The 144,179-nt window shown below is 34.5% G+C and overlaps 1 protein-coding gene across 1 annotated transcript; it reads left to right on the top strand.

Annotated features, from left to right (window-relative positions):
- The first annotated feature begins 31,670 nt into the window (after positions 1–31,670).
- On the top strand, positions 31,671–134,315 carry PCDH17 (protocadherin 17). The gene is made up of 4 exons (XM_004279921.4): positions 31,671–36,753; positions 68,876–68,934; positions 69,068–69,240; positions 133,392–134,315. The coding sequence occupies exons 1-4, from the start codon at positions 34,186–34,188 to the stop codon at positions 134,072–134,074; spliced, it is 3,483 nt and encodes a 1,160-aa protein (XP_004279969.1). The 5' UTR covers positions 31,671–34,185; the 3' UTR covers positions 134,075–134,315.
- The last annotated feature ends 9,864 nt before the right edge of the window (positions 134,316–144,179 follow it).

Genomic DNA, 144,179 nt, shown 5'->3' with positions numbered 1-144,179 from the left:
AAAGTATGGATTCTGTTGTTTATTCTCACATTTATCTTACCTGACAGAATCCTACTGATGTCCTAGGGTTTTAAAGTCATGAAACGCAAAGAGCGCCTGTTTTTTGGCAGTTAGACAGACTGCATATTTACAAATAGAACTGAAAACAAAAGACAGCCAAAAGTTGTCACAAGTTCTCAAATTATTTTGTGGTAAACCAGCCTTGAACTTGGTCTAATGTTAGGTGACCATGAAAATGATTGGATTAAATTTTCCTTCTATTATCCATCACCTTTTGGATTTCTTGAAACAGTTTATTCCATTTTAATAATATTAAGTATTTTCATTACTACATACAGTCACTCAACTAGAGAGATATCTTTTTAAAAAATCACTGATTATCAACTGACAACTGAAATAGAATAACTGACCTAGCATATCTGCCTTGAATTTGGAGAGTTAAAGGTAATTAAGATAATTTACCTAAGAAGTTAGAAATATAATAAATAAATGAGCATATAAATGGACCAATAGCATTCTCTACCAACTTTTTCAAATACACTGATCTCATGATCTAATTTTAACCTAATTTAGAGTGTGGGAATGGGGTTGAAGAAAAGGAATGGAAGTAAAAGGGAAAGCAGAAAGAGATGTTTCTCATTTACAGAGAAAGCAATTATAATGGAATGAAAATGTACCAGAGTTAAATCACCTACCAATTTAGCTCTTTCCAGTTCCTGCTCATCAAAATCCTTCAATACCAACATGTTGAAAAATATAGAAATGGTATAGTCATGCATAGAATATTTATCAAAGAGAATAAATATTTATTATGTGATATTGTGTTTGAATATATGAAAAAACATAAGTAAAATTCATGGAATCTAATATGAGCATTTAGAAGACATACCACTCTTCTAATTAACACCACTTTAATTAATTTAAGTAATATTAGAATATTGCATTTGTACAGATGAATATGAAGTAATTTTGCTATGTTTTTATTGTCTATAAATACTGCATCAACTCTGCAGCTGCAGCCAAGTTATTAATGTTCACAGGTCAATTTTCAGTTATAAGATACAGTGTACATATATAGAATTTTCAGCACTGTGTTTATATGAGTTATTGCAGATCCAGGTGGTATGCTTGGTCCCAAAGAAATGAAATGGGATTAAGCCCAAGTGACTAAACTGTGCTCATGCTCAGGAAATGTCTCAAATTATTCTCTTTTAATTTTTATGTAATTTGTTTTACCTCTTCTAGACCACACAGAATTTCCACTGTTTCTTTTTTTTTTTTTTTTTTTTTTGGCGGTACGCGTGCCTCTCACTGTTGTGGACTCTCCCCTTGCGGAGCACAGGCTCCGGACGCACAGACTCTAAACCACTGCGCCACCAGGAAAGCCCTCCACTGTTTCTTAAATCTTCTGTCCTTCCATTCTAAATCCAATGCTCCTTATTTCCATTTGTTAGCATTTCTATTCCTTAATAAAAATGTTAATATTGTAGCTATCGTTAGACGCCATTCTGTGTTGTTGCTATTGTTGTTTTTAAGATATTACTAAATTAAACTTTTCCTCTTCTTATTGAAGGATTATTTTAAGAGAGTTGTCTCTGCCCGTTTGGCAGGACAGGTTAGAATGCAGCTGCTTTTAGACTAATTTCTCTAAGGATTACCAAACCTTACTATAATTTTTGATATTTCTTACAGATCCTTTTATAACACAAACAGAAAATATTATATGTATTTGTTGATAAACATATCAATACATTTTATACATTTTTTCACATCCTAAAAGATTTAATTTTGCCCTCAGATGCAACTGCTGCTAATGCAAAATCTGATGTCATTTTGACTTTTGTTGTACCGTAGGTAACCTTGCTTTTGTCTCTGGATACTTTTAGAATTTTTCAACCTCCTTAGTGTTCTGACATTTGACCTGGGTATATTTAAGAGTGACTCTTGAAAATTTTTTCTTCTGCTTTTTTTCAGTGGAGACTTTCAGTATAAAGACCCACATATATTTTTTTCCACTCAGAAAACTTTTTTGTATTGTTGTTCTCATTAAATGAATAATGGACCTAGTAGGTACTTCTCCATATATATATTTTTAATATTCTTAATTCCACATTTTCCTTTATTTTGTATTTTTAAAACTCTGCAATTTTGACTCTAAACATTTGCATATTCTCTTAACTTTGTCTTCAAGATTAATGAAGCTCAGTTGGTAGGTATATCGTTTTGCCATAGAACCACCTAGATTCAGAATGTGGATAACTAGCATTGTGTCATTACTAGCTGTAATAGTCTTAAGCTAGTCAGCTTCTCTCTGCTTCAGTTTCCTCATTTGTGAACTGGAGATGGTAAGAGTATCAAATGATTTGTTGTGAGAATGAAATAAGTTAAGAATATATCAAGTTTACAGAACAGTACCTAGCCTATCATAACCACTAAATAAATAAACGTTGTCTACTTATTTTATCAAGAAGTTGGGTTTTAGCCCTGCTAATGTATTATTCAGTTTATTCAATAATTTCTATTTCAAAAATCAAGCAAATTTTACTTTCTCTCTTTGCTCTTTACTTAGTTACAGCAAGGTCTGTTTTTCAATGTGTATTTTAGACTAACCTAATCTTTCCTTAGACATGTATTAGAAAGTAGTGATATGATTGTTACTTTTAATGTTTTCTTCTTGAATTACCTGGTATCAACCTTGTCTTTTTTTCATGTCCTTGTTATTCTATCTACATATAATAATCTTTATTTCTTGCTTTATTTTTTTTATGAGAAAGACCAGGTCATTTAATATAGGATGTTGATACAGGTTTTCTCTTCAGTTCTAAGAGATGGCTTCCTAGTAAGGAAGGCTGATGAGTTTCTCCATGTAAGAGGATGGCCATGGGCAGGATGCTACCCTGCAGAGTGCCTGAACATAGCATGACTGCCAAAGTTCAGAAACTTTACTCTTTGACCACAAATGAGGCAAAGATGGTCTTGCATGTTTTCTAAACTTTTTCCCTCAGAAACAATGATTTCTTTCTCTTTGTCCCCAACACCCACATTTGGAGCTACCCATGGCCTCTCTGTCACTCAATTTAAAGAGTGGGTCTCAATTATAAATCTGGCCACAACAGTTGCCGCCTGTGCTTTGTATGTAGGGCAAGGGGGTAGAAGAAGGCAAGCTCAGGCCAGCTCAGATGTTTTAATTAAAGTTTGGTAATAAATTACCTAGACAATTTCCTCTCATCTTCTCTTCTTTGGATTTATTGATTCTGAACTTAGAGCTTGTCTGCTTGGGGAGGAAATTTTATCTCTGCTGTTTGCAGGTGCTGGTTGCTTTCCTCATTTATCTTCCTAAATCCAACCCAGTTTATTTTTTTCTAAATTCAAGGAATTTTCTGATCAACTGCAGTATACATTTTTTAGAATGTTATGGTTGCATCATTTTATTATTTTGATATAAGAACTCATTATCTAAGAATAATCAGTTCCAGAAAAAAAAAGTCACTCAAAGTAAATCCACTTAAAGCAAAGATTAAAATTTTATGTGTAGAGAGAACAAAATAGGGTTTGGGAGATTAGCTTAAAAATAAAAAAAAATAAATAAATATTTTCAAGATGCTGTGTAAATTTTTCATCATCAATGTTTATTATTTTTGTATTGACCTGTTTTGTATTATTTTACATTTGATTCTAGCAGTTGCAGTTCTCTGACACCACTTCCATCACTTTCATGAAATCCTGCATCTTTCTTCAGAATTTCAACTTTGATTGTTAAAAATATATGCATTTTTATTGTATTGGGGGATGTTTGAAATATAGGATTGTGAAGGAGATAATAGCTGAAGCAATTTTGATATGATAGACCAAAGAACAGCTGAAGTTAAATGGGAAGAAATATCTGTGGTCATATTATAAATGGTCCTTTGGCAATGACAATTTTAGCTCTATATGCAGCCTCATGGGGGTTCCACCAATAAAGACTCTGAGAAGGAAAACACCTATGTACATACTCTATCAATTCAATAGAATGAATGAAAAGGCTTTTAAAATTTTTGTTCTTCATTTTATTTTTAGTTTTGAATATTTTGGTGAACTTTTACTCTTTTCTATATAAAAAGCTCTATTTTCTGGATTCCATAAAAATCAATATCTCAAATATTTTCTAGCTAAGTAGCTAATTATATTTAAATCCTATTGAGTATTTTTTCTTACCATCCTTTCTATAATATTATTTCCAGTTAAACAAATGATAAGTATTCAAATAAGAATTTAGAGGTAAATTCTTAAGACAGTGGTTCCTAAATTTAAAACAGTAATCAATCAACATTCATTCTGTATCATTTCTATCTATTACTTATATATACACATATTCTTTATGCTCACTTAATTTAAGCCGACCTCACTGGCAGGAGGAGAAACACTAAGATGTTGTTTTATTGGAAAGAATCCTGGACGCTTCCTTACCATGAGCTCTTTTTAATAGGGTAAGGCCTGAATGATTGCTGCTTTCTATGTAAAAACCTCCTACCCATTATGAAATTTTCCAGTTTTTGCCCACCAACAATTAACAAAAGGCCCAAACTCTTACTAGTCTGTTACTTTCTGCATGCTAGTTTCTTGGGACATTTTCAGGAGGTCTGGGACAAAACTGCACTCTCTTTTTGTCAAATCTTTTCAGTTTTGTCTTGATTGAAATATATCTTGTTCCTATCTACAGGTATTCTCTGCTTACATATTCGTAAGAGTGCAGTAAAGATCTTAGTTTATCTACCCTATTTTCATAACCTACTTTTACACAGATAAATTTGCTCTATATATAATCCAGGGTCTTTTCATGGTACAAACCCATAGTCAACTGCTAACAAAGATTGTTATTTCATGGGGCAAAACACAGTAAAATTTCTCTGATACTTACAGTATATGTAAAACTTCGTAAATAACCTCTGTTATTCATGAGGGAAACTTGTCCTGTTAATAAAATATGTGCAAATGATTTAAACCAAAAGTTTTGATCATGTTAACAGTTTCAGTGATTATTACCAAAACCTGACTAGATCTAAAATAATTTTTATAAGTTTGAATCTTCATTAATATACTTAATATAATTCCCAAGTAATTCTAACCCACGAGAAGCATATATGGATATGGAGTATAAATGTTAATTCTCCTCATTTCCTATAAAATTCAAGTTTGATTATGTTCATCCTTTCAGTAGAGAAGAAACAACTGAAGTAATACTCTTATTCATTAACTAGGATGAGAGAATGATTGATTGATTGCTTAATATTTAAACTGTTCTTCCATGTGCATTGAATTAACTCCTCTGTTGATAGGGTAGCTGTCATGCATACTGCTTAGACAGCTTAAATAACGAATTATTTCATTAAAAGAACTGCAGTATCATCATTGTTATTTGTTATTCATACAAATTATGCTAATGATTACCATGTCATATTTTAAGAAGCTTAAATGGAATCCTTTAAAATTAAACAATAATTTTAGGACAGTAAAGTAATACACTAAGACACCCCATGTGCAAAATAGGGGTTATGTAAGCCATGATTTTAGAAAACGGCCTTTAGTGTTAACTATATATTTCATTTGTTTATGTATCCTGGAGATTATGTGTATATATATATATATATATATATATATATATATATACACACAATACATATATGTCAAATATTTATATAAATAAATTTATTTATGGATCCTGAATATATTCATATTTATTTGGTACCATTTGTTTATGATGATTCATAAATGATAAGGCTTGAATACTTTTTTCTTTCTTAATTTATAGGCTCAATTGTTAACTCAACTGTACTAAGTATTGTTCAGACCTAGTATCTGGACTAGTGGAAGCCAGTTGAGAGTCAGAACTTGTGTAGCTCTTGTATTTCTTATGTACTAAGATAACTGAAGAGCCGTATTCCTAAACTTCCAGATATTCAACTACTTTTCTATCAGAGGGAAAATAACACTGTTACAGGCACTATTAGAAAAGGGCAGACTGATTCATTTCAACTTTCATTCAGGGTATGCTATTTGTAAAACACTGTGCTAGACACTGTGGGGTACATAGGAATGAGAAAACCATCATTATTTTCTATATCTTTATAATTTCAGATGGAGATGAGTGATATAACAATTAAGCAGAGAATAATGCAGAACAAAATAAAATGTGTGTCATAGAAATTATACATAAATTACCATAACAGTTTAAGAAAGGAGCAATCATATCCAATTGTAAGGAATCAAGAGAGGATTTACAAAAATGTGGGCTTTCTGAGTAGGCCTTAAAGGATATTAAGGGATGACCTTATAGGATATCAATGTAAAGGATTGATATAATTTACACAGTTAGAGATGAGGTACTAAGATATTCTAGTTAAAAGGAAAATATTTAGGAAAACTTAAGGCATGCTTAAGGGATGGCAACTAGTTCAGGGTTAGAAATATAAACACAGTATGTATTATCTGATCACTACTTTATTTCATCTCTGATTTTTTATCACTATTACCTCTAAAGAAGTAAAATTCCACCTGAGAAGCAAAACCTGGGGAAGATGGGTCTTCCTCAGTTCTATGACTACAATACTCTAGGTTTTCTGTGTGTGTGTGTGTGTGTGTGTGTGTGTGTGAGAGAGAGAGAGAGAGAGAGAGAGTGTCTATAGGAAAAAGCCTCTTTTATGATGCCAACCCTAAATGCAAGCTCCATATTCCTGAAGTAACTAAATGAATGTGCAATATTCTGGTAAGACTTCCAAGGTCAATAGTAGTGTGATATAGCTATTTATCAACTCTTCTCACAAATTCTCCAAAAAATAAACAATAAAGTATATATAAGCAGAGGAGTAGCAACTACTTGCCAAGTACTTTCTAGAAAATTCCATGAGTGTCTTCTGGATAGGGTGAGGGACATAATTGAAGGGCAGTATCCTTTCCTGTGCTATTCCATCATCACTACACCTGGAAGAGGACCTTGTCTGGTTAAGTAAGGGAGGACACTTAGACCACTGCTATTATTCCTATTTCTGATAAAGTAGTGACAAAGTTAAGCTTAGGATTATTCAGAGAGCATTAACATGTTCAAATCTTGAGGCTCTGTTACTTCTGTAGGATACAAAAATTTGGTCACATCAAAAAGGTTTCAAGTGGTCTCTGTCCTTGCCCCTTGCATGCAGTCATATCAAAGAAAGACATGATAAAACATGGTGGGTGAGGAAGAAAGTTTTACCTGCTATAACTAACAATTTGCATTTGGCCCCTATCCACTTCCTGGAGATTGCTAGCTTTTCAAATTGGTCTTGATTTGCATGGCCTGCTCTGAAAGATCTGAGACAAATATGTTTGAATCAAAATCAAATGTTACTTAAATATAAACTAATCCCTTGCTAAGCTGATGTTGATATTATGTTGGGGGAAGATCTCCATTAAAGAATTTAAAATCCTTTGTAAATTCATAAGTATATTTCACTAATACCAAAGAAGGAAAAAAATTGTTCCTTTTGTATTCAAATCCTGACTTTGCTACTTACTAATTATTGACTCTAAATGTATCACTTTACACCAGTTATTTTTGATTTCAGCTAAAGGACATCAACTCTGTGAGATCTGGCTTCCTTCTTTATAAATTGGGTAACAAGAATTGTTATTTATAATATTGCTAATATTAATACTCACATTTTACAGATGAAGAATTCAAGCCACAGAGAGTGTAAGTAACTTCTCCAAGGTCAATATAGCTAGGAAGAGTAGACCCAGACTTTGACCAAGGCACTATCTCTGGAGTCCACGCTCATACCACTATGCCAAGAGGAGAAATCAGCAAAGAAAACTGGAAAAGAGTATCATCACAGGGACAGTAATTTGGAATGTTTAAAATATATATTACCAAATTGTATTTATGAATAGAACAATAAACACCAATTAGTCTGTTATTAACATAGTAAGTTTGTGGAAAGCAATTTTGAAGAAAAAATTAATATATGTAGCAAGGTTCTGTATCACTAAAAACACACATTAGAAATTATCCAGTCATACAACAGAAGGATCATGGAGCAAAGATTTAGAAGATAATGTTTCTTTCTTTATTCCTCAGTGGTGACAACATCTATAGGTTGGAAGAGATCAGAAAAAGTCATGTGGACCATGTGGTAGCTTCAGCTACCACAGTTCCACATACACCTTTTTAGATAACTATTCTGAGGCAACCATCTAAGTAGTGGTTCTTTCCATTAGATGAGTCAACATCGTCTGAACAACGTGTTTCAATGGCTGTCAAGATATTGAAAGATAGTCAAGAAGCTGTTCTTAAACTATAGCTTACTGGGCACATTTTCAGATAATTAATGTTCAGAACATTATGATTTAGCTAACTATTTCTGAAAATAGCACATTTTAATGTATAACATAATCTCATACCTTCTTGACATCACAGAACACTATAAAATCATATTGCTGACTTTTTTGAGTAGTTTTGAGAACAGTCAATTTGAAAAGAAAAAATCTTGGACTGAGAGTAAAATATAAAATAATATTTCATGCAGGATATTTTTGATCCATTAGTATTCAAGTTCTTGGTCCTACTATTCTTAGATGTCATGACCTTTTTGTTTCCTATTCGTCACATGCATTGTATTTAATATAATATATTATGACTTAATTTGAATTCATTAAACTATACAATTAACTGTATATATTTTTGGCTGCCTTTTTCCCCAAAATGATTCTCAGAGATTTACACATTAAAGGCAAATGAAATGTCCTTGAGAAAGATTCAGTAACTGGGCCTTAGTAAATATTATAAAAACAATAATTTCTTCATCAGTATGGGGAGCCAGTCTCAAAAAGCCTAAAGAATATGAATTAAATGTTCTCTGGGAGAAATGGAGAAGGTTAAAATTCATTTTAACTGATAGGGTTTCTATGGGAAAATAAGCGATGCAGACAATACCAAATACAGTTTTACTTTTATAGTCTTCCCAAATATGTCTTCTAACGGGAAAGTAATTATTTCCGTTGTAAACTAGCTTCTTATAATAGTTATAGATTTTATATTTAATTATCCTTAATGAGATATATATGAGTTTAAAAAATATTAAATGAAAAAATCTAACAGCTTTCTTTTAAATGCAGTACAACCCATGAATTGCATTTTTTTTTTTTTTTTTCCAGTACGCGGGCCTCTCACTGTTGTGGCCTCTCCCGTTGCGGAGCACAGGCTCCGGACGCGCAGGCTCAGCGGCCATGGCTCACGGGCCCAGCCGTTCCGCGGCATGTGGGATCTTCCCGGACCGGGGCACAAACCCGTGTCCCCTGCATCGGCAGGCGGACTCTCAACCACCGCGCCACCAGGGAAGCCCCAACCATGTATTTTTAAAGTTCTGTTTTGTTATTACCATGTTTATTTAACTTAGTTGGTTAGTGTGTACTGCTAACGAAGCTGAGGGCATGGGTGACATCCATGTTCAGGGCAATTAGTTTTACTCTGTCCACAGACCCTAATCCTAACCTAAGGCAAGTTGTACTAAAATTGAATGTCCTCCATTACAAGGCAGACACCACAGGGAAATATGTGGTTCTCTTATCCCAACTGGAAAAATAATTTGGTTTCTATGTCTGAACAAGTCAAATCACTGTATCTTACATAAACACAGCACATCATTATTTTTAAAATTACCTTTATTGTATGTTATTTTTTCTCAAATTGTTTTAAAACAAATTAGTTCATTGATATTAAATCCTTTTATTTTGATTACCCCTTGCATATACTATACTCTGAATCACAGAGAGATGAATGTTGCACTTAGAGTCATCATCTTACAAAAATAGTCTCAACTTTCATTTTATTCTCCAAGAGTCTACAAATAAAAAATATCATTTGAACATTCTGTTTTAACATTAAGTTTGATCAATGACCTTTATTCATTGCAGTGGTGTTTTTTTGAGTTTGGTTTAAGTTTCCCATAAGTGTCTTGAGCTTTGAGAACTGCGCATATATCTCCTACCATTAGTTAGTCCCTAAAAGTGTGGCTGAATATTTTAAAAGAGCTTATAAATCATTACAATTAACAACTTTTCGAACTGTCCATCCAAAGCAAATGGCTTGACATGCCATCTGTTATTTTTCCTTTAACGCCCTCTAGTCTGTTTCTCTAAGGCAGCCATTTAACATTTAAAATGATGTTCCTTTTTAAGATGTGTGATGGGCTGAGGAAGACAAGCTTTTGTTTTAATTATCAACAATTTCTGTGATGCGATATAATTTTTTCAGTACTCAGGGCCCTTTACAAATCAAAAAGAATCCAAGTAAAACAGTAATTAATGTCAAATCACTAGTCACAAAAGGCCCTATTTAATTAAAAAGTTCTAATCTTTGATTAAACCTCATCACACATTCTCCTGATTGCAAACTGTTGTCTGAAAATGGGATGTAATTGCGTACACAGTCTATTGTCTCTCTAAAATGACACCTGCAAATTATATAAAATGACTATGGTTTGCTTAAAGTTTGAAAATTATTCTTAAGCTATATTTTTATATTGATTGTTTTTCTCCTTTTGCCATTATAATTGGAAGCCTTCTTTTTCATTGAATAACATACCAGCTAAAAAATAGAGTCAAGTAAATTTACCTATGATTTATTAAAAATCTGTTGACAAGGATATTTTGGACCAACTATTTTTTGAAGTTGAAATTAAAGAGAGTAACTTTATTCTTATAAATTCAATATAAAAGTGGTGAGAAAAATGCAATTTTGGGTCAAATTACTATGACATATTTTATGCTTATATCTAGAAATATTTAAAAATCTAAGTGATTTTTTTTAAATTCCCACTTTTTTTAATACTTCTCATATTGTAAGACATAGTGTCTTTTATTGCATATTGAAACCACTGATTGTTAATTCAGTTTTATATATGCTTTCCATTACATTTATTTATTTTGTGATCATAGTGTTAGATTTAATTACAGTTCTCCTAAGTTTGGACATAGAAAATGTATTATTTTAATTAGATCATTTAAAAATAGGTATAGGCAAATTCCCTGGCAGTCCAGAGGTTAAAACTTGGTGCTTTCACTTCTGGGTCTGAATTTTATCCCCAGGTTCGATCCCTGGTCAATGAACTAAGGACCTGCAAGCCAGGTGGTGCAGCCAAAAAATAAATAAATAAGTGAATTTGGTAAAGTTGCAGGATTCAAAATTAATACACAGAAATCCCTTGTATTCCTATACACTAATGACAAAAGATCAGAAAGAGAAATTAAGGAAACAATCCCATTACCATTGCATCAAAAGAATAAGATACCTAGGAATAAACCTACCTAAGGAGGCAAAAGACCTGTACTCAGAAAACTATAAGATACTGATGAAATAAACCAAAGATGACACGAACAGATGGAGAGATATACCATGTTCTTGGATTGGAAGAATCAATATTGTGAAAATGACTATACTACCCAAAGCAATCTACAGATTCAATGCAAACCCCATCAACTCACCAATGGCATTTTTCACAGAATTAGAACATTATGGTTTAATCACAAGATAGTGAATATAGTCCCCTGCATTATACAGTAGGACCTTGTTGTTTATCCGTCCTATATACAATAGTCTTCATCTGCTAATCCCAAACTCCCAGTTTATCCCTCCCCCACCCTCCCCTCACTTGACAACCACCAATCTGTTCTCTGTATCTGTGTCTGTTTCTGTTTTGTAGATATATTCGTTTGTGTCATATTTTAGATTCCACATATAAGTGATATCATATGATATATGTCTTCCTCTGTCTAACTTACTTCACTTAGTATGTTAATCAATAAGTCCATCCATGTTGCTGCAAATGGTATTATTTCATTATTTTTTATGGCTGAGTAATATTTCATTATATGTGTATATATATATGAACACCACATCTTTACCTGTTCATCTGTCGATGGGCACAGGTTGTTTCCATGTCTTGGCTATTGTAAATAGTGCTGCTATGAACATAGGGATGCATGTATCTTTCAAATTATAGTTTTGTCTGGATATATGCCCATGGGTGGGATTGCTGTATCATATGGCAACTCTATTTTTAGTTTTTTAAGGAACCTCCATATTCTTCTCCATAGTGGCTGCACCAATTTACATTCTCACTAGCAGTGCAGGAGGGTTTCATTTTCTCCACACCCTCTCCAGCATTTATTTGTAGATTGTTTAATGATGGCCATTCTGACAGGTGTGAGGTAATACATCATTGTAGTTTTGATTTGCATTTCTCTAATAATTAGTGACAACATCTACACTTTAAATAAAAACTTATTTTGTATAGTTACCACATGAATATAAAAATAGAATATGTAAATACTTTTTATTATATTGATTAAAACCATATAAATTTTAATTGAAACTTTAACAGCAAGCTGTTGTACTTATGATAGTTTGTTATCTCATAAATTATTTTTAATTCTAAGATCAAGCTAATGACTAAAGAAATAGAAATGCTGTCTTGAGTCTTCATCTTAAAGTAGAATTAAGCTCTTGATTATTATCATAACACATCTTAAACTATAGCATCAAGTCATTTATATGCATGATACATATGAGTGAAGCAGTTTGCTAAAATTTGTGGAGCTGACACTTCAGTAAAAAATGAAATTAACTTCATAAAGATAATTGAAAGAGTAAAGCAAGCTGAAAGGCATATAAAATGATTCAAAAATTAATGCTGTCAAGTATTTAACATACGGTGTCAAAATTGATAACTATCTATGGAAAATGAAAATATAAATATAAATTCTTATTGAATTTTGATGGCTTTCTTCTTTGAAAACTTAACAGACTATTATAATTCTTTTATACATAATAATGTAATAAATTGTCTAATTCTGGAGACAGTTCCTGTGATAAGAAAAATTCTACTAGATCAGTTAAACGGGCAATGAGACTTTATTAAAGACCTTGCAATAAGGGAGAAAGACTGAACTCAACTCCACTGAAAAAAATTGCAGGAGAGTTTTTAAATGCTGGGATGAGCTGGTACAAAAGGACTAGAGGACATTAGTGGTGAGGTTTGGTCACCGAGGTTATCTGTATTTGCTCATTGTTACTATAGAAATTAGCTGGAAGGTAGGGGATTAATTACCTTTAAAAGAGATGACTACCAAGTCCTCCAGAAATATATTCCTTGGTTGTCGAATATTTACATTTCAAAGAGGCAGAGAAAGAATTTACAGCTGCAAGTTTGTTAAGTAAATACCCTATGAAAAGTCAGAGACCTGGAGTCACGAACAAGTCTGTCTGCAGTTTAGTCAAGCTAAGGGGAATGTTAAGGTCTTCTTGGTCAGATGATTTGTTTCACATTTTACTTAAAATGAACATTTTGTGAAGAGGTGGAGATGACACTAATAATAGTTTGTCAATTTTTTCTATTGCTCACTTTGGACTCCAATGAGTCCTTGTTAATTATTATATCTTAAATACCAGGATTTTAAAAAATATTAGGCTTCTTCCAAATGTGATTCCTATGACACCAGCACTGAACTGGATCATGTGTTATATCATCTGTCAAAGACTCATTTAATGTCATTACAGTACCCTAAAGTAGATATTTCTATTATCTCCATTTTATAGTTGAGGAAATGGAAGTACAGAAACATTAAAGTAACTTGCTCAAGATCAAACACCTAGCACTTGCTTGAGCTGAGATACAAACAGGAGCAGTGTTATCTGAAAAACTCGTTCACCTCTTGGTGGGTGTTGAGTCAAGAGACAAAACAAAGGCAAAGAGTAGAATGCTTGCAACAAGAAAGGAAAACACAGGGAATCTTTCCCGAAGCAATGTCTCCCTGAACAGCAAAATTCAGGAAGTTTTAAGCTAAGGGCACATGCATATTAATGAAGGGGCTTGAGCAGAAGAGAATTCAGCATAGAATTGGGGCAAATGTCGAGAGTCCAAGCTTTAGCTTTACCCCTGGGTTTAACATCCATGGATTCAACCAACCAAGAATGGAAAATATTACAAAAAATACTAGAAAATTCCAAACTGCAAAACTTGAATTTACTGCATGCCAGGAACTATTTACATGACATTTACATTGTGTTTACAACTACATGCATAACATTACATTGTATTAGGTATTATAATTAATCTAGAAATTAGTTAAGGAATACTGAAGGATGTGCATAGGTTATATGCAAATACTACTCCACTTTATGTAAGGGACTTGAAAATCCACTGATTCTGGTGTCTGTGGAGGTCCTGGAACCTATCCCCACTGGATACCAAGGGATGACTACAAGTAAACAAATACATTTCTGGATTTAATTTGAAAAGCATCTTTCAAATGATGAAATTAACATCACCTGTGAAAAGAATTGGGACCTAGTTAAACATAAAAGGTTTTTCACTGCAGAATAAACCATTGACAAAATGAAAAGACAACCTACTAACTTGGAGAAAATATTTTGAAATGATATGATTGACAAGAGGTTAATAATGAAAATATATGAACAGCTCATACAACTCAATATCATAGAAAAAAGAACCCAATTAAAACATGGTCAGAAGATCTTAATAGACATTCTCCCAAAGAAGATATGCAGATGGCCAACAGGCACATGAATGACTACATTGCTAATCATCAGAGAGATGCAAATCAAAACCACAATGAGATATCTCCTCATACCTGTCAAAATGGTTATCATCAAAAAGCCTACAGATAACAAATGTTGGGAGTATGTGGAGAAAGGGGAATACTATCCCATTGTTGGTGGGATTGTAAACTGGGACAGCCACTATGAAAAGCAGTATGGAGGTTCCTCAAAACTCTGAAAATAGAACTACTATATGATACAGCATTTCCACTGCTGGGTATATATCTGAAGAAAATGAAAAAAAAAACTAACTCAAAAAGATACATTCACCCCAAAGTTCATACCAGCATTATTTACAATAGCTAAGATATGGAAGCAAATTTTAGTGTCCATCAACAGATGAGTGAATAAAGATCATATATACAAAATGGAATATTACTCAGCCATAAAAATAATGAAATTCTACTATTTGCAACAACATGGCTGGACCTAGAAAGTATTATGTTTAGTGAAATAAGGCAGAAAGAGAAAGACAAACACTTTATGTTATCATTTATATATGGAATCTAAAAACAAAAATGAATGTATGCAACAAAAGAGTAATGGACTCACAGATATAGAGAACAAATTTGGGGTTACTAGTGGAGAGAGGGAAGTGGGGAGAGGTGAGATAGGAGTTTGGGATTAAAGAGAAACAAACTACCATGTACAAAATAAATAAGAAACGAGTATATATTATACAGAACAGGGAAATATAGCCATTATTTTGTAGTAACTCTAAATGGAGTATAATCTAAAAAATATTGAAACACTATGTTGTACACCCAAAAGTAATATAATATTGTTAAATCAGCTATACTTCAATTAAAAAAAAAAGAATTGGGGCTTTTTGTTTTTTGGCCTTGGAAAACAAAGTAGAAAAATCTAAATAACACTCTGTGTATGTAAATTTTTCCTTTATATTGATTTGACATTTTACATTAGGCCATGTCATTTACCTTTTCCTTATAGGATGATTATGATTATGAAAATGATGATGATGATGATAAAAACTGAATTTATTATTATAACTCCTGGGCTAGGTAATTTGCATTCAGTAGCTGATTTAACATTGAAATATCATCATGAGCTGTTTTTTTCCCCAATAGTGTTGATTTGATTTATTTCATTAGATCAATACCACTTACTTTTATTTTATATTACAATAATAGTAATAATAAAAACATTTGTTTGTCACTTATTACTTGTCAAGACTTGTATCAAACTTTTACATCTAATAGCGCATTAACTAATTAACACACAGTCACAGATAGAATAAGAAAATGGCCTGCAGTAACACAGCAAGTAAATGGTGGAAACAGGATTCAAATTGAGGAAACCTTGCTTTGTAACCTTCACCCTCAAATGCAAAGCTCAGCTGCCTCATCTAATATTCCCAGTTTTATATTATTAATACACAGTGAGTAAAAATAAAATAGATTCAAAATGTCATGAATCCTTTCCTTATATATCTGATAGCTCTGTGACCCTGGGAAAGTTATTTGATGTCTCTGATCCTGTTTCCTCTTTGAAAAATGAGAATGATAATTTCTGACACACCTATTTTAGGAGAGAATTGCATAATTAAAATAAGCATAAAAGTGTTTTATGAACTGAAAGATAGAATACAAGTTCTAGTTAATATCATATTTGTCATTACCTTCTCCTCCAAATATAAATATATAAATAAAAATAAAAATGAGTCTGGTAGACCCAGAAAGTTACAATTTAACCCCCAATTTTCAATTGAGGAAGAAATGCTTCATTTTATCCTTAAAAAGTGAATAAGTGCACTTAAACATATATTTAAGTTAAAAAACTTATTTTTGAACCCTTTAAACTTTTCCTACATTTATTTCATGTTTTTAAGCTTAATAGATTTATTTATTTAATGTAATATATTTATTGTTGTATAAGCAGAGCATTTGATTTAAGCTGTGGTTTGCTGCTTTATCAAGGTACTCAGTCTTACATAGACAAAAGTTTTTACTAATAAAAGAAAAGCTTCCTAAAAATCAAGCATACAATTAATCTTTAGAAGTGCATGCCTTTATAAATAAAAATATAAATTATATTAATTATCAAATTATTTTTAATTTGTCAGTTTGTCAACTGACAAAAATGTTTGATAATATCCACTAATGGGAAGATCCACAGAAATAGACAGTGCATACACTGTGGTGAGATTCTAATTTGGTCCTGCTTTATGTCTATAAATGTTGACAGTTTCAAATGTAAAGAATAACTGCAAAAATAATGAATAAAATAAAAAATAATAAAGGACTTTCATGTATCCTTCATCCAGCAAGCCCAGGTTTCCCAGTAAAGTCCTTTGTAGATCCAATCTGGAATCATTATAAAACCCAGTTGTATGTCACTGTCTTTGAACTGGGAACAGTCCTTCAATTTCTCCTTCACTTTCCCAAGTTTGGCATGTTTGAATATTACAAGTCAGTTATTTCTTAGATTTATTTGTATGACTTTCTTATTGTCACTGTAACAAATTGCCACAAGCTTAATGGCTTAAAGAAACACAAATTTAAAATAGTATTTTACAGTACTAGAGGTCAGAACCAAATGGGTCTCACTAGGCTAAAATCAAGGTGTCAACCTGAGCGTTTTTCCTCCTAGAAGCTCTAGGAGAGAGTGCTTCTTTCCTTTTCCTTTTTTTTGAGTTAGAAGCCACATTCATTTCTTTTTGTTTGTTTGTTTGTTTGTTTCGGTACGCGGGCCTTTCACTGTTGAGGCCTCTCCCGTTGCCGAGCACAGGCTCCGGACGCGCAGGCTCAGCGGCCATGGCTCACGGGCCTAGCCACTCCGCGGCATGTGGGATCTTCCCGGACCGGGGCACGAACCCGTGTCCCCTGCATCGGCAGGCGGACTCTCAACCACTGCACCACAAGGGAAGCCCTGAAAGTAAGTTTTATATACCATAGCCATTTACTTCTAAATATTTTAATACATATTTTCTGAAAATAAGAATATTGCCTTACATAACCCCAAGTACAGTTAGTTATTGGCATGAAAATATGTAACATTGATACTTCTTTTATCTGATTGACTATGTGTATTCCAATTTTGTCACTTTATCCAGTAATGCCCTTTATAGCATTTTTTAAAAGAACAGGATTCCGTCTAGAATCAGGTATTACAATTAATTGTCATGTTTCTTTAGTCTGCTTTAATCTGAATTATTTCCAAAGCCTTTCTTTGTCTTTTATGACATTGACATTTATGAAGACTATAGTTCCCTTAACTTTCTAGTACATTATGTCTATACATTATTAAAATATGCATTTCTTTGGACATAGCTAATTAACTTCTCATAAATTAATTTTATGTGAAAATATTTCCACATGTATAGAAAAATATGTTAATAATTGTGTAAATTTCAACATTTTAAAATAAAACATAAAAAGAAATCTATATATCTATTAAGAGATAATTAGTTATACACATGATTATGTGTCTACACAATGAAACCCTACATATTTATTCAAAAGCTTAATGTTTTAGTATGGAAAGATGTGCTTGATTTATCATTACTGGGAGAAAAATAAATTATATAAAAGAGTGATAAGTACTGTAATTACATACATACCCTACCTATGTGGTATATCTTACCTATGTGGTAGGGTGCTGCTGCTTTTATAAATACTGAATGAACCACATTTTGAAAAATTTTATATTACTATTATTTTGTACTAAAAACTGTTTCATATCAAATACACAAATGTAGAATATTTTTCAAATTATATTTTAATTCTAATCTAAATAATTAAAACCTCTCTTACTAAAAAAAATTTAGAAATTTTACAATTCAGCAGTTTTCTGACATTAGATATCTATAAGAATTTTAGTGAAATCTAAAAATACTATTGAAACCTCAAATATTTTATGCATCATGGGATTTCTAATAGCAATTCTCTACAAATTCAGAAAAACTGTATCCACTGGCATTTTGGAATATGTAAGGTTATTATTAATTAATTTAACTGAAAAATTTTGGCAACATGTCCAGTATATAGTCCAAATTGCACGCTGAAGATAAATGTCTATGTGTTAAATATCCAAATAATGTGTAGAAGTTATCTTTTGCATCAACCTGTAGACATTCAGCAGAGAAAGCCCCATGTAGAAATGCCCTCACATAATCAAGAAGCATGACAATTTCCCCCACACACACACCAAAATCATGCAATAGGCAACAGAATATTGCTGCTAATTGGTATATATTTTTCTTCTAAAAGTGAAAATTCTAACCTTTTACTTGACAGATGTTTGGGTAAAATGCCTGTAACATTTTGAGAGCTTATCTGTGCTCTTTACAGTTGTGTTTATACTTCTACACATTCAGGAGCAAATAAATGAAAAAGTAAACAAAAGTAAAAATATGACCTAGTTAGCTATTTACCGATAAACATATAGATCAAAAGCCAGTTAATTTCAAATATGTAAAATATTTAGTAGATTAATCAAATAAAATAGCGACCTAGAAAGCACATTTCTAAACATTTGGAACATTTGAGAACAAATGGCATGTAGGATGGTCAAGAGATTAGTAATCATAAATAAACAAAATTATGTATTTTTAAAACAAATATAATTCTTTTTTTTTTAACATCTTTATTGGAGTATAATTGCCTTACAATGGTGTGTTAGTTTCTGCTTTATAACAAAGTGAATCAGCTATACATACACTTATATCCCCATATCTCCTCCCTCTTGCGTCTCCCTCCCACCCTCCCTGTCCCACCCCTCTATGTGGTCACAAAGCACCAAGCTGGTCTCCCTGTGCTATATGGCTGCTTCCCACTAGCTATCTATTTTACATTTGCTAGTGTATATATGTCCATGCCAGTCTCTCACTTTGTCACAGCTTACCCTTACCCCTCCCCATATCCTCAAGTCCATTCTCTAGTAGGTCTGCGTCTTTATTCCCGTCTTGCCCCTAGGTTCTTCATGAGCATTTTTTTTTTTTTTAGATTCCATATATATGTGTTAGCATACAGTATTTTAAAACAAATATAATTCTTAAATGCTCACTATACCCGTTTTTGTTATAATTAGCTACAAAATGGACTAATAATATAATAGTTGTGAGAACTGTTTTTTAGAGTTAGTAAAATCCTTCCCAAATATCATCTGGTCCTCAAAAATTTGGGAAGGAGGAAGGAACATCAGATATTTTACCACTATTTCTGAGACGATAAAATTTAGTCTCTGGGAAGTTAACTGATTTACATACTGGACCAGATGAAACCAAAATCTCCCAGCAACACTTTCGACATCATTAATGATGCAGCCTATGCTGAACAGCCCACCCCTACACCACACCAAGGATCTCAGAAACTTTTAGGCACATTTAAGACTGCCAATGATCCTACGTATTTTATTATTCACTTTGGTTATATTTATGAGTGTTTTGTTGAATAAAGTTATTTATTTATTTATTTTGCGGTACGCGGGCCTCTCACTGTTGTGGCCTCTCCCGTTGCGGAGCACAAGCTCCGGACGCGCAGGCTCAGCGGCCATGGCTCATGGGCCTAGCCGCACAGCGGCACGTGGGATCTTCCTGGACCAGGGCACGAACCCCTGTCCCCTGCAACGGCAGGCGGACTCTCAACCACTGCTCCACCAGGGAAGCCCAATAAATTTATCTATTAATGCTTTTGTTGAAAATGCTCACTAAGAGTACATCAAGCAATTAGCTTTGTTTAGTTCTTTTGTCATAGATATCTTAAACCCATGAAGATGAATGACAGGTGTATTTAATAGGGCAGAAATGAAGACAACTTTGAGTTCCAATAATTTAATCCACACATTTATAAAAAATAGTATTTTATTAATGTGGCACTCATCTAATTGATTCATTAAAGAAACCTATCAAATATTGGACCTTACACATACAACAATATTGAGACATAGCAATTAGGATGCCTTATCTGAAGACTAAAGTCACAAAAATAAAAGTGGAAGGTACTAATAAATCTTTTCCCTTTGAAATATTATGTTACAGCATACCAAGTCAATGGCTTCTTATTTCATGTACCTATAAATTAATTCTTCTCTTTAATGTTGACTGGTTTCCCACAACACACTAAATTAAAATGGAATATTTGTCATGGACCTACCCCAAGGATGATGCTTTTCTACTTGAAGGATAAATTATGAAGAATGTAACAATAGAAAACAAAAGAAAGTAATTACAAGCAATCAATTGTTTCTTGTGGAACTCCAGTGTTTTGGAAAACTGAGTGATCTCTGTAAGTAAAAGACTTGCCAGGTGGGAAGAAGAGCAAAAGCAAACATGGAAATTAATATTGTGTATATGAGAGAGAATGAAGTGACTGAAATTAAGACACTGGTGAGGGGAAATGGTACTACTAGGTTATTAATGTATTTTCTTTAACATAAATTTGTATGTTTTCATAATAGAAAATTTATAAAATTGATGATAGTAAGAAGTCACCCACCACCCTACCACCCAGACAAAAATGCTTATCTCCCCACTTAATTTTATGTACAAATGTGTATATACAAGTTTTAAAAAAGTTATAATATTATATATACTGCCTTATTAAATGCTGTTTAATGTAAGTTTTTGTGTTGTTCTATTTTATTACTTTTTCTTATACTAACTTTTGAGTAGAATGCTAACATACAGCTGTTCTGTAAATTATTTATCTAACCCCATTGTATAAATCCCTTTGGCAAAATGCTCTTCCCAGAGATGTTCACATCCTAATCCCTGGAGTCTGAAAATATGCTACAGTTTGTGAAAAAGGGGACTTCACAGGTGTAAATAAGGTTACAGACTTTAATTGGGAGAGATTGTCTGAATTATTTGAGTGGACTCAATCTAATATGAACCCTTAAAAGCAGAGGATTTTCTCCAGCTGGAGGCAAGAGATGCTGCACAAGAGGAAGTTAGAGAGATTCAAAGCTTGAGAAGAAGTTGGCTTTGCTACTTTGAAGATGGAGAGGGCAATTTGACAAGGAATACAGACAGTCTCAGGGAACGGAGAAAAACTCTTGGCTGACACTAGCAAGGGAATGGAGGCCTCATTCTCACAGTCACACAGAAGTGAATTTGACCAACAACCCTAAATCATGGACAAAGGACTTTACTTGTCTGCCTTCTTCACTATTATGATTCCAGAACCTAAAATGTGCATCTTGTTTGCTAAATCAATGAATGAATTATATTTCTGCATTTGTAGATTTTTCTTTAATATCACTTCTACAATTTGTTTTGGCCTCTTGTGAGATGATTCTTTCATATATATATATATATCTATATATATCTATATATATATATATGAAGGAGCCAGAAGTTCTGTATTAAATATGTAGTATTGTTAGAATGAGAAATTTAGAAGAGGAATCTATTTTGTAGGAGGAAAGAAATGCAACAAACTGGTTACTAGAAATAAAAAGAATTCATTTAGTAAAATCAGGAAAGCACTGTATTGTTTAGCCAAACTTACAGAAAGAGAAACAAAATAGGGAGAAGAAACATGCAGACTGTGGAAATTGCCCATTTACTCTGGTACAGGAGGGAAGAAGCAAGAATGCAGGACGGCGAGTAAAAATATATGGAGTCAAGGTTTTATTCAAGACTGAAGAGTCACTCCTGGTTACAGGGAGGAGTGTAGAATGAGTCTGTGTAATAAAGGAAGTCATGAGGAGAGAAATGTATATCATTTGTAAAAACTTAAATTGCGTCCAAATGCTGAATAGCTTCTGGGATGCTGTAGAGCTGTGTTTTCTACTACCGTTGGGCTACAATATTTGCCTACAAGTCAAGGAATTCTGCTTTCCATGCTGTCTTGCTCCTCTTCCCATCAACTTGCTCTCTGAAAATGTCACTTAACCTAGAAATAGCAGAAGCCCACCCTTATGTTGAGCAGTGGGTTTGGAACTTGAACAAATGTAGCAGCTGCTGCTCATTTGCTCTCTTAGCCCACAGGGTGGAGCCCACCCAGAGCAGCACGGGGGAACATCACTTGGAGATAACACTTAACAATATATTTTCATCATCCTTGAAATTCAAAAATTAAAGGACTATTTCTGTGTTGGCTTTTACATTTTGCTTGGTAGTCAATAAGCTATTTTAATTAACAAAACTGGGTCTTTGTTTACCCCCAAACTTTTTCCCTCATATTTTATGGTTATAGATCTTCCTTGTTTTCCCATTCTATTCTGTTCTCTCTTTTACAAGTTCTGTTATTTATTATTGTGTTCTGTTAATGGATACCCTGCACCTGTCATTGTATTTAGTTTTCTCTGATTTTATTTCTCTCCATGGGCCCCTTTTCTCTGAGTTACAGAAAAATATCTGATTTTTTCATGTATTTCTTTACATTTTTTCTTTAATATTCTTTCTGTTGTTGACTGCACCTACTGTAGTTTTACATTTTGCGGTTGTGACTTTTCAAATTTTATACTATTTCTCTTTCATGGCTACTTCTTCAAGTTTCTTGGATTCACTATCCCCAAAAATAGTTTTGAGAATATGAACTAAAATTTTGGAAAGACTTTCTGCATTAATTCCACTTCACAAGAGAATATATGCTTCCTGAATGTGGTCCCGAAACTGCCCTTCTCAGTACCTATCTTTCAGGATGATACACTTACCCTGTTCACCTTCAAAGAGGGAGATGATTGAGGGTAAAGACAATTTCCCCAAGAGAATGATCAGATCCTCAGATTTTGATCAGACCCAGACAAAAGTAAAGGCTCAGTCATCTGCTGCACATCCCAGAACTACTGATAAAACAAAATATGCAGCCACCCTCTCCCCACAGCCTACTCTTTCGGCTTCTTCTCTCCAGTGTATAAGATATTTATATTTTTCCTAAATCTCTTCCTCTTACTCCCAGGGAAGTGGCTCTGGGGAGCTAAGATTTGAGAAGTTTCCTTCCATCTAGTTCCATCTCAACTGTATCCATAAAACACTCCTCATTATTCAAATACGTCATCATTGCCCTTTCCACATGATGCACAATTTTCTTTATTTTTCCTTTATTTTTCTAATGAATTTTCAATGACAATTTAGCAAGGTTTGAAGCAAGGGAGGGATAAGTGACATCTGCACATGTCACCAATTCACTTTGAAACTAATATTTCCGATTAAACAAGATTTTAGACTTGGATTAATCAGGATATTTATTTCTTTTAATGTATGTGTGCATTTCAAACAAAGTACTTTGATTACCTTTTCTTGAGTGTTTTCATTCTTAAACGAAACTACTTGGAGTGACACACTATGCTGTCCGCAGTGCTCAAGAGTCTTCTAATCTGGGGTCCGTGGAACACAAGGAATTCCATGGGTTGCTTATTCATAAATGCTCCCTTAAAAATTGTATTCTATTTTCAGTGCATGTTTTTATATACAAATGTACTGGAAATCAGTTCTAAAGCATTCAACAAATTCTTGGAAGGGCCCATGACTCAACAGTCTAGTGACCACTTTTGGAATATTGTTAATTTATACTTGTTGAAATGGCTGTCATAAAATAAACTTTTAAATCTTCACTATGTACATGCCCTTCTCTGACTGCTTTTGGCTGTTCACAGAAACAGTGCCTTTTACCTCTAACTAGACAGAATTGTATGTCCATCTTTCACCATTGAGAGTGAGAAAGATCTTTATATCTCAATGGCCTTTTTGTTGCTAAACCTGAGTAGTAAAATGAAGAGGCTGCTCCCTAGGCAACCTTTTACTTCCCTGCTGCTTGTGAGATTCACTTGTATCACAATAGTTATAATCAATTAAGCTTTCCACTGCAAATGAGGCTTCTGATCAAAGTACAGGAAGCTTTTTCTTTTAAAAAATGGATTTTTCAATTATTAAAATATATCTCATATAGTGCCGTGCATCACATAAATTCATCTCACCTCTCTTAAAACTTTAATTTTAGCAGAGCAAAGCTGCTTTTGGATCTTTTTCCAAAACAGAATTATTTCAATATTTGTACACAGTAAGTTTGCTAATCACGTATGTAAAATTCCTACAAGTGTTTGTGAGAATATTTGTACAAACCAAATTTATAGATCACCATCAAACTTATTGGAAAGGGGTTCTATAGCATTCAGGAGATTCTCGAAAGTATCCTTGTCACAAAAGAGTTTAAGTAACACTGTACTTTATTGATACACCTTCAGAATATAGTTAATTTATATTTGTATAAATGGCTGAACAGTGCAATCATTTTAAATTCTTTATTTTTTATGCTTTTCTCTGGTTCCTATGCCTCAATCAAATCATTTAGAAGGAAAAAAATAGATAATCTCAACTTATCTAATTATTATAGCCAATACATTCAAGAATTTAATCTGTACATTTTCTAAGATGAGTTGGCCAATATTTAAATAAGTACTCAAGCATTTAAATTCCTTTTGTTTAATACTATATTTATGTTTGTCACATAACAAACTTATACTGTGATGACCAACTTTAGTGAGAAATAAAGATATATTACTCATTTACTGCCAAAGTTGGATTTAAGTTGTTCAATGTTTAATTAAAATATTGCACATCATTATATTCCTATTTTAGTATTGGCAGTTTGTAAGTGACCATGGGCTTTTTTTCTCTCATCTTTTCTAGAAACAGTTAACACTGACTCAGAAAGATGTGGACACTCTCGGAGAATCTGAGGTTAGAAATTAGGTTTCAGCAGCTCCAAAAATCAACCCAGCCATGGTAATTTTAAAGATGATTCATCCCAGTGATTCCTCTTACTTAACGTTTAGCATGATTTCAGAAACACCGCTTGAGTAAGAGCAGAAATAATTTTATTGGATGTGTACTTTTTATGTATATTTAGGAGGGAAAAACTAAACAAAGGTGCTCTACCTAAAGCAAAATTCTGATATTTCCAGGGTGACAGACAATAGCTTTTTAACAGTGCTTGATTTTCAATTGAACTGCTCAGAATATTTAAAAGATAAGAGGAAATAATATGCCTAGCTCACTGAAAAGAGTCATTTACATAAGTAGATCATAATTATCCAAGTAAGACCTTGTTGCTGAGACGTGGGAGGGTTAATGATTATGATGATAATTAAAATGCAGAGGATTTGTAGAGCACTTACTTATTTGCTTTCTGAAGAGCTCAGGGTACTTCTCATATATTCTATTCTTCTCATTGATCTCTGTGTGATAGCTATACAACAGTATGTTTAAATACCTCAGAATAATGGAAGGAAACATCTGACCTGTTATAACCATAAATGATTATAATCTTTTGGGTTTTGCCTCACCTGAAAGGCAGGACCTCCAATGACATAGCTTTTTGAAACATCACTTCAGGTCATCACAGCAAAACTGACTCTGAGGAAAGAGTGCCACCTACTGAATCAAATTGCCCAGGTTCCCTCCAAGGGCTGGTCTCTCAGTTTTAGAATTGTCCTAACATGCTCAACTATAAGAAGTAATGGGATTGCTGCACCATGCATGAAATACTTATTATTTTTGTTTCCAGCTTCAGTCAGTTTATTTTAACAATCCACCCATCACATCTATAATTTAACCATTTCATTCAGAAACTTTCCATTTGTTTTGAAAACTAGTATACAAAGACTGAACAAATCTAACTTTGTTATTTAATGAAGGGAATTTCCAAAACAAATACCTGTCTTTTTTATTGTCGAAGTGGCCACAAGGGGGAGCTAGCATGCAACTTCTTATGGGGCAGGAGAGTTGAGGTTTCATAATTAATTGAACCCTTTTATTCCTGGCTAAGGCAGGAGAAGATACAAATATGCTATTTGAAATTTATGAAGCTCAAGATAATTTTTCTCAGAATTACATTTTGCACAATGCAATCCAACTCCCCCTTTTAATATATGCTAATACATTAGATATAATGTAACATTTTTTAGTCTGACAATTCCTGTTTCTGCATGGCCTAACTCTCAGGTACTCTACACACAATTACATGCACACAGTTTGTTTAAACCACACCAAATAATTTTAAACTGTAAAACTTAAATACAAAAATTTTAAATTACCTGAAATTTGTCTCAATATTTTATTTTATTTTTAATTTTTTTTTTTACTCTAGTACTTGGTAGTTTTATTAGTTTATTTATTTATTTATTTGCTAAAAGACAACAAAAACAAAACAAATAGTGTATGCAATCAATTAAATTGTTGAAATCTTTAAGTGATTGCCTCATTGATTTTCCATCATTGGAAACACATACACAAATAAACACACAAAAAATGAGATGAGAATTAGTGATAAGAAAAGTCTGGAACATATTATCCGGCAGGAAAAAATATATATATGTTGCAAGCAGAAATATTTCTAGAATAACTTTTACTATTTTAAAATAAACATCCTGATATGTGTCCCAGTTCAAAAGTTGATCATTGGTGACTAATTTATGAGTGTTTCCTTCCTATTGACATATATTTATAATACATAGCACCAGTTGGAAATTTAGTTTATTTACTGTGTGAATTTCAAATTAATAGAACTTCCATGTTTTTGTAGGGCTAATCCTGTATTTAATTTCGACTGTTCATTGGGAACTCACTTCCTATGTGTGGGAGGAGGGAACATGTATATGAACATGTTATATTGTAACATAACATACATATCATATAGAAGGGACTTGAAATATATCATTTCCTGAGAAATATTTTTTAATAGCAAGATTTAATAATTTTAATAAAAATGAGAAAAAATAACATTTAATTTAATATACTGTTTATTTATGGATATAGTTTACACTTTTTCTTAGCTGTTATATAGGAGAGATTTAGTTCTCAAAAATATTTTTAATTATAAACCATTTCTCCTGAAACTTAAAAATTATAGTTAATTTACATTACTTTATTAAAATTAATATTTATCATAAAGGGGAAAGATATGTTTTAGTGATTGTCCTGTTAGTAGTGTGAATTTGTCATTTGTTAAAAGGGGAATCTTTGATTAAAAGACAGCAGTTGGCTAATAGCTGTGTGTTAGAAGTGAGACTCAAATATCTCTGAAAGACAATGGAGACTAGAACTAGCTGTGAATGAAACACTATCCTTCACCTGTGGATTTAAATATGATATGGCAATCTTTGATACTTATTACATCTAAAACGTTTAGCTGTTAAAGTTATTTTTGAAAATTCTCTGTTAAATAAAAATATATGAAATCAAATATTGAAATAATGGTAAAAATGATGGAAAAGGAAATAGTGGAGAGAGAATTTTTCAGTCATATAAACAGTGGCTGTGTTGAAACTATCAGCAACAGAAATTTCTCTTAGGAACTGTATCTTATTGAATTCAACAATACAACAAACAGGACAAATTTTGGAAGAATGTTATAACTGCTACCATTTTGGCTACATACATAAACTCTTGGGGCTACATGCATGAACTCTTGGAACTACAACTACAGCTAGTCAATCTGAATTTTAAAGAGTCTCTCAGAGACAAAATTAAATACCTTATATAACAAAAAGTCATAAAATAGCATTTTAAGATTATTAATGATATTCAATTATTGATTTAATGTAATAACATTAATCAGCCTTTATCAGTCTATAAAAATAGACCTTAATACTTCTCTGTTTGAAGCTGTTCCAACATAATCAGTTTATTTTAAAACTCACCTAGAATAGCATATCTTATTAATGAAATAATGTTATGTTTATATGAGTATTTCTCAGTACTTTTTCTCAATGAGTGTGCATATATTTATATTTTGATGGAATCACACAAGATTTTTGGATGTTCAATATATGTATAATAATAAAGGAATAATATAATTTTGGTTTAAGGTTGAGACTATCATTTGCAATTACAACTCATGATTATCAACCAGTCTTTTCTTAGAAATATGAGATTCTAGGTATCGTGAGCTACAGTCAACTCTGTGGTCCTCTGGATTCCTCAGCTAGAACGCTTATGTCCATAGCCTTCTATGGTATAAAAAACAATAGGATCTTTGAACTGTTTAACAATATTTATATCATCTCCTTTTTAAAAAATTGAGCTCCATATTTTAAGAATAGTTTAAAAAAATACTCAAAATGGTATCTTAAAAAGAAAAATTGTTTGGGGAAAAATAGAATATAAGAAAGGGTTACAAATTAGGAGTGACTACAGTTTTAAAAGTTGTATCTGGCTAAAGGGAAGTCAAACAATTGGAAGCTGATTTCATTTCCTTTAAAAATGAAATAGGGATGAGACATAAAGATTAAAATTAATAATTGTGGGTACATGTCAATCTTTAACAACAGAACTCAATACTTCAAATTAATATATGAGTAAGGTATCTAATATGTAGTAGTAGTTCTGTTTTGCTCCCCTTGGATGAAACCCTGGGGTATTCACCATAATCATGGTAGTTCTCTCTATATACACTAGGGGGAGGTGTTACAATTACTCTGGAGGGGTGGTGGGCAAATTGGTGTCTATGTGTTTCATATCTCTCACTGGTCTCTTCTTAGACACTGTGGTTTTCCCCTCGGTTGCATAACAACACTTCTAATTAAGAATAATCAATAAGCCATATTAACCTTTCCTTGGAAGTTTTTCATCCTTTTGTTTTTGCTTTATTGTAAACCTCAAGTAAGGATGTTTTATGACTTTCCTTGAATTAGTATGTATTGCAAAAATAAAAATCATAGATTTTTCATATTTAAAAAATAATGAGGGGCTTCCCTGGTGGCGCAGTGGTTAAGAATCTGCCTGCCAATGCAGGGGACACGGGTTCCAGCCCTCGTCCAGGAAGATCCCAAATGCCGCGGAGCAACTAAGTCTGTACACCACAACTACTGAGCCCGTGTGCCACAGCTACTGATGCCCGAGGGCCTAGAGCCCGTGCTCTACAGGAGAAGCTACCGCAATGAGAAGCCCCTGCTCCCGCAAGTAGAGAAAGCCCACACGCAGCAACGAAGACGCAACACAGTCAAAAATAAATTTAAAAAATTTAAAAGTAATGATTAAAAATGAGTGTGCATTCTCTATTCTTGATTTAAGTTAACGGCTGCTTTTAAAGCCTCTACACTTCAGATTTCAAGGTACATGCATTAGAACAGAGATACTAACCCCTTCCTGAGAAATGTAACGGTGAGGTTTCGTGCGACGGTGCGGTTAGGCACCCACTCAGCAAAATAATCCAGATGTCAACAAAGCTGTAGCTCCCCTGTTTAGCAAAAGTATGTGCATGACAAACTATTTAAAAAATATAAAGACAGTTTAGGATTTGAAGGTCTGGCTGTAAAGAACACTTCTTTGAATTTTTAAACTGTTAAAGACAGTCTCTTAAGGGAGTGGTGAATTTTGGATCCAGATCACACTGCAAATTCAGACTGTAGGTTATCTCATTGAATCCTCTGGGAAATAAATAGCTCCTTTACCTGAATCTTTAAGCAATTATCCCAATAACAATCATCAGAACTTTCTTGTAATTGGTCTGGATTTGATTTTCTTTGAATTTTGAATGATTTATGTTACAGACTTATACGTTAGTCATTCACAAGTTATAAATGGCAACTTTACTTCAGTATTTATGAATTGCGATCAATACTCTAGCAATCAAAACACTCACCTTTTCTATTTCAATACTTCAATTTTCTTTGGCGTTCTTTCCCAGAACGGCTGGATCACGAACAAAGCAGTCATCGCTTGTGGATGTTTGTGATAATAGTTTGGGGAGAAAGAATCTCTGAGATTAAGAACTGCAGAAGAAGTAGATGAATCAGGAGTCTCTCTCTCTCTCTCTCTCTCTCTCTCTCTCTCTCTCGCTCTCTCTCGCTCTCTCTCTCTTTCTGTGTGTGTGTGTGTGAGTGTGTGTGTGTGTGTGTGGTGGTAGTGGTATTACTTAGAAAGCATGAATCTTTTTTTTTCTTTCTTTATTAAGGTGCATTATCAGTAACTACCAAGTTAGAAAGGATGAATCTTAACAGATCTCCCACTGATCGGTCTTCACGGTTATGGTTCAGTTTCTACGCAAAGAAGCTTTGGCAAACGTGGTCATCAACACTTATTTGGTCTTAAGGATATAACATTCAAATTTCCATATGGACCTTTAATAATAAGGTCGAGGTAAACAAAACCCCTCGAGAACTATTATGAGTGCGTGTATGGATGTCCGCTTTACTTTAAATCTGGGCTGAGAATGCTGGAGACTGAAAACGGTAAAGCTCTAAGTATTATTTAGCCAGATTTGAGTTTTAACAAGCTACAAAGCTTTAATTGACCGTAAGCCTTTCTCCTTAGAGGAGAGGCACTTTTCCTCTGGGGAGACACGGTCTCTCTTTCACCTTTTGCTTTCTTCTGAAACACTATATAATCAAGTGACTTTCCTTGCCGCGGTGCCTGGGGACAGCTGATTTTTCTCCGAGGATAAAGAAAGTTACATATTGATTGCTGTTGCTCGCGGTGTGTTGGCACTAGCGCGGGGCAGAAGCGGGCGCGCTAGCCCTCGCATTTACACACACTCACTGAAATACACAACACACACACCCCGCCTCAGAAACACACACACACCCCACGTACATACACACACACCCCACGTACATACACACACATCCCTCTGCACCTCATTTAGATGGGTCCATGCGCAGGCAGAAGATCTGCGCCTCCCTTGGTGTGAATGAGTGTATGGTGCGCGCGCGCGCGCGTGTGTGTGTGTGTATACAGAACCCTATCAGGTAAACCGCAGCTACCCTATTCTGCAAGCTCGCTGCGATTCCGGTTTCCGTGTACACCGGATAAAACAATAAATAAATCGCTGCCAGACTTTTTTTTTTTTTTTTTAAATTCTCTCTTTTCCAGAGGAAGACGGTGGAGGCGTTTCTCCCGGTAGTTAAAGACTCAGGAGACCCTGCGGCAAGGCCCTGGGCAAAGCCGCCACAGCACACACGGGGCTCGGCTAGCCCGGCTGGTCTCCCACGTAACTGATCTAATCAATGGCTCTGAAGCTCGGAGGCTCCGGGCTCCGCCCCCGCCAGTCTCTCCGCCGCCTTCCATTGGGCGCGGGCCGAGGAGGCAGAGTCTTGCTCCTCGCGCGGATTGGCTGGCAGGAAATCAGTATCAATGTTTAAGCGGCGGCGTGAGGTGAATAGACTCAGTCAGCAAGAGACGCTGGGGAGAAAGCAGGGACTGCGAGCCCCGCGGATGCGGCAGCGCGGAGGGCGGCTGGGGAGACGCTACTCCAACTGTTGAATTTTCACCTTTCATTTCCACCGATGCTTTGCTTGCGGAGATGGATATATTTGCTTTGAAATCCGCACGTCTTTCGCAGGCTGTGAGCTGATCGTGACAGGCACCAGACTGAGAGACCACCCGTGACAAAAAAGGAGGACCCCCCCCCCAAAAAAAACCAAAAAAGCAAAAACCTCCACAACGGACTGCACAATTAACTACGCACACCGGTGTTGGACTTTGTGAATAGAGAACATTGAGAGGAAAATCGTGAAATATGATGCGGGGCTAATCTGTGAACAGTCACTGTAATCCAGATTTGTTTTTCTTTTTTTCCCCCCAAGACTCTGAAAGATTTGGGGGTTCCTTACGCCTAACAAAAAGGGAAGGTTTTTTGTCGTTGTTTTGTTTTGTTTTTGTTTTTAAATAAATACACCTTGCAAAACAGACGCCTTGCTATCCAGAGCCTCGGACTCCGGCAGAAAGAGGTAGAGTAAAAGTGCTGCTGGATTCAGCTTCACCTCCTTCCTTCCCTCCCTCCCTTTCTCTCGCTTTTTCTTTTTCTCCAAAACATGAATCTGGCTTTTCTTTCTGTAGAGTGAGTCAGAGAAAGCGTTAGGAAGAAGCCACAACTAATGTCTGTGAAGGGAGGACGATGAGGCGAGAGTGAATACGATTCGTTCCGCTACTTCTGACTCATCCGGCAGATCGGAACACCTGCATTTCTGGATGTGTCATTCCCGTTTGTCGAGGCGCCTCGACAACCCGAAATAGTGTGTAGACAGACCCGTGCCTAGTATCCCCTGGGCGGTAGCTACCCGGGGAGGGCTCCCCTGGCTGGACCGCCGCGGCCGCAGCTCCTCGCCCGCTGCCCTCGCTAGTCGCCCAGAGAGACTGCGAGAGCGAGACTGCAGAATGCATCACGCCAAACCTTGATGCGTTCCTTTCATCCAGCCCACTCCTCCTACTATAGAAAAAATTGAAGAAAGAAAGAAAAAAAAGCCCGCACTTTATTCGCTTCAAATATTCACCACTTTTATTCCTCTCCAAGGTTTTCTTTTCTAGATGAAGAGACCTGGGAGGCAGGGCCATTGGAAGGAGATGCTGAATAGAAAGAAAAGAGAGGCACTTGACAGCCCAGCCCTGTGAATGCAGAGACTGTTTTCCTTCTAGCGAGAGACAGGGAGAGTGTGTGTGCGAGGACTGGGAGGGTGGCTCCCCCTTCTTTTTTATTCCTCCTCTCCCTTCCCCTTCAAATCTGCACATCCAACCATGAGTTGCCTGTTGATTTCCTTTCGCCTGGGAAGAAAAGCAAACTGGAATTAAACTGCATCGAGAGAAGTCCTTGCTTGTGGGGAGAGAATGGGATGGTAGCGGCGGCTACTGGCTCAGCGTAGAGAAATTACAGAGTGTGTTCTACCAACAGAGGCGGAGATACATCTATACATTTTTTCCCCTCCCAGTAGACTCAAACCGCAAATGCTGATCAGGCTGTGGCTTTCTTGACTTGGGGAAGAGCCTTTTCCGAGGAAGAGAGGGAGGAGCCTCGTGGAGGGAGGAAACTACAAATCGGGACACTAGTTCTTTGCGCTGCATTTCCTCCCCTCCCTTTGGCTGCTCGGAAAGGAGAGAGAGAGAGAGAGGAAAAAAATATATATCCTTGGCTGGGAGATGCAGTCTGCCGCCACCGCTGCCTCAGCCAGCAATGCAAGATTAGATCTCTAAATGCAGCAAAACACCGCCTGAAAACAGACCAACCCGCGAAGCAAGCAGATAATTCACAGGGCTCTGGCTATTTTGAAGCTTCAAATATATTTGACTGTCTCTTCGTTGTTCCTCATCCCCAGCAATTTCATCACAAGAGAGGAGAAACAAGTAAGGATTTCACTTTCTGATCTGCCTAGAGACACACCTCCCCGCTCCCTCCCCCACCCGATGTGAAGAGTATTCCGGAGGCAAAAAGCTGGAGTGGATTTGCAGCGCCCTAGCGGGAGCGAGGAAAACCTACGGATTCTTTAGCTCATTATCATCCTTCCCAAACGCGATTTCCTTCTTATCGCTTGTCTCATCGCTCAAGTTTGAGTCGCCCGAAGTCCGGGCGGGAGAGACAAAGCTCCGGGCTCGCCCCCAGCTGCAGGGAGCCGCCGCCTTGCTCAGTGCCCCTGCAGCTCTGCTGCACCGCTGCTTCTCGCCCAGTGCGGATGCTGTAGATCAACAGGTTCAGGGAACTTGAGCGGAATAAAGAGAGACCGCCGGGTGCCGCAGCCCGGGAGCGGAAGGAAGGAAGGATCCATAGACTTGTGGCTTGGATCGGGGTCGCACGCTGCGCCTGGGCCCCAAGCTGGCGCGCACCCATCCACTCGCCCCTCCAGTCCGGCTGCTCCTGACAGCACCCCACCGGTCTGGGATGTACCTTTCCATCTGCTGCTGTTTCCTCCTATGGGCCCCTGCCCTGACGCTCAAAAACCTGAACTACTCCGTGCCCGAGGAGCAAGGGGCCGGCACGGTGATCGGCAACATCGGCAAGGATGCTCGACTGCAGCCGGGGCTTCCGCCCGCAGAGCGAGGCGGCGGTGGCGGGCGAAGCAAGTCGGGTAGCTACCGGGTGCTGGAGAACTCGGCGCCGCACCTGCTGGACGTGGAAGCCGACAGCGGACTCCTCTACACGAAGCAGCGCATCGACCGCGAGTCCCTGTGCCGCCACAACACCAAGTGCCAGCTGTCCCTCGAGGTGTTTGCCAACGACAAGGAGATCTGCATGATCAAGGTAGAGATCCAGGACATCAACGACAATGCTCCCTCCTTCCCGTCGGACCAGATTGAGATGGACATCTCAGAGAACGCGGCCCCCGGCACCCGCTTCCCCCTCACCAGTGCGCATGACCCCGACGCGGGCGAGAATGGGCTCCGCACCTATCTGCTTACGCGCGACGACCACGGCCTCTTCGCGCTGGACGTCAAGTCCCGCGGCGACGGCACCAAGTTCCCAGAGCTGGTTATCCAGAAGGCCCTGGACCGCGAGCAGCAGAACCACCACACGCTCGTGCTGACCGCTCTGGATGGCGGCGAGCCGCCGCGCTCGGCCACCGTGCAGATCAACGTGAAGGTGATTGACTCTAACGACAACAGCCCCGTCTTTGAGGCGCCGTCCTACCTGGTGGAGTTGCCCGAGAACGCCCCGCTGGGCACCGTGGTCATTGATCTGAATGCCACCGACGCCGACGAGGGTCCCAACGGCGAAGTGCTCTACTCTTTCAGCAGCTATGTGCCCGACCGCGTACGGGAGCTCTTCTCCATCGACCCCAAGACCGGCCTGATCCGTGTCAAGGGCAACCTCGACTATGAGGAGAATGGGATGCTGGAGATCGACGTGCAGGCCCGAGACCTGGGTCCCAACCCCATCCCGGCCCACTGCAAGGTCACTGTGAAGCTCATCGACCGCAATGACAACGCTCCGTCCATTGGTTTTGTCTCCGTGCGCCAGGGGGCGCTGAGCGAGGCCGCTCCGCCCGGCACCGTCATCGCTCTGGTGCGGGTCACTGACCGAGACTCGGGCAAGAACGGGCAGCTGCAGTGCAGGGTCCTGGGCGGAGGAGGGGCGGGCGGCGGCGGCGGCCTGGGCGGGCCGGGCGGTTCCGTGCCCTTCAAACTTGAGGAGAACTACGACAACTTCTACACGGTGGTGACTGACCGCCCGTTGGACCGCGAGACACAGGACGAGTACAACGTGACAATCGTGGCACGGGACGGGGGCTCGCCTCCACTCAACTCCACCAAGTCGTTCGCCGTCAAGATTCTGGACGAGAATGACAACCCGCCTCGCTTCACCAAGGGACTCTACGTGCTGCAGGTGCACGAGAACAACATCCCAGGAGAGTACCTGGGCTCGGTGCTTGCCCAGGACCCTGACCTGGGCCAAAACGGCACAGTGTCCTACTCCATCCTGCCCTCGCACATCGGCGACGTGTCCATCTACACCTATGTGTCTGTGAACCCCACCAACGGGGCCATCTACGCCCTGCGCTCCTTTAACTACGAGCAGACCAAGGCTTTTGAGTTCAAGGTGCTTGCTAAGGACTCCGGGGCGCCCGCGCACTTGGAGAGCAACGCCACTGTGAGGGTGACAGTGCTAGACGTGAATGACAATGCTCCGGTGATCGTGCTGCCAACGTTGCAGAACGACACGGCTGAACTGCAGGTGCCGCGCAACGCCGGGCTAGGCTACCTGGTGAGCACCGTACGCGCCCTTGACAGCGACTTCGGCGAGAGCGGACGCCTCACCTACGAGATCGTAGACGGTAACGACGACCACCTGTTTGAAATCGATCCATCCAGCGGCGAGATCCGCACGCTGCACCCTTTCTGGGAGGACGTGACGCCGGTGGTGGAGCTGGTAGTGAAGGTGACTGACCACGGCAAGCCCACTCTGTCGGCGGTGGCCAAGCTCATCATCCGCTCGGTGAGCGGCTCTTTGCCCGAGGGGGTTCCCCGGGTGAACGGCGAGCAGCACCACTGGGACATGTCGCTGCCGCTCATAGTGACTCTGAGCACTATCTCCATCATCCTCCTAGCGGCCATGATCACTATCGCCGTCAAGTGCAAGCGCGAGAACAAGGAGATCCGCACTTACAACTGCCGCATCGCAGAGTACAGCCACCCGCAGCTGGGCGGGGGCAAGGGAAAGAAAAAGAAGATCAACAAAAATGATATCATGCTGGTACAGAGCGAGGTGGAAGAGAGGAATGCCATGAACGTCATGAACGTGGTGAGCAGCCCCTCCCTGGCTACCTCCCCCATGTACTTCGACTACCAGACCCGCCTGCCCCTCAGCTCGCCCCGGTCGGAGGTGATGTATCTCAAACCGTCCTCCAACAACCTGACTGTCCCTCAGGGACACGCGGGCTGCCACACCAGCTTCACCGGACAAGGGACTAATGCGAGCGAGACCCCGGCCACTCGGATGTCCATAATTCAGGTAGGAGACTCTTAGCATAACTGGGACTTTACATTTTGCTGGGTTTGGAGCTGTCCTGAAACCTTTGGAACAGGACTAGCCACACTGCTAGTAGCAGTGAGCAGGGAACTTTTTTAAATGAAAAGGATTTACACTTTTGTCACTGCGTGTACAACATATTCTATACATAACTCCTGCCGTGTAAATAGTCAAGAATCTACAAGATGTAAATGTCTTATTTTTGCATTTTTAAAGTTTATTTTTATAGGTTTTAAAATGTTGCCAGAGTTCACTATTTCATAGTTTATTTTACTTTATTTGTTGGTCTACATTTCTCTCCACAACAGAGAATTACTAGAGAGAGAAAAAAATTGTTTCAGTTAATTGACTTTAATTTTTTTTATTTCATTAAAAAAAAATCTGATGGCAAAAGAAAGAAATGTATACCCCAATATTAAGAAGTAAATTACCTGAAGCACAACATAGCAACCGGTCAGAATTCCAGAGCCTGAATCAATTTGATATAAGGTTTCATTCCCCACTCCCGGAAAAATATCAGTTTTTATATTTAAAAAGTGTTTTATATTTAAAAGTGCTCATGAATCTCATTTATTCTTCAGCTGAAACTGTAGCACAATGCATTAGTGTAGCTTAAGGGTTGGAACTGTGAATTATGCTCTGAAGATCTTTCAAAAGTTTGAAAAAATATAGGCTCTGGATAATGACTAGTATCTATCTATGAAAAGTTTATATTTATTTTGTCCTGTGATTTTTTTTCCTGGTCTTCTACCTTGGAGTCATTGAGGGATGAACAGAGTACACTAGAGGGGTGTACTCACTCTGTGCTGTTGAAAACAGGAGGCAAAGCTGCACTAAAGACACTGGTGCCAAAAAGAATTCAAGGTTGCATTTAGTTTGCATACTGAGTATTTTCAGTATATCTAGGTGATATTTAATATATATTAGATAGTATAATTTAAGGTTATTGGTATATGAAAAAAACTGACCCAGCATGGACACTAGACTCTAACAACAGCAGGTGACTATACTGTGTCTAGTTACTACCTAGTTTCTTTTCTCCACATACTGAGTTGTGTTATGAAAAAACCTTAATTCTTGCTTATTATGAATGCATGTTGCTACAAATTACTCTGGATGAACAATGCTTGAAATACAAAATTGAGTTTAACTGAAAGTGACATTTTGGGAGGAAGATTAGTCTGGGACAAATGAAAATAATTTGTTCACAGTTTTGTGCTTTGAAAAAGCAAATACTGTTTTTATTATTAAAACAGAGTAGTACAATTTCATAATCTTATACTTTTTAACATAAGTGTAACAAATACTAAAACTCAGCAGAACATTTTCTTATAATAGGGTAACGTCCTTGTAAAACAGACTCGTACTTGACGCTACCGAATACTAGAATATCCACTGTAGTATTAAATCACAACTTTTACAGTGTTTACTACACACCAGTAATCATGAATTTTTGGAGATCTATATAAAACTGAACAAGATATTCCTCCCATAAAAACTGTAGTTTCTATGAAAGTCTATGAGTGTGTAAAACTGGTATTTATGATAATTTCTTTAGAGGGATATATGTTAAATATATATATAGATCTTTTGCAGTCATTTTATAAATACACATTTGTTATATATCTTTCTTATATTTTTACCATTGACAGTTAAAAAGATATCACAGAGGGTTAATGCTTAATCTTTCACTTCAAGTACTATGAGTTGAATTCTTATTTAGGGTCCAGTAAAAATGAAGTTTGTGCAGCAGAATTCTCAGCAAGCCTGAATCCTGGTCAGATTAGTGAGGAACAATGTTGGATAGAAGTATCCAGGAGGTTTTGAGGGACAGGGGTCCCTATACAGTGTTTACACCTTACTGTTCTTGAAGCTGGTCGTTGCCCAAGGGATGGATGATGATGATTCCTCTCATTAGCAGTAAAACTTGAGCCAAAGCAAATCTCACACACACACACACACACACACACACACACGCACACACACACACACACACACACACACAAAGGGAGAGAGAGAGTTTAAACAGCAAACAAAGGAGACAAACTTCCTTGCTATTCCCTTTCTTCTGGAATCTTAATTCATGCCATAAAGACACAGAAAATGTTTAAGTTCTTGAATTTGTTTCCATAGTGGCTCAGTTGCCCATATTGCTTCTGCCCTGGAAATATCTTCAATATAAAATGTTAAAACAGGCTCTTTTTTTTTTTTTCTATTGAATTTTTGTTGTCCTATAAGGGATGCCTTTTAAATTCCTAGTATGTTAATTCCTTTTAAATGTGTCAGGTTTTTCTCAGTGCCTATTATGGAGAAAAGAGTAAGCTGACTACAGTGACCTTGCTGTCCTTCTTTTTTTTTAAACTAGTGTGCTGCACTTTGTGCTGACGTGACATGCCCAAATTAAAGTGTTCAGGTGTCTCATATTCTTGTTTCAAGTGCATTTATTAGCGTGTGTTTATTTAACACAGCCTGCTGAGGAAACACACTATTAATCTCATGTATATTTCTGAAGGAAGAATTTTAATTCACAGTGCAACTGGGCTGGCAGCTACTAGGTCTGGTTTATCTTTATTTTCCAGCATCTTGGGTGCTGTTTAGAATATTCCCAGAGTATTTCTATTGATGGAATGAAAATAATATCATAATTGTTTTGAGATAGAATGGTAAAGAGTGGTGATATGAAACAGGAACTCTAGGACTTAAAAGACTCATGTTACAGCTCAAGTTCAAATTTCTCAAAAGATTTTGTGTGAATCGCAGGGTCTAAAATTTTAAGATTAAGATATATAGGTTTGGGAGCATAAGAGTATTTTTATTGAAAATGGATACAGAACAGTCATGTAAACTGGTGTAGAAACAGTGGTTCAGGGGAAAGTATTTTATGGCAGATTTTCTTCAAGTTTCTCAGTCCAAGTAAAGTCAGCCTATGAACTGTTTAATCACTATTGACTAGTGATTAAAATATCCTCAGTGGTGTGAATCATAATATAACATTGTTATAATGAGATATTTTATTTATTTTAAAGCTACAAAAGTGATTTGTGAAAAATAGGAACATAGATTTTGTGATAGGTAAGGCAAACATATTATTAAGCAAATTTATAAAAGCACTCTTCATAGGAGCAATTTCCATGTGAATTATTTCATAGGTTAATATGAGAATCTGAAATCAAGTAGAGGTCATTACTAATTGTCACGAGTAACTGCTAATCGTGGTTTATCAAGAATTATTTGTCCCGGGGTAACTTTTCAACAGGTGTTTTCAATGAAGGTCATGCTGTGAAGAGGGAGGAGGCTGGGGACTTCTCACTGGTGGGAGAAATTTCCAGTTTTGTTGGAACATCTGTATTTTCAGAATTTTTTTTGGTAGCACGTAAAATGTAGTCATTTTAATATGCTGTCATAGAAGAAAATATATTGAGCCAGCAGAATAAGATCTATTGAAATACATTTTTAAAAGGTATACATTCTTACACAGTGTTTTACAGTTCAGTTTTAAAAGATTCACATTTCGGTTGACTTTAGATTTTTTATGCTGGAAGAGGAAATCCTTTTGATATAACTGGACGGCCTTTTCAATAAAAGCAAATTAAACACTTATAATCAATACAGATATATAAAAATGAGATTGAGGAATAGAGGGCTAAAGTATCATAGTGTAGACAATAAACTCAGTATTTTAGAATGAAAGGGTGAAAGAAAAAGTCTTTCCTAGCAACATTAACCATTGTCTGCCTTGTTACTACTTCTCTAATACAAGAGATTCTTGGCTTGAGACTCAGATGAGTTTTCAAGGCCATGATGTTCAAAAATTCATACTCTAGTATGTTAGTGATTTCAGTAACAAGCACAAAGTGTGTGAACAATTTTTTCGTTTACGATTTTAAAGAGTTTTTACAGTGTTATTCCAATATGGCACAGTTTGATCAATTACATGCATTTATTTCCATAAACTTGATATACGTCTCTATTTCTAGGGGTTTGGTGGGCTGAGAAGGAAGGGGATATCCCTTTCTTACTGCATGCCTCTAGTACTATCTTGTCCACTTTTCTTTTTTTTTAGAAGTTTTTTAAAAGATAGGATTAATTTCTACTTCAAATTAACATGAGTACACAATCATAAAATATATATTTCTGTTTTACCATATATTAAAAGTAGCACAAATAAAGTGGAAGCAAGTTTAACTAAAAAGATAATGCTTAAAGTGGTTTGAGTTTCTTTGGAGAAGAGTTTAAAATCCAAATTATTATAATCATTCTTAATATATTATTTTTATTCTTAGTTTTGTGTGCACCCATGAAAATCTCAGCTTCAACGTAAATCTCTCTACATTTCTCTATTTTATAATAATATGAAAACACAAAACACATAACTTTTTTACTATATGAATTAGAAACCTGAGAATCTCATTTTTAATATTAGTTGATCTAACTACTCATGAGGTATTAACTTCTTTACCGATTAGTTTTTAGTTTTCAATACAATTCTCAAAATATTAGCTAGGTAGTACTTTATCATCCTTACAGTCTTATCCTTACATTCTTATCAGTCTTTTAAAAATGTAAGAGTAAGATGATTTTTAATTTTACTTAAGGTCTTTTAGTGAGTTCTATAATTTTACTTGAATTCTATGACTGAATTTTATAATATCAATAAATATTGTCATATAGAAATCTGCACGGATGATGACTTTGAAATTTTATTCTTGGCCTCATCACGTTATTTAAGGCTGTGTGCGATCATGAAAAGTATCAGATCATAGAAAAGTATGCCCTAAAATTCCTATCTCAACTTCTTGAACATATTTTCTGGTCAAGAAAAAAATTGTACATGTTCTAAAACATTACCTATTGCCTATAACTATATTGATCAAGCCACACCCAAAAAATAAAATAAAAACATATTTTCTAGAAACTTTTCTTTATAAAGTTGATATTATAATGCATATTATTCACTGTTTTATGGTACACAGATACACATTTATATATGAGGCTAAAATAAATGAATTATTCTTAAAAGAATCCCAAATATCATCCCCTAAAGGACTAAGAAATATACATATCTTAAAAGAAAAACTCCTTAAAAATCTCCAGATAAATATTTAATATTGTTGAAAATACAGTGTTTATACTTTATCGTGTTTCACTACCATTGTCAGGTTTCAAATTTTACAGTTGTTGCTGCTTGTGTAATATAATGCAGTAAAAATATATCTATAAAAGATGTAAATTAAGAAAATATTTAAAAATTTTAAGATTAATAAAGGTTTACATGCATTTACTGCAGTGAAGGTCATCTCTGCCCATATTTATGAAAATGTGAGGAATCAAACTTCCTGGCAAAATTAACATATGTGTATATGTATATATATGCCTTTATATTTTCAGTATAATGTACATAAATACTCAAGCACAAATATTAGCCCATTTTTATACTTTCTTAGTTCAAAGGTAGTTCTCCTCTTATTAAGGAGGAACTCAAACCTTTATTTTTCTTTGAAAATATTTTAAAACTTGATGACTCACTGTTTTAAAACTTCAAACATTTTGAAGTTCCTTAAAGTAGAGCTAGTTATTCCAGAGCAATTAAGGAACACCTGGTCTTCAGTGAACAATAGGTTGGAGTTTAGGTAGATTGAGAGAAAAAAAAATTCATGCAAGTTTCTGATTCTTTGGTGAGGATGGTGGGATGGCTGGAGGAACTGTGAGAATATATGCTGGGAGTCTGATGATGAAACAACAGGACGAAGGTGAAGCCACTAGAACTGGGTTCATGCCAGTCGGGAAGTGAAGCTTAACACCCCTATGCTGAGAAGTCTTGCAATACACTCAATTCTTACAGATGCACCTGCTAATTATGATATTAGTCATTGCTCCAGAATGTGTTCCCTTCAGTGATGCTTCTGTTTAATAAATCCCACAGGGCATTATCTTAAAGCCATATTTTAGTAAAGCCATTAGGGAATTTTTTTTTTCTATTGAATTCCTTCAATCAATGACTCTATATTTGTTAGAGAATAGCGTCAAGGTAATTTTGCCTATCAATTTGAAGATAGTGTGACTTCTGCCACCCACCTACAAAACACTTAAATCTTCATCAGACCTACACTAATTTATTGTCAACCAGTTTAGAAGAGGAGACGCTGACAAGAATTCCCTTCAGTGGCACACAGTATTTTACAGTTAGTCATAGCTTTCACCAGTAGCTTTGATGGTGATATATTGCTATCCTTTGGTCTCCTGAAATAAAGAATCTATAATAAAGGAGTCCTTAATGACATCAACATTCTGTACCATGACTAAGCAGAAGTCTGCTCTCACCTCCTTGCTACTGCAGAAGTATAAATTCAATATTTTTAAGGTAAAGCAAAAAAAAAAAAATGTAACAAAATACAAATGCAAAGTTGTGGCATTGTAGGTGGCATTTTTCACTTGTGTGCCCCATGGTTTCCCAGTGATAGACTGTAAAATTGGTTTCAGACAGTGTTTGAGAAAATCTATTGATATACATGTGACACACTTCTATTTGTTCTGGTCCTAGTGATATTCTGATTACTGGTATTCAGAGGCTCTGCCCTGGATATATTCCAGGGAGCTTTATTGTATTGAAATGACTCTTACAGTTCATTGAGCATCTAGCATAAATGTACTAAATATGATTGGCACGTTTGCGTATATTTATTCAAAAAATAAGGCAGTTAAACAGCATAATTATGGGAAAATGAATCATAACAATAAAAGACCATTTAAGTTAACAAGCTTTGTGATCAAAGGATAAATACAGGTTGGATAAATTAGACTTTAGATGTAACTAATCTACATAAATAGACTTTGGTCTGATTAGGGGAAAGGAATATATTAAAATAATTTAATGGTATTAGAAATGCATTTTATTTCAGACATTATGAAATATTTAAAAACGAGTTATTTTCTTTATGTTTCTATTTGATGAAATGGTCATGAACCATATTTGTGTTGAATGAAAAATGGGCAAAGTAAAGATGACTATTATCTTGTAAGCTTCTGTTTGGTAGAATATACCCTGTCTGAACAATATTTATTGTCTTTTAGACTTTTAATGTTTTTGATTGATTTTTAATTAGTGGCACACATTAAAGGGACCATTTAAAGGACAGTTTCTTGTTTACTTCCTTTATCAGCTAAAAGCAACCTTTGTAAAATATGAAAGTGTGAGCATTAAAAGTCTATTTCAAGTTTTCAAAGCTATATATTCATAATTGTTTTGTAGGTATATACTGTTTTTAAGAAACACTAGATACATGTTTGTAAATTATATTAATACTTAATGTAGGCAATGACTTTATGTTCTCAAACTTTCTAATGCTATTTTGATGGCATATATATGTTTAAATAACAGATTTAACTTAGGTGACTCAACTAATTTCTTTCCAACAACTGTGGTGCTTAGATATGTTTTCTTCAGCTTCATTTAGTGGTAACTTTTTAAAAATGTAATTTAAGCATAAGTCATCAATTGGTATACTTCTTTACAATATTTCTACCTGAATCCTTAATAATCATTGCTAAGCAATGATTGGGTTGGACTTATACCCAGAATTTTTATGCCCTCCAATTCAATAAAACTCAAATTGAAATATACACATATATCCTAAATTTTGATATCTTTCTTTTATAAAGCAGAAACACAAGTATTTTATTGTAGGGAGACATGTTCACAGGGTCAAAATTTATTTTTTTATTGTTATAATCCAATTTTAGAATGTCTTAGAAAAATTCTTAAATTTTTATTTATTTGCAGTACGAACACTTGTATCAGTTTTGAAACCTAAAATTATAGTTTTCACTCTTAAGATATATTAATTCCTTTTCTCTTCACAGACCCCAATTTAAATACCTTTGCTGAAAGCTCTTCATTTCATTTACCACAGAATATTTTACCAGAATATACTGAGATTATTTTAGGACTGCATATTTGGTAGACTTTTGCTATTTTTCCACAACACCAGAGCAATTGCATATACAGAGCTGATACTTATAAAGGCAGTTCACCTATAATTACCATGAGAAGGATTATCTAACCACAGTGTAAAGTGATCAAAATGCACTTTTACTGATGTCCCCATTTCAGTAGATGAGGTAACAGTAAGAAGTTAGAATGCTTGAGAAATAATATGTTTAAAATCTTAGCAAAACTTACTAAGAAAAAATGTTATCCTTTAGTACTTGGAAAAACAGGACTTAACTTTAAAAGGGGATATTTTCCATTTCAAACTTGATAATTGCTTAGTGATACATCTTTATATAAATATGAGGCATAAAAATTTTCTGAAATTTTGAAATTTGAAAAATAATTAGCTTTGATTTCAATAGTTCTATCAGCAAAACCCCAAAAGATTATCTAAATATTGGTGAATTCTATTACTGTGTCTTCTTGAGGCACAAAATTCTCTCTATTTTGCTTTAGCAGTTTTGCATCTATTTAAAAATAGTTTATCCAAAATTAACTTATTGAATTAAGAATGTGAATAAGAGGAGTTATAAGTCATGCAAAATGAAAGAGAAATCAGCCATCTATCATTACTAACATTCCCATTAAGACAGAATTAAAGATTATATGCAAACTTGCCTTCACATAGTTTGAAGGCAAGACACTTGATTTATTTATTTTTATTATTATTTTAGCTTTTCATGACCTTGTGTAACATTAATGAATTGCTTTTTCTTTTTATTTTAAGCCAACTCTTACTCTCTTATTTTAATCTTCATTGATTAAATCAGAAATTTCTGATTAATGAGAAATTTTGGAGGTACAGTTGACTCTTACTTGGCATGGTATATGCGTGGAATGCATTTGTAATTTTAGGAACTATGAAAATATTTTGGTGCTAATGCATGAACCTAAATGTAGATAAAGACAGGATGACTGAGAGCAGATATTGTATGAAAAATAGGAAATACTTTAATACAACACATATATTGAAAAAATAGTTTATAACCTTGCACTTTTAGTGTTGGCAGATGCACGGATAGTAATTATTAGCTAAATTTCGAGATCCTGAACTTCTAGGAAAGCTACTATTTATTCCTAGATAATAATAAGGCAGGAAATAAGAGAACTATCCTACTAAACAAATCTCACTCACAGGCAAGATAAGGGTTATTGACAAAAGCCTACTCTGCAGTGTGGCCCTGATATCAGGTGTGCCAGTACCAACAAATGAAGCAAAATGGCTAAGTTGGGAGAAACTAAATGACAGGAAATACATTTAAGGAGACATTTTTTTTTCTGATTTTGAGCAATAGACTTTCCATGATTTCTTTTTTTTATAATTAAGGCAATTACATATTTATTTGGGTTAGAATGCATGCCTGGTTCCCTATCTCAAAACGCTATTTGTTACCACCTGTGGCTATTTCTATTTAAAAAAAGAAACATAATTACTATGAGTCTCAGCAGTCTTAGAGTAAATTTTTGCAATTACAATGCTTCCCTTGGGCAGATGTGTGAAAATGGCAGATTAATTCCTGCCAGGATCTTTCTGTTCCTCGTGCATTTTTAGGTTTGGTGTTGCCTGCTTATTAGAGTGGCTCTGTTTGCTCTGGTTAAAGGTTATGTCAGTGTTTCCATAGTAAATCTCTAGAAATGAAGATCCACAAGTCAGCCATTAAATTTTGCCTTAGGTGAAAAGTTGACATGTAACTTCTCAGCAAAGGAGTAGATAATATTTTCCATCGCACTCCTCTGTTGTCTGGTTAAGTTTGAAGTAAATGGTAGTAGGACCATTTGACAGTGTTGAGAAAGCAGGACTTAGACTAGCAGGCAAAAAGAAAAGTGCACTCTTTTGAACTATAAAATAATATCTAGTCAACAGAAGTGGATGGAAGTATTTTAATTCTGTGCCTGATCCTAAAGCTACTTAATGCATAAGAATTTTAAAGAGCCACAATAAAAATATTGAGGCTGGATAGCTAACGAGATTTAACATTCTATCAATTTCCATTCATTCCTTCTTTTGATTGTGATATGTTAACTCTATTCTTTTTTTTCTTTTTAATTGGGGTATAGTTGCTTTATAATGCTGTGTTAGTTTCTGCTGTACAGCAAAGTGAATCAGCTATATGTATATATATATATCCCCTCCCTCTTGAACCTCCCTCCCCCCACCATCCCACCCATCTAGGTCACCACAGAGCACCAGCCTGAGCTCCCTGCGCTATACAGCAGGTTCCCACTAGCTATCTATTTTACACGTGGTAGTGTATATATATCAATCACAATCTCCCAATTCATTCCACCCTCCCTTCCCCCTGCTGTGCCCACACGTCCGTTCTCTATGTCTGCGTCCCTATTCTTAATAAAGATCTAATTGATCTACACACAAAATAATGTTATTAAGTCTGAACAGTTTTAAATCTCTGGGTCAGTGTTGTAACTCTTTATTAGTAAAGTTAATTTGTCACAAAGCAGTCTAGATAGGAGAATGCTTGAGGACAGTGACCACATCCACCTTGCTTGTCGTTATAGTTGAGAGAACCTAGCATGGTTTCTATTGCATAGTGGGCACTTAAAATATGAATTATTTGTAATGTCTTGTGATCACTGATCAGATATGAGCAGGAGCTTGGATTCAGAATTAGAAATTACTAAGGTCAAACCTAAGATATTACATACAGAAACATGCTGAAATAAGGATCTGTTGCTAAATAATCTATTTTAAGGTGGCCTATTTGATAATTTTTATTTAATAGTTGTTACCTTTTTAATAACTACAATGAAAATTCCTATACAGTTCTATTGATAATATTACCAATTCATGGAAAAAAACCAGGTGATCAAGGTTCACAATTATGAGCATCAATCTTTTCAGAATGTGTTTATATTTATGCGTGTGTATGTTAATCCATATATATATCCATAAATGTATTTACATTGTATCAAGAGAAATAGTGGTGGTAAGAGAGTATCTTTCATCTTTTGTTCTGTTCCTTGGTATGGTTAATAAAATATTGAAACTATGCAATTCAGGTGTTATATTAAGGCTTTGAAAATCACACAGCTCTAGTAAATTAAGAAACTAATGTGATCCTTTTTTCTATGTTTTAATTAATTTTAAGATAATTATATTTATAGAGACCATAAAATATACACTTATTTTCTATATGAAATTTTAATGAAATTATAGATAAACTGTAAATAGTAATTTTGATTACATTTATTTGTATTTGTTGACAAATACATTTATTTGTATTTCTTATGATTTAATCACTTTGGTACCAGCAATTTGCCATTTGATGACGGGAAAAGAAAATCACCATGGGCAGTTATCAAATGTATGTAATAATACAAACTCAACTTACAAAACTTTTCTTGAAATTTCAGAATCTATCTTGCGTAGGTAATGTGAAATTTCAGTGCCCATTTTGGGGAAACATAAACTACATGTTCATGTAAACAGTATTTTCCCATTTCAGTATTGTTATTTAAAATACATCCACAACCTGCAAAGTTGTTCAATCCATAATCATTAATTCAAGAATAAGTAATGAAATAATTTAAAACACTTAACTGAAATACTTTACTACTTTTAAGCTACCGTAGGACTTAATTACTATTTATCTGAATTTTAAATTTTGATAGCAAAATTCAAGTCAAACAATAAGGAGGCTTAGTAGAATAAAGGCTTCAAGCAGAACGAGCTTTCAAACCATATTCAAAATTTAATTATCCTCATTTGCCAGAATAGCTGAGATTCAAAATGATGGGGGAAAAAAACAATAGAAAGGAGCATAGAAATATAAATTTAAGAAGTTTAGGATTCATTGTCAATTACCATTTATAAAGAAGAGAAGGACTTTTGGAAAGCTTAAACTAATAGTGTCAAATATTATGTAACATTAGCCTACAAATAACAAGTTCTCAATGGAGACATATATATCCACAATTATCTAGACATTATAGTTCAAGTCTATCTGTAAATTCACCCTGGAATATTTGGCATTTTGGGGAAAGAAGGCCCATCAGCAGTCAGAGCTGCTCTCTCCAGAAGGAAAACCAGGGTGGGTCTTGGTTTCCTGGCACTACAAGAGGCCTGTGTATCTGGGGAAGATATTCTTTTACACATAGTGGATCAGAAGCTGGACCTGTAATACTTCATAATCTGTCTGAATTTTAATTCTTTCTCAGAATGTGCTTGTTCTTGAACTATCATACATGTGTTTTTTTTTTTTTTTTTTTTTTTTTTAGAAAAAGAATACAGCTGAGAAATCTTCTGGAAAGGTGGCTTCCAGATAATGTTGGTAGAATGTGAATGTTTCGCAAATATACTAGTTTTCATGAGTTTAGTCTTCACATAAAACCGTATAATCTAAACACATGTATCATCTGCTTAAATTTTTCAAAAGTTGTTTATATAACTGAAAAGTATTATCAAAACACATAATTTGAGTGAAGCAAATGGAAAGGAATTATTATTTTGTCTTATACTGACCTGTTCTAATTCTTTTCTTCCTATCTTTGCCGTCTGGTCTCTTTTCTGTGATATCCATTCAGAAAATTTATTTTTACAGGGATACCTTAAGAATGTTGCACATTAGTATATAGCTTAAATATTTTAAAAGAATGTAGATATATAGGTTGATGAGACCATGGTGGTATTTATCAACAGATTAATATTTAACTATAGAGTTTTCCCTCAGTATTTGTGAGGAATATGTTCTAGGACCTCCGTGGATTCCAAAATCCAAAGATGCTCAAGTCCCTTATGTAAAATGGCATAGTATTTGCATATAACCTACACACATCCTCACATATACTTTAAATTATCTCTAGGTTACTCACAATACCAAATGCAATGTACATGCTATGTAAATAGTTCTAAATACAATGTAAATGCTAGTTAAATAGTTGCCAGCTTGCAGCAAATTAAAGTTTTGCTTTTTGGAACTTTCTGGATTTTTTTTTCCCCAAATACTTTCTGTCTGAGATTGGTTGAATCTGAGAATGTGTAACCTGAGGATACGGAGAGCTTGACTACATATACATTTGGACTTGAGATTATATAGTTATTTTACATAGTGGAGCTATATGGGGTGGGTTGGATTTCAGATGGGTTGGATTGATAGTATTATGTTTAACATTATTAAAATGCATTTAATAGACAAGAAACATATTTATTTAGTTAAAACTAAAAAGCTTCTTGGATTTCCCTTAATCTAGACTTGAGTATATATTTTAAGAAGTAAATTATTGATGTTCTTTTTTGTGTAAAAACAATAAAATAAACCTCTCCACATGACTCCCTCTTTTTGTTCTTCAGGCAAGAGTGTTCGCTATTGAGATAGAGTAGAGAAAGAATCCTCCATCTGCCACTCCCGAAAATAGAATGCTTAGTTTTTTACCTCTGGATAAATCTTCTTCATATATTTATGCCTATGCAGGTCAGAGAAATAGACTAACATATCAGTTCATAACATAAGGAAGGTAAATTTATAGTTAAACTTCGTCAACAAATTCATTAAAATTATTTTCATTTGAAATTTTCCATTAAGCCTCAGTGAACCTCAGCTTTATTTAAATACTCATTGTTTAACTAGAGAAATTAAATCTCCAAGGACACATCTGTTTTTTAATGATATTATAGTTTGGGTTTTTTTGGTGAAAGCGTGGGATGATGATGGAAAGGCACTAGGGGTCGGAGAAGGAAAGGAGCTCTAATTCAATATCCCCAGGTAATATGATATAAATAATTGGAAAAAGGAGATATTATTTCAGTTGGTTAATTGTAATAAACCTACCTTATTAGAGCATTAAGGTAGAATCAACATGTTGGGAAACAGATAAAAGGTGCATGAAAGCATTTAAAATTCAATCATTATGTTTTATTGCACCTATCTGCTCCCAGGAAATGTAATTGGAAATTTGATTCATTGACCTTTAGTTGCCATTTTGGATCACAGTTCCAAAGCCTAATGTTTTCAAGTTGGACATTTGAAGTTAATTTGATAGAACCATATTCAATACATTTTTAACCCAATTATCTTTTTGAACAAAATTTCAAAAAGTAAAATCAGGCTTAATAGGCTGGTGTGTATTTGACAAAGCATCAGCACAGTTATTTAATCCTGAATCTGGTTAAAGCAACTAATGTTCAACTTAAGGTTTCTATTAACTAGAAGGACTGGGAAACTTTTTACTGTTGTTTTATTCACAAACTCCTGCTTCTCATTAATTATTTTCTGGATCTATATTACACTACATTTATAGTTACAACATCCAATTACACTAAAATTACTTACCATGACATAAGAAAAAAGCAGTATTTAGTATTACAGGTGATTATCCTTAATTTCAAAAATTTGGGCACTTCCCAACCCCTTTCACCAACATAAGTATGATACCACAGGACCCTCCTAAAATATTTATGTCTTCACTCAGAAGGGTGATATATGACAAAATTATATGCCTAACAGGAGAAATACATTATGTAAATTGATCATGATTTCTTGTCAGCGTTTGTGTACTTCTCTGCTCACTGAAGTCCATGTAACTTGGAAAAGAATCATGATTAGATGGGTGTTTCTTCAGCCTATGAGATCAGATTTCTGAAATGTTTATATAGTGATGAGCCAGATGTACACAGCTTAACCTTATAATCCCATTTCACAGCTTTTCCAAATACTTGGAAACTTGTTAAGTATGAAATTGATTATTTTGGCAGCATAATTCCATTAATAGGATTCAGATCTTCCTTATTTACAATCCAGCGCTGTTGAAATAATCTAGTATGTTAAATTGACATGGAAACTGAAAAAAGAATCCATTTAAGGGCTCATTGACAGGGCAACTTTTCTCTAAAGCTTTTTAATTTTTTTTTTATTGACCATAATATTAGAACACACATGGTGCAGGTGAATGATGTAAAAGTTTTAGATACTATGCTACCACCACTTTGGTGTGAAGCAATTAGTACTTGGATTTCTCATAATTCTATCGTAATCTTGATAAGCCATGTAAGACCATGGATCTGCCCTTTACAAATATTCCTTTCAGCATTATCTCAGTTGCAAGGCCTTGCATGTCATTTGACATGTGAACGTATTTTAAATGCACTCATCCTTTTTTTTTAATGAATAGAGGCAATACAGAATAATTTAATAATGTGTCATGATTTTCATTATGCTTATTTATAGGTTCTGCAGTAATAGATGGAGAGCTTATTGTTATGCTTTCAGTTTGAGCTATTTATGCACCATGCTACTAGGTGCACCATTTCATATTTTTGATGTTCTGTCCTCTCAAGAAAAAGGGTATCAGGATCCGTAAATCAAATTAGACTGGGAAGAGTTTCATACTTTGTCTTTTTTATATTAAGTTCATAGTTTTATAAACTACCTGACTCTGCTTGAATAAACTCATGCTCCTTCAGAGAAAGGAAAAAACTATTTTTCAAACTGTATATTACAACCTGATCCTCTGTTTTGTAAAGAAGGAAAAAGAAAACAAACAATCAGTGACGAGAAAAATTCTTCTTTTTTGGGAGAATTATCTACTTTGTGTTTTATATTTACACAAAAATGTGTCTAATGGACCCAAAATAAGGAGACATAATATTCTTAACATCTCTAATCATTGGGGAAGGGCAAATCAAAACCACAGTGAGGGGGCTTCCCTGGTGGCGCAGTGGTTGAGAGTCCGCCTGCCGATGCAGGGGACACGGGTTCGTGCCCCAGTCCGGCAGGGTCCCACATGCTGCGCAGCGGCTGGGCCCATGAGCCATGGCCGCTGAGCCTGCGCGTCTGGAGCCTGTGCTCCGCAACGGGAGAAGCCACAACAGTGAGAGGCCCGCATACCGCAAAAAAAACACAAAACACAGTGAGATATTACCTCGCACCCGTCAGAATGGCTACAATCAAAAAGAACACAAATAACACATGTTGGCAAGAATGTGGGGAAAAGGGTACCCTTGTACACTGTTAATGGGAGTGTAAATTGTTGGAGCCACTGTGAAAAGCAGTATGGAGGCTCTATGACCCAGCAATTCCACTCCTGGGTATATATCTGGAAAAAAAAACAAAAACACTAATTTGAAAAGATATATGCACCCTAGTGTTAATAGCAGCATTATTTAAAATTGCCAAGATATGGAAGCAACCTAAGTGTTCATTAACAGATGAGTGGATAAAGATGTGTTTTATATATATATATATACACACACACACATACAATGGAATACCACTCAGCCATAAAAAAAATGAAATTTTGCCATTTGCAGCCACATGGATGGACTTGGAAGGCATTATGCTAAGTGAAATAAGTCAGAGAAAGATAAATACTGTGTGATGTCACTTATATGTGGAATCTAAAAAATATAACAAACTAGTGAATATAACAAAAACGAAGCAGACTCAGATACAGAGAACAAACTAGTGGTTACCAGGGGGTGGGTGGGGGCAGGATAAAGGTGGGAGTACAATCTATTGGGTGTAAATAGGCTCAAGAATGTATTGTACAACATGGGGAATATGGTCAATATTTTGTAGTAACTGTAAATGGAAAGTGACCTTTAAAAATTGTATTAAAAAAAAAACAGAAAAACCTTACAGGTCTAAAAATAATCAAAAGGACTTGGAAAAAAAAGAAAATCACTGTTTCTACCAGGAGAGGCACCTAACCATTCTTCATGGCCAAAGATACTGAAAATTAATTTCCATATTAATTGGCACAAGTCTGAAAACAGGTATTCTGAAAAGCTAAGGAACTTGTATTTGTCAAGGTAAACCAGAGAATATTTGTCCAGAAAACCTGGCATACCCAGAAATTATTCAGATAATGACATTAAATTTGTAAGAATAATTATACATTTTAATAAAATACTCATGCAAATCCCTACCAAAAAACCCACATAGAATTAGGTAACCACTAAAGAAGAGCTCTTCAAGGACAATTGATATGTAAATATGTATTGAAAAATAAGATTTTTGGAACCTTATTTTTTGTGTGTGACATATTTCAAAGATGAAGTTGCTCCACTGAGACTGTGCCTCAAGACCTGTGTGGTCATTGCTGGTCTAGTGTCTTTTGGATTTCAACTACTGTACTATCAAACTGGGAATTTATAGTCAGCCTCCAGGGATGAATTGGCTACATTTGACCACAGGGCCAGTTATTCCCTTCCTGCTTGATTTTAAGCAAGTTAACAGTTTTCTTAGAAGAAGATACTTTACTCTTGGGAAAAACAGTTATATACAAAAGCCTGATATGCAAAAATTGTTTTATTCATTAAAATAATTTCAAGTTATTTTCCAGTATATGTGACTTTGAGTTTCTCTTTTCATTTTTTTTATACTGACTATATTTTTTCCCTAATTTTAAGAGGAATTCTTACTTATTGCAAAAATTCCACTAAAAAAGCCATACCTAAAACAGTGTCCAGTATATAGTTAGAACTCATTATACACTTGTGGACTGAAGATAAAGTTGAATTTAAAAAGTTATAATTGCTTATAATTTAGAACTCAGAGGTAGCTATTGCTAACTTTTTTGGTTCAGTCCACAATCCCTTCTCTAATTTTGAAATCTAAAGGACTCAGGCCTGAACAGATTTAAGGCTATTTTAAATTTTTATTTATTCCACTTAGTGTTAATATCAATATTTATTTTACCGGAGAAATATTAATATGTTTAATTTTGAGGTGTTATACCAGTCGCCGCTGGGATGAGTAATACGTGACATACACCCACGCAAACACACACATAACTAGATTTTTACAATAAGTGGCATATACTACACAACATTGTAGCCAACTATATTTCAATTTTAAAAAGTGGTACATACAGGGCTTCCCTGGTGGCACAGTGGTTGGGAGTCCGCCTGCCGATGCAGGGTGCGCGGGTTCGTGCCCCAGTCCGGGAAGATCCTGCGTGAGCCGGTGAGCCATGGCCGCTGAGCCTTCGCGTCCGGAGCCTGTGTTCCGCAACGGGAGAGGCCACAACAGTGAGAGGCCCGTGTACCGCAAAAAAAAAATAAAGTGGTACATACAAAACATAATATATTAAAGCTGCTTTTTCCTCAAAATTATATAAATGTAGCATAGATATCTTTATTTGTCGATGATGTAGTTTCATATAAATGGTGGAATTCTTGGCCAATTAATGGATATCTTATAGTTCATATAATTCATCCGTCTCTGACTGACGGATTTTTTACACTGAGATTCTGTTCCCAATGACTTGGTTTTAAAAAAAACAAAACAAAACTTGCTTTTCAGTTCAGAGCAAGTTGCTTAACTTCTTTTTTCTGTTTTCTTATCAGGTGTAATAATATTTGTTACTCATAGGGCTGTCATAAGTGTCAAGAATGAAATATGATTGTGCCTATAAATAATATTGATGATGCTAAATTCTGAAGAAATATTAACATATTATTATTTTCTTTAACAACAAAAAACAAAATATTCTGGAGCAGTTAAACTTTAGGATGCTGATATGTAGACATATTCCTTGTAAAAACAAAATTTCAGTTGGCCTCAACGTTAGCATTTGTACAAGAGTATAGTTTTATCCCAGATTACTTATGCTTATAAAAAAGTAATTTTCCTGGAATGCAAATGTATTTTACTGTACATTTCTATTTTGACTTCTTGGAACCAGAAGTGATCACTTTTGTTTTACTGTTAAATAGACATTTTAAAATGTGACTGATTTTTGATAGACTATCTTGTGAAAATTAATTTTTAGATGTCTAAACATTTTCCGGTACGCGGGCCTCTCACTGTTGTGGCCTCTCCCGTTGTGGAGCACAGGCTCCGGATGCGCAGGCTCAGCGGCCATGGCCCACGGGCCCAGCCGCTCCGCGGCAATGTGGGATCCTCTGAGACCGGGTCAACGAACCCGTATCCTCTGCATCGGCAGGCGGACTCTCAACCACTGCGCCACTAGCGAAGCCCCTAAACATTCTTAAACTACGAAAGTTAACTCTGAAGTTGTAAGATAGTTTTAAGTCTTCCTTAAGAACTGTGCATTTTATGCAGGGAGATCCTGCAGGAAGAAAAACTCACAGTAGGTAGAAACTGAAGAGAATTTTCCACAAAAGAACTGTTTTAGGGCAATGAATACTAGAAAGTTAGAGACATTTGACAGCTCCTGATTTCATTTACACTTCTTTTCATGTGAGAAAATTGAAGCACAGAAATGTTACCGCAGCTTGCCAGGAATAGAGAACTAATGTCATCTGACTCAGAGTTTAGGGTTTTTACTCCTACACCAGTTGGGATATCATATTTGACATTCATTTCTATTGAGGTATCTATAGATTATGGGAACATCTTATAGCATGAAAATTGCTGCAATAAAGTAATACAACTTAGTCCCTAGACTGCAGGTCAATTTAGAAGAAAATTCTTTAAGGCTTCCACATAGGAAGTGTCAAAAACTCTGCTGGAGCCTATGTACAACATGTTGTCACAGGGTCTTTCAAACGGGAAACCAGCAGTAGTGTCAAGAGGTTCTGTAGTTGTTCCTATAGTATTTTCATTTGTAGTGAAAATACTTCCAAATTTTGGAGACTCCAGAAGCAGCCCTGGATTCTCAGATTTGATCACAGAACTGGTTTTGATTCTTTTATTCTAATCAAAATTGTCCAGTAGATGTCATTGCTTTTATTTGTGTTTAATTCAGAGCTGCCCAGTTATAGGAATAAAGCTATTCAAGGGGCTGTGACCTGGTATTAGAACTCTGTAGGGAGTGTTGATTAACAAGCATGATTAGAATGAAAATAATCTGTAAAACACAACAGACAATGATAAATAGAATAAAATAGAAAGCAAAGGACAATACACACAAACGCAAGATGTACTTGCATATAGTACTTGCAGGTTTTTTATTTGAAAGAGTGCAAAATGTTGAGTCAAAGTAACTCGTTCATATTACTTACTCATATTGGAACCTCCGGCTAGCCTTTCATGAATTCCACAGGCCTCAGCTTCTCCATACATAAAATAGAAATAATTATAATGGCCCCATCCAGTGAGGCTGAAAGGAAATAATACATTTGGAAGAGTTGAAATACTGTGACGACATCAACCTCTAAAATATGTAAGGAAGCACAGCAGAGTTCTCAGAACTGAAGAGTTCTTTACTCTGGGAATGAATTAGTTACTCTTATTCTAAGTGCACTCTAGAGGAACCTGTAATACAATTCAGGAAACTTCATGCATCTGAGTGCATTTTGTTTTAGGTGTTCCCATGATGGTACTGTTTCCGCAGTTTTAAGTTGTTTGGAATTGAATATAAACATGCTATAAATCACCTAAAACCTAAATCACTTAAAAATATAAATCATTTTTCAATCAGGTACCTTCCAAGTGCATACTCTGTGAGGAAGTCTGTGTCCTTCGGAGGATGAAAATGACGTGTTTTTTCCTAAACCATGACCTAATTAAGCCTAGTGCATATGTAAAAATGCCTCATTACTATTTTATCTACAGGAGTGAGTAGAGTAAAAAAATATTAATTATATGGTTAAGAAGTGAGACTTCGTCTTTCTAAGTCAGGAGCCTGCAATTTTTTTTTTTTTTTTTAATGAAGGGCCAGATAGTATATATTTTAAAGTTCGGGGATTGTACGGTCTCTGTCACAACTACTCAACTTTGCTATTGAAGCATGAAAGCAACCATAGACAACATATAAATGAAAGGGCATGGCTGAGTTCCAATAAAACTTTATTTTCAAATACAGAGAATGAGCCCCTTAGCCAGCCAGAATTCACCAACCAATTTTGTAAGTCATTACTAACTGTTAATAATATTTCTTAATTTTTTTTTATTTGAGTGTTTGCTAAAAAACTGCACTATGTAGACTTTAAATAGTTTCTAACAAAATCAAAATGATTATCTGTTATTTCAAAACCAGTTATTGGAGGAATGCTGGCTTATTGTCTCATGAAGTGATTCTCTAGATAACATTGCTTCTTTCACTAGAGGAGAAAAATTCTTAGAATTAAAGTCTTCAAGCAAAGAAAGAGCTGGGGATTCTTGAATTAGGTATTAAGTGACAGTCTGATAAAGAGTAGAGATATTTCATTTCATTTTATGCTAATGTTTAAAAATATGCTAACATTAGTAAAGACACTTAACTTTATTTTAATTTCAGGTATGAACGTCAACCTGAAATAGCTATTTCCACTGAATCGTGCATTTTAAATGTGATACTTATATTTCAGAGGGAAAATGAAAAATATTCTAGTAATCTAATACTTACAAATTTGATTAATAATTAATTTTTTTTCAAATTTAGGAATTTCTTTTTCTTTTTAATATTCATTTCTGAGGACAAGTCTTCCAAATTCCTTGTATGTTATCTCCTAAATTTTCATAACTGTGCTTTCAAATTACTCTTGTTTTTAAGACAGAAATTCAAATCTAAAGGGTTATTTTTTTAATTTATAATTTTATATAATTTTTATGTTTTGGAAGGGGTTAGTAAGTTATCTTTGAAACTCATGCAAAAGGTTGGGGACTCAAAATTCACCCAAAGTGTATACTAGTTATTGTAAAATATATTGGCTGTTTATCTGGTTGGCTGAATCGTTACTTATAAAGAGTTAAAAATTCTCTATGCTTATCAAGATTTAGAGGAAGGAAAACATTAGAAAGCTGCTGATTTATTCAATTTCACCTTGAATTCCTCCTATTTTTTCTCCTATTAAGAATTGGAATGCACCTGGACAGTTGATGACTTGAAAGGCTGATGCAAAATCAGATAAGAAACAGATCTTGTTGATCACTCTTTGTTGCATTTGCAAAATGTAATCATTTTTTAAATAATAATTGACTATCTTCTGATCAACAATTTAATATTTTGAGCAGCAAGACTGGTGAATTGTGTTTACCAAAATCATTGCATTCATAAAGTTTTTAATTTTAGTGTATTGTGAAAAAATAAACTGATGAAATGGATAGCAAGCATACAGTTTGATTTACTTTTTAAATTAGTTATTTGTCTTTTAGGAATTTCACATGATGATCGACTGAATGTAATACCTTAAATTTGCACTTTAAAAGTGAGTGTTCAGAAATGCCTATTTTGGCAATTGATAATATATGACTATAATTATTGTAATTATACAATTAAGCCTACTGTATGCATTAGTATATTTGATAATAAATGGCCATTATTACCTTTTTATGTTATTGACCAAAGGAAAAATCTAGTCATTAGAGTTAAATATAATATTAAGCATATTAAAATAATTTAATGTGAAAGTATAAAAGGAAAGGTAGAGTGCATAAAGAGCCATTTTGTTATTAGGGGTATAGTAGTACTATTTTGCTTAGTATGTAACAATAATTTTTAAGATCATTTCAAGGCAATTCACATTAATTTCTCATTAACTTATTTTTGAAAATATTGGTATGGATCATTATATTTCTCAGAGAGGCAGTATATCAACTGACTTGTCCTGGCAGTCTCTGGCAAGTGTTATTGTTCTACAATGAATTGGGTATATGACAAGCACTCCTATGAAAGTCAGCTGTAGTTTCTCTGCTTAAAAAAAATGTGGACAGTAATAGTATTGTGTCTCCTAGGGCAATTGAGAAGAATGAATAATAAATATCAATAATACCACTTTGTAGATCCTAATGTAGGACAGCATACTCCAAATCTCCAAGTACAGTATAGACACAGTTATACCATTTACATGTATTTAGATTCAGTGAGGTATAGTGTCAAGGCATGCCCATATTAGCTAAGTGAATTGGACTAAAGCTGGCTTAAATCTAAATAATTCAATTTTTAAAAATTTCCATATGCTTAGTAGCAAGTTTCTTAAAATTAATAAAATAAGATTTTAAGGAAATATATTTTGCAGAAAGGAGCATTCAAAAGAATGTGTCACTAATTTGTCTCCCTCTTTTTTTACTCTTTCTCTTCATATATGGAGTATTCCAGAAATTCAGGCTTGTAATGAATTTTTATTGGCAATGTATAATTTTTGAGTTGTTAGTCTTAGAGGCCCAACTGCAGAGAACGTAGTTTCACATATTCCCTCCAGGGGGAAAATTCTTCTGCATTCTTAATAGAGATGGGAAAAGAATATGATAGGAGGAAAGCAGAGGAGAGTTTCCTAAGACTAAATTTCTGGCAAAGAGTTAGCAAGAAAACAGAAAACAACTCCAAACTTCCCCCGCCACTTGGAAGGAAAAGGGAGGACTGAATATTGGTTAGAGTTGAGATGGAGAGGCTTACCACCTTGAAGAAAATGGATTAATTAAGGATGTTGAAATTAACAATCTTCTAGTAAGTTTGGATTCTTTTCCTAAAATATCCGCTCATGGCATAATGTGCTGCTGTTGCTAGTGGGAAAGTACAGCTAGCATTCAGTGGTGCCTCGGTGGCCTCTGGGCTCCACCCTTCAGCAAATATATAAAAAGAATGTGCAGCATTCTCTATTTTGTATGCTTTTATAGATAACAAATAGCTCTCATCTTACCTTTTGCGTACTTAGATTTTCTTCTTTCTTGTCAAAGATGATTTTCTTTAAGATTCACAGATTACATAATTAAATTCTGGCACACCAGTTATTACTGAACTTATCAGTGCCATTTATAAAAGGGTTAACATTTGCAAGAGGTTTTCAGATACAGCCACATCACTTTAAAAATGCATCTAAGTCATCCTAATTGGGCAGTAGACTTGCAATTCTCACTTAACAGGATATGGCTGTTCTTGTCCTCCCATTTTTAACTTAATGTCAGTTTTTGCTAAATGTGGTAAGAATTTCTCACTTTTTTTCTTATACCTTTAGTACATAAGTGTGGACCACACTATATTTGTATAAAATGTATTATTTTGAAAATCACTGATAAATACAGTTATTGCCATACGTCATGCACTATAGAAATTTCAGAGCTATAGGTGCTGTCAGATAATTTTATAAGCGGTGGCTTAAAGTGCTGTTGGCTACTTCAGCAATGTGGAAAGAACCACACCATATATTCTGTTGAAGGCAGAGCTATCAGAAGCAATGTTGGTATGAAAAAGTTTAAAGTGAATTATTCACCTCTTAACACTCCCTTGTGTTCAGAGTGCTGCAAAGAGAATACTGTTATCAATGGGAAAAGCAGTGCCTTTGAATTAAGGGAAAAGTTCAACTTGTTTCGTTTTGTTTTCAACCCAGTGGCATCAATATATGCAATCAATCTTCTCTCCCTAATTCAAAGGAATTTTCAAAATTTCACTCCCCTGTTCCTCTGGATTAGGAAAACACTGATCATCTAAGTATAACTGAAGCTATAATGATGTGATTCAACACCATGACTACACATCAAACCCAAAATTAGTCTGTGAGAAGTTTTATCTTAATGATGACTTCAAAGAGTCAAATATACACTTTCATTTTTCTTCAATAATTCCAATTCTAGATCAATACCTCTAGAATGAAAGCTTTCTTCGTATTTGTATTGCAACCTCTGGGAGAGCCTTTTTGTATTTGACATATCTGTCTGCTCTCTTATATGTTACAAAATTATAAAAAGGATGTGTACTCAAATATATAAAGCTTATACAGATAAACATAAAGTAGAAATTTAATATTAAATATATAATTGTTGAGACAGATGCTTCTAGAACTTGGTGCAAAATGCTACATCTTTTGCCCCTCATTGTCTAATCTGTTGTCAGTCTTATTCATTGTAATTTTTTTTTTTTTGGTATGTAGGCCTCTCACTGTTGTGGCCTCTCCCACTGCAGAGCACAGGCTCGGGACGTGCAGGCTCAGCGACCATGGCTCACGGGCCCAGCCGCTCCGCAGCATGTGGGATCTTCCCAGACCGGGGCACGAACCCGTGTCCCCTGCATCGGCAGGCGGACTCTCAACCACTGTGCCACCAGGGAAGCCCTTATTCATTGTATTTTTAATTTCAAATATTATAGTGTTCACTTTTGGAAGTTTCATTTTGCGTCTTTTGGGCCATCTATTTCTCACCTTTAGGCCCAAGATTGGGATACTGCAAGGGAGGTTCCTGGGGCTCAAAATTTGAGGCACTTACTCTCAGGGTCATGCTTTTACATTCCTGATCATATTTTCAAAATTCTAATAGATTTTAAGGTCCTTATTGGTTAATTCTGTCATCTTTTTCATGCCTGGGTCTGTTTTTATTGATTGATGGGTTTTATTGATTGATGGGCTATAACCTAGGTATGGGTTATGTTTTCCTGGTTTACTTCATGCCTTGTAATTCTTGATAGAATATCAGATACTGTGAATTTTACGTTGGTGGATACTAGATTTTTTATATTGTGCATGGTTTGAACTAAATGTGTGTTTGTGGAATGAATTTACCTGCTGAGTCTCTGTCCCAAAGGTCTCCTCTTTGGTAAAGAAACAGATGTAGAAAAGCAAAATAATATCAAGAATGCCAGCAGTTTATAAACTACTGTCTTCTGTGTTTACACAACAATGATTCTGGAAATGCCAGAGATGTTTGGTTTGTCAAAATTGTTCTCTCCATAGGAAATTTCCTGACTGTCTCATGACTCTATAATGGGAAATATAAAATAATTCTGTTAAATAGAACCGAGGTATTGTGCATGTATTTTTCACAGTTATTGCACTAACCACAGATTGAATTCTAGAAACATTTACTTAAACAGTATCTGTGATGGTGAAAAATAACTATAGAATCCAGTTTCCTAATGCTCACAATACTTTTCTCTGTTCCTTTTGCAGGGATACATTTGGAGAATAGTACTCTGATACTTTTCTTAGAAATTCTTTAGAAACTGAGATTCAAAAAGATGAGGTCTTTGTTTTTGTCATCCCATAGTTATCTCATTTTTTAGAAATTCAAGTATTGTTTTACAACTTACCAGACTTTCATCCAGTTATTGTTATTTCATGATCATTACAGTGCTGCTTATAAGATTAAAAAATAATTTAAAAGTGGGAATTCCCTGGTGGTCCAGTGGTTAGGATTCTGTGCTTCTACTGCAGGGGTCCTGGGGTTTGATCCCTGGTTGGGGAACTAAGATCCTGCAAGCTGTGTGGTGCAGACAAAAATTAAAAAAATAAAAAAGTAAAAAATTTAAAAGTTATAATAGGAATGGTATTTTATAACTAAGGAATTTTCATATATTATCTCATATAAAACCACACAACTTAAATAGTATTATCCTAATTTTACCATCAAAGTTGTAAAATTATTTTGACTATTCTGTATACGCTTTGGTGCAACTTAGATGCTAATAATTTCATATTCAATGTCTTTAGTCTTTACAAGGATATTCTATTCACTTACTTACAAACGTAGAATCAATTTCATGAGGTATTCTCCAAATTAAAAAACTCACCATTTCTAAGGATGGTTCCTAGTTCTTCATGATATAGCCATATTTTTTCATGCATTGAAAGAAAAAGCTACTTCTTTGCAATAAATGCAGTCTGAAATCTTTATTTAAAGTATCTATTTTATGTCTGGGTAAATGAGAACTGCACGCAAGGAAAACATCTTTGAAAAAATATGAAAATTGAGCTAAATAATTCATATTTAAGACGACTGTCTTATAGAGTGTTGCTTGGGTTTGTTAGTGTGGCTAAATAGAGGTTTATATCTCAAATCCATTTGTAGTCTGTCCAAATGAATATGGGATTTCTAAATAGTGTTTTGAAAGTTGGCTCTGTATAATTTTAAAAGACAAAGTTCAGAAATACTCTTTATTGAGACTAATGAAAGAATTTGTAGTTTTATAATCCTCTGTGAGACAGAAAAAATCCTCAGTGTATATGAGATGCATATGATCACCTTATATGTATGTTTGGAATTAATTTTTATTAGCATCCAATAAAATGAACCTTTTTTGGAATGTAGAATTCTGTGTTTTTTGTTTTTTGTGATTTTTTTCATATATAGCTTCATGAAACTAATACCACAACCAGGACAGTTCTATCACCGTAAAAAGCTTCCTCATGCTATATCTCTATAGTCAACCTTAACTCCTGGCATCTACTGATCTATTCTTTGTTGTAATAGTTTTTGCTTTTTTGAGAAATCTTATAAATGGAATCATACACTGTGCAACTTTTTTGAGACTGGCTCCTTTCACTCAACATAATGCTTCTGAGATTCATCCAAGTTGTTGCCTCAGTAGTTCATTATTTTATTGTTAAATAGTTTTTCACTGTGTGTATGTACTACAGTCTATCTGTTCACCTATTGAAAGATATCTGGGATGATTCCAGTTTTGGCAAAGAGAGCTCTTGAAATACTCATGTACAGATCTCTGTGTGATCATAGTCTTCATTTATTTAAGGTAAATACCAAATTATTGGGTTAATTTTGGTCTTTTTTTTTTCCCTATGAATGATACTTTTGGTATCATGTCTAAGGCCTCTGCCTAACATTAGGTCACATAGATTTTCTGCAGGGTTTTCTTATAAACTTTTATAGGTTTATGTTTTTCATTTAGATCTATGGTCAATTTCAAATTTTTATGTTTTTGTTTTGTTTTGTTTTTACAAAGTGTTCATTTTTGCTGAATTGCCAAGGTTCATTTCTATTGAATTGCCTTCTGCAACTTTGTCAAAAATTAGTTGGCCGGATTTCTGTGAGCTTCTGAACAGTCTCTCCTGTTCCATTGATCTATGTGTCTTTTCCATTGACAATACTACACTGTCTTGATTTATGTAGCTTCATAGTAATACTTTAAATAGGGTAGTGTGATTCCTTCAAATTTAATCTTCTTTTTCAAAATTATTTTGGCTATTACAGTTCTTTCTGTTTTAAGTTCTAGAGTCCTCTTGTCTATAGCTATAGAAAATCATGCAGTGAATATGAATGGAATTATGTTACATGTATAGATTATTTGAGGAACATTGATGTCTTTACCATGTTGAATTTTTCAATCCATAAACGTGATAAACCTCTCCATTTATTTAGGCCTTCTTTGATTTATTCCATCAGTTTCTGTAATGTTCAGTATACAGATTCTGTACTTATTTTTAAAAATTATCTATTTGCTTATGTATTTGACTCTTAGGGACATATTATAAATGTATTGCTTTGGATATTTAAGTTTCCAACTAGTTCATTGCTAGTATATAGAAATATGATTGATTTTTGTGTGGTGACCTTGGACATGGCAACATTGCTTAACTTATTTACTCATTCTGAGAAGTTTTATTTGTTTGTTTTTGTTTGTCTTGATTCTTTCTTATTTTCTGTTTGAATAATACTATTATCTGAGAATACAATAGCATTGTGAAACATTTTTTTCCTCCTTTTCTAATTTGTATGTCCTTCACTTGTTTTTCTTGCCTTATTGAACATATTAGGACTTTCAGTGCAGTGGTGAATAGAAGTGGTGAAAGCTTTCAGTCTTTCAAGTGTGATGCTAGTTATACTCTTTTTTGATAGATGCTCTTTATGCAGTTGAAGAAGTGTCCTTCTATTCCTATTTGCTGAGAATTTTTATCATTAATAGATATTGAGTTTTGTCAAATGCTGGATATATTTTTAAATGTTCCATTTTTACTATTCTAAGAGTAAAAAATATCTATTTTGACTCTTTTTGCTATCCATTTTCAGATCAACTTCTCTAGATACATGTAAGTGGTCATGTCAAATTAATCTACTTCCACAAATAAAGCTTTCCCAATTTCAGGCAATGTGGTTCAGCTTCAGTAGGTGCTTTCTTTTGGTCTTTTTCAGAGACACTCGTTTTTAAAATCACGATTTTTTTTAGAGTCCTAATAGATGAGCAAGTAGTAGAAGATGGCACATCTTAGGAATAGTTTATTATTGACTACTGCTGATAAAAATTATGATTTCAAGTATCATTTATAAATTTACTACAATTTGCTGAGTACTAGAAGAGAAGTGCATAAAGGTAAATAATCAAAGAAACCATTCATATCATACAGACTTTTCCACTGTGTGTTTATTTACTTGATTACTTGTTTATTTGTTTATGTTTTCTGACAAAAGAAAGAATATCTAAATTTTTATCTTCATCCAAAAAATAACAAAAAAATCAAATTAGGAGGGCCATTCAGTTTTATAAGTTAGTTCATATTTAAGTGATCATTATGAGCAAATGATCATTTTAAAAAAACAGCAAAATATTTGTCTTTTTATTTCTGAGTGAAATAGATTAAAAAGATAATCATATCCTACAGTTTATTTCAAAGTGTCTGCTTTAGAACTTTTTTGTAACTAGCCATCAATTCCAGGGATCCATTTTTTTAAATAATAAACAAATGATATGTTTTAAAAATAAAAGTTAATAGTTCCTGTGTTCAAGTTGTGTTTGAAGGGAAAACATTCTAATTTTATCCTTGTATGGAAAAGGATAAAATTTTCAAAAGTTATATTTTAATTACTCATATGAATATTTTAATTACTCTGCTGAGACCTAAAAATCTACAAGTGTCTGACCTCAAATTTTACTTTCTTTCTAGACTTAATGGTTAAGAATTATAAACGTACAAGATAGAATTTGATTTTTAGAATACAGTGTTGGAAAATAGCTGAAAGCCCTTATATTTCTAAATTAAATGATGCTGTAATACATTTAGCTTTTTTGTCTATTTTCTGTTTGTTTTTCTATGTAAATACTGTTATTTTATTTCAGATTATTTGAAATGAGTTTTCAGACATCCTTGGAGCCTGGATAATGAAAATGTTATTTTCTATATTAAAACTAGTGTGTTTTTTATAGTGAATTAGTCATATGTTTATTAAAGGCCAAATGACTATTTCATTATGGTAATTATAAACAGACACAGCCTCTCACATTCCTACCTATTTTAATGAATGAATGCTGGCAGACATTATTAATAAACTCCTGATACTCTGCTACTGATTAAGTTGCAGACTTCTAAAATTATACTTTGTGAAATTCTACAATAATAAACCAACTTTCTTTAGCCTGTTTTTACCACCCTCCACCCTCATTTCTCCTCCTTTGTATATCCTTTTGTTTTTCTCTTCCTCCTCTCTTTCTATTTTTCCCTTGCCTTTCTCCCTGCCTTTCTTTCCTTTCCGAAATTCTTCTTTTCTAACTTCCTATTGTTTTTCTTCTTTCATCAGAACAATATTTGGTAGCATTACCATCACCCAGTGCTCATCAAACACGCTGATACATACATAGAAACATTCATAGACACGTGTGCACACATACTCACATATAATTTAAAACAGCTCTTCACTCAATAGGAACTTAAAGTATCTTATTTTATAAGAACTGCCCAGAACTTTGATATTATGCAAAAAATTTTAGATACTGTCCCTATTAGAACAAGGGAAGAAAAGTTTTCCCAGTCAGTCTCCCTGTGTCTAACTGAATAGGGATCCACATCCTATGAGGTCCCACCTAATCAAAGCCATTAAAATCACAAGATTACTTATAATAGCCCTTATATTTTCTAACTAGAGTTTACACTTTCACTTTACATTTTACTTGCTCCTTAATACCCCGGATTCTGTTTTTCTGAAGTGTTCTAAGATACTCAGGCTTAGCTTTTAACTGACAGCAATAATGATGCATGTTTTTGACCAATTCAAAAAATGAGCTAGATGATTTTAAGTTTAAATGTGGAGTTTCTAAGTAATTTTAGTTTTTAAAATTGGCAAGACTCTTTTGCAAACATTTTTGCTCTTGGTGTTGGTTTCCACTATTACTTTTACTAGAACATAAAGTTATCCTTAAAGATAGATAGTTTGTTATGGAAACAATTAAGGTGCTTCACAGAATCTGGAAATTAGTAAAAACATGTTAATAAAAAATGTCTGCTACCAATTACTAGTTAAAGTGGATTAGAAATGAGAAATTAATCTACCTTGTTTACCTTCATCTTTGCATTTATTTTGACAAAGGTCATTTGAACAACAGCAAGAAAAGATTATAGATTAAGAAATTTGTGAGGGTTTTTCCTGTCCCCCAACTTCTAAAAGACAGTGAAACTTAGATAGTAGTTTAAGCTATTACTGTTAACATGTTTTTTCCAATAATAGTTTAAAAAGCCAAATAATTTAAATTATTACATGGGATTAAAAAAAAGAGTCCTGTTAGTTTAAATTAGTCTTATTTATAAGGAAAAATACATACTGCTCTACATTAAACCTTACCTTGGTCCCTCTGCTTCATGAATTGTACGCTCCTGTGTCACTGATACTTGCATGCTGGATGATCTTGTAGGAACCCATAGCTGCTTCAGAGCACAATGGTGTGACATGAAGTGAGGCAGAAAACAGGAGAACCTTTGTTGCTGAGTCAGCTGCAAGAAGAAGTAACGTGTATGAATGTACAGTATAGGGAAACCTATGAAAGATCTACTCTCTTTTTCGCAAAAGACTCTGTTCTACGGTACAAGGAGAATTCAGTTCTATTTGGCAGACATCCACGTCAGTTTGGAAGCAGCAAAAACAAACACAAAAACAAGCCTCGTTTCTCAGTGTCTTTACTCCCACTGCTTTAAGTAACATTTTAATTCTTACTTTTATTTTACTTTGTTTTTAATAACCAGGAAGTAACAGCCCTTTCCCTTGTATTGAGTACAATTTCCATAGTAAGGATGCAGATAAGGATGCACTATAGAGATGAGTCCAACCATAGGTGCCATGCCTGTATTTGTTACTGGTAAAATTTGAAGGAAAGGTTTTATATCCCTTAATTGAGGAGTGGGTGACTTTAAATGATGTTATATCAAGAAGGGCAAAGAATCCCAGCAGATGATGTAATTATGCTTAAAAATGAGTATTATTAAATAATTCATGCTTTTAATATGGAGAAATTAGGTCATTTTTCCACTCCTCCCACAAATATTCAATCTTAATACCTAAGTAATGAAACAACACAGACAGTGTTATCCATCCTGGTACTAACAGAGAATGCCAGTTATGACAGGCTCATTGTTTACTTTAACAGGTAATTTGTGGACCGGAATCATTTAATTGTTCTGAGTACATAATTACATGTCAGCAATTTCCAATTTAATTAAAATGTACAAATTTGAAGATTAAGGGAATTTTTGAATTATTAATCATTTTTCCACTAGGAAGTCTTGTTGCTCTGCAGGAGATTTGTCCAGTGTACAACTATACGTATTTTTTTCCTTCTCTTTCGCAGACAGACAATTTTCCCGCAGAGCCCAATTACATGGGCAGCAGGCAGCAGTTTGTTCAAAGGTAAGGCCTATTAAATAACTTTCTCAGCCTCCCCATTTGCATTCATGTCAAAATTGCTTTGCTAGAGATTACACTTCAGATTCAAACTCGTAGAGACAACACTTTCTCTTCTTTTTCTTTATATGTATTTCAGTAGCTCCACGTTTAAGGACCCAGAAAGAGCCAGCCTGAGAGACAGTGGGCACGGGGACAGTGATCAGGCTGACAGTGACCAAGACACTAACAAAGGCTCCTGCTGTGACATGTCTGTTAGGGAGGCACTCAAGATGAAAACTACTTCAACTAAAAGCCAACCACTTGAACAAGGTGAGTGAAGTCTTCCAATGCTTACAAAGTGTAAAGCTTAAGCAATCATTATAAACCTCATAGTACTAGAGTTGTAGTTTATCACCTTGGAATGGACCATTGACGATATAGCAAAAGGAACAGCAAGTTCTGAGGTTGCCCCAGACAGAAAGCAATTATTCAATACCTCAGTAACCACAGAAAAAGGAAGGCCATGGATTTTGGTCTGTAATCTTCTTAAGATGAGAACTTGCCCAAAGTCACTAGATTGTACTTATCTTTATGAACATTTTCCAGCCTTTGCTATTTTGCATTTTATTAAAGGAAAATATAGCATATGTTAGCTAGATATGCACGTTTTAATATACAGATTAAGATGAATAAATTCAACGCTTTTAGGTGAAATGAAAACTCGATTGGAATTGTATAGCTCTTATTAGTGTTGATGTATTTTTAGTGTGGATTTTAGCTTCAAGATAGTTTTTCAAGAGTCAAATAACAGCTAAGCCAGACTTCTGGCTCCTTTTGATTTATGTCTAAGTCTTCCTGGATAGCAAATAAACATGAACTTGTTTACCCTGATAGAGTTAAAAAAGAAATACTTCTTCATAAATACATATGTTTTTTGCTAAAAGTCTATCTTCAATTTATTAGTTTGATATGCCTTTTTAAATTAATTTTGATATTTTTATTGTTTCAAACACAATAGAATATTTACTAATGATTCACCCAAAGAGAATTAAGCTAGTCTTAAGTGTGAGACTTAGATGTTGTGAATAAGCTTTTGTTATGTCCAATTATAAGAAATGAAAAGAGCTGTTGTATAAATCGAATTTCAGAATTACAAATGCATATTATATTAGTTAATATTAGTTTTCAAAATATTAATAGTATTTAAATATGTTTAATATTTATTTAAGTTTTATGAGAGACTACATTTAAGCTATATGGACATATTTATGTATTCTTCTAAGTCATTTAATGATTGGTGATTCATAAAGGGTAAATTTTTTGCCTCTAGTGCAGTCAGTCCTATCACATATACATCAGCAGATAGAATGCTTTTTAATTTCTCTATTCATGTTGAAATTTGAGTTCAAACACTCGCACACATACATTCAATACAGAAATAAATTCATATATATATATATACATATATATAAAAGTTTCTGCACTAAATATAATTATGCTGGCTTTATTTTAAGGATAACCTCGCAAAAGCCTTCTTTTCTAAGTAATAAGTGCCAGATATGTCTTAGCAACTTTTTGCATAACAATGCAATATTGTTTTAAAAATTATTTTAAACAAAAGCTATTTGAATACTTATCTAATATTCACAGTTCCTGCACACTTGAATGTTTACTTGAAGTGAGTTAAGTGGTCTTGATGGGTTTGACTATGCAATATTATAATATATGAATATTTTAGGCACATTTTAAGTAATGGGTTATTGGATCTTGATATGTGAATGCATAGCCTAACAGACTAATCTATGTGTGTGATAAAGTGATTTACAGGTAATTCACTGGCCACTATTTGTAAAGCTGCATAGAGTAAGTAAAGAGTTTGCATTTTGTCCTATCTTCATGAGAAACTTTGTTAATTAAAAAAGTCTGCTGCTCACTATTAACTTTTTAATTCCTTTCCATCCACTGACTGGGCAATGTATTTGATAGGAATGAAAAAAAGACCCCTATAGAAAAATGAAATATATGTCTGAAAATGGAGTTTATACTGAAAAGCTGTTTTTTCCTATTTTGATATCAAAAAGTAATATCATAGAAAGGTGGCTATTGTTCTTAAAAGAAAATGTGGTTGACACATATTTTAATTAATATTACACATAAAATAATTGCTAGTCTATGAGTGAGAATGCCAATAGATATATCTCCTGTAAAACAAGTAGTTTCCACATATCCTTATTAACAAACATGAGAAAGTTATGAATCTGAAAGCCATACTTAGAAAGTAATCTCTGAATTTATAGGAGAGAGACTGACTTCTACTTTAACACATGATTTTGAAGGAGTATTTCATTGATTGATCGACAGATTTGATTCATCAATTCATTTATTTAATAAATATTATCAAATGTTTTCAATATGTAAGGAAAGTTAGATTTTTTGGGAACATCAAAAATAAATTTGACTTGAAGCCTGCCTTCAAGAAACTGTATGTAACTAGTTGAGATGGGAGACCTTTCTCTGTTTGGCTCTCTCTCTCTCTCATATCTCCTCTCTCATCTACCTTTATCTGCCATCTATCTCCCTATCTATCTCTCTGTCTACCTCCAATCTGTCTTTCTCTCTCCATCATCTAGATAATCTTTTTGTCTCCCTCCTTCCCTCTCTCTCTCTCTTTCTCTTTCTTCTATGTATTTTATGCATACATCTATCTATCTACCTATCCAGATTCAGAGGAGGAGACTAGTATTTATTGAGTTTTTCCTACTTACCATAAACTGTGCCAACTTCATTTCAACATTAACATATTTAACCTGCAAACTCTAAGATAGTTATCATTTTTATCTTACATGTAAGAAAACTGAGCTTATGGGAAATTTATTAACCTGCCAAGCAGGTTGGAATTTTATCTTAGGTCCAGATATGCCCGGAATTTGTGTCTTTTCTGTACAACTTTATCCCCAAATGGGAGAATTAGCTCAAATATATTTTCTGATTCATTGCTATGACTAGATATCAAATAAACATTGAAGGATAAGTTAAAACTTAAGTTCATGTATGCGAACCTTGAGGGAAAACATCAAAATAGGTTATATTCATTGAATTATTCAGTGGTTAAAACATAATATCCTATTTAGTTTTCATTACACTTATAGATAGGTGACTACTGTTACTCTCACATTTAATAGTTGTTAAGAAATTTTCTCAATGTTCTGTGCTATAAGTAGTGAAGTCAGCATTAGAAATAAAATAGCATGCCTTCAGGGTCTGCCCTCTTAACCAATACTTTATACTATTCACATAATGAATTGTTTACTCAGAAAAAAAAAAATTAAAATGTTTGAAGAAGCAATCAGCCATTTTCTTGGTCAATGTCCTCTATTAATTTATTTGAAAAGCATCATGAGAGCCAATGCCAAATTAATTTAATGCACACCTACAAAGAATAATTTTCTTTACAGATGAAAGAAGATGACAGCCATATTCAAGCAATTATCTCATGTCCAAGTTTCATATGTTAACCCTAATTTTTAATGCCTTTTAAAATACCTTAAAAAACATAAATAAATTTCCTTTAAAACAAAAGCTAAACAAAAAGAAACCTGTTTATCAGTCTTTTGCTTGTCCTAAAAATTTATAGTAGTGCCTTAATAGTTTTCAATTAAAAAATCAGTAGTATAATTATATTTTATATTTTTATTAGTTTAATTGGCTTCTTTCCCTGTTTAAATTATCTCTATTAAGAAAAATAATGTTCTATTTTAAATTAAAATATTTCTTTAAGTTAGAAATTAAAGTAAATTTAAAAAATAGTCTTCATATTTTCAATGGAAATTTCTATGCTAATAATGATTTTCCTTTGCAAATAACTTAGTCCATTTGAGATTTTATTTTATTAGCTCAATTTTTACTGTTTTTCTTCTCTTTTGTGCTGTTAGATTTTTTCCATTTGTTCTGTTCCTGATATTTGTGTATTTTTGCTATCATCAGTTTAAGCATCCCAAATATACAGCCCTAGTATGTGTTGCCCATTATTTTAGAAAAAATATTTTAAAGGATTCAGTAGTTAAATGAAGGTGTGATGTACTGCACTACAGCTGAAGATAGCTTTAAGGATTTTATGTTAATAAAACCTATAATAGAAAGAAGTTGTTTTAGCTTCTCTTAGTGTGATTAAAAAAAATCTCAAAGAATGTGCTTAGTATTTTCTTTTTCTATTTGAGTTCAGTTTTGTGCTCTGCCTCTCTGTTTGTCAATTAGATTTTTCCCCATACATTCCCCATCAAATATTAAATGTAGGTAGGTAGGTTAGTGGGGAGAGAGAGAGAGAGAGAGAGGGAGAGAGGGAGATAATAGGTAAAACAATCCATATGTTTTGGAATGTGTATGGTGCCATAGTAGCAAATTCCTTAGAAAGGCATATATATATATATATATATATATATATATATATATATATATATTTCTATTTAATAAGTCATTATTTATCAAAAAATGACACAGAAAATTGACCAAAATACATTTCATCTTATTCTTCTGATTTTATATTTTGGAATGACAAAAACTAATTTATATCAAGAACTAATAAAAATACATAATGTTACTTCTGTAAAGAAGAGTCACATACAGTTTTATAAAGAACAAAAGTCTTTCAAAAATTTTTGTAGGTAAATTACTCTTTATACCTCAGAATATTATTTATACTTTGACTTCTTTATTTCTATCCATCAGAAACCTTGTAGAGTATTTTGATTGTTAGCAATAAGTGTTTTGTTTTTCTTTTAAAAGACTTAATAAGCTTTCCCCAAAATTCAGTAGTCTCTGTTGATTCCCAAATAATAAATGTGCAGTCTTTATAAATGCTGACTGGCAATTTTTCTGAGCTTGTTATTGATAGCTGTGTGACTGTTCTCAATTTTCCAAGGATAATCAGTCTTCTGATATCTTTATAATTAACTGAAACCAAGTCTTTGAATTGAACTCTGAAGCTAGTGGAGTAGCATTGTACATCGTGAGTACTCACATCCTGTGCTAGAGATTGCAGTGGATGCATCACCAGCACAGGATGTAATGCCCTGTGGGGGCCAGATGTTGGTCCCTTCCCTGGTGACTGGATTCCAGGACATTTTTGAGCCTCAGGAGTTGCTCCAATCAAATTCTTTTTCATTTCTCATCTTATTTACTTGCCTTATAATTTGTTTTATTCTCTTCAATTTTGTGCCTCCCCCGTTCTCTCTACTGCTAGAAAAATCTGACTTCTTAAATTACATTCTGGGTTCAAGACATTTCACAATGGAATCCCTGATTAAAATCTAATAAAACATAATCAATAGAAAATTGAGAATAATGGAAATGACAAATAAACTAGGTTTGCTCCAGTGAATTCAGTTTTAAAAGTAAATTGTGTTCTTAAGGGGTGCCTTCACTCTTCCCAGAGGACATTCTAGAAAACTACAAAAAATAAAGCTAAAGAATTGTTTTTTGCTGTTGTTCCTTTTTTTCTTTAAGTCAGTGTTTGAATTTTGCTTGTGGGCTCCATATTCAAAACAGGATTAGGCTAGCTGGAACGACTTTAGTATTTGTTATAGGATTTCAGAGTTTGGCAAGGCTCTGAGCCCCACTTCTTCTAATTTTCCTCTTAATTCACTGCATAATGACTGCAATTTCACCATATTTCTAATTATGTCTGGAAAGGAAACAGTTTAATGTTTGTACAACCTATACTTTACATGAAGGAGATATTTACGAAAGCAATAGTAGGGAAATGGGAGAATGGAAGTTGAGGTCCTTGTCCACTGAAGTGAGGGTGGAGCCATACATTCAGGATTTGGGAGGAGGTTATTGAGACAGAGGGCTGGGATGCTGAACACAAACTTGACCTACCTTGCAATTTCCCCTAGAACTGACCCTGAATAGAAAAGTACTAGCATAGTACTTTTATATTCTCAAGCTTCTGTTCTGTTTTCTCTTCTGCATTATGGTTACTGCAGTCTGAATCTTCCAATCAAGCAGTGTCTTTTCCCAGGCCTACCCGTAACAGGCAACAGCAAATCCACTTCTGCGGAAGCAAGAACATGAAGGAGGTGACTGTGTCCATCCTCTCAGCAGCCATCTGGCGATCTATGAAAATCATTTTTAAAATAAATTTTGCTATAAACTTACTAATAGGAAATTTGTCTTAGGAAGGAAATGGGAAATTACTGCCATATATTGGGGGTGGGAAGGAACTTTGAATATTTAATGCCAGAGAGGAATCATTTACAAATTTTTAGAAACACTGCTGCTTTATGATTTGCATACGTGGTATTTAAGAAATTGTATTATTTGTCAAGAATTCATATTATTTTCAAGTCCTGTAAGTTTTTATTAGGCTGCATCTATCCAAGAGCAAGGTAATATCAATTTTATCACCTCCCTGTGCTATCTTTTAGGGCATTCCCAATTCATCTGGCCTTACATTTTACTAGACAAAATATTTCTCAAACTGTGAGCACTTTCACTTTGTTTTTGCTTACCAGGCTTTGCAACCGTCCCACAGTTCACCTAACTTTAAAAGTTTCAATGACATCTCTTTTCTCGTGTGCAAACATCTGCTTCCAGAATCCAGCATCTGGTATCATGAAAATAGAGAGATTTTATCACCCTCACATTTGTTGCTCATCGTAAAGCCTCTCTAACAAGTGTTGCATGATTTACTATAGACTCACTGTGATTTTGAGATTCTCTTGCTTTTAGTAAGCACAGCAATGACTTTTCCTGAAAGATTCCAATTAGGAAATGTTGGAACAGTATTTCCCAAACTTTTGACACTCATTTTGCCTTATACTTGGGACAGGGGAACCCTCCCCAGCCTTAGAATTACACACTCTCTCAAATATTCCCAAAAAAAACAGAGGATTTTACTTTTTGTGTTTTTTATAATATAAATAATGACAATTTCTTTTCATTTTTATAAATAAAATTCTATACTAATATTACATACATTTTTTATGAAAGCAGGAGTGTGTCCATAAATTCTAAAAATATAAAATAGTTATCAGCTCATCTGTTAATTAAGAACTGTAAGAAAATAATGTTATTAGGTCTAAAACTTCTCCCAGCAATTTCCTGTTATTTCACTTTAATAGCATGTTTAATATTGCAGGTTCTCTATTCTTTTGAAAGACGTATTACAAAACATTAGGGTAAGAATCCTTGAAGTATAATTCCCCTATTGTGTAGATAAGAAAACAGATTAAGTGATTTCCATGGGGTCTTCAAGTTAGTGACAGAGGTAGCACTAGTTCCAGGTTTATAATTTTCTGTCTAGAGCCCTTTCCATCCTTCTGTGTAATTTCTATGACACATTAATAGAGACCTCAAAGCCTCTGAACAGGTACTTCAGATTTGTCGTCACACTTCTTTTCCTTATTAACTTGAAGATGTCAACTGCCAAGCTCCAGAGCTTCATTCTTGATTCTTTCATATATATTGAATAAGTATTTCACATATTCATATATTTAATATATATTGAATAAAAGCTCCAAAAGGTCAATTAAATGTATCATTCCAGAAGTTAGATACTGACACTACTGGATTATTTGTCACTAAGCCCTAGGATGTAAATATTTCTTCAATCTGGACACAGTACCTATACCTGTGCTACCTGTGGGTACTTGATACTTTCTTAGTGTGCTGAGGAATGGTGGTGCCAAGAGAGATTTTCAGTCATTCATTCGTTTATTCAATCACTTAAGTTTTCTTCTAATAAATGACTGTGCTCGGGATACAAAGATGCACTAAAGCACAGGCTGGGTCCTCAAGAAGCTCACACTGTATTAAATAAATTTGACATACAAACCATGAGTTTGGTGCAGTGAGAGAGAGATATGTCCTGAGTATTAATGGAGTCAGGAGAATGGAAACCCGGCCCAGAGTTGGAGGCTCAAAGAACATTCCTGGAGAAGAACACATCTGAGCTGACTCTTCAAAAAATGTTTGGCTTACTTGGCAGAGTGAAGTTGGGAGAGGGAAGATGATGGGCACTCTCAGAAACATAGGTGAAAGGAAGCAGTGCATGGCAAGCTGCTGTTAGAGGCATGTGAGTAGGGATGTTAAGAGTGGGAATGGCAGGTAGAGACTGGGGAGGTAAGTAGAAGCCCAATGATGGGACCACTGAGAGGCAGCCCTTGGAGGTTCAGGAGGTGGCAGTTCAAACTTTCATTTTAAAGGGATGATTTTTATGACAATGTCTTGGGGGATGGGAATACAATTAGGAAGCTGGGCAAGTAATACATGGCAAGGCAAAATGAGGCCTAGAGTGGTGAAGAGGTAGTAAGAATGGAACAAAGTGAAAGATTAAAAACTTCTTTTAGTACACACCACTACTTTTATGATTCTAATGAATTACTTAGAAAAAAATCATTTGATGCCCAAGTAAATGTAATAGCACTTGAATTATTTAATGCATTTAAGTAAGCTTTTATGTAATATATACCACATATATTAAATTAACACATAAATATTTGAAACTTTTAGCATTTTCTCTAAATGACCAATGCTTATTTCTATATAGGAATCGATTTAATAAAGAAATTTACCATTCAAGAATGCTGGGGAAGAAAACAAACAAACAAGCCAAAAACTTCAGTTAACCAGATCTTTGAGAAAACTTTCAGAAAGCAGTAAGGTAGTATAAAACTTGCTGTGATAGACATTAGGATTGTGATTTGGATAACTGAGTTCAATTTACTAAATGGTAAAAACAGGGTGAGGTCATCATGGGGAAAACATTTGGGAAGTAAAAAGAGTTTAGATGAGTAACAGAAGAGCCAACTGAAAATTACAGTTTGGTAATGGGAGGAGAGGTGGGGGGTATAAACATAGAAGCCATTGATATGGGATCATACTTAAAGTAAACTGATGACAGGGATTATTGGGAGAAAAGAGAATAGAGTCCAGGACAGAATCCTTCAGAACACAACAGTAAGAAGTTGGAAAGGAGAAAAGTTCAACAATTGTTCAATCTGAATGAGACATAATCAGTATGTTGTGTGAAAATCCAAAATCTGGAGACCAACTAGATGAAGTATTTGACTGAAGCCAAGAGTTTTTAGATTTCATTTCCAGACAACATAATTGAGAGCCAAATTAAATCAATTCATTAAATCAATCTGGACAACTCTGTTTTTATTTAAAACAAAATGATACTGAGCTTGCTTCTGTTTTATGGTTCACAAACTAGTTCTGAGGACAGTCCCAAATATGTGATCTGGCATCACTGGCATTAAATGTATGACTTCCAGAGCTCACTACTTCAAAAAAAGGAACATTTACTTGGAATCATATATTTTTTTAAAATAAATCTATTTATTTATTTTTTATTGCATTGGGTCTTCATTGCTGTATGCGGGCTTTCTCTAGTTGTGGTGATCAGGGGCTACTCTTTGTTGCGGTGAGCGGGCTTCTCATTGCATTGACTTCTCTTGTTGTGGAGCACGGGCTCTAGGCGTGTGGACTTCAGTAGTTGTGGCTTGTGGGCTGTAGAGCACAGGCTCAGTAGTTGTGGCACATGGGCTTAGTTACTCCGTGGCATGTGGGATCTTCCCGGACCAGGGCTTGAACCTGTGTCCCCTGCACTGGCAGGTGGATTCTTAACCACTGCACCACCAGGAAAGTTCAGCAATGTGATTTTCATTGGTGAATTGCAGTGCAAATTATTTCCTCTTATGTTAAAACTCTGTTTATGAATAAGAGGAAGAAAGGGGGAAAAAGTAGCTAAAGAAGGTGGTATTACAGATGGAAAATGCTTTAATTATTCAAGGTATCTGAGTATCAATATACTGAGGTAAATGATCCACCTAGAGGAATTATTGAAGGATTGGATGAGATAGATGTTATTCCAGTATAATGGGGATGCTAGCTTTAAAGTGAAGATAAACTTTTTCTGTAAAGGAAAGAAAGGAGAAATAAATTTGAAAAGATAAACAGTGATGTGTAGGCAAAGGGAAAATAGTTGTAGGTTCTGATCTTCTCTATAAAATGGAAAGCAAATTTCATCAATCTCATTATTTCACAAAAAACACGTATTATATAAATAACACTCAGATTTGCAAAACGCCAGAGGAGCTCATACAATTACCAAGATAATCTATTGCAAGATGAACACCTGTCAAAAAGAGATACGGCTATTATTTCATATTTATATTTGTTAAAAAAATAAGAAATAGGAACATATAATGTATCAAACCAAATACATTAACATATTTAAATTAACTCCTCTTGTACTTCTCAATTTTATAGCTCCCAAGGAGTCTTTAAAGCTGATGTTTTGATGTGTAGGCCTATAGTATAGATGTTTTCTAGAATTAAAAAAAATTTCAAATTTTAGAAAGATGATGTATTGCATACACCATGTATTATGTAACATCCCCACTGGGAACTGTACCAGTACTCACAATGAAACACATGATCAGTTTTGTAGAGAAAAGTCTAAATATTCACATTAAATTGAATAAATGAATAATATAGATAGCCCATGTCAGTTCAAGTCAATTTTACCACCGAATGAATAGCAAAATAACTTCCAGACCTGAAATTTTTTTGGATTTCAAAATGGACAAGAAGGCCTCCCTGGTGGCGTAAGTAGTTGGGAGTCCGCCTGCCGATACAGGGGACACAGGTTTGTGCCCTGGTCCGGGAAGATCCCACATGCCGCGGAGCGGCTGGGCCCGTGAACCATAGCCGCTGAGCCTGCGCGTCTGGAGCCTGTGCTCCATAACGAGAGAGGCCACAACAGTGAGAGGCCCGCGTACCACAAAAAAAAAAAAAAAAAAAAAAAAATAGGACAAGAAATTTAAAATTTTTACTTAATTTGCATATTGGAGCTTTTCCTTCCTTAAATTCTTGACAGTTAGTTATACTAATGATGATCCCAGTAGTAACATGATGAAAAAAAAATATCTACCAACAAGAGAAATGATTTAATCCAGTTTCCTATTAAATCATAATAGAAATCTGCAGTGGGGGATGTCTTAAATCAAATATAGACAAAAATATTCTATCACCCCTGTAATCATTTTAATGTGATAAATATTTACTTTGGGAAGATCACTCAAATGTTTCATCCTGGAACATTTAAATGTTTAATCATGTCATAAGAACATTTTGAGTAGTACTTTTGGGATTTGCAGACAGGTAACAAATGCACTCCCACCTCTGATACAGGGTATATTTTTGAAACAAAATACATATTTCATGGAGATTGATTCATCTGCCCTGGATTTTATTTTCTTTGAGGTTTTGAATATTTATACTGAGGGATGAAATTTTGTTTTGTTTTTGTCCTGGGCCATTTCCTTCCAATTTTAATTACTACGTTTATTACATAATGTCCTTTATATAGACATCTGAACTTTTTCCCCTCCAGGCTAACATTTTTAAAGATATTTAAAAGAAGGATGGCAAGAAAACTTCAGAAAATTTTAATACATGCAGAATGACTTCATGATGTACATAGGTATTACTCCACACTGTTGGAAAACAATAGAAAATAGTTTGAATCTTAAGTAAATATATGTGATTTTTTTTTTTTTTTTTTTACTCATGGAGTGTATTGTGACTCTTGCTCAGGAGTGACTCTCATTACCATTAAAATATGAATAAATTAATACAATGCATATTATTTCAGTACCCATGTATATGACTGCCTTCAAGGTGTTTGGTTTTTGAAAGTGTCATTCCTCTATCCATCTAGCTATAGTTCCATTTGGTAAATACTGTAATATATGTAATAAATAAAAATAAAATTCTGCTAGAGAAATGAATAAAGAATTACTTCATGAATTAGATGTGCCTTTAATAGGGTCTTGAAAGTAGAGTAGGACTTACAGGACACAGATGAATTGAATATTTGAAGCTGGGATAATAGCATGATCCAAGATCATGCTAGAGATATGACAAGTCATAGCATGATCCAGGACTGACAAATAAGTATGGATATTTTTATTGGAGTATGACATGTAGAGTTATAATGGAGAGAAATTGGACCAAATAAATGGATTAGGGTCAGATTATGAAATACCTTAAATTCTGTACTAAGAAGCTTGAATCTGATTATATAGGCCATTAAAAACTTTATTTTGAGTACAGTTAACTGATCAGAATTTTGTTTTAGAAGATTCAATTAATAATATACCATAGGAGCGCTGGAAATCAAAGGAGCCCAATGGCCAAGACGGATCATTCATCAAATTTCAAAAGGACAGTGGCGTGTTTAATATTTCCTAATTTTTGTATATTATAATGTAATTTAATTGCTGAGCCCAAGAGTTTTTATTGAAATCATTCTGAGCAATAAATGTAACTCAAAAGAAAGATTACTCAGTTCAAAGTACCATCTATTTGTATTTGTCAAGTATGATCAAAGTTGATTTTTCTCTTTCATTTTTATTTACAGCAGAGCTGAAAACCCTACCTTAAATATGAATCCTAATGAAACCCTTAAAAGATTATAAATATATAACAAACTGTGTGGACTTATTCAATCAGATAACAAAAGAACAGCTAATAGTTACAGGCAATTAAAAAGAAAAAAAAAATTGAATAGCTACTTATGTCAAGTACCGCACCAAGCACCTTTAAGCAAGTTTGTCCTCATGGCAAGCGGAGGAGATGGCTGTTATCTTTAATAGGTGAAAAACCTGAGCATAAAGAACTGATGTAACTTGCCCGTAGTCTAGGCCCTCTGCGGTGTAGCAGTTGTCTGCCTGATGTCATGACTGTGCTCTCTTCATTCTAGTTCCATTTCCTTATTTACAGTCTTCAATACCAATGTGAAAAGAAGAGTTCACAGAAAAGTTATACTAATATTTCTAAATTGAAAATAGGGTTGAAATTAGAGTTGAATGCGATTATCTATGCCTAAGTGAATAGAGTTATGAACAGTTCTTCAGTACCATATATAGTCATCTCATTGCCATTATTTTATTATTATTATCTTTGTGACTTCCTCTGCAGCAGTATCTAATACTGAGACTATTGTTTTTTGATCCATATATAGATGATTTGCCTTTACCTCAAATAACCTTTATTTCATTGCTACATATTGTGCAGTTAACTTAGGCACTGGACAGAAGGCACAAAACTTGCCATGCTAACTTGTTGATACCAATTGGAAAATACTTTAATTTCTATATACTTATAAAAGTCACCTTCATATGTGACGGTCATTTTATTAATGTGTGATCACTGTTAAACACAGAATATAACAAGGTAGTTCTAGATATATGTTCTATCTCACCATTCATTTCCATTAAGTTTGATAAAAAGGTACTTTTGCTATTTTTGAGTAATAAATAAAATACATTTTGTTTTTTGAATGCTGTCTGTATTAAGCTTTAACATTAGTTTACTTTTAAACCTCTGACAAACTACTTAGAGTTATGTTATATACACAAATTTAATCCCACTTTATTCATAATCTACATTTTGTAATACACTGTAGTCCGTATGTTTTTTTGTTTTGTTTTGTTTTGTTTTGTTTGCGATACGCGGGCCTCTTACTGTTGTGGCCTCTCCCGTTGCGGAGCACAGGCTCCGGACGCGCAGGCTCAGCGGCCATGACTTACGGGCCCAGCCGCTCCGCAGCATGTCGGATCTTCCCGGACCGGGGCACGAACCCGCGTCCCCTGCATCGGCAGACGGACTCTCAACCACTGCGCCACCAGGAAAGACCCCGTATGTATTCTTAAGAAATGTCACAGTTCTCCAAGTATTTGATCAAAGTTTTTGTTCAATTAAAATGGAGCAGAAAAAACCTTGAATAAATTCCATTTACCTCATATTTTTCCACCCCAAAACTGCCAACACATTTTTTTCTACTTTCTCAAGCCCTCCCAAACAGCCCTTATAATTCCAGTTATTGGTACCACCATCTACCTAGTCACTCCAGTCAGAAACAAAGGAACTCCTCTTATTTCCCTTCTCTTCCTCACCCCAGCATGTGCCATTAATTCCTATTGTTACCACAAGCCAAGTCTACTTCTTTGTTTCACCTCTAGTGTATTCCCCCATCAGAGGCTACCTCTTTTTCACACCACCATACCTTCCCAGGGTAGGTGGTCACCTGCTTCCCTTGCTGTCTTGTTTGAGATGTAAGTTCAAACATTTCACTCCAATTAAAACTCTTTAATGGCTTCCACAGAGTACTTGAAAAAAAAATTAGACTTTTAACCTTGGCCAGTAAACCCTCCCCTTTGTCATTCTCTTACTAGCTCACTATACACCAGCCATGGAAGTCTTCTTGCAGTTTCTTCTTTTCTTACTCAAGAAAGAGGCTTCTAGTGTGGAAAGCTTTTTTTGCATTAACTTGTCTCCTTCAAGAATCTGCATGCTCTGTGTGCGATGGAGATACTTTTATTCTCCAATGTATTACCAATATTTGGTTTAAAAAAAAGGGTTATCAAGGATTAAAACTACAGATTAAGAAGAAGATTTTAGGGAACTTGAAGTCATTGGATAAATGTTAAAGGATCTTGATCTGATAAATAACATGATATTGTATTAATCTTTAGAGAAGCCAGTTCTTCTATAGTTAGAAACAAATCCAACAAACAGTTAATGACTTCCAGTAATTGAATTATGCACATTTAAATTGAATCATCTCATTTACCATGCACAATTTTAAATAATTTTATAAGATAGGCATTGCCATTTCCATTTTGAATAGAGGAAATGACCAATCTAAGGTCATCGAACTTTTATGTGGCCAAGCCAAAATTTTAGCCTAGGGATCTGATTCTAATTTCATTGGTCTTTTCATTTTTTCACAGTAGCAATGGCCACATGAGAAGGAACAAGGTTGTAACCAGTCTAAGTGGTAGTGAAAATAAGAGGGAGTCATTGGGATGAAAATGTTTGGAGAATATAGATCCTAACATCTGGGTAGGGAGTAAGAGAGAGTCATCACATTTTTCAATGTTAAAAACTTCCATCATGTCTTAACAATATGGTTGGGCTATTTAATAGTATTGGCTGGCTAAAGCAGCATGCAAAGTACATGGTGCAATAGGAATGGGTGAAAAGAGAAATGAAAAAAGTGAGTACAATCTATTTGAAACATATGATTGCTGTATTTGAAATATGTGACTGCAGGCACTCAAAACATACTGTAATACTGAGGGAAAGATGGGTAAATTTGGGTTAGCTTTTGAGTGTCCATTATTGATATAGTACTATATACAGAAAAATTAGAGCAAGTAGATAAACTGACATGTTAAGGAAGATGGTAAAGCAAATTGCTACTTTGAAACACAGGAGACAAATCAGTAAAATGAAAGCTTATCTTGTGAGTAAATTCAACAACAGAACCCTAGATGAGGCAGGTAAAGATTCCACAGGGCTCAGAAGTGTCCTTCATATTACTGGGCCCAGAGCTACATTTGCAATAAAATAATTAGATTTGAATCCCAGCAGATAGTGTTCATTTATTTGTGAAATACTGATACTGTTGGCCACATACATGTACTGATTTTTAAAATTGTCAATTTATATAAGTCCATCTAAAGTAATAGAGGTGTGATAAAAATAATAATGAAAATGAAAGCTTTGCCAAAAGTGATAATAGACAATACTAAGTAAAGGAATAACTGAAAGTACTCATACATTGAATAGTTACTAAAAAGAAGGATAAGTGTACTACTTCAGGGCATGATGTGAGATCCCCTTGAGTTTATACTTTAAGAAGAACATATATTTAAAATAACAAAGATTAAAGAACCAACACTCCAGAAGCCAAAGCTTTCCAGATTTCTTCCTTGAATTTTACTGAGAACACCAGTGCTATGTTTTTGTTCCCTCTTTTCTTCTATAACATATTGAGATTTTAAAATAAAACTAGGCTACATAAAACTTCAGAGGTTAGGAAATACATCTCCTACTAGATTTGTTTTTGTGAGACATAACTCTGACTTTCTATATTTTGATTATTAAATTTATTTTCTGTTTTATACCCACACATATTTATATGAAAACATACATGAGCTTATATATTTGTATATATATTTTCAAAATTTGAATGACAAAAGCTTAATTTTTTTTTAAATTACACTTAGCCTATATCCACTAGAGTATCATTAACTTCTCCAATGTATTGTAATTGTGCCTGGAAATTGTACCAGGTTACTAAAGACTTGCCCTTGAAATTACAAAATGTATCAACAATATATAATAATGCATTTTCACATAGATTTATTAGCACAAGAGTATTCAAAACCCATTAACAACCTAATTATTTCTGTGTTCACGTGACAATATTTTATTAACCATCATTCAAAAACATTTGAATGTTGAAAAGAATAAAAGAAGAAGCTTTTTAAAAAGCATAATCCAAGTTATTTGTTTTTAGGTTATGGGTAATATGTTTTTATGAATAGAGGTTACCTATTTTGCCTAATTTGTTTTTGGAATTATGTTATGAATATAAATATGTACATTCATTTCAGTATATTTATTACTTACATATCATCAGTTCATTTGAACACTCAATACATTTGTTAATACCATCAATGTTTGAGTGATTTGCTATCATTTTCTTCAGATGTAACCAATTTTTCTCCGATATCAATTCAATATTGTTAAACTACTCAATTTTTCTTTAATAATACAGCACAGTTATTAACTCTGTCTGGGGGAGAACCTATGTGCCTCACAAATTACTTTAAAAAGGATTCAGATTTCTATTTGGATTCAAAGACATACTGAAATTCAAATGAGTCAATAGTATGTTGCCATATAAATCCTTATTAACATCTTCAAGGATAAATAGATATGATAGATAGTAATTAGTATGTTATCTATAATTTGTTTCTAATTTATTTAAGGGAGAGTAAAAGTAGTTTGTTCCCTTAGAACTGTTAAGTACCCCTTTATAATTGTGTTTATGCTCTTAATGTGCAATATCTATTAAAAATATTTGACAAGGTAGAAAACTCTACCTAGTAATAATTATACTGATATATAAAGCATTACTGATGATTCAAAGTGGCATATATGTTTTCTATCCTCTTAAATATAGTTTACATGAAAGGAGTCAATATTTATTTGTGCCAGACATTGTACATGGCACTAGGGAAAGAAATTATTCATGAAACAGACCTAAGTCCTGATCTTTTGTTGTTTACCTCAGTAGATGTTTGTGTTATTCAAAGCTCTTGGAACATCTAATTTGACTTTTTGTTAATGAAGCATACAAACAAAAGTGTTTTGTTAGTCTGAAAAAACACCTTAGATCTACCATACGAAAATCAATGAATATGTGAAAGTAAACTTTAAAAATTAGGTGAGATAAAAATGTACCTATCTACAGCTGTGGAAGTTATAGGATGGAATTTTTATTCCCTTCATACAGATAAAAATATTGAGGAATGATATCCTGCATGGAATCCTTGAACAGAAAAATAACATGAGCTAAAAACTAAGGAAATGCAAATAAAGTATCAATATTGCAAATAAAGTATCAATATTGGTTCATTAATTGTGACAAATGTACTATATGAATGTAAGATGTTAAAAATAGGCCAGCTGGGTGTGAGACATAGGGAACTCTGTAGTATCTTCTCAATTTTTCTGTAAATCTAAAACTGATCTAAAATTTTAAAGTTTATTTTAAAAATTAATAACTTTGGAAGAAATAAATTGAGGATACCAAATTGTGCAGAACTTTAGATGTTAACTCAAGTATTTGAGCATTTTTAATGATCAGTAGGAAGCCAAATATGTGGGCAGGAGCCTAACATAATTAATGTAGCTATTTAGGGACACCTTCTTCTACAACTGCACAAATTGTAGGAAGGGAGTGGTGACTTCCAGGAGAGCAATCTGATTCAGTAATTTCCCTATAAAGTGATAAAGGCAGAATTCATGTGGTGGTCAGTGTGAATGGAAAGATAAAGACTTGACACAATACAAATAAGTAATTAACAGTATTTGGCAGTTTATTGGATATGAAACCTAGCAGAGAAACAAAGTCTGGGTGATTTAGAGGAGAGATGTATAACATAATAAACTGAATATAGAATAAGAAAGTAATATGTAGTTTAGACTTAGAAATTACAGTTGCTGGTGTTGTATTAGTTAGGGTAAAAGAAGATATATTTGAGTCCCCAAGGTTAAAAGAAAGTTTAATCATTTCCTCCAGGAATGTCTTATGGTTAAATAATCCGAAGTCTTTTGAGCAATGAACAAGGAATGTCTGGACTTTTTGAGCCCAGAATATCACTGTGGTCTGTTTCACAACCTCTTGTTTTGATTGTTTGTTTGTTTGTTTTGCGGTACGCGGGCCTCTCACTGTTGTGGCCTCTCCCGTTGCGGAGCACAGGCCCCGGACGCGCAGGCCCAGCAGCCATGGCTCACAGGCCCAGTCGCTCCGCGGCATGTGGGATCTTCCCGGACTGGGGCACGAACCTGTGTCCCCTGCATCGGCAGGCGGACTCTCTGTGCCACCAGGGAAGCCCTCACAACCTCTTTTTGTCATGATAATGATTGTGTTTTATTTTAAATGTTAACATTTTCTCAGAAGCACATAGTGAACCATAACCTCTTAATGGATAAACTAAGAATTAGGAATAAAATAGGAAAATTTCCAGCTGCCAGATATCTCTTAATCAGTAATATGTATTCAGAATATTAATTAATGGTTATAATAGAAGTCTAAGCATGGCACATTGCTCCAATTCCAAATTCATTTGACAAAATGAAATTTTCGCTGGTTAACTTTTATTTTATTCTCATTTACATTTCTACCCTTGAATATTAAAGGTAATTTTATGTTCTGTATTTCATAAGTGGAAAATAAATTACTTCTGAAACTTTTAAAGAAGGGTAAATGGTTGGAATTATCAAATTTGAAAGTGACCCACAAAACACCAGTAATGACTTGAGAGAGAGCACTGAAACATATTCCCATTGTGTGGAACAGTCCCCTTGATGTCAATGAAGGTTCCTAGAATGTTTCTGTAGGCCTTTTGAAGTCTTCACATTAGAAATAACTGTTTGATTAAACACAATCTCAATTGGATTTAAATTTGTATTTTATAGACTTGACTGACTCTTTAGGGTCATTCTTATTGAAAGAAACCAACTCTTCATTAACAAAAATTCTAAAATTGTTTCATCGAAAGAATAGCTATGCAGTAGTTCTCTGGGTGGGGGAGGGGGCTCACATTCATTGTTGATGTGTATTGTGCTTTTCATTTGGATTCGGTAAAGTGTGACATAATTTTATGATTAAAATGGATAAAAGATGTATACATTTGACTGCTACTTTGACCATGAATACCTGAAAAGAATAATGGGATTTTTGTCCACACAAGAGGATGGGTTACAGACTCTCTTGTGGTGCACTGTTCCCTTATAAACCACCATTAGTATGTCTAAAGCTGAATCTGTGGAGGGAACGCCCTCAGGAAGGGAATCCTGGAGCATGATACATTATTTTCCCTAATCAGGTTAAATATAATCAGGATGGTTAGAATCCCATGAGAGTATTTGGTCAGGATAAGCTGTGTAGAGAGAGATTGTTCATTTAGATCACTTATAGTGCAGTGGGGTACAGACAGCTTTGGAAATTCTTCCTCTGCTGAAAAAACTTAGTCCATTCACTCCCCTACCCCCTTTCCATTTTCTCTGAAATCTTAGAGGTCATGGGTCTTTTTGCACAATTAGGTAATTAGTGTATTTATTTATTTATATTTTCTCTCTTTTTATTTTTTTATTGAAGTATAGTTCATTTACAATGTTGTGTTTAATTTCTGCTGTACAGCAAAGTGATTCAGTTATACATATATATGCATTTCATATTCTTTTCCATTATGGTTTATTATAGGATATTGAATATAGTTCCTTGTGCTATACAGTAGGACCTGTTGTTTATCCATTCTATATATATTAGTTTGAATCTGCTATTCCCAAATTTCCAATCCATCCCTCCCCCACTCCCCCTCCTTCTTGGCAACCAAGTCTTTTCTCTATGTCTGTGAGTCTGTTTCTGTTTCATAAATAACTTCATTTGTGTCATATTTTAGATTCCACATATAAGTAATATCATATGGTATTTGCCTTTCTCTGTCTGACCTATTTCACTTAGTATGATAATCTCTAGTTCCATCCATGTTGCTGCAAATGGCATTATTTCATTCTTTTTTATGGCTGAGTAGTATTCCATTGTATATATATACCACATCATCTTTATCCATTTATCTGTCAATGGACATTTAGGTTGCTTCCATGTCTTGGCTATTGTAAATAGTACTGCTATGAACTTAGGGGTGCATGTATCTTTTTGAATTATAGTTTTGTCTGGATATATGCCCAGGAGTGGGATTGCAGGATCATATGGGGATTAGAGTTCTCTTCTACATTTTCACAGGGCAGGGACCAGGGTGAGGTCAGTGAGCCAGTTGCCTGAGGCATAGAATTCAAGGGGGCATCAAAATTCTCAGGAATCCAGGTAAACTATATTCGAATGGAATACTTTTCAAAAATCAAGATTCAATGCACAAACCATGATGAACAAAATATCAAAATTTTAGAGGTCAATGCCATGCTGAGGCATTTTAGAGCCTGAGGCTAAAGGAAAAAATGTGCTCCTTTTAATAGACACAAACTCATCAGTAGTATTTTCAAAATATACCTTTTTGCTTATTTCAATTTTTATTGAGAGAATTACCATATTTGACCATTTCTCCTGTCCAAGGGATAATTTTGAATAATTTTGAATTAGCTTAAGCTGATGTAAAATTATAATAAATTAGGTTTGGGTATAAATAAAATGTTTAAATTAAAAATAATACTGTGAATTTTAATACACCAAATTTTCAATTTTTCATCATTTTTTCAACTACTTTAATGTTCTGGGAAAATTCACCATTTAAAAAATACACAAAATCGTGTATATCGGGGTGCACAAGTTTTCCTTTCCTTTTGCCTCAGGCTTCAATATGGCTCATATTGAATATGGCTGCTACTGCTTTTTCACTTACTTAGTTCAGAATTTTATATTAGTTAACTATTCTTTTTTTTTGAATTTTATTTTATTTTTTTTATACAGCAGGTTCTTATTAGTTATCTATTTTATACATATTAAGTAGTTAGTGCATTTAAAAGTTCTTTGGGAAAAGTGTTTTTATACAGCAAGTATAATAAACGTTCCATTTTTGTACTAATCAACACATAATAACACAACTTTTATTTATCTATTTTTTGGTCAGGGAAAAGCAAATTTAGTGACTATTATATCTGAGACTGATCTTTCTCTTGAGCTCAAAATATTTTTTTATTTTTTGCAAATACTACTGACATTTAATTATCAGTTACAGTTGCCTAAATATTTGCAGAAATGTTGTATATTATATAAAGTTGCTTTAATATATCATCAAATGCACAGGAGACTTGAAACTTTCTACAACTTCGTAATGGATGTTAGGTCAGGAATCAGTATACTCTGTTCTAGTCTTGGTTCAGTAGTATACCAGTTGCATATGTGTGTCTTTGACTCTGACCTTAACTTGCTGGTTCTTAAATGCCTTATCTATAAATGGAAGGACCAAACCAGATTATCTCTAATATACCTTACCACCATATAATGTTCTATTATACACAGACATAAGGAAACTGAAAAGTTTTGCCACTGTAAGACTGATTTTGCAGCCTCTGCTTGAATTCTGATGATTATTTTCTCCGTATAGAAATATGATTAATTTTCATAGGTAATAGCAATAAGAATTCATTAGAGAGAGAATTTATTTGTACCATCACAAATTCTCAGCAACCCTGTTGTTGCTAAATGATAAGGACAATGACATATTAATAAATATTTCTGAGTAATAAGGTTCATTTACATAACACGTTTTTACTGAGTATTTATAATAAGCCGGATACATTGTAGAAAGAGTAGACAGGAGTCCTCATGGAGAATATGGCTTTCTAGCCACCATACAAAAAAAATGGGGCAGTAGAGCCATGAAGGAAATGAGGAAGTACAGCCAGGTAGCTCTCTGGAGAAGAGTTCCAAGCAGAGAGAATGACCAGTGCAGTTCCTGCTAGTCTGGTGTATTGAATAAAAGCACAGGTTCCAACACGGCTAGGGCAGAGGAGGTGAGTTTGAGGCAAAGGATGTGTCAGATAAGGAGGAGAGAAGATGGTAGATGGACAGTATTAGGACCATAATGGAGAGGACACAATTCCTGCTTATTTATCTTACTGATGATGCTTATGATCTGTTTATTGAAAGAATCATTGAAATAGGGTTCTCTTATAGTAAAATACAAAACTTTTGTGGGAATTATAGATTATAATAAAACTTGCCTGGAGATTAACTTTGTAAACATATTTGCATAGTTTCTCATTAGGTGTCTTTGAATGTATCTATCTCTATTTCTGTCTATATCTGTATCTATACCTATATCCCTTAACACCTAGCAATATATATTGAACAAATCTCTGATCACTTAATTTCTTCAAAATAAGTAGTCTGATTCATCTCAGCATTTAAACTCAAAATTCAAAACTCTGGTTGAACAATTCTTTATTGAAGCATAATTCTATTTTGGGAAAATTTTATGTAATACACATACACACATATTTTATAAATATTTTGATAAATAATGGGCTATTTCAGTGATCTCACGGGCAACATACTGTTGAAGATATCTTTTACAATAATATCATTTATTATTTTCCTAAGAAGTGATCCTAGGAGCAAATTATTGTTTCAGAGAATATAAATGTTTCTTAAAGTTCTTGATAAAAAAATAAAACTTTATAGGATTTAAAATAAAATTAATAAGCTATAGATTTCTCAAATTTTTCACATGCAAAACCTGCCCATTTTCGATGATATCCATAAAGGAAATATTCTGAAGGAAATATAACTAGTTTTTCATATTTAACTAGGTTTCAGGAATCATGTATGAAAAAATAATTATTTTAATTTTTAGACCAGCATCTTAACCATATTCCTGCTGGGTTTTTTATTATATTGTTTGTATTATTTGGGCAAAAATGTTTTCACAAATTAGTTTTAATAATTATTATAATATCAGCTTAGTGTAATAGAATTTAGGGGATTGTGTTCAAAGGTTCTTTATCCAATTAGAATGTAAAGAGATCATTGAATGAAATAGACTTTAATTTTTAGATACGGCAGTTTAGAAAACCTAAAATTGTTACCATAATATTCTTGAAGGAATATACCTTGTTTTATCAAATTATGCAACTGAAACTGAATGAAAAAAGTGAAGATGACTAAAATCATTAATTTTGAGTAAGTGAGAAATATATTTAGTATGATGTATCTACGATCAGAGAATTTGACTTCTGAGTAAAACTGAAAATACTCATTGGTAGACTAAAAAATGATTCAATGCATGAGCCATAATACAAATCCTTATAATACATATCCAAATAGCATCATTTACGTGTGATGATGTGTGATGTGTAAATTGTGAAGTCTTTACCTCTTACCAGATACAGTCTTCAAAATAATCTAACCAGAGCATGTTCACTAATTGCATTACTCTAACTAGCTATATTATATGCCCTTCATTACACATATAGTATAACTATATAATCTTTGAAAATTGTGTCCCTTGTGATTTTTAAATGCAGTATCAGTATTTTGGCAGAATCATTTTGTAGGCAGTTAAGTTCAATGCATCTGAGTTAAAAACTACATCTTCTGAAAAAATGTCTGCAATACCCTTTTAATTTTCATCTTCTCTTTCTTATTGGAGTTATAATAAATTAATTATTCTTTGGTGACTATTTGCCAAATCATTAATCAAAAATGTTTCTCAAATTGAATACTGAGAAATTATGGGCAAATATTTAAATATTACAGCAAAATTCTATTAAATGAATAAAATAGAAAGAAAATGAAAAATATTTTGTTCATTTGAAATGAACTTCATTCACTCATTGATTCATAACCATTTTAATAGCACTTAGTGACAGAATTTAATGGGATGACCATACTATTTACTATCCAATATGGCTCATTTTTTTAGAATGAAAGGGGCACTTTTAATAGTTTACTGAGAAGATTTTTCAGGACAAATACGAATTTATGGTCAGCCTAATATACAGGAATTTTTTTAAATAATGGGATACAAAGTGATTATGTAGGAAAATCAAAATATAAGTAGAATAGAGAGATAAAAAATTGAGAAGTAAAAATTGTTCTATTTGGCTCCTCTATGATTATTTTTTTAAATGTTGACGTTTTCAACATTTGCATTTTAATTTTTAATAAGAATACTAGCTTTTTCGTTACTCATAGATATAGAATGTGTACACATCAATTAAAAGTTTAATAGCTTTACAAAAAGCTTTACACATTTCCCTATGTCTTTAGAAGTGAAAATGGGTGGTTTGAAAGGGAATTCATGAGAAAAAAAAATATTTAGAATTTAATTCATAGATAAAATGGCATGTCTAGAATAATTTTAGCTGCTACCAAAGTGAAAGTATATTGTCCTCACATAGTTTGCCTTTGCCTAAGTCAATACACATATTAATATTATGCCAACTAATAAGGGTAATTTATTTTTGAATTAAAGGCAAACCTTTATTTGAATGCATATGAGACTGTCTTTCTTTGAATATATACTATAGCTTATTAAATTTTAATACAAATAAACCAATTTAAGGTGACTTATTGTTTAATAAATGCCAGTGAGAACAGGAAGTTAAAAGGCTTATAAAATTCAGGAAGATAATTTCAACTTGATAATATTTCATGATGAAGACTGATAAAATTTTCTCTTATTATTTTGCTTCATCCTCTATTTTATTGTAACCAGACATTGATATTTAGCATTTTTATGTTTTGAATAACAGTTTTATGCTTATTGCTAAATTGTCTGCAATTTTATGGATACATAAATGAGAGATCCTCCCTTTCTCTGCCATGCCCTGGAAGCACGCTGGCAGTTTTCATTTCCATACATCAATTGAATGTTTAACTAGCTGCTCTCTTGGTTTACCAGCAATTAAATTTCTTTGTATTAGTTTACTTTTACTTTTAACTATTTTAGTATTGTAATATCTTTTGAGGTTAACTAGGCTGATATTTGGTAATCTTATTTACATTGAAATAAGATGTTCAAAGCCTTTTATTAAAATGAGTTAAAATAAACCATGTACTGTTTCAGCTACTTCTAGAGTAACTTAAATATAATATTTTATTTAATATAAAAGAATTACTTCTGGAAATTCTAAAATGATGTATGTATTTCATACCTGTTTGGAACATCTCTAAAAATAGCAGTATTAGATGAAATAATCTAGAATGGAGGCGAAGAACACAGGTTAACTTGTATTTTAACATTCACTTATTCTAGATTATTACTTTTCTATTTTGTTTTCTTTTTAGACCCCTTTTCAAAGAGGAGAAAAAAAACCTTTAATTTTTCCAACTCAGATTATAAAAGTAAATCTCACTTTCAAAATGACTATTTCAAATTGAAAAATATATATACATATATATATATTATATATATATAAACATATATTTGGCAGTAAGGTGATCTGTATGATGCAGTCTGAATTTATATGAACTTGTTTTACAGTCAAATTATTTTATGTTCATTTCTCTCATAAATAAACAGATATACTTTTAAGAACTTTAAGGATTTCTTCAGTTGAAGAAATAGTGTCATTCAAATGTATTAGCTTTCCCATAGCCAGAAAGAAATCCATGCTTCAGCTTGGATTGAGGCTACAGTTCCTGACGCTTCATCTCAAGGGATGTGCCTGTTGTCAGCACTTCCACTTTAAGATATTTCCACAATTTTCAGGTACCAAGAAACTAGTGCTCTTAAAGTAGTAAAGGTGAACACTGGAATTCAGATCGACATTTTTTTCTATTTCAATATGATAACTCATTGCTAACTGAAATAATATTTAAAGTATTTTTTTAAAAAAGAAAACATACATTCACTTTCATATTTTCTCAAATAATATTCAAGATTCAGACCTACTAAAAATTTTGCATTGCTTTTTCATATTTTATTTTTTAAAGTTTCAGCATATTACTAGAGGAATTGCAGGTAGATCAGAGTGGATTCTGTGTATTGTATTCAGCAATAGTGAATGAAATCAAATTGCTCAAAAGCACTTGGATTTATTACTTTAAATATGGTGAGGAATACAATACTTCAACATTGGTAATTGGTTTATTTTAAAATTTTCAGCTAAACAGAAAAATCTTTTAAGAAGGGTTAAACTATTATATGGTAATTTATTCCGGTCAAATAGTACTTTTCTTAATTATATAAGGTATTTTATGCTGCTTTTCTCACACTTTGTGATCTCTTATAGACTTTGGAAGGTGTACATGTCAGAGAAAATCTAACGCAGTTTTATATGTCCCTGATTTAAGAAGAAAACCTAAAAAACTATTAAGTTTTTGCAGTTTTATATCCAATATTCTTTCATAACAATTCAAGCCATGTCTTCAGAGACCAATTAAAGTCAAAATAGTCTGTAAGAATACTTCCAATTTATAAACTGTAGATACATAAATTTTAGAGATCATATTGCAGCATTCAGTGATTTGTTTTTTAGGCAATCTACATAAAGAATGGCATATCAGGGAGGTCCAGATAATTGATGGCAACAGATCTTGGATATTTCTTTCTTTTTTTTTTTTTTAGGAGTTTATTAATTATTTATTTTTGCTGTGTTGGGTCTTCGTTTCTGTGCAAGGGCTTTCTCTAGTTGTGGCAAGCGGGGGCCACTCTTCATTGCGGTGTGCGGGCCTCTCACTATCGCAGCCTCTCTTGTTGCAGGGCACAGGCTCCAAAGGCGCAGGCTCAGTAGTTGTGGCTCACAGGCCTAGTTGCTCCGTGGCATGTGGGATCCTCCTAGACCAGGGCTTGAACCTGTGTCCCCTGCATTAGCAGGCAGATTCTCAACCACTGCGCCACCAGGGAAGCCCTGGATATTTCATAGCCAAGTTTTAAGGGTTTTTTTCCAGATCACGGTAGATGCAAAATGAAATCAATCCTACCTTGATGTGGAAAAAGTTGACTCAATTATTAAGATGGGAATGCTAGAAGTAGGTAAACCAGTCCAAGTATATAAATCATATGCTATGTTGTCTCAGCAAAAGATGTTTGTTGTTAAAAATGCCTGAGGGAGAAGGGTTATTTCTGCAATAGATTTTAGGGCACAATCTAATTGCTACATTATAATAGCTATCTTCTTATCTGTAGAATTATGTCAGCAATGCCTTGCATCTTTACCATAGAGAACAATTGTTAGAATCCAATAAATAATGAATATGAAAATGTTTCGATGAGAATGAAGGACTTTCTTCCTGTTCAATCTTGCTCTTACATGTCAGGATTTATCGTTTGAAAAGTGTATGTCCAGTATTAGGAAAAGTGTTATGAAGCATTAGCTAACGCAGAATTTAGAAGCAAGTTTTTAACCTTCCAAAATGAAATCTGTGCAAATTAATGTATTGTTGAATAAACACACTTAATACTAATTTCAGTCCCTAAAATAAAATCTATAATGGTAAATTTATATTTTTACATGTCCTGAAATGAAATCTCTCCTCTTGAGATCAGCATTTGATTATTTAAAAATTTTAACCTTTTAAAAATAATTTTGCTGCAAACTGAAAAACAGTAACAATATATAGTAGTATAATTGCTCCATTTTAATAGAGTCTATTTTTCCCCAGTCCTCAGAGAGCTCCTATATAGGCCATTGCCAGATGTATCATTCTAGAGTATATTAATCAAGGATCTGAATCAGGATGACAACTCCTGTGTATTGAAAGAGCTGGGTCAGCATGTTTCTGTAATTCCCTGATGTGAAATAGAAAGATATTGGCCCTTTGTGCTATATAGACTTTAGTGTTTTCTATTTTATTAACCACTTGATTACTGCTAAGTGTACATGCTAAGTAGGACACACTTTTTTTTCCAGTAAGTGAAAGTCTTATTGTACAGTTGAATATAATTTTTAGAAAAGTTTCCCACTGGCTGCAAAACAGTGAAATAAACTATGTTTTTCCTTTCCAAATACATTAAAATCAAGTGTATGGAAAGGAAGGGAAAGTTGAGTTCCCTTTTATCTATTATAGAATATCTGGTATAAAACAATGGCTCCAAGTATGTTGATAATTTACATCTTAAAAAATTAACTAACTCATAACAAAGAGGGACACGATGGGGTTTAGTTTGTTTGTAAGTCATTGCCTCTTATTAGCAATTCTAGCCTAATTCCTAGAATCTGACACGCTGCCAGAAGCAGGGCTTTTACGTAAAAACGTACAAGATAAGGTTGAGATTACAAATAGAAGAAAAGTAAGAAAGAAAGAAAGAAAAAAAAAGAAAGAAAGAAGAAAGAAGGAAGGAAGGAAAGAAGGAAGGAAAGGAGGGAGGGAGGGAAAGGAAGGGAAAATATTGGTTTCTAAAAGTAAATTATGTCTTCAGGGGAAATTGTATTTACTACAATTATTTTGAGGAAAATAACCCATTATTAAGTTATAGTCTGCTGATTATTATTTTTCCCATCAAAGTAATCTTCTCTGCAGTATGGTTAATTTTGGATAGAAAAATGAGGTTAAATTTAAGAATTATGGACCAGTGCATTGGAATACCTATCTGCCATTTACCACCTTCTCTACTTTGTATCCAACCCTTTACATATATCAACACTGTCCTCACAGATAAATACCTCTGTAATTTAAATGTAAATCTCAGGTTACCAAAGAAGAGATTATGGCTCAGCAATTATTCTTGTACTTAAGTCTGCTCAAGATATCTGTTTTGCTTCATGAAGAAATAGACATGAAGCAGAAAGCCTGGGTTCTGGCTTATTTTTGCCACTTGTCCCTTTAACTCTAGATTTCAGGGCTGTCTTTTGAAATTCAGAACTAATAACAACTGCCCCAACTTCTTTAAAGATGAAGTTTAATGTATTGATGTATGTAAACACAGTTTAAACTCTATACATATATGATGTTATTATAACAACTGTTCTTAGCAAGAAATAGGAATAGATGGTTGATCTTTATATTTTATTTTTAATTATTATTTTGGTTTCCCAGACCTGTTCACATTTTATGAAAATACTATCTTGATTCTAGAATACAAAAAGAAGACCACAGATTGTATAAAATTATTTAAATCTTCAGTTTTAGAGGGCCAGATTCTCCTTACTTTATACATCTTCAAAACAGTAACTTTGCAATTTTATATAAACTAATTGCATTTAGTCCTAAAATTTTAAGAAATAAACCATAAAAACTGAACGGAGAAACATGAAAATAGAATATCAATAGAAAATGTCAATGTTACTATATATAGATTATTTTAACAAAGGAAAATATACATATATACTTTTTGTAAACAAAAACATGAAAATAATTGGACTGTTTTTAATTGCCTTAGAATTATTTGTACTCTATCTTAAACTGTATCCACCAAAATACACTACATATTTCAAAGCATTAATAGTGACATTTAAATTTATTTTTCTCATTTACACTGGGTAATGGAAGCTAGCAGTTCTCTATCCCAAGCAAAGTATAAGGTGTTACACATTTTGAGTATTAACAATAAAGATTAGATAGGAATTATAAATTGAAATTCATGATAAGGAAAAAAATTCCTTCTACATGGCAGTGAAACTGCTAAAGTTTTTTATGTTGTTAGTATGAGAAAGGAATCAGATATGAAGGTTGGCAGTGTTTTTACCTACTTAAATTCCTCCCACATTCACAGTTGATTGACACTCTCAACAAACTGATAATTGCCCACTTTATTTGTTTAAATAATTCTTAATTTTTTTTGGATTTTAAAGTAGACTTGAAGAAATCATTAGGAAATACTTGCATCAAGTGTAATCATTTGTGTGTGATATTTTATCATTTATTTTATCTATTTATTATTAAAATTCTACTTTTTTAGAGCAATAATTTGATTTTTTTTTTTAAGATGGGAGAATCCATCTCTTAAGGAGACAGTCTTCCATTTTTTTAGGCACCTGCTTACATTTTCAGATGGCTCTCTCCCCATTGAGCTGTTTGTACTTATTTTTATTAAGTGAAAACCCCATGAATACAGGCTCGTTTTCCACTCTTTCTAGAATGTAATGGCTATACAGAGTAGTTCTTATTTATTCATGAAATAAAATGATTTTTATGCATATTAGCCATATTGCAGAACTGCAATTTAGCAAAATTTTGCATGAGTGTTTTGTGCTAGAAATCAAAGATACTTTTTTATTCCTGAAGAGATGTGAGTTTTTTAACCTACCTTTTTAGATTTATGTTAGTTAACATGTTTAACAACTAATATATACAACTTATATAGAAAAAATGCAAATATCTTGCCAAACAAGCAAAATAGGGAAAATCATGTTAAAAAGCTAGTTGTCTCGTATATCTAACATGAATAGCTCTGTTATCTTCTATGCTATATATTTAGGTTTATTATAACATGTTTCTACCAAAAGTGAACTATGAAAAAGGTGTTACCAAATTACAAGATGATAAGAATGATTGCCTTTATATCCTCTTACATAGTATCAAAAGTCAAATATTCTAGAATGTTGTTTTTTTAAAAAAGTCGTATAATACTAATAATGAAATGAAACACAGAGTCAATATGTTTAGCATCCTCATCCTATAGCTCAAAACAAAAGTGATTGTTTTTAAGTCTACAAAGAGAGTTGGAAAAGGGGTCAGAATCAACATAGAATCAAGACTCTAAATCTGGGGTACTTCAGATTAAATGAATTTAAAATATCTTTTGTTATATGAAATCAAATAGATAATAATTCTACTTTGGATTTTCATCATTCTTTTAAATATATTAAAATATAGTTTAGTATTCCATATATTCTTCAGTTTCTTCCATGGATAAATGAGTCACAGCAATGGAGCATCTAAATTCAATGACACTAAACACCCGTAATCTTGGTAAAGCAGTAAAATGTATATTTTGGGGTAACAGTGTACACAAAGATTTCATCAAGTGGATTTTTACCTTGACCTGATGTATTTTGTGACATCATAGGCAGATAAAATGTTCTGAATTTATTGAATTATTGCATTTCTTATATAAAAATTGGAGAGACTATATAGAGGGATACATATAAAAAGAGGAGAGGGTTTTTTGTTTATTTTATTTATTTTTTAATAACAGAAGATCCTTTGTTCATATGCTTATTTTCAGAACCATTACTGGGAGATAGATACCTGTGGGAACAAACTTTTCTTATTGACCCGTTAGAGAAATTGAGGCTACAGAGCATATAGATGTAGAGAGTCACAGTTTTGAAGTGAAATCAAGGTTCAAATATTGGTCTTTAGTGGATTATAAATATCATACTGCTTTAATCTTCCTGATAAATTGATGTTGATTACAGGGTTCTGATAATTATTCCTGCTCACATTATTGAAAATACCAACAGCATATTATGTTTTCCACAATTTCAATTAGTAATTTTGAGCACTATGCAGTGAATTGAATTTATCTGTTTTACAGAAATCATTGAATAACGTGACCCTCTTGAAAAATATTACATATTCTCTTTCATTCGGAAGCTGATTCTTTTAGGTCATAGAGATAAAATTATCAGAGTTGTTGCCTTGCAGAAATGCCTTGAACACTGCCAAAGCCGGCTTTCAGAGCTAAAGATCTCAAATGAGCGGCCACCTTCATTTTGTAGAGCATATATTTCTGAGGATAAACAGTGATCTTTAGCACCTTGTAGAAAATCAGTATGAAATATGCCAGCTAACCATTTTATGCCAACAATCGAAAGGCAAAAAGAATAATTAGAAAAGCCTTGACATCTTTTTTCCCCCACTCTGATTCATTTCTATGTAAACAGAGCTCCATTTTGACAATTGTTTAGCTCAAGGCACAGATTTGAAGTATTAGAGATAATGGCAGATTTATTAGATTAACTTTTGCCGGGATATTTTAGTGTCCTAGATGATTACTGACCATCATACATCTGAATGGTTTCAGCTTGTATAATTGTAATGTGTGCATTCCCTTGCAGGCGTTGATGCTGTGTCAAAAGAGAGATTAGAGGTCTATATTTAGTTATGTTTCATTGATTTGTATTTTTAAGGTTTGTGTCTGCGTGTGTGTATGTGTGTGTGTGTGTGTGTGTGTGTGTGTGGAATAATTCATATCTCTGGTTTGTTTCTTCCCCAAATTAATAAAAAAAGGGCAAAAGTTTCTTCCTATTAATTTTCTAAATTTTTAAGAAACTATTCTCTTAGCTATCTTTCTAATTTTAATTATTGATCTGTCATTCTTTGATTACTCAGGTGAGCACCATCAGAGTTCCTTCATCAAATTTGCACTTTATATTTCTCCCTTCGTTTTGTATGATTAATTGACACCGTCTTTTTGCATACTTACATTTTTATTCTGGATCTGATGCCTTTTTATCCTTCTTTTATTTTTATATGTTGTTCTTTACTAGCTGCCTTCTCTATTAGATTTTTTACAAGACATGTTTTTATTACTACTTTTTATAACTTTTAATTTGATTTAAAGCTTTTTGATTAGTTTAATATTTGATACGGATTTTTTCAAACATTCCCCTGATTTTGTTCATGATGGTGCCTATTGTTTCTCACAAAAGCAATAAAGATTTTTCTACTGCGTTTTTCTGTGTACATGGATGACACATTTTAATGCAATCAAAAAATGTACAATTATTTCCAATTTTAAAGGATAAAGATTCATATTATTATCTAGACAGAATGTTGATTACAGATCTCAAATAAAATTGTCATATTTTTAAATAACCTTCTTGGAACAAATCAAAGGATTCTAAACTTGTACTTTCTTTACTTTCTGGGTAGGTTATCATATGTCACGGTATCTCTGTCTATACCTGTTGTCCAGGCATAATTATTAATAGTGGACTCTATCACTTTCAGAGATACCTTAATGTGGGAAAAGAACTGTACTTGGGATCAGGAGAATGATTTTTATTTTGTCACTACCTATTTTGGACCTCAGTTTTCTTGACTGGAAAATGAAGATATTTTTTTGAATGATCTCTAGAATTCCTATCATTCCTAAAATATAAAATATAACACATAATTACATCTCCTTTGAGATTTAAACTGCACAAAGATTGTGTATACATATAAACAATAGTTGCAACGAAAGAAGCTAAGATGAATATGCTTGATTTAAGAGATGGCCTGATTGTAGGAGTGAATATTTGCTTTCTTTTGCTTAGAGTTATGTTGATATTGTCCAAATACCTTTGGAAAATATAAAATAAATTTATTAATGTAACTATCATTCTGTATGTGAGCAGTCAGTCATACACATGGAAACCTGAACTAGATCCAAGGAAAAGTTGAGGCCAAGCAATTCTATAAATAGAGTTCTTTCCACAATGTTCAATTAAGAGTTAAAGAGATGTAATTTTCTTGTGTCACCATTTCTTTGAATGTCAATAAACCATAAGTAAACAGCGAATAGAAGGCCAAACTAAAAATAAAACTCCCTCATTATTTAATTCCAGTATTAAAGATCTAATGGAAAAGAATTGTTAAAATGGAATTTAGTTTACTAAAAAAAAATCAAAGAAAGCAAAAGCTAGCATCACTTTTTCTGTAGTTTATTAAATTACCTTGTCACAGGTTTGCTTTATCTCTTTTGACTCCCTGATTTTTGTCATGTAAATTGTAAAAGTGGAAGGTGGGGGAAAAAAACCTGTATTGTAGACATGGGACATTCATTCTAACCTCCAGAAGGTCTGCTTCTAATTTGCATGTGGCCCATGTCAAATCCTTCATCTTTCTGGTATTTCTCAGATGTTTCCATTAAAGGATCTCTAAAGTCAGAGGAGAGTAAAGGCGGAGGACAGTAAATGTATAATTATGATTCATCGAATGACTGCTAGGGGTGTTTGAGTCTCATGTTTTAATTTTAAAATACCTGTAATTTTGCCCTCTGTTTTATGATAATATTTGCTTTACAGAGAAGTAATGATTTAAATTATTTTGCATCTATTAATATTTTTCTTCAGGAACATGTATCTTGGCTATTTTTGGTTTTGCCTATCTTGAACACACTTTTCTGTTAGAGAAGCATAGAGATACATGAGCAACAGCTCTGGAATTCTGATTCCATCATTACAAAAATCATCTAGAGGGAAAGAATAGTGTGCATTTATGACCTTTTCACCTCAATTGTAAATTAATATCACCTTCACAAAATTATGTGTTTTACTTATTATATGCTTAAATTTGGGGTAAGGGTTATATTGAGCGTATTAAAGACAAAAGCAACAACAACCATATGTTTTGCTTTGTGATGCTAAAACAGTCTCCAAATAAGTAGCTTTTACTTGAAAGAGGCTCTGCATTCAAACTGAGGTGTACAAATTGTATTGTACTTTCTTTGACTTGCCAATCCTGCCGTAGCGTTATAACCTAATCGTAGCATTCACAGAGTGGTTTTCATGAACTAAGTGCTTTGCATGCATCTGCTCATTTAATCCTCACAATAACCCTATGAAGATATTTCCATTTTACAGATGAGGGAGTGAAAGAATATAGAAGTTAAGAGATTTGACCTGGAACACATGTAGTAGTAAGTCCTCAGATCCAGCTATAGGCTTTGCCAAATTCAAGTTCTGCCCTTCCTTAATGGTCCAGCTGCCAATCACGACTTATACTTGTAAGAATCCAGCTCTAGAGATTGAAATCTTCAAGTCCCCTAGGGATGGTATGACTGTGCTCTCTTAGCCTGCGTTATGCTCTCTGAGTACTGAATGCGCTCAGCGGTATATATGCAGCTGCGTGTAGCAAGACAGGCTGTCTCTGACTTATAAATGACCTGGGACAAAGTGAGAGATTGGCATGGACATCTATACACTACCAAACGTAAAATAGATGGCTAGTGGGAAGCAGCCACATAGCACAGGGAGATCAGCTTGGTGCTTTGTGACCACCTAGAGGGGTGGGGTAGGGAGGGTGGGAGGGAGGGAGACACAAGACGGAAGAGATATGGGGACATATGTATATGTATATGTATATCTGATTCACTTTGTTATAAAGCAGAAACTAACACACAATTGTAAAGCAATTATACTCCAATAAAGATGTTTTTTAAAAAAATGACGCAAGCACATGTAAGAACACTCTCCCTTCCTCATTGTCTTTGCCACACTCTGAACCCCTGCTGCTGACTGCATTCAGAAAGTGGGGAAAGGAAACAGGCACAACTAGGGCTGCTGGCAGACTCTCATGTGACATTGTTTTCTGTGTCTCTGCACAACTATGTATGCATGTGTGTGCAGGTGCACATGTGTATTTGTGTGTTCTGTATTGATTTTGTTTTTATATCACCAGTTTACTTTTATTAAAATTTCACAATTGAGACATTTAAACTAGTTTTATAAGTGTTCTAATTTTTGTAAAGATGTAATTTCTTTGGCCAGGAAGCTGTTAAACAGTTAAGTAAAAGTATCTTATTTTTTCCTAAATTTTGAGAGAATTAGAAGTTTATTAAGTCACATGAATTTGGATATAATTTAATTGTATTGCTTTTAGGTATAACATACATGAAGTATGAACTGTTCGGCATGAAAGGAATTCTCTTGAGGAAGGAAAAGTCTATAGGTAATTTGCGGGCATAGTGAACTTATGGGGAGAGTAAATTGGCCAAGGTGATATTTCCCAATTGGGAAAATAAAGGGAGTTTAATAAATTTAGGGACAAGAGAAAGAGTGTTCAGTGGAGGAATGATAAGGAGGGAGAGTAAAGGAGATTGGAATAAAACCAACTTGTTTCATATATCTTCATGGAATCACTTCTTGTATAGGAAGGAGGGAAATAGCTGTTCTTCCTCCACTTCCTATTATATTTTATTGTTCCCTATTGCTAGAACTTCAAATTAAAGCCAGAGTTAGCATTCATAGTACTATAGTTCAGCCAGCCTGTGACTTTAGTAGGTTTTTGTAAACTAAACTAAAATCTATTTTATTATGAATTTTTAACATAGTAAAATACATTTTGAATTCCCAAAGTGAGAATAATGAATGAGCTTTCAGAGCATAACTCATTTGCAATCGTGGAATATATATATATATATATATATATAAGCTCAGTATATATATAAGCTCAGTATCCATCTATTGCATGGATATTCAGTAGTGATGTTTGCTTTCTGTCATAAGAATGCTGACTTATCTTTTTCTTTTTAATGTCATTGTTATTGTTTTTGAGTTAGGGGAATTCACAGAGAAATTTTCAGATAAGATTTATTCTGCTTTATTTAGATATTTTAATACTCTTAGATACCTGTCCTCTGATTTCAAGACTAAATGAATGAGAATTCAGCCATGTAGGTTTGTGGTCTGAGATTTAATCACAACCCAACCTGTACTTGTCAGTGTGCCATTTTGTTTTATCATCAAAGTAATATGAATTAAATGATTTCCCTTTTCCCTTTAGCCATCGTCAAGAATAATGATGATTATCTGGCCATTATGCCTTCCTGACTTTTTGGTAGGCATTACAGATTACAAAATCTACTCACTAAAGCAGTCCAGTAGTCAGCAGATGTTTTGTAGGAAACCCAAAGTGTATTGAGCATTTTTCCCCTTTGATTATAGTTCTGATAATATAAGTCTGTTTTTAAAAACTAATTTTGCATTATATTTCCATGTCAGTATAAAGATTGAGAGCCAAGTATCAGGGAAAAAAAGTAATTTAATAGCTGTTACCTACTGTAAAGCCTGGTTCGGTGACTCAAATTCCTACTAAGAGCCCACTGAAACCTAAGATGTAGTCATGGTACTTGGAAGACATTATTTGAAGCAAAGTGACAGTGGGTAATTTGCTATGCTACAAAAAAGCATGCATCGATTTTTCATTGAAAGAAACTGAAATAACATGGCAGAAAGATTCTACTGTGAAAAATATCACAAACTGATGAGATATTTTCTTGCATTGTGTGTAAGATACTGATGTCACTTTTTACACATCCTTAGATTCAGTCACTTTGAGAGATATTACAGAACTTGGATGGATTGATACTTAGGCTTTGCACTTGCAAAGGACAGGTAAATACCCAATAACTAACATATATATGCTCGTGTATATGCATATACATATTTATATGTATATATATAAAATGTGACATTTTTTTAAATTCTTTGTTAGTTCCACAACAGACCAGTTGAAAAATTTACTCAGTTTCTTTTTAGAGGTATGACTTTTAGTCTTCACCCCTTCCCAAACATTTATGTTATTTCATGAAGTAGAATGCTGCTATGGACTGAATGTTTGTATCCCCCCAAAAACTTCCTGTATTGAAACCTAATCCCCAATGTGATGGTATTTGGAGGTGGGACCTTTAGGAGGTGTTAAGTCTTGAGGATAGAGCCCTTGTGAATGGGCTTAGTGCTCTTATAATGGAGGCCCCCTTCCTCCATGTGAGGACACAGGGGAAAAACAGCCTTCCATGAACCAGAAGGTGGGTCCTCTGCAGACTCTGAATCTGCAGGTACCTTGATCTTGGACCTTTTCTAAGCTTCCAGAACTGTGATAAATAAATTTCTGTTTTTTATAAGCTCCCAGTTTGTAGCAGTTTGTTGTAGCAGCCCAAACAGACTAAGACAAATGCCTTATAAAAATGATTTATTTATTTATATTTTAAAATTCTCCTTCGTTTTAAAAATTGTTTTTGGCTGTTCCATGCAGCTTGCAGGACCTTAGTTTCCTGACCAGGGATGGAACCTGGGCCCATGGCAGTGAAAGCGGCAAGTCCTAACCACTGGACCGCCTGGGAATTCCCTAAAAAATGATTTAATATTAATATATTGGAACATAAAGCCCTAAAGAAACACAGTATGCATGTGTGTACTGAATTAAAAAGAAATGCCTTTGCTAATAATGCATACACCTATTGCTGATGTACAGTATATTTTAGTGAAATTCAGTATCATATTTCTTAAAGGAAATATATTTCTGCCTTCTTTTTTCTATCTAGATGAAAAATGCAGTCAAATGTCTTTTGATAAATGTATAAAAATTGAATATTTTAATGTTTATATATTCATTTCCCAAAGAAGTAGAAAAATATATTAATATGTGGCTTGAGAGAATGCTGAGCATCTGTGGATTTGAATCACCTATTCATGCTATCCATAGTAAGTTTCTCACTAAAAATATGCATGGTTTTGAAGCTACATTTACAAATATGGAGATATATTTTCTTGTAAGAGACTATTTCTTTTTTCATTGTTAATCCAAATGCTCATGCACATATGTGCACATACGTACAGTCACACATTTTGTTTAATAGTTCTCTAGTATACATAGAAATTTTAAGCAAAGTTGCCATGCAGATGGTATTAAAATGTGATTATTATACATACAAATTAAAAGTAATGCAAATTGAGATGAGAAATTCTGTCAATCTTAGGAAATAAGCACAAAGAGCTACTATTTTGCAAGCATTTTTTAAAAAAAAATTCTGTTTCAAAGTTTTTGGTAAGATTTGGAACAATCTTACATAAACACACACACACACACACACACACACACACACACACACACCACACACACATTTTTCCTGGGTGATTTCAATTTAGTCTTATACTCCTGGCATCAGTTTTATTGACTTATGTACTTATCTCTTATGCTAAATTTACTTTATTTATGAGCCATAATATTGAAGACATTTTAATTTATTAATATCAATATTGTTTTACTTTTCTGGAATCTACATTTTAATTTGCCCCATTGTCATTCTCGACAGCTATCTGGGTACTTTAGATTTTTGTTTGTTTTTTGATGGTATGTATTAGTTCCCTAGGGTTCTTGTAACAAAATATATGAACTGGGTGGCTTACAACAGCAGAAATTAATCCTTTTACAGTTCTGGAGAGCAGAGTCCATAATCAAGCTGTCAGCAGGGCCGTGCACTCTTACAGCTCTAGAGCAGGGACCTTTCTTGACTCTTCCTAGCTTCTTGTGGTTGCTGGCAATCCAAGACACATCACTCCCATGTCCGCCTCCATCGTCACATGGTGTTCGCCTTGTATGACTGTCTCTGTGTCTCTTTTTTTCTTCCTATAAGGACACTATCACTGGATCAGAGTCATCTTGAGTAATTATATCTACAAAGATTCTATTTTTAAATAAAATTACATTCTGAGTTTCTAGGTGGACATGAATTTTGGGGGGATGATAATTTAACCCAGTCTACCCTCTGGCCCCCAGTTCATGTCCATCCCATTTACAAAATCCATTCACCCCCTTTCAACATCATCCCAATGTCTTAACCCTTTCCAGCATGAGCTCTAAGTCCCAAATCTCTTCTAGATATCAACTCAGGTAGTCCCAAATCTCAGCATCTAAATCAGGCATGGCATGGTCCATCCCGGAGCAGTATTCTTCTATTTCCACAAACCTATCAAACTAGAAAACAAGTTATCTGCTTCTAAAATACAGTTGTGGAAGAGGCACAACCTAGACATTCTCCTTCTGAAGGAGAAAATAGAGGGTATAAGGGGAGTTGGGGGCACAGCAGAGCAATTTTAATGGAAATGGTTTCAAGGCCTGAATTATGTCTTGATGCTCTGTTCTTTAAGCCTTTCTGACCCTCCTCACAGTAGTCCACCTTTCCTGGTCCCTGCATCTGTGACTGTGTTCTTGGAGTCATTGTCCTTTCATTTCATCCCATATCTGTCCCTTTCAGTTCAATTTGGCAATGTTTCTATTAGAATGAAATTCTCAAAAATTTTGTTCATCTCCTGTGGATGTTGAGGAGATCCATGCCATTTGATAAGCATCTACAGATTCTTCCTTGGTAATCCCATCCCATCTCTAATCCTGACTCCTCTTGAGATGGTTGATTGGATCCATAAACCATATACCAAATCTCTGTAGCAAATGACTGTCCACCCTTGTCCTTATTTCCAGAGCATGCTATTGGATAGGCAGTGAATTTTCTAAATCATGTGGTGATTCCTTTTTGCTTAAAATTTCATTCCTCAGTTAATCTTTTTCCTTTCACATTTTATTATAACCAGCAAGGAGAAACCAGGCCACACCTACTATACTTTGCTTGGAAATCTCTTCAGCTAAATATCCAAGTTCATTGATTCTACTTTGCACACAATAATTTGGCCAGGTTTTCTGCCACTTATAACAAGGATTGATTTTCAGAGTCCAATAACATTTCCATCTGAGCTCTCACAAGAAGCAACTGTTCTGTTTATATTCCTATCTACATTCTGTTTGTGATAACCATATAGGTATCCTCTAAGCTGATAGATGCTTTCTCTACAGCTCTCCTGGCTTCTTTCTGAGCTCTCAGAAAAATCACCTTTAATGTCCATATTTCTTCCAATAGTTCCCTTAAGGTAATCTAGGCTTTTTAAAATACACACCTCTCAAAACTCTTCCATCTTCTATCCATCACCCAATTTCAAAGTCACTTTCACATTTTTAGGTATTTGTTACAGTAACACCTTACTTCTGGTACCAGAATCAGAAGTGGTTTCCAAAAGATGCCATAACAAAACTAATAAACAAAGTGGCTTAAAATAATAGCAATTTATTATCTCCCATTTCTGGAGGCCAGAATTCTAAAATCAAGGTGTCAGCAGGGCCATGCCCTCTGATGGCTCTAGGGGAGGACTTTTCCTTTTCTCTAGCTAGTTTTTGTGGTCGCCAGCTATCTTAGACACAGTACTTCAACCTTAACTTCCACTTTCCCATGGTGTTCCCCCTGTGTGACTGTCTCTGTATCTCTTTTTTCTCTTATAAGGACACCAGATTTTGGAGTAGGGCCCACTCTAATCCAATATGGCCTCATCTTAAGTAATTACATCTGCAAGGACCATATTTCCAAGGTCATATGTTCTGGGTAAACATGAATATTTGAGGGACAGTTTCCAACCTAGTGCACAACCTATAGCTGTTCTTTCTCCAATTTGGATGAACTGTATTTTTATGAATAAAAAAATCCTACACCTTATATGTAGGTTATATGACTTTGGTTATACTATTTCAATAATATAAGATCTATTTTGAATATACCTGAAAAGTGTTAGATATTGATTTCTGAGTTTAGATTATTATCAAGTGAATGTAAAGTGCCTTTTACATAGTAAATTGGTCAGTGGATAGAAAAAAGTTCAGTTTATTGTAGGACTGAAAATTTAAGAGTCATGTCAAAAGCATAAAAGACAAATGAATCTGGTAACAAAATAAGAATAAATGAAAGCTGTAGACTAACTTTTTCTCATATGTCTTCGGCAAGAACCAGATTGTCTCTTCAGAATTTTAAATTCAATATAGTAACAAGATGACTTACAGATTAATTATTTTCTTTCCCCTAAACAAATTTTCTGTGTGTTCTCTTTACTGTGTTAAATGTCACAATAGGCATTATTTAAACATGTGCAAGAGGCAGACTTAATTTCAGGTGTTTCCATCTGTTGTGGGAATATACTTTAAAAATAGGAGAGAAACATACACAAATTAAACAGGGTAAAAAAATGTTTGAGCTGCCTTTTATTAACAACTCAACCTGTTTTACATTGGAATTCTGCATAATTACATTCCAGGGGAGGGGCAAATGACAGAGGTTGGATAAAGGCTAAAACTAAGAAAATGAGACTACTTAGAAAATAAGCAACGTTTGCTTACCAACAGGCATTTTTTTGGCAGAACTTTTAGAAGGCAATTTGTTTCAAATATTCACTGCATATTTCAATAACATTAATGCCAGCAAAATATTCTTTTTTTAGTGTAAGAAATTGATCAATTATACACTTCCATAATATACCTAAGTTAGTTAAAGGTTCAGAGAAAACAAAACAAAACCAAAAAAATGCCGCATTCCCTTAATGTCATATTAAATAACTTCTTTTATGCTGTGTGGAAAAAGAGCAGAAATTGTTACAGAAATATATATAATTATCATTAATACTGTCAGTGCAGTTTTAAAAACTGAATGATTATAGGCAACTGAGTAAAGCATTAAATAAATTACAAATAGTGTGTTGTTTTCAAGTTCCAGACAATATACATTGTGTAACTAACATGAAGAAAAAAAATGCAGTAAAATATTTATTAAAGCCTTGCTCTCTTGCAAGTTTAATTTTGGTCCCACTTGTTTACATCTTCTACTCACTATTGAAGAAAAGTACTTTATTTAGGAAGAATGAATCCATCATCATCATGAGATTATTTTCCACATTGACCTAGGCATTCATATAGTTAATTTGCATTGTTTCTATCTCATCTAAACAGAAATACTCCAAAAAAGTAATCTTCTTCCAATAAGACTAAGTCTTTTTATCTGGAGAAATGCCAAAAACCATATGTTTAGGGATTGATCAATCTAAAGAATTTAATACAAAATTTGAAATCAATAGAGAAGGATTCATCATTCACTTGGTTTTTCTATTTGTTAACTAAAAATATATTATTTTTCAAGCATTCCTGACTTTGCTTTCCTTTGCTATCCTCACCCTACACACCATCACAAGTAGACTTCAGTCTGTTGATCTGCTTCCTCCAGGTGAGCAATTTCTTCAACCTGCTAGCTTTCTTCTCTTTGATCTGAAGTTTACTTGTTAGATGATGGCACTCAGAGGACTATGCACACATGCATTTTATATATATACGAATATACATATACGTATATAAACATATATATATGTACACATATATATCCATGCAGAACTTGTAAACTTTATTTTTAAAGGACAATAGCATAGTAAATAAGTATTGATAATGTATCCTATTATATCTGCATTGGTACTGTTAGTATATCAGGAAAAGCTGTGAAATATTAAGGGTTCAAAAGAGAATCTAAATATTTATTTATATTTTTTTATATTTATTATTGAGTTTAAGTGGCTCAATTCTTAATTATTTAATATAAAAAATCTACACTTGTATTAATTTCACTTAGGAGATCGTGTAGGAAATGCTAAGGAAGAAATAGATGGAATGAAAAGTGGGCTGGGACAAGAAAGCAGAATTGATTTTTTTTCTTGGATGTTGTGGGTATAGAGCAAATTGCTTCACTGTTCAACAGCCTAAAGAACTGTGTTTCACCTGAGAAACTGGGTCCTCAAATTATTTTTTCCTTTTGGACAGGCAGTTATACTTTGTATTAGATAAGTGTTATTTTGCAGAAATATTTTAAAGGCTGCTTTACACATTACTTTGTAAAATCTTTGCACATCACCCTAATATAGATTCACATACATATGTATATATATTTATACACATATATATTGCTGTGCTTGAAAAATATACAGGTATGTTATAGCAATCTAGCAATCACTGTTATATTTATTTATGTAGCTTTACTCATGCCAGAAAAAGAAGAGGTAACATTATTTTTGTATGGAAATGAATGGAGATGGGAGAGAAAATAAAAGGAAAGACCTTAGATACATAGGAACAAAAACGTTTTATTTGTTCCTGATTTTGGAGGGTAAGCTGGGAAGTTTGACAATGTGGGCATGCACACACGCATATACACATGCATATACACACACACACACACACACACACCTGCATACAATCTTTCTTATTACCCTTAAATAGTTGTGATTTCATGTTCATTAAATTATAATCAGTTGGGAAAAAGTTTTATTTTTCAATTCTATAAAAATCAAATCAACATTTATCCCCATAGAGCATTTTAGCTTTTATAATGTAAATTTCTATCCATTATTTTGTGTATTCTTAAAAATTTCTCTCTCTTAATTTGAGATCCATTTTCTGTACATGTGCACGTGTTTGTTCCCTGTGTGTGTGTATGTGTGTGTATACGTACACACGTGTGCTTTATTATGGCCAGCTTGCAACTTGAAACACAGAGTCATCTGGGTGCTGTGACTGAGCACCAGGAAAACCAGTAGGTATTGTGAGGTGGATTAAGCCTTTTTTGTTTAATATCCACTAAATAGTTCTTGAAGATTTTTGCCCTTAGGCTACGCTCCTTCTATTTATTTCCACCTGGTACAAGAATGATGTGTTTTTTCATCATGTGTACAAAGGGTGCATGTATAAGTGTATGCAAGCTTGCTTTTTAGTTGTGTTTCTTTGTTGATAGTTATCTGGCATATTGGAGTTACCTTCCTATTTCAAACTTGTATAGTTTTTTAAAGTATCAAGCTAGTGAAGCTAGTGAATATTTTCCATTAACATTTATGCTGTCATAGAATTCTTCAATTTAGAACTCAGTTATTGGACCTTACTGAATGTAATCTTTTTCTGTTTATATACATATATATTTCCTTGATTATTATTATAATAGAGTTATTATATATAATATAATCATTGTATATGTATGTTATAAAATAATCAGAATAACTATAAATTTCTGTTTAAAACACTATGTCCAAAATATGTGGTTTCTATAGCTACAGTTCTTATGTTTATGGTTCAGTGAGTTAATGTTAGACTGTGTACTTTTTTTTTTAATATAAATATATTTATTTATTTATTTTTGGCTGCATTGGGTCTTTGTTGTTGGGTCTTCGTTGCTGCACACAGGCTTTCTCTAGTTGCGGAAAGCGGGGGCTACTCTCTGTTGCGGTGCGCGGGCTTCTCATTGTGGTGGCTTCTCTTGTTGCAGAGCTCGGGCTCTAGAGCACAGGCTTCAGTAGTTGTGGAGCACAGGCTTAGCTGCTCTGTGGCATGTGGGATCTTCCTGGACCAGGGCTTGAACCCGTGTCCCCTGCATTGGCAGGTGGATTCTCAACCACTGCGCCACCAGGGAAGTCCCAGACTGTGTACTTTTAAAATAAGTGCTTAATCTCACAATACATCACTTATATTTGGAATTTTATGTAAAATTATGTACAGATATATATGTTTTTAATAATAAAAGAACCACCCAACAGATAGGAAGTTTCTATTTTCCAAGTACTTCTAACTTAGTAGTTTTTCCAGTATGCAGTAGTACTTACCACAATGACCATATTTATAGTAATTAGCTAGGTAATTTTCTTTTGTGATCATGTATATTTTTATCAATTCAATGAATAAACATTAAAATAAATATTTTATTAGAAATCTGCCAAATCAAGTAGTTAAATTTAATTTTAATTTAGCATGGAACTTGGATTTTAATACTAGATAATCTTAGATCAAGGAACACACTCATCTGAACCTCAAAAATTAAGTCACCTTGGGCTTCCCTGGTGGCGCAGTGGTTGAGAGTCCGCCTGCCGATGCAGGGGAAACGGGTTCGTGCCCCGGCCCGGGAAGATCCCACATGTCATGGAGCAGCTGGGCCCATGAGCCATGGCCGCTGAGCCTGCGCGTTCGGAGCCTGTGCTCCGCAACGGGAGAGGCCACAAGAGTGAGAGGCCCACGTACGGCAAAAAAAAAAGTCACCTAAAAATTTAAGGTTAGAGTTATACTTTCTCAAAGTCAAGTTTTCTGTCCTTCGGGAAGACAAGTTATAATCCCAACTACGTGTCCAGTAACAGGTTCTGCATTCTCCAACTGACTTAAATCCTACAGTGCTCTAAAGGAATTTTAGACTTCAGTTACAAGATTGCTGCCATTTTCCTAAAGATTACAAAGAGATTTGCTGTGAAAGAATGTGTACAACTTTGACTTGTTGTTAATTTTTTTTTTTAATGGTAGTATTGTCTAGCAAATATCTTTGGGCCAGATTAAAAAGGCCTGAAGTAGTCCAGATTATGACTGTTTTCATTATGATCATGGAAATGTTAAGCAGCTACTCAAAAATGACTTTCACAGCACAAAGGATCACTTCTTTCTGAGACTGAGCATACATATTTTTAAAGGGAAAAACTCAAACAGAACATGCCTGAATTAGAAAAGACAGTCTCAATGAATTCTCCCTGTGATGTCAATATAGATTTTCTTTTAGATTAGTTTAGATTACATGTCTGAAAATAAAATAAATTCTCATACACTTATGTTGATTTCCCTGTTGTTATTACTCATGGGAGATGCACTTTACTTTTATCATCTGTTCTTTGCTTTGGGTATGGTTATCAGAGCTCAGAAAGTGCTCTCCAAGATAAGAAAGTATTTAAAACACCACTGTAGACACATTTTGATGTTTATACTGCATTATATATGGGTAGACTTCATATTCTTTTAAAACACCTTTTAATCTTTGCTCTGATTCAAGGATAGCCTTCTCCAATAGTGTTTTGACCCTCGGTTACATTACATAGCAGGGTGATACAGAAGGCCTCACATCCTCTCCTTCTATATATGAGTTTCATGGCCTTTTTTCCCCAATTTCTTCTATACTTGTGTGTGTTTTAATGATTACAAAATATTAAAGCTGTTAGTAGAAAAATGGCTTGTCATTGCCAGTAAAACCCATTACAACTTACATTTCTGTGTATTTACTCTAGAACATGGATATTTAGTATACTGATTTTGCTTAAATTTTCATTCTTGAGATGACCCACTCTTAGAGGGTAAAAAACACCAGCTTCTGATAAAATTACAACACAGTAAAGGTAATAAGGACCAAATAGTTTTTGAGAAGTAATTTTGAAAACAGGTTTATTTAAAATGTCAATTAAAATGTCACTCTCTCATTTCCTACTATTTATATATTTTTGAACTGTAATAATAGTAGCAACAATATGCTATGGTAGGATTTGTTTTAGTAAGATGAAGGCCAAATTGTTTTTGTTCAAACAGTCTATATTTTATTCTAAAGTAACCTTTGGGACACTATCAATTTTAATAGTTCTCTCAGAAAGGTTTCATTTCACAGGAGGCATTTTTGGTGAAAATACATATTTATTATCATTTGTGTATGTGCGTAGATGCACACTGAGGATATTTAGATTCAGTTTATTTTTTAACATCTTTATTGGAGTATAATTGCTTTACAAAAGTGTGTTAGTTTCTGCTTTATAGCAAAGTGAATCAGCTATACATATACATGTATACCCCTATCTCCTGCCTTCTTGTGCCTCCCTCCCACCCTCCCTATCCCACCCCTCTAGGTGGTCACAAAGCACCAAGCTGATGTCCCCATGCTATGCAGCTGCTTCCCACTAGCTATCTGTTTTGCATTTGGTAGTGCCAAATGTAAACTCTCTTGCCACTCTCTCACTTTGTCCCAGCTTACCCTTCCCCCTCCCCGTGTCCTCAAGTCCATTCTCTAGGTCTGAATCTTTATTCCTGTCTTGCCCCTAGGTTCTTCAGAACCAATTTGTTTTTTAAGGTTCCATATATATGTGTTAGCATATGGTATTTGTTTTTCTCTTTCTGACTTACTTCACTCCGTATGACAGGGTCTAAGTCCATCCACCTCACTACAAATAACTCAATTTCATTTCTTTTTATGGCTGACTAATATTCCATTGTATATATGTGTCACATCTTCTTTAACCATTCATCTGTTTATGGACACTAAGGTTGCTTCCATGTCCTGGCTATTGTAAATAGAGCTGAAATAAACATTTTGGTACATGACTTTTTTTGAATTATGGTTTTCCCAGGGAATATGCCCAGTAGTGGGATTGCTGGGTCGTATGGTAGTTCTATTTTTAGTTTTTTAAGGAACCTCCATACTGTTCTCCATAGTGGCTGTATCAATTTACATTCCCACCAACAGTGCAAGAGGGTTCACTTTCCACCACATCCTCTCCAGCATTTATTGTTTGTAGATTTTTTGATGATGGCCATTCTGAATGGTGTGAGATGATACCTCATTGTAGTTTCAATTTGCATTTCTCCAATGGTTACTAATGTTGAGCATTCTTTCACGTGTTTACTACTGGAAATCTGTATATCATCTTCGGTGAAATGTCTATTTAGGTCTTCTGCCCATTTTTGGATTGGGTTGTTTGAATTTTTTTAAATATTGAGCTGCATGCGCTGCTTGTAAATTTTGGAGATTAATCCTTTGTCAGGTGCTTCATTTGAAAATATTTTCTCCCATTCTGAGGGTTGTCTTTTCATCTTGTTTAGGTTTTCCTTTGCTGTGAAAAAGCTTTTAAGTTTTATTAGGTCTCTTTTTTTGTTTGTTTTGTTTTACTTTCCTTTTCTCTAGGAGGTTGGTCAAAAAGGATCTTGCTGTGATGTATGTCATAGAGTGTTCTGCCTATGTTTTCCTCTAAGAGTTTTGTACAGTCTGGCCTTACATTTAGATCTTTAATCCATTTTGAGTTTATTTTGGTGTATGGTGTTAGGGAGTGTTCTAATTTCATTCTACCTGTAGCTGTCCAGTTTTCCCAGCACCACTTATTGAAGAGGCTGTCTTTTTGCCATTGTATATTCTTGCCTCCTTTATCAAAGATAAGGTGACCATATGTGCATGGGTTTTTCCACTCTGTTCCACTGACCTATATTTCTGGTTTTGGGCCAGTTCCATACTGTCTTGATTACTGTAGCTTTGTAGTATAATCTGAAATCCAGGAGCCAAATTCCTCCAGCTCCATTTTTCTTTCTCAAGATTGCTTTGCCTTTTGGGGGGTCTTTTGTGTTTCCATACAAATTGTGAAAATTTTTGTTCTAGTTTATTGAAAAATGCCATTGGTAGTTTGATAGGGATTGCATTGAACCTGTAGATTGCTTTGGGTAATATAGTCATTCACAAAGTTGATTCTTCCAATCCAAGAACATGGTATATCTCTCCATCTGTTTGTATCATCTTTAATTGCATCAGTGTCTTATAGCTTTCTGCATACAGGTCTTTTGCCTCCTTATGTAGGTTTATTACTAGGTATTTTATTCTTTTTGTTGCAATGGTAAATGGGAGTGTTTCTTTAATTTCTCTTTCAGATTTTTCATCATTATTGTATAGGAATGCAAGAGATTTCTGTGCATTAATTTTGTATTCTGCTACTTTATCAAACTCATTGATTAGCTCTAGGAGTTTCCTGGTAGCATCTTTAGGATTCTCTATGTATAATATCATGTCATCTGCAAACAGTGACAGCTTTACTTTTTCTTTTCCAATTTGGATTCCTTTTATTTCTTGTTCTTGTCTGATTGCTGTGGCTAAAACTTCCAAAACTATGTTGAAAAATAGTGGTGAGAGTGGACAACCTTGTCTTGTACCTGATCTTAGAGAAATGGTTTCAGTTTTTCACCATTGAGAACGATGTTGGCTGTGGTTTTGTCATATATTGCCTTTATTAAAGGTAAGTTCCCTCTATGCCTTCTTTCTGGAGGGTTTTTATCATAAATGGGTGTTGAATTTTGTTGAAACCTTTTTCTTCATCTATTGAGATGATCATATGTTTTTTCTCCTTCAATTTGTTAATATGGTTTATCACATTGATTGATTTGCGTATATTGAAGAATTCTTGCATTCCTGGGTTAAATCCCACTTGATCGTGGTGTATGATCCTTTTAAAGTGCTGTTGGATTCTGTTTGCTAGTATTTTGTTGAGGATTTTTGCTTCTATGTTCATCAGTGATATTGGCTTGTAGTTTTCTTTCTTTTTAACATCTTTGTCTGGTTTTCGTATCAGGGTGGTGTTGGCCTCGTAGAATAAGTTTGGGAGTGTTCCTCCCTCTGCTATATTTTGGAAGAGTTTGAGAAGGATAGGTGTTAGCTTTTCTCTTAATCTTTGATAGAATTTGGCTGTGAAGCCATCTGGTCCTGTGCTTTTGTTCGTTGGAAGATTTTTAATAAGAGTCTTAATTAAAGTGCCTGTAATTGGTCTGCTTATATTTTCTGTTTCTTCCTGGTTCAGTCTCAGACACTTGTGCTTTTCTAAGAATTTGTCCATTTCTTCCAGGTTGTCCATTTTATTGACATATTGTTGCTTTTAGTAGTCTCTCACAATCCTTTTTATTTCTGCAGTGTCAGTTTTTACTTCTTTTTCATTTCTAATTCTATTGATTTGAGTATTCTGCCTATTTTTCTTAATGAGTCTGGCTAATGATTTATCAATTCTGTTTATCTTCTGTTGGTGTGTTTAATATTGTCCCAGAGGTCTCTAAAGCTGTCCTCAATTATTTTCATTCTTTTTTCTTTATTCTTCTCTGTGGTAGTTATTTCCACTATTTTATCTTCCAGGTACTTATCCGTTCTTCTGCCTCAGTTATTCTGCTATTGATTCCTTCTAGAGAATTTTTCATTTCATTTATTGTGTTGTGCATCATTGTTTGTTTGCTCTTTAGTTATTCTAGGTCTTTGTGAAATGTTTCTTGTATTTTCTGCATTCTACTTCCATGATTTTGAATCATCTTTACTATCATTACTCTGAATTTTTTTTCAGGTAGACTGCCTATTTCCTCTTCATTTGTTTAGTCTGGTGGGTTTTTCCCTTTCTCCTTTGTCTGCTGTGTGTTTCTCTGTCTTCTCATTTAGCTTAACTTACTGTGTTTGTGGTCTCCTTTTCACAGACTGCAGGTTCGTATTTCCCATTGTTTTTGGTGCCTGCCCCCAGTGGCTAAGGTTGATTCAGTGGCTTGTGTAGGCTTCCTGGTGGAGGGGACTGTGCCTGTGTTCTCGTGGATGAGGCTGGATCTTGTCTTTCTGGTGGGCAGGACGACAACTGGTTTTGTATTTTGGGGCACCTGTGACCTTATTATGATATTAGGGGGCCTCTCTGCTAATGGCTGGGGTTGTGTTCCTGTCTTGCTAGTTGTTTGGCATAGGGTGTCCAGCACTGTAGCTTGCTGATCATTCAGTGGAGCTGGGTCTTAGCATTTAGATTGATATCTCTGAGAGAGCTTTCACCATTTGATATTACATGGAGCCGGGAGGTCTCTGGTGGATCAATGTCCTGAACTCAGCTCTCCCCCCTCAGAGTCACAGGCCTGACACCAAGATCCTGTCAGTCACACATCTCAGAAGAAAGTGGAGAAAGAAACAAAGAAAGACAGAAATCATAATATAAAGTTTTTAAAGTAAGACATTTAAAAAAAATATTAAATATAAAAAAAATAAAAAGTAATAAATAAAGGAAAAAAGAAAGAAGTGAGCAGCCAAACCAACAAAACAAATCCACCAATGCTAACATGTGTTAAAAACTATAGTAAGAAAAATAAAATAAAACAAAATAAAACGGACAGGCAGAACCCTAAGACAAATGGTGAAAGGAAAGCTATACAGACAAAATCACACAAAGAAGCAAACACATACACACTCAGAAAAAGAGAAAAAGGGGAAAAAATATATATCTATACATTAAAAGAAAGGAAGAGAGCAACCAAATCAATAAACAAATCTACCAATCATAATAAACTCTAAATACTAAACTAAGATAAACATAAGACCAGAAACAAATTAGATATAGAAAGCAAACCCCAAGTCTACAGTTGCTCCCACAGCCCACAGCCTCAATTTTGGGATGATTTGTTGTCTATTCAGGTATTCCAGAGATGCTGGGTACATCAAGTTGATTGTGGAGATTTAATCCACTGCTCCTGAGGCTGCTGGGAGAAATTTCCCTTTCTTTTCTTTGGTCACACAGCTCCTGGGGTTCAGCTTTGTATTTGGTCCCTCCTCTTCATGTATGTCACTTGAGGGTATCTTTTCTTCGCTCAGACACAATGGGGTTAAAGGAGCAGCTGATTAGGTGGCTCTGGCTCAATCAGGCAGGAGGGAGGGAGGGGTATGTAATGTGGCGTGAGCCTGTGGAGGCAGAAGCAGGCATATTTCAACCACCTGAGGCAGTCCATGTGTTCTCCTGGGGAAGTTGTCCCCGGATCACGGCACCCTGGCAGTGGTGGGATACACATGCTCCCAGGAGGGTAGTTGTGGATAGTGTCCTATGCTTGCACACAGGCTTCCTGGTGGCTGCAGTAGCAGCCTTAGCATTTCATGTCCATCTCTGGTGTCCACACTGATAGCTGCAGCTTGTGACAGTCTCTGGAGCTCATTTAGGTGGTGCTCTGAATCCCCTCTCCTTGGACACCCCCAAACAATGGTCCCTTGCCTCTTAGGCGGTTCCAGACATTTTCTCAGACTCCCTCTCGGCTAGCTGTGGCACACTAGCCCACTTCAGGCTGTGTTCATGCAACCAACCCCAGTCTTCTCCTTGGGATCTGACCTCCGAAGCCTGAGCCTCAGCCCCCAGCCCCCACCCGGCCTGGAGGGTTGGTAGACAAAGATCTCAGGCTGGTGAGTGCTGGTCGGCACTGATCCTCTGTACGGGAATTTCTCTGCTTTGCTCTCTGCACCCCTGTTGCTGTGCTCTCCTCCGTGTCTCGGAAGCTTCCTGCCCCCTGTCCCCCACTCCCCCCTCCCCACACCCCTGTCTCCGTCAGTGAAGGGGCTCCCTAGTGTGTGGAAACTTTTCCTCCTTCATAGCTCCCTCCCCAAGGTGCAGGTCCCATCCCTATTTTTTTGTTTTGTTTTGTTTGTTTGTTTGTTTTGTGGTACACGGGCCTCCCACTGTTGTGGCCTCTCCCATTGCAGAGCACAGGCTCCGGATGCGCAGGCTCAGCGGCCATGGCTCACGGGCCCAGCCGCTCCACGGCATGTGGGATCTTCCCGGACTGGGGCACGAAATTGTGTCCCCTGCATTGGCAGGCGGACTCTCAACCACTGTGCCACCAGGGAAGCCCCCATCCCTATTCTTTTGTCTCTGTTTTTCCTTTTTCCTTTTGCCCTACCCAGATACTTGGGGAGTTGCCTTTTGGGAAGTCTTAGGTCTTCTGCCAGCATTCAGCAGTTGTTCTATAGGAGTTGTTCCACATGTAGATGTATTTCTGACGTATTTGTGGGGAGGAAGGTGATCTCCACGTCTTACTCCTCCACCATCTTGAAGGTCTCCCTCCAACACTGGTCATTTTGGGGATCACTGTTGTCATCTGGCTTTGGGAGAGGGGAAAGGGAGTGTCAGAACGACATCTCTACCATTTACTTTCAGTCTCAAAGTAACTGAACATGGTGGGTTATTTGCTTAACAGTATATTGGTTCCTCTATATTTCTACCTCCCCTCCATGAATCATGTGGATAAATTTGTAAAACACTAAGCAGACCTTGGGGGAACAAGAATATTGCTTGAGACTCCGCTCCCACCCTCATCTATACTCTAGTACAATAATCCAGGTCATTTTCGAAGTGAATAAATGCAGAATATACCCACAGCCTTTCTAACTCTCCTTGGCATGCCCTTGTTTTTTTTTGCACAGAGAAGTCTTCAAAGAGATCTCCTTCTAGAATACTAGATCAGAAGGGGTGCCAACGTCCTCCATTAAATATCCTCTACTCTTCTCCATCTCCCAATCTTTGGTCCCTAAGGATGAGATTGGAACAGTATAGTCACACTTAACTCCATCATCCTTAATGCTCCACAACACTTGGGCTACAAGCTTCATATTTCATTAAGCAATGACTTTCAAACATTTTCTAATTGATGTCGATATATGGTAAACCAGAACGTGTGTGTGTGTGTGTATGCACGTGTGTTATCAAATTGAAACAAAGCTTTTATAAGCAATCTTGCCTTTACTCTCTATTTTTCTACCTTTGTCTATTTCACTTAAAAAAATTTAGTTACAACCAGAAAATTGATTTCAAGATCAATTGATGAGTCTCTACCATGGTTTAGAAAGTCACACCATCCTACTACCATAGAGCAAGAAGGTTCATAGTTTAGCTCTAATTAGAACAAACTCTACTATATAATCGACCAGCAGATTTAGATCTTGGTTTGTATATGAGGTTTAAGGAAATTTTTTAAAATCATTCTTAAAAAATCCTCAACACCTGGCTTTCACAGACATTATCTTGCTAAAAGAGGGAATATAAAAGTATTAAGATCCAGCTTGAGACTCAAAATATCTATCCCAAGTCAGTGGTCTACAAACTTTTTCTTAAAGGTCCAGATGGTAAATACTTTAGGCTTTGTAGGCCATACAATCTCTTTTGTAGCTATTCACTTCTGCCCTTGTATCATGAACATAGCCATAGACAATATGTAAAAAAATGACTGACTGTGGCCCCATATTCTAATAAAACTGCATTTAACAAAATAGGTGGTAATTTCCCTATTATTGTTCTAAATAAAAGTATCTTATTTTTTTCTCTCATAACAGTATATTCTCCAGGAGTTGTTGCACATGTAGATGTATTTCTGATGTATTTGTGGGGAGGAAATTGATCCCCACATCTTACTCCTCCACCATCTTGAAGGTCTCTCCTCAGTTTATTTTTAAATTATTGTAATATAAGTAATTTTTGTAAGAATTATTTATGGAAAAGTATAGTTTCACATATTTTTCCCACAGCTTTAAATCTTGAAAGAAAATATCTTTTGTTTTACTTATTTCTTTTAAAAAATTACATTTTTAAAAATACTCATCTGAGCAAGGCACCCATCTGTTCTTTTGGAACCATGTCCATCTAATTTAAGGTAACTTAATTGAAACTTTAGATCTATCTCTAGAGTAGAGTTCTATGAATTTAATGAATAGACTTTGGAGACCATAATATCATTAAAATATTATAATATTAAAATCTTTTTAAAAAATCCATCTTCTGGGACTCCCAAATCCTATTGGCAAGCATTGATTACTAAATAATAAGTAAGAGAGGATTAGTTGCATCTGCATTAACTCTTGTTTTCTGAGAATGCCAGAAATGATACTGATTCCATTTACTTGTCTCTAGCAATTGAAAAGAAAAAATAAAGGCGCTAGAAACAAGGTGAACAGTGGGATTTAAACTAGTAAATAGAAATACATCCCAACAGAAACCAGATAGCAGGCAGGAGAGAAAAACTAATAAGACGATCTTGCTTCCTTTTTACAAAGAGTTCAGCTTGATAGGCATGTTTTCATTCATTCAAGAATAGGCATGTTTTCATTCATTCAAGAATGACTTGAATTTTAGGTGTATTCACCCATGTCATCAAAAATGGTGTCATTATGAGAGATGGGGTTAACTTACACAGGCGATAAAAGCATAAGGAAAACATCTCCTCCATAGTAGTATATTTAAATAGTTTTGGGTCTGAAACTCACAGTATTGTTTAAGTCGCTAGAATTTTAAATTTGCCCTTGTAAACCAAACAGTTTTTACTAACTACTGCATGCCAGAGCATAGGTTTCTCACTGCATATAAATCAGGCTTTTTTGGAAGCTGCATTAACCCTTTCATGAATCTAAAATTACAAGGACTTATTAATTAATTCATATGTTGATGGTAGCTGTCAGATAAAGCATAAAATACAGAGGCAACTACCTTAAAACAAAAGAGAGAAACTGGCACATTTGACCCAACAATGCAGTAGAATCAAAAAAAAAAAAAGGCCAAAAGGAGAAACCTAGGAGAGATAAAAGAAATTTAATAGATGCTGAGGTGTAGGTTTTTTAGAATACTCACTGTTTACATAATTTAAAATTATAAAGAGATGATTACTTAAACATAGATTTTAATTTCAATAAAAGTGTCTCTGGTTTAAAAAATTCCCTTAAGGGGAAAATATTCTGACCTCCATGTTTCAGTGGATATATGTCAAGTAGGATTTATTTATTTTATTGAAAATGGTACCCTCAATAATAAATAGAGAGCTTCAGAATTTTATATAAATATGGTATTTAACAGATAGATCTGATGTTACTTTAAATACTGTGTATCTCATAGCAAAAGAGAGCTATTATGTATAACTTTGTTTAGGTCCTGGGATCATTCTGAAAACTGACGAGACACTCTCATAAATGAATTGAGTAATTTGTAAGGGGTGGTCATTCTTATTATAGCTTACCAATAGTATTTGATACCTTTTAAATTTCATCTTCCTTTATATCAATGGTAGCATTCTGTTCAAATTCAGAAGTGTGACTATTGAGTGTATTCTCAAGGAATAGAGCATGTAAGAATATACTAGGCCCTCAGAGTCTTGATCCTCCAGGGGCATAAGGAACTTGATGAGGCAAACAGATTAAAAAATAAGAGTCAGGGAGCAACACTAGAGTATATAATGCAATTGGAAAATCGTGGCATAGTCTTTGTCCAAAATAGAAATGAGTATTTTGGAGAATATTTTCATTACTTTTTTATTCTTCTTGAGATCCAGAATAAATTTTGAAAGGTTTCTGAGATTCAACATCTACTACCTTATTTGTGGCCATGTTCCTTGCCTTGTAGGAGTGTTTATTACTTCTCTTCTAGATACATATAATGATCTTCTTTCTTCCAGACCTTCCCTCTCCTGGCCTTCTAGAATCCTTTAAGCTTTCTGATATGTGATCATATGCAATCTTATGGTTGGTTAATAATAATAGCAAATTTGAGAAAGCAGGAAGGGAGATAAAGTAGATGTAGAAAGAAAAAAATAGTTTTCTAATGCAGAACTATAAAATTCAGGATTTATATTGTTAATATACAATATCAGTTGAATCAACATACATTAAGTCTTTCTTTAGTTTAGGAGAAGTGGGGTGAGACGCAAGCAGAATGGGGTAGGACTGGAGTTGGAATGATGGTGCCAGAGCTATGACAGGTTCTTTGTGCTCTGTTGGAGATAATACTGGTCGGAGCCCAAACGTTAGATACCTGTACCAGAAGTAATGCTGATTTGAATACTACTTGCTCTGTGACCAAGCAGATTTTTAGGCTATAAATGTTGTTCAGTACTGCTCAGTCAAGCTCCTAAGTATTTCAAGAATCTTCTGAGATGTACAATAAATTGCTCAAATACCTATATTAGTGTTCCATTACCCGTTAAAATAAATTCGGTCTGTTATTCAGAGCCTTTCCATTTTTTTTACATTCTAGCCAGTTTTTCCCTTGTTACTTTGTTTTTAGGCACTGCAATATACATCTTTTGACCTACAAATCTGCTCTCTTACCACCCTGTGAAACGTACATTTCTGTGTGGTAATCACTTCACTTTCTAATCTCTTTACCTAGATCACCCTATCCCTGCTCTCCACTGTCTGTTGAAACCCTGATCATGTCTTGAATTGCAAATCAAGCACCACTTCTTCTAAAAAGCCTTTCACCGTATTACAATCTACACTTTTCTCTGTTTTTTTGTTTGACATTCATATAACATAGTTCAAAATGTAACGAATCATGAATTATTTCTCTTATGGTGGTTTCAAATCAAGTTTCTAGTTTCTAATGAAATTGTAAACTCCTTGGTAAAGAGATACAGCCTTCCAGACTGGAGAATTTTAGAGGTGGGTAAACGTGGGTTCATTTACCACAAACCTTTACTTGAGACAACACCTGTTCCACAACATTCTTTCGAAGATGCCTTTGCTTGAAAACTTCCAATTCACAAAGTTGATGTTTAGTTCGTTCTTACCTTATGAATGATTGAGTATAATTCCTTTAACTGCTGGATTACACACATCTACTACTTCCAATGAATTTGAGCTGTCTTTACTCTGGTGGGGCATTTGAGTTATATTGTTTTTCTTTGATAGGTTATGTCAGAGTCCTTTTCTCAAAAAAACAAAAATATAAACAAAAACAAAAACTTGTTCCATTTAGTATAGAATTGAGTTGCAGAGCCAGTTCTCCTGAGCGTAACTGTTAAGAAAGAGATGGCCCTATTTATCTGTGCCTTCACTTCTAAGCATCTGCTACTACCCCAGGGGATGGCTGCACCTACATTACGGGACTGGGGAAGGGTGGCAGCTAAATTTTGAATGTTAATTTCAGGACACTGTGCCACAGGACACAATTATATTTGTGCCATACGTTCTCAATACGTGGTTTAGATTCTCATTTTTTTTTTCGGGTGCTTCCGTATCAGATTTCCTTATATCCTTAACATATGTTCCCCTTTAATTTCATTTTTCTTCATCTCAGAGCATTATCTGTGGTTGTCAGTATTTATGCCAGAAAATTCACTCTGGTAGACCTATTATTATGTCCAAAGGGTCACAAACACTTGAAACCATCCCCGAAGGTGTGCAGGTGCATTGAATAGTAAGTGCAAATGCTCCCAGCACTCCAAATACCCAGCTGCAGTTGGATTCAGTTGAATGTGATACAGGACAGTGGTTTCTGGTGTCTGAATGAAGTTGTGGCGATACATTCAGAAGTGTTGTGTGATGTAATTGCACGCCAGAAGATTGGTACTTCTAAGCTGCCACGGTTTGACTATTTGATAGCATTATTATAACCTCCTCTTCAAAATGTGCTCTCTGCCTATCAAAAGCAGATAGAATGGCATTTCACAATTGAGGTAAATTCTGGAAGCCAGGTCAGCAGTACATACACCTAAAAATATATACATTTCTCTCATAGTATTTTTATTCCATGAACTATGTTTCTAAATTATTATTTCTTATGACCAATTAGGAAATATTTTAAGTTCCTGGAGTCCAGTACCCAGTGTTTTATCATTATATCACTGCCAACACGTGAACAAGCATGCTCATGAAATGAGCATATTGTAACAAGATACGTGATCTTACATTAAAAAATAAAAGAAGCAAAAACATATCCCACATCTGTGTATTTGTTTATCAGTTATTTGATTAGTAGAACAGCCTAGATCACTGTGTACAAGTGAGAAACATGGAAATACAAGGCAATAGATGAAAGATCACTTGGCTAAATAAAGTGATTGTACTCTGATGCAACATTTTCCCTTACCCTTCTCTTTTCTTCCCTGAATAAGGGATACACCAAGGTTATTAAAAATTGTGCTAAAATTAAGCCTGGAAGTCATGTGAATACTAGCAGAAGAAATAGCATGTGATAAAATTATAATATTAGGATACTTGTTTCTTTTTATTCCCCGACACAGAGAAAGACGTTTTGAGACAACTTTCCAATGCTGTCTCTAGAAGTAATATTGAAAGTGAAATTTTTACCCCCTCATAGTCAGATAGTGTGAAATCAGAAGGTTTAATTTTAACTAATATGCTAGTAAATGAGACATAGAAATCAAAAATGGAAATAATTTGAATGAATATAGATTGTTAAATGCCATTTATATGGAATGACTCACCCTATCATCATAACAAGTGTAAGGGGTTTATAGGATGGTAAAGGGAAGTAAGTGAATAATCATTAACATTGCCAAAAAAAGAGAGAACTGTATGTGGTAGAAAACTGTCAGTTTGCAGGATATTATGAATTATGTCAATTTACTGAAGAAACATTTTATTAAAGTTTTGTTGGACTGTATTCTGATGAGATTTCTATTTTAGTATTGGTGTTTTTTCTCTGATATGTTAGAATATATTTGGATTAGTTGTAATTTGCTGTGCTCATAGAGAAGTGTGTGTACATGTGTAAAATTGTGTGTGTGTGTTTGTGTGCACTGAAGAAAGAAAAAGGCAGTGAAGCAAGCTGTGGTTACAACATTAAAAACTTTCAGTAGAAAACTGGTGTACACGAACTGTCAGTCTAAGGTCCTGGCTTGCCATTGTTTACTGGTAGATAATCTGTGATGGGCGTCAACTTTAAGTTTTGTAGAGTTAATCTCCAGAACATTTGGGCCAGCCATAAATATAGATGGGTGCCAGCTCTCTGCTTTCCCAGACAGCTAATTAGGTGTTATGAAAGCTTACACTGGTGAAAGAAGGTAAAGTAGAAATACAAAAGAAAAGTGAGAACAAATAAAAAATGAACTTCATTTATAGAGCTTTCAACTTGGAAACAACTCCAATTTTAAGGTGCTGTTAGAAACAGGAGCAACCACCACACTAACAGAAGAGCACTATTCCTATTTAAAGCTATTTACAGAGCTGAAATAAAACCATTTTGTTGACAGTCGTAAAGCACAGAAAACTCTCTCAAATAGCCTTCCCCACAACCACAACAATTTAGAACTTCCTCACTGATGTTCTGATTAATGGATTTTGGTTTTCAGATTTCTACGACCCAGACGTTTATTTCTTCATTATAAAAATTAAATCAGATGCATATCTGAAACTCTTATTCTAGAAATAATAAGCATGTTTTCAGATGTACAGATATGTGGGCTCTGGAGGAAACAGGCAATGAAACTAAGGGGAGGAAATCCTTTTATGTTTTCTAATATTTCCCTAAGTGTTAACAAATTAGTTGCTAAGTATCTCTCTTTGGGTTATGTGGTATAATGCTTTGAAGATGGGGAAAATAAGCTTATCTTTTGATTTGTGATAAATTCCTTCCTGAGAGTGAGAAAGATTGTAGTAAAGGGATAGATTTACTCTAAAGAAATTTCATGACGTGGCTCCTCGAACTGTGTTTCTTCTGCAGTGAACAGTTCTGAGTCACAACACGCAAGGGTTTTCTCCTGACTTTTCCCAAAATAACTATGTTCAATAGAGGCCCCTTAATCTTTGTTAATCTTTGATGGTTTAAATAGTGTTTTGACTTCAAATTTTAATCTTCTACATTGTAATTATTGGCACCTCTTACCCATCTTGAAATGGCTGTGTACTCTTCATGATGTAGTGACATTACAAGGTTAAAATCACATTGTGGACATTAAGTTCTGGTAACCTTTGTGGAAGATCGCTAAAATACAATAATTTGGGAACAGATAATTTAATGTTTTACCTAAATATTTTTTTCCTCATATATATGTAACTTTCACAATGCCTGTTCCTTTGAAGGTATATTTTGGCAAAAAATGTTTGCTTGCCTAATATCTTTAAGTTATAAAACAGTTTAATCTAGGTTAAAAAAAAGAGAGAGAGCTTTCAGATTTGTTGGCTAATATGAATTTGCAGATTTCATACATCTTTATGTCTAAATCAACTTGAATTATATAAAATTCTAAAATCAGTAGTCAAGTTGTTTAACCAGTCAGAGGTTTCACACTCATAGTTGAAGGGCATAGGGAAAGATTAAAAGGTTGTTTACTGGTGATTTTAAATAAAAAGATTTATACATACATGTAAATTATATACAAGGTTTTATATTTATAAATATATTTATATATATGTTTTATATATATCTACTATCCTTTATATTACAAATATATAACTTTCCTGTGTGTTTTATTCATTCATCTGTATTTCTCTTATGGTAGTTACTGATTTTTAATTTTCAGGAATGCATTGGACATGCATTTAAGTTTTCAAATTTTGTTTGGACTATTTCCTGGAGAAAGCTCAATTTTATTACACACATGCAAATAAAGATCTATACGTGTGTGTGTGTGTGTGTGCATGTATAGTTTATGGTGGCAGCTGAACTGCAAGTACTTACAGTAATTTAAGTGATTATATCTTTTGGAAAAGATCATATAAATTAAGATGCAAAATTGAACTAATTAAGATGACTGTGTTTATATCCCTCCCCTTGGGAGCTTTTATAATAGTCAGAAGTGACTATAGTAGTATAGAAAATGATTCTTAATGTTAAACAAGTATTTAAATTTCTGATTGTCACATGATCCTTCAGGGAATTTTACACTTAAAAGATTAGACACTGTAAACTTTCTCTATATACAGAACTGCCCAGATTTCTAGCTGTCGGACTTCAGAGTTGTTTTCACTTTGCAATATAAATATGCTTATCTCTCAGTTTCTCTCATCTATATATCATTTGGATTATCCCATCTTTCTTGGCAAGAGGTGCATTCTGTGAAAGGGTTATTATGTTATACTAAGGAAAGGACAAAAATGAGGGTAAATAATTTATTTGTAATCCCAGATTGGTCCAGAAGAAAAAATGAATCTTGGATCAAGCGTCTCTAAATTTGTTTTCTGCCCAGGATCCCTAAATTTGTTTTTTGATACAAATATGTAATCTATGCAAATAGTGGCTGTCTGTATAATTTGCTTCTTTTTCATTTTTATAGTTCATAATTCAACATATCTGTTTCGGGATTCGTTTTCCCTAAGGTACAGAAAGAAGCTATTATCTACCTTTATAGTCCTAGGGCTTGAGAAAATCCTCCACACTATTATTCTTTATTATACACACTTAGTTTATTGAGTGGATTTTTAAAAATATAATAGAAGGTGCGCATAGCAGAAATCCTCCCAATACGACTCCTCTTCCTTTAAGCCCCTCCTCCCTCACTCCTCCCTCCATCCTTCCCTCTCTCCTCTCACTTTGGTTTCCTTCTCGCCTCTCTTTTTCTTTCATTTTTTCCATTTTGTCTACTTTTTTGGTCTAGCTAGTAATTCATTATGTACTACCTATGTCTCTTTTATGTGTCTACCTAGTCATCTATTTATTTATGTCACTTCAGAAATAATTCTACTCTCTCAAAAATTCTTATTTGACCCTTGGCAGTTATAGTTCATCTTATGTTCTTAGTTTCTGCAGCTTGTACAGAAGGGTCCATTTGATTTTCTTCACTGTCTGTGAAATGCTGCTGTCAAAATTACAGTCTAATGACAAGGTGAACAGCATATAATGTGTCATAATCAATACTCAAAATTTGCTCCTAGGATGTGATATGAAGTCAAGTAAAAAAAAGCTGCAGAGTTTCAGTAGTGAAGTGCAAACAATAATTTTATGTTGATGGTTTCAAATTCAAGGTCAATTTACACTTTTATAAATCTGCATTATTCTGTCCTGTTCACTCTATTCTTAAATTCATATTGAATTCATTCAAAGCTGGGCTATCAAAATTGCTGAAATTGAGACCAGTCAATATTGAAAAATAAAATTATGTTAGTGTCTTTCAAAGAGAGTGTATGAGTTGTAAATGAAGTTTTTAAAAATCACAAATCTAAAAGATACAAAAATATTAGCAAGTGAAATAGATAGTAAAGTTTTCTACTGTATTTTTTAAGGATAAGATTAGTTGAATGAAATGATATGTATTTTTTTTCTAACACTTACTGACACAGGCATAATATTGAAGATTCACTTTCAGAAGAGGTAATGAAAACAGATACCTGATATTAAACTTTTCTGATATCCTGTTGTTTAAATTCTGCTCTACTTTAAATCTGCACAGGGAGGCTTCTAGAAAATTTTAAATGCCTAGATTTTTTTGCTTCTGTTTGTGTCCATCTGTCTGACAACCTTTCAAATCATAGATAGTATTTGAGTCTGTGTGTAGATAGTTCAGTTTGAGACTACATTTCAGCATTCTTGCCTGCATTACATAATAAACTTAACATATTTTATTCACTCCTAGGTAAATATATGTTTAAAAGTAAGACAAAATTAAAATAGAGACAAACCACGTAGATACTTCTTTTTAACATTTCAAGTGTGAATAATGATACATGCTATGAAATACCACAGAATTTTTGTTCTGTCAAAACACCATTTTGATTCTTTTCTAAAAGAGTTTAGTTTCATAAGAAATTATTTTATCCTAAAACCTTTTGAGATAATTAAGGTGTGGTTTATTTTTTTCTTTTTGTATAAGGAATTTTTTGTGTGTTTTAAGTACAGACTCAGATTTTGTATATGACTTTGAAAAGTAACTGTATAAATTTATCAGCACTATTAAATTTGCTGCTTTTTCCCTTGCACACAGGACACTATACATTATGGAGATCCTCTCGCATCAATTAAATGGCAATCCCAAATGTTCCCAAATGAGTAGGGAATTCTATTCCCATCACATAGATTTAAACTGTAAATATCCTCTCCTGAAAAAAAGGTCCCTGATTTAAAAAGGATCATTAAACATAAGGAAAATAATGATTTGTAGATGAAAGGGACAACTGGGAATATATAGTTCAAAGTTATCTTTTAAAATATTGAGTTCATGGACATATGCAGCTGTTGTCATAATGAAGGAATTTTCTTTCATATTTTCTTGTTCAGCATCTTTGAAATAGTGATCGTTAAACAGTACTTTATTTAGATTATCTACATGCTTATCACAAAAGAGAGAAGCAAAAATTCTCACAGAAATCATTATCATTTAGAATTGAAATCATGATTTGTCATTCATTCTGAACTATATCTGTTTACAAAATACATTTTCACCTACTTACACCAAAAACAAAAAGCTGAAGTGAAGAAAACTGATTACATGATCCATACGCAAATCTACTACAATAGCAATGTGCACTTTTTGACAAGCTTATTCATAACACGTTCAGATAGAAAATTCCATTTGCTACTCTTCAGTAGGAAAAGCAGGCTTTTAAAGGAAAACCTTATTTCATGACTGTCACCAAAATAACAATTACAAGCAAAATAGGGATAAAACATAAAAAAAAATAGCAGCTTAGGACTTTTTATGGAAGTTTGTGATTCAGTTTTTGCACTGTTATTTGATTTCAAAAATTAAACCTGGTAATCCTTTTTGAAGTTCCCTGTTTCCAGGATGGGTTACACAGAACAAAGACTAACTGATATCCCCAGGAGATTAGTTTACAGTGATATTCTACTCTACTGAGAATGATTCTCCAGTGGCCACTTTTACTTCTTCCCAGACTATGGAAATTTGTTAATACCTAGAGAATAGGCTTAAATAAAACCGTTGTCTCAACCAGCAGGTTTATGCAACCATCCTGAAACGTTTTAATTATTGTTTTCTTTTCCTTTTTAATTTAGAGATCAGAGGTCAAGCAAACCCAGGGAGTGCTGATCGCAGCCTTTGTAGAACTGTAAAGGCATCCCTAATGATTGGATTTGCTGTCCTCTCTTTTGTTTTGCAGAACCAGAAGAGTGTGTTAATTGCACAGATGAATGCCGAGTGCTTGGTCATTCTGACAGGTGTTGGATGCCACAGTTCCCTGCAACCAATCAGGCTGAAAACGCAGATTACCGCACAAATCTCTTTGTACCCACAGTTGAAGCTAATGTTGAGACTGAGACTTACGAAACTGTGAATCCCACTGGGAAAAAGACTTTTTGTACATTTGGAAAAGACAAGCGAGAGCACACGATTCTCATTGCCAATGTGAAACCTTATTTAAAAGCCAAACGTGCCCTGAGCCCTCTCCTCCAAGAGGTCCCCTCAGCATCAAGCAGCCCAACCAAGGCATGCATCGAGCCTTGCACCTCAACGAAAGGCTCCCTGGATGGTTGCGAAGCAAAGCCAGGGGCTCTGGCCGAGGCGAGCAGCCAGTACTTGCCCACTGACAGTCAGTATCTGTCCCCCAGCAAGCAACCGAGAGACCCTCCCTTCCTGGCTTCTGAGCAGATGGCAAGGGTCTTCGCCGATGTGCATTCGAGAGCCAGCCGGGATTCCAGTGAGATGGGCGCTGTCCTGGAGCAGCTTGACCACTCTAACAGAGATCTGGCCAGAGAGCCGGTGGATGCAGAGGAAGTCGTGAGAGAAATCGACAAGCTTCTGCAGGACTGCCGGGGAAATGACCCTGTGGCTGTGAGAAAGTGAAAAAAAAAAAAAAAAAAGCATTGGCATTTTCTTGTCTCTTCTGTTGATTTAAAAATGACCCCTCCTGGTGAAAACCCCATTTTACAGGGATAAAGAAAGACCGATGCTGCTTTAAGGCTTTTAGTGAACATCTGAAGTGCCCACAAGTATGTTCTTTTCACTGCTGTTTCTTTTTCAGAAATAACAATGGCTTTGTTTTGACCAAACTTATATTAGGACAGAATTAACGATGTTCAAAGAGGAAAGAAAAACAGAGAAGAAAAAAGAGAGAAGAAAAAGGAGGATGAGGAGGCAAGTTACCTTGTGACTATCTGTTAGGAAGGTATGCAGTGTGAGAATGGAAGTTTTTTCTCATTGCTCTAAGACTGTCCTCCGTGATTTATTCTGACGTAACTGTTTACCTATAAACCCCATACAAAGCAGGGTCATAATTTGTGATCTGTGGTAGAATTTCTAGCAGTCACCACAGGCTTCTACTGAAAGTCCTGAAACGACCTTGCAGTAGTCCAAGCTACACCAAACATTAACACATATTTGTGGTAAACATTTCTGTATAAAGTTACCTGCCACGCATAGAAACACAGAAAACATTCCATAACATTAGTCAAAAAAAATTAAAAACTGAGTCATTTGTAAAACACCTCATATCGTATAAAAGTTCAATGTAAAAAGGTATAGTCCATTTTGTCCTGCACACACGTAGACTAATTCACTTCATGAAAGGAGAAGAAAATTTAAAGGTTTAAAATGCCTCTTTAGCATTTTAGTGTCCAACAAATGTATAAATAATGATGGATATGTTTTAAATTTGACCTAGAAATGTTCTGAAAAATAGTTACCATTGAGTAATGATATTCAGAGACAATTAACATGAATGATATGTTTTATTCATTTGTGGACACTAAAATAGCTCAGGAACGCGAAAACGTCTTAGACATACACAAATCACATGACCATTTAAATGTGCAAATGTAAGAAGATTCAATGTGTTTACATCAAATGACATATTTTTATTGATTTATTGCAGATTCAGTGCATATGAGCCAAATTGTTGAGTGTATAAGAGCTATATTGTGTATTTTATTAAATTAATATATAGTTGTGTTGCAAAAATATTTGGGCTTATATTGTAAATGGCAAGTGTTGCCTTGGTAGCTGTCGAACTCTATGAGTTTTGTTTTTTCCTGCTTCCATTTCCCCATGGAGTGTTGGAAGCAGTGCCTCAGAGCAAAGTCTCTTGTTTAATGTAGAGTCTACCAAGTACTACAGTACATAATCTGTTCAAAATGTGTTTGAGTGAGCTGATGGAGCTAACTGAAAGGTCAAAAAATACATCTGTCAGTCATGGTTATGTACAAGTCCTTCATGGAAGCTTTTATTAAAGTCATGCTAAATTACAAGAATTACATTTGTACCAATACCTGAAACTTCTTCATGTTTTTTCAATAGCATACAGCTGCTGCCTATGTAGATATCATATTGTTGATTGGTTCTCAAAAGTATCTTAAGTGGTTCAAGATGTGTGTCCCCATTATATTTCAAAACCATGCAAAATGCTTTAATGCATGTGTGGTACCACCACTGGTTACTTGCATTGTGTAGTGTTTTACAAGAGGTCTGGGTCTTAACAAAAAGTTTGCCTTTTTTTCCGCACTCTTCTGCCTCTTTTTACTGGTGTCCCTTGAGAACAATACACTGTCTATTCCTTCATTTTCTTGCACCTTTCCTTGTGACATTTAGCGTGTTTCAAACTTACTTCCATATGAGGCTAGGAAACCTCAAATTTCAGGAATTGGGAAAAATAAAATTAGCACTTGCTGAAGTAGCAGTAGATGGGAAAATGCCTTGATTGACATTTTCCTTCAGCGTTTAAATTTTTTTGCATTTTACAGCTTCATGACAAACAGTTTCCAGCCCATACCTTAGAAAATGTGGTGCTGAGTTAAATAAAGGTTGTTTGTGCACGGGAGCAGAAAAATGCATTATTTGCAAACTGGTGGAGAATTCTGTGCCTTCTTTCCTGGCCACCAAGCCAGTGTAGAAACAACATAAATGTCATAAAATCCTTATATTAAAAATAAAAACAAAAGCAAAAACAAACACTGAAGTGAATTCAGCTTTGTAATTTTAAACCTCGAAAAATCCAACTGAAAATATTTCCATCAAATGCTGTCAAGATTTTAGACTGTACCTCGTTTGCAAAACTGCTTTGAAAGGGAAGAATGGACAACTCCCATCAGCCTTATTCTCTTGAGAACTGTATTTGGTTCCCAGTAACAGCCTTTCCAAAGCTCTACTCTTGGTTTTTATTATTTGTAAATGTTTAAGTCAGAAAAGAAGGGATCTTGTACATGTGAAACCTAATTGACTCTCTATATTTTGGACAATTTATGTATATGAAATGTGTTGTCTCTATTATATGATGTTATTTTTTGCCAGGAGACTACAGGTTGATTTAGCTTGATAGCTGAAATTTGATGGAAAACTGATTTCCATTTAGTCTTACCAAGTGTTGCCTCTCTCTTACTAGACAGATAGCCAAGTAGTAAAATCTAAGGCAGTATGTAAATGAAATCAACAAAGAGAGTAGGATTTATTTTTAAAATGTTCTTAATGCTGAGTAACCAGTTGTTCAATTTATTATATGTGTCTGAAGACATTAAAACACTATCAGATTTTAAGAACTGGTTGTGCCAATGTGTGAGGGATTACCTTTAGGCTCTCTGTCACCAGTGATTTACTAGTGTTAGCTGTTTAACACATTATATGTATTTAGTAGTGATTATTTATTTACAAGTTGGTGGTAATTCAGCAGTCAGGACGCTAAGCTTTTATAGTTGAGTTGAGGGAATCTTGCTTTTATTCATTTGGCTGGCAACTGCCTTTACCACAGACCTCTGGTGCTCAGCTTCCTTGGAAGTCTACGAGATACCAAAATTACCCCTTTGGGGAGCAACTTGCTCTAAGGGGTGATGCATGATCAAACAGTGATATTTCAAGGTGTTTTTATCACAATTCAGAATGTGAAAAAATTATCTTAATTCACATCTTCCAATTACTAACCCTTCATAAAAATCCCACACATTCAAAAGGAATAATAATATTGAATACTTTGTCTTTTAGGTCCTTAAATAACTGAAGTTAAGCACAGAAAAAGGATTTATAGAAATTTTCATAAGAAAGTTAAAGTTCTAAAAACTGTTTACTGATGAACTAAAAACACAATATCAGTAACAAAACAATTTTTTCATTAAATGTTGATGAAAAATATTTTCATCAAAATTAAAAGTAGTGAGAATCAGTTAGTTATACCTATACCAAAGTGAACATTAAAGAGACATATCATGCAATTTCAAAGAATGCTTTCACATTATTTCTTAACCTGACATACTTATCCTTACTGCAGGCAATATGCAAATATTGGCTCACTACTCCATAAATTAATTGAATTCTGGTTTGGAAAATTGACTTGTTTTGTTTTTCAAAATTAGCTGAGATCTTGTAAAACATGACTTCCTTTTAAAGGATCTAGGTACTGCTCAATTTAAAATATGACACCATAAAAAAAGTCATGTAGTAATAGAGCAGTATGCTTTATTACCACCAGGTTAAAAGCTGTTTGTTGCCTAATGGACTAGAAGTTGCTGAGGTCAACAAGTAGACTGAGGTTTGGCATAATATATGCCCACTCATTACTGCCTAATTATATTCTTTTGACAACACAGAGCATTTATCGCACTAATTCAAATGAGAGTTTTGGCTATCAAGATGTGTTGATTCGAAACATAATTGAATGAGACCTGAATAAAGTCTGACTTTCCTGGCCCCAGTGTTTTGCAGGTTGGCTATTCCCATTTATCAGCCCCATCACTCCATAAGGTTCTTAGCTGCACCAAGTGATTGGTGAACAAGAATAACAACAACAAAGCAGCATACATTGTATGGATTTATCTCAACGCTATTGTTTAATGGCTGTGTTTAATGTGACCTATCTGGAGAATGAGGACTCCGAATAAAAAGCTATTACTAATAGTGGTGTTGCCTTCCCTTGAATTCATTAATACACTGCGTACTTCAGGGACCCTGATCATAATTATTTTGGAAAGCAACTGTGGCATCACAACTGTTTGTGCTCTAGTTCTTTATTTGCCAGTAAAATAAACTTTTGGAAAAATTTATTTAACAATATTGTCACTAGGTCCTCAGTGGGAATGGGTTACCTGGCTTTCAGATAGCTTAGATAAGTTGGTTAGTCAGATAATTACCATGGAGTCATAGCCTAATGATACTAGTGGCTTTTCATATTTATGATTAGTTTGAAGATAATTTGGTTCAAGACCCTAAAGGACTTCAGAAAAATAATTTTTATAAGACCTCTCATAAGCTTACATGACTAATGAAACCACATATTTATAAATGGCATTTTAAAGTAAGTACATGTTTATTGTGGCATCTTAAAATAATAAGCCTCTCTTTCTACCCATTCAACAAATGTTTATTGAATTCCTACTGTGTATTTTCCCTGGGCTATTATGCCCAGGAGTAAACAGTAAACAAGGAATGGTGCCTGGGTCACAGTCTGGAGGGAGAAACAAAGAGGTAAGTTCTAATACACATTACTCTTGCTTGTTTGCATTTTCCTTCAGCTACTCCACACATCCCATATCTCTGCCATATCACACTCAGTGAGCGGCATCTCCTAAATTACAAACCAACATAATATTCTGCCCCTGTCGATCTGACCTTTTTTCTTTTAATTTTACTTTTCTTCTGACAATATAAATTAAATCAAGAAGAGTGCATTGCTTTTCCATATTTAAGAAGATCTTTATGGTTTAGACTTATTGGGGTATACTAAATGGCTTATCTATTCTTTATTTTGCTCATTTATTTGTTAACATGTCTTTCTTTTTCATTGAGCACCACTGAGGTGTCAGGTGGCGTTCAAGGATCTCAAGGGAAAAAGAACTAAGCCAATTACATTTTATCCTCAGAGAATTTATAGCTTGTGCTTAGGTGATATATGCTAACATCGAAATTGACCTTATATTGCCTGGATACTGTTACCTTTTTATAACAAAAATAATTTAACTTTTAAGAAGAGAAAAACCATATGCCTACCATGACATTCATTGCTTTCAAGTGTGAGAGTCAAACAAGCTGTTAATTGACTCACCTGAACCATCTGACCAGGGCTGAGAGATTAGGGAGTCATGCAAATGAACAACCCTACCTGGCCAGGCTGCAATAAGGACGAAGTCATGAGTGGAACATGTATCACAGGCTTACTCCATGTCAGTGAGCTATTAAATCCCCTCAAATTATGGTATTTTTTAAAATAGATATGCTCAAAAATACAATTATTTGACAATCACAGAGAACAATCATTTGTAGGATATGAAGAGAACAAATTCTTAAACATCACTATAGCATCAATACAGCACAGAGAAATAGATCATTAAGTTGATGGACCATCTTCAAACTCTTCATTAGATCCTTTTGGAGATGGTTGCACATGGTTCACCAAGGAAATATATCATTTTCTGTTCATGTTAGACATTAATAATGCTGGATAATCCACTATACACTAGGGATTAAATTCTCAATATTTATAAAAGAGGGTGCAACTTCTTTCATTATTCCCCCTTTTTAATATTTCAGAAAGTTATCAAAAAGTAACAGTTTTTTCAAACTATTTTAGATGTTAATGAGTATCTTATGTACAAAGTTTGATTAAAGGAGGGAAAATTTTAGTGAGATTTTACAAATTTTGTATCACACAGGCTGACCTCCCCCATTAGACGGAATAAGTGTTCTATTTTTGGTCTTACAAATGAAACATTTCACTTTGAGAGGAACAACTTATAAGTGATCTATAGAATTCTAATGAACTATATTTTGATTGTGATATATATTTCAAAATCTAGTTTCCTGAAGTTACAATACTCAGTCAAATTACTTCATAATACTTTTCAAAGATTGTCAAAAAACAAACAACCAAGTTTGGAACCGTCTTTTTGTTCAACTTACACAGATTATCATATTTTGTATAAAATATTGGTGTTCAACACTGCTTATATAAAAAGTGTTCTTATTTCCCTAAGGGTTTATAGCATCAGGCAGGCCAAATAAAAGAATAATTACACAAGCCTAAATTAATACTGCTAAATTCTGTTTATAGAGAATTTTCCAATTCCCAGAGAACTTTCACAAATTTACAAGGCATTACAGAATTAAGGATTCTGAAGCTCAAGGAGGTCAATGGACTTTTATCCAAGGGCAATGAGCTTGGAAGCCTTAAGCCCACACTTGAACTTAATGACCAGTTCTTCTATTTGTTCCAGATTTTGTGAATTCTGCAATCTTGCCCTATCTAATATCTTGCCTCTCTAATATCTTAAATTTATCATTCCTAAAACATTAAATTATGTCAGTAATGTGCCTTCCCCTTTAAATTGACTGCCACATCGTATAATTTAGATCCCCTCTATGTTAATAGTTCATAACAACATTGAATAATTTGAAAATAGAGAATAGGGATTGTAGTCTCCAAGTAAAGAAAAATACATCACAAGAATTGAGCCTCTCTTAAGATTGTCCTCAATTTTTTACTGTCATTTATAAAAATGTTTCACAGCATTGATGGTATGATCTCCAAAATATTCTGAAACAATATTATGGAAGATTTGTTTTTCCATTAACTTGGTATATTCTCACCTGGAAGAAATCCATAGACTTTATTTAATCCCTTTATATTATGAAATTTTGCATATATTAAATTAATAAGATTATTAATTGGCTTCTTAGAAATAATTACATAAACTCTAATAATATTGAAAGGACATTTAAATATTACATTCATATATATATGGATTCATATGCATACATAGAGGCGTGAGAGTCAAATCATTTCAAAAGCCAGTATCACAAAATAAAAGAATTTGAGTAGTAACAATGTGGCTAAGGGATGAAAAACATGTTGTTTTATTTATGACTTACCTCATCCTCATTTGATACCACTGTCGTCTTCAATGATCTGATGAAAAAGAGAGATAGCAATTGCTATCATTTTCAGGCTGGTTAATCAAAAGTGAAGTGTTCTGGGGCTTCCCTGGTGGCGCAGTAGTTGGGAGTCCACCTGCCGATGCAGGGGACACGGGTTCGTGCCCTGGTCCGGGAAGATCCCACATGCCGCGGAGCGGCTGGGCCTGTGAGCCATGGCCGCTGGGCCTGCGCGTCCGGAGCCTGTGCTCCGCAGCGGGAGAGACCATAGCAGTGAGAGGTCCGCGAAACCCCCCCCCAAAAAAAGTGAAGTGTTCTGCTTCTTCCTGAATTTTGCTTACTCATACATTTTTAAATATCTTTATTTTCAATATACAGAAAACCGACTTGACTTTCAAGAGGTCCAGAAATAAATTTTAATGTACCTTTAGCACTATTTTATGTTTTGAAAATTTAAATTCAAATAGATGATATGAGATATTCATTCATTCATTTTATTGATCAGCTGAATATCTCAACACTATCTCTTTAGCAATATTAAATCATATTTTGATATTATTCCTCCTTACTTTTGCAGTTGGAAGACATTGTCTTCAATATAATAATTTGCTTTGACGGAAGATTTTTGAATTTTTATTTTATTCTTTCCATTATAAATCAGATATATATATATCTTTATAGTATTAATTTTTATAATATTATCTACTGACTTGCACGTGACTAGTCTCTTTATTCTAATCTTAATTTCATAATTTTATCTCAACATCAACTATTATATAGTCTTTCTCATCTATTTGTTTTTCCATTAGATATGTTCATATAGATATAAGTATTTTCCATATGTCTTCATATTTATAGATCAATTATGGAGGTAGTAATGTTTCACCCAATAGTCTCATCAAAATGTTCAAACTGCTTTTATTAGCCTATAGGAAAATTAGCTATTTTTTAGGTGTAACCTACATAGAGTGTTAAAATTGACAAAATGCATAATAGAAGATAACAGTATAAACAGTGGTAAATAAGTTAGGATGCAGGGTCTTAGTTAAAATCTTTATACAAGAGTGCCTAGCTACTTCATTGAAAGGTTGAAAAAGTGAAAGTGAATTATCTTACTCTATTATTAGTAATTCCTATGTGTTAAAAAATTCTCATTTTAAAATCTCATCCTGTGAAATGTTTGGCTTTGACTGAAGATAAGAAAAGACCCTTACTTCTGAGATGTGCTTATGATTTCTCAATCTGCCTTTTTTCCCCAAACACCTTGAAAATTCAACTATTGTACGTATTTTATCATTTCTTTCATTTTGGATAACTACTAAAATTTAATCTGTGTTCATAATGCAAAGGAGAAAAAGAAATAAATGAATGGGTCAAAAGTAGCCTCTCTGGTGATTTTCCTTCCCGAGAATGTGACATTTCAATTCAATTCAACATTAATTTATGGAGCATGTATAGTGTTTTTGAATACAATGGAGCATACAGATATTTACAAAATGCAGTCCCTGCCTCTATAGAATTTAAAGTATATTGGGAAATGAAGTTATTTACACAAACACAGTTTGTAGTTGGTACTATGAAAGAAGTACAAGTTGCAGTGGGTAAAAAATGAGAGTGACAGAGAGAGAGAGCAAGTACTTTCAGCAGAGGAAATGAGAGGTAGGGATGGAATCAGTAACAGCTTCTTGGAGAAGGCAGCATTTGAATTGAGCATTTAAGGTGGGACAGGATTTTGGCAGTGGAGATGTACAGGAAATGTGTTCTGGAAGGAGAGAGAGGCAGTGTGTGCAAATACATTTAAATAAAGTCAAAGTATTTTCTGATTAGAAAGCTAGAAAGGATTGGGAAGGTGGGTTAGGTCAAGATGGGGATTGTACTGAATGCTGAGTTTATGACGTGTCATGTGAATTTATATTCCAAGGAGGAAGAAACTTGAGGATACCTGAATTAGGCTCACCAGCTGGGAGAGCTGTGTGAAAGGCTTGCCAAACCGAATGTGAATTCAGGAAAATAACACTAGGACAGCTTGCTGCTGCCTGGTGATCCATTCTTTATAAGATGCTGCCTAATAGCACCTTGTTCTTGGGTCGGGTCCAACCATCTAGGGGCAATGCCAACTTTGCTGAATCTTGCAATTCTCAGCTTCAAGCCCTCAGCAGAGTATTTATGTGTATGTTTCCAACTTCCCAGAAATAATTCTTCCTTTGAAATCTGTAATCATGTTTGAAGCTTTAGGAAGCAAAGAGAGACAAAAGAGAAAGGCGAAGACCAAGAGCATAGATGATTTTCATCCCACGGAAGAGTGGCTTTTTAACATTCCCAGATTTTCCAGTCTAGTATCTGTGTGAATTCTGTTAGGCAGAACAATTCTATTTCTAAATATTTCTGTCTGAGTCCACTCATCCAGGGCCCTCCAGGCTGATATAGGTGTGCTATCTTAATGCTTCTATAATGTTCCATTCCTATCAGAGAGGAGCTTTAAATTATTGATTATTTAGGCACTGAAATAAGGAATAATGGCCTTAGATTAGTGGTTCCCAACTGGGGGCAGTTGTGCCCCACAGGGATATTTGGCAGTATATAGAGGCAATTTGGGTTGTTAAGAGGTGGGGGAGTTGGGTTGCTACTGGCATCTGTAGCAACTAAACATCCTGCAGTGCACAATACAGTGCTTCCCCCAACTAACAAAGATTTATTTTGTCAAAAATATCACTAATGTCCAGGTTGAGAAATTCTGCCTTAGAAAGGAGGTGTTTAGGAAAAGAGCAGTGAACAATATTAGGTTTAGGGTAATGGACATTGACTATTAAATGGATTGACATGTTTTCTTCCTGAGTTTTGAGAGGAGTTCTGGAAATTCTCCTAAATTACTTATCATAAGGACTTATTTCCAATTTCTTGTGCGTATATTCTGCTCTGGAGATTGCCAGGACAGTATCTCTTGCAGCTGGGAGTATTATCTCATACTCTAATCAGTACCAGTAACACATATATTGGAAGAATCTCCATGGAATGGAAAGGTGTTGCTTGGGATGGCTGTTTACTCCTCCTGAAGCAGTTGAAAGCTGATTTCCTAAGAAGGGAAGGTAAAACAAAATTCCCT

The sequence above is a fragment of the Orcinus orca genome, chromosome 18 (genome assembly GCF_937001465.1).
Source record: "Orcinus orca chromosome 18, mOrcOrc1.1, whole genome shotgun sequence".
Taxonomy (NCBI): Eukaryota; Metazoa; Chordata; class Mammalia; order Artiodactyla; family Delphinidae; genus Orcinus; species Orcinus orca.
Note: the sequence above shows the minus strand (reverse complement) of the source record. Positions and strands in the feature narration are given on the sequence as shown.

Bases quoted from the DNA above. Each gene is read 5' to 3' on its own strand.
- PCDH17 (XM_004279921.4), top strand. From the start codon at position 34,186: ATGTACCTTTCCATCTGCTGCTGTTTCCTCCTATGGGCCCCTGCCCTG. The intron at 68,935-69,067 runs GTAAGGCCTATT...TATGTATTTCAG, and splicing joins AGGCAGCAGTTTGTTCAAAG to TAGCTCCACGTTTAAGGACC. The intron at 69,241-133,391 runs GTGAGTGAAGTC...TTTGTTTTGCAG, and splicing joins AAGCCAACCACTTGAACAAG to AACCAGAAGAGTGTGTTAAT.